Genomic DNA, 144179 nt, shown 5'->3' on the forward strand with positions numbered 1-144179 from the left:
TGTATAATCATTTCCGTGCAGTAATTTTGTTTTGTGTTTCATTTTACTTAAGTTGACCAATGTGGCCTACTAAAAGATGGCTACCACCCGCATCCTGCATTCGAGTTGATGGAAAATTTTGCAAGGACGCTTCGCGCTGCCTGTGACCTTGCCCTCTTGACGAACTGAAAAGCCATGATCATGACGACAGATCCAGGAGTGATGCCAAGTGCCCCTGAACATGAAATTTGTATCTAAACAAAATACTGACTTTATGAACTTATGATGATCCCATGAAGGGGATACAAATTATCCAAAAGAGACATCCGTAGAAGTAACGAATTAGTTGGGGACCCTTTATTTTCCATTCATTATTTGAGACGATCAATGTGTGTGAAATTGTACTGATGTATCGCAATGTACCAAGACGACATAATTTCCGCCATTTCATCCGTTTTGTACGATATGATTGCAACATTTTAGAATGTAATTTTAGTATAAATATTAGTAGACTAGAGAGGTCTAGCACCACTTCTTCCTGAACTGATGATCCGAGGTCCCGATGCTGACGGAGAGGACGGTGACTCTAAATGACGGCTAGAAACTCGGATTATTTTGCTGAGGACCGGTTCTGACTTAGGATCTGACTTTTAGCCAGAATAGGTAAATATGAGAGAAATTAATTTGCATTTAATTGGCTTTTCTTACAATTTTAGATAAACAAATATTCTGTTTGAATCACTGTGTCGGGTGGTTATTTTATTGTCATGTTATTGAATTTATTTGCATATTGTAAATTGTTTCGCCAGATCTATAGCAACTAGTTGATGCCATTGACCTCAGAGTACATGCAGATTGGTTAGGTATCAGAAAGTGTTTCCCCTTATACATGGCACGGATAGAGTGGTAGGATGAATGTTGGTGTAATGGGCCCCACCAGCGTGTGATGTGTGTGTGCGTGTGTGACTGTGAAATCACTCTGTCCGTGGAAGTAGAGAGGATTCGGAAGCTCCGATCTGCACCACTGACACCGGCTCTTCGGAGCTCCTCAGGAGGTGCCCGCTACCCTGCATCTCTAGAGGTAGTGTTTGCGGGTCTTCCTGACACAGTAGCATGCCTGTGATGGCGAGGTCAGCTAAAACAGTGGGATTTGTTTGTTCACAACGCCATGATAGCCCCGGATGGAGCTATCGACTTTAAGCAACTGTTTTAAAAGTCTATTTTTGCTTATTGACATTTTTGAATAACTGTTTGTTGAATTCTTATTGTTTTGGTCTTGTTTTACACAGATAAATATTGGCCATTTTTCTAAAATTGGTGTGGTGTCTTTTTGTAGTGTTTTCACTGTATTACTGTGTGTTATGTGCAAATGTTTTACACATTGCCTCTGAGAAAAGCTTGCCTGCTTGTGTCAAGCTACCAAGGGGGTGAGCAGGGGTTACTTTAGAAGTGTAACTCCCTTATCCTGACTAGGAAAAGGGGTCCCTACTTGGATAGGGTAAGAAACTGCCAAATAGAGACCCTCATTTCTAACACAGAGTCTGTACACGGTAGTTGATCCAAGTCCTTATGAATGTCACAGACCCCGGACGGAGCCATGAGGAAGAAACATGCTGACCACTGTGCAAATAAAATTGCTTGTGAGATTACTAGGTGATTTTAAACGATACTCTTAGAATCCCCACTCAAGTAAACATAATATAATAAACAAATCTCCTCTTTGGCAACTCCTGGCTATTACTAATTAGCACTGAAGGGTTTGCCATGGTGAGGGGTGCACAGCATCAGCCACACACATGAACGTAGGGGGCAAACAGTCAAGAGCTGCTCGCAAGAAAAGTTTATATTCTTGAAAAGTCTTCTCAATCAGCAGCCTCACTAGAAAGACAAGATTCACAGGAGTCAATATTATGGTACCTCATCAATTTGTCCATTTACAGATATAGTCTCTCTACACAATTCAAAAAACATGTATATGAAATTGAAAGCTAAAGGCAAGCTATCCGTGGAAGTAGAGAGGATTCGGAAGCTCCGATCTGCACCAGTTTCTTGGTAGCAGAATGATGGTTAACTATTGTCTTGATCTGGCGAATTTGCGTGTATATAGGCTTGTTGATTATTGATTGATATTTGTTCTAACACTGTATGTCGAAGTTGTATTGGGTTTTATGTAGTGCGTATGGCTTCTGGGATGTAGGAAGTCGGTGACAGTTCCGTAGTAGGGCAGAGGGAGTGCTGCTCTCGGAAAAGGTGGGATTGTTGGCCCTGTATGTAGGCAGGGGAAAACGTGTGACAATTGAAGTTGCGCGTCGCATTGTCTGGGTTCGATGAGGTAGCATCGCTGTGTGTTGCCATTAGAAACGTATTTTCTGTGTGAGAGAGGTGTATATGATAGCGAAGGTTATCTGTGAAGTTCTGGTCTTAGGTATCAGGGATCCTTATGGCATTCCGTTAACACTTATCACTGGGAAAGTAATAGGTATTCTCTGAGCTTGTTAGAAGGACAGAGCAGAGGTAAGCGCTGCTTTGTTAACGTGTGATATAATTCTGTAGTAGGACAGACTGTTCGCTGTTCTCGGGAAAGACAGAATTCTGTGTGAATGTGCTACATTTTCTGGTGTGAAAGTGCGTGAATGAGAAGGCATTCTGGTTAATTGTGAAACTCTTAGGAGCATTCCGGAGAAAACAGTTAATTGGTGCTTGTTAGAAGGGTAGAGTAGAGGGATGTGCTACTTTATCAACGGAAGTAACGATTCCGTAATAGGGCAGAGGTAAGCGCTGCTCTCGGGAAAGGCGGAATTCTCGTGGGAAAGGTCTTTTGCTGTTCTGTGGCTAGCGAAGCAGACAATGGAGATGTTTGTATGTTTTAACTAACAGACTCGTAGAAGTTGAAACAAAGTCTACCAAGTAGTCTTGTAAAGGAGGGGTAGACGAGAGAGACAGGAGACAGGAGCAGAAGCTGCTGCAGCGACTGCTGACGTCAGGAAGACCGCGCTGTGATTGGACAGTGGGTTGGAACAGTGGAAGCACGGTGATTGGTGCGCTAGTGTACGCTTCGCTAGGATTGGGAGACATACAGGGTGATGTAGATGCTCCAGGATTGGTGCGTTGGTGTAAGTCGCGCTGGGATTCGTGGACTGAGTTAGTGACGTAGACGCTCCAGGATTGGTGCGTTGGTGTGAGTTGCGCTGCAATTGGACAGGAGATCGTACAGTTGTAGAAAGACAAAAGGGTTGCGGAAAAATAAGAAAATGTATTACCACGCTGAGGAAAAGAAAAAGAAATCCTTGTTTAGTAAGGTTAAGAACTGGTTTGACAAGGATAAAGATATTGTGACTAGGGAAGGACAGTTACTTCCTCGGATAAGAACCCCCGCATCCTTCATGGTTGCAAAGTATGGGTATCATACCTGGATTTGGTTAGATAACTGGGTGAAGTATACAAAAGAGGATGGGGTTTTAGCTTTCCCGGAACATGGCTCATTTAATCTGGCCATTCTGAGAAACTTACGGGAGCGGATGATGTGTCTAGAGCCTCGGCCTAGGCCGACGCAATTTGAGGCATTAACTGAATGGGAAGATGAAATGCATGAGCGAGAAAAGCAGAGGAGTGGAGGGAATTACCGGTATATGTTCGGGCGGAAGTATGATCGCGAAACCCATCATGACCGGATGAGAAGATGGCGAGATGCCAGTATGACTGAGGGTTTATATCCTATGAGAACAGCAGAGGAGACAGAAGGGAGAAAGTGTACCGAGAAAGAACATAATGTAGAAACAAGGAGGTATGGGGCGAATGAGTCTGATGATGATGTCCTAGAGGACATGCTCTACAAAAGACCACCCCCGTATAGACGAGAACCAGAGGCAGGAACAGCAGTTACCCCAATGAGAGACACCCTGCGGATCATAAAACCAGAGGTTATGACCCCTGAATTGAAAAGCTGTAGTTCTCTGGCAGAAAGAGAAAGAGAAAGAGAGGAAGAAAGAGAGAAAGGGAGAGAGAAAGAGAGAGAGAAAGCGAGAGAGAAAGAGAGAGAGAAAGGGAGAATGAAGTTGAGGATGAAAAGACCAGAGAACTAGCAAGGACTACCTTTGAATTGACAGAGAAAATCAGGGAACTGACTAAGAATCTTGAGGCAGTTACAGTGCCTGTGACAATAGGTCCAGTTATGCCGATTTTCGACAAGCAGAGGACGGGCGAAAGTGGTTTGACAGTTCCATATGTGGGCAATAGATTGATTGTTCCTCCAGAGCAGGCAGAAATGAGAGCAGGAGAAACACAGTGGAGAACGGGGGAAAATCAGTGGAGACATACCATATGTGGAGGAGAATTGAGTGTGCAGACTAACTCGAGTTTGAATTCTGGATGTGTGGAAGGGAACAGGGGATCAATCCTAGAACCACAAAGAGTGTCAGAACCAGGGGGTGCAGAAAAATCTGTGGGAATAACTGCTGAGGATTTGAATGATTGGCTGAAGGCTTTGCAGAGGAAAGAAAAAGAATCCCAGGGAATTGATGTAGCCAGGCTACGTATGGAGATGGAGGAGCTGATTGTAGGAACAATCCCTACAGAAACGCTGAAAAATTATCAGGAAGGAGAGATTTTGTTTTTATGCAAAAGTATCACATGGAGAGCAAAGAACATACATGACAGATTGAAAGGAATAGCCAGTGAAATGGGGATCGACATGGACAAGGTAAAAGCTTTACAAAAGCCTTACCGAGTGGATTTCACAGATAAGGACATTGAGAATCTGTCCGGACAGGTCAGATTAGGGAGATGATTGCTTTGCTGAGAAAATGGGGAGATGTGGAGAGATGGAAAGACAGATGGTATAGAAAACGAGAGGATGCAGTAGACAGAACTTACTCAACATTCCCCCCTGAAAGAAAAGGAGAAAGCAGTAACAGCTTACCCCATGAGGGAGATTCCAGGAGGTGGGTACGTACATGTCCCATGGACCAGACAGGATATTTTAGCATTTGCAAATGATTTCCCTCGACTAAGGGAGAAACCTGTCGAGTGGTATAGACAGGTCGACAGATTTGTGAAGTTGTCAAAAGTGCTGTGGATCCACCTGTATAGTCTGTTTGATATAATTGTACCAGCAGACCTGTGGGCAGAATGTAAAATAGTCATAGACTGGCCCACTAAGGAATACCCAAGAGATCCAAAGACAGGAGCTCCAGATCCGGAGGTCATGAAAAAGTATGAACAGGTTATGGCCTTCTTGAAAAATAAAGTACCCCCCAAGGAAACAGACTGGGTTAAAATAGATCGAACACATCAAGAATTGAAAGAATCAGTCCATGCATATTATGAAAGACTAATACTGGCTTTCAAACAGTTCAGTGGAGATGAACATCTGGGTGACAAGGACCTGAGCCATTTTGTATATAGATTTGTGTATGGCTTGCGGCCTGAAATCAGTGAAATGATAAGGCAGCATACCGTAGATTGGCAGAGCAAGAAGATTGATGAGATCCTGAGACATGCAAAATACTTCAGTGATGAGATTGAGGCAAAGCAAAAGAAACTGAAAGAAAAGGCAATGTGGGCACAAGTGAAAGTTGCAGAAAGACAGGAAGCTCAGTTGATTGAACAAGCAAATAACCCAGGAAATAAACCCAGGTTTGGTCCAGGAAAAGGGAAAGGAAATATTGAGGAAGCAAAGAAGAAATTCCCTTGTCACAACTGTGGAAAATTAGGGCACTGGAAATCCGAGTGTAAGAATCCACCGTCTACTAATGATGACAATCCATCATTGAATTCACAGGTGCAGAGTGAGGGGTGTGGTCAGCATCAGCAACAGCAGAAGGCTGCTAAGCAGCAGAATCAGGTGCCAAAACCACCCTTGCCACAGAGAAGAGGATCCCAGAAGTACAGTCAAGAGTCGGGGTTCTACGATGAAGAGCAGGTAATCCAGCCAAAACGTGCAAGCGCTGTATCTCAATACTGGCTGAAAAATGAGGGAAGTGATTCTGAGGGAGACTTCTGACGGTGCCGAAGAGAGGAGGAGGAGTGCGTACTTGGCGCAACTCTAGAAATAGACCAGGCAGGACCTTTTGTAGATGGGAAAATTAATGGTGAAAGTGTTACTTTTCTAGTTGACACAGGAGCTACGAGATCAACTGTCAGGTCAGCTGATATAAAGAATCTTCCTCTCTCGGATGAAGCAATCCAAGTAGTTGGTGTGTCCAACACACAGATTAAAACTCTTCTTACTGAACCAGTAAGGGTTAAAATAGGGAAATTCTCAGACATGCACCGATTTGTGGTGTGTGACACTAGTCCTGTGAACTTGCTAGGCAGGGACCTGCTGTGCAAGATGAATTGCACTATTTTCTGTACTCCAGATGGAATAACCTTTGAAACACCAGATGAGGATGTTCTATACAGAATGACCATGGATAACAGGGAATTTGAGGCTGTGGGGACATATGCTGTATTTAATCCAGATGCATTACCTCCAGAATTGAAACAGACAGTGAAAGCAGCAGTTTGGGATTTTACTGGAGAAGATGGGGGCCTAATGAGAAATGTAGATCCAGTAAAGATTACTGTAAAAGAGGGAGTGGCTTACCCAAACATTCCACAATACAGACTGACACCTGAAATAATTGAAGGAATAACACCCATAATTGAGAAAATGATTCAGCAGGGGGTGTTAAGAGAAATATTGAGCAGCCCATGTAATTCACCAATAATGGGACTGAAGAAACCTAATGGAAAGTTCAGAATAGTACAGGATTTGAGAAAAATTAACAAGATTGTTGTGTCATGCTGTCCCATTGTGCCAAATCCATCAGTGATTTTGTATCAGATTCCCCATGATGCAGAATGGTATACCGTAATTGATTTGTGTCATGCTTTCTTTTCAATCCCGTTGCATCATGACAGCCAGCCAATATTTTCTTTTAGATTTGGAGAGCGGATTTTGGCATGGTGCCGGGTATACAGAGAGCCCTTCAATATTTAATCAATTGCTGAAGAAATCTCTGGAAAGTCTAACAATGCCTGAAAATTCAGTTTTGGTCCAGTATATTGATGACCTCCTTGTGGCATCAAAAACACGTGAAGCCTGTGAAGTAGACACCATTGCTTTACTGAATCACTTGGCAGATGGAGGATTAAAGGTATCTCCAGCCAAATTGCAATTCTGCAAGAAAGAAGTCCAGTATCTGGGACATAACATTGAGAAAGGTCTGAGAAAAGTGACCATTGACAGGATTAAAATCATTAGAGGGATGAGAGCCCCACTGACACAAAGAAAAGTGAGAATGTTTCTGGGAATGGTGGGTTACTGTCGTCAGTGGATAAGTAACTTTTCCTTGATTGCCAAGCCATTGATTAAATTGGCCAAAAGTGAGGTAAAAGACCCATTGGAACTAAACCCAGAAGAAATGGCTGCATTTAAAGAGTTAAAGAACAGACTATGTGAAGCTCCTGCCCTAGGAATGCCAGATTATGAAAAAGAATTTGAGCTGTACTGTAGTGAGAGAAATGGATGTGCACTTTCAGTGTTAATCCAGAAACATGGACGTCTGAGAAGGCCAATTGCCTACTTCTCATCAACACTTGACCCAGTAGCTGTGGGTTTACCAGGTTGCCTAAAAGCAGTAGCTGCTACCTGTAGAAGTCTGGAACAAAGTGAGGGAATCATAATGGGATATCCTGTACGGGTATTCGTACCTCATGATGTGGCAATCCTTTTAACAAGGAGCCGGACACAGTTTATGTCTCATGGTCGGCTGACGAGAAAGTCATTCTTGGTGCAACAAATGTGACCCTGGAGAGATGTGTGAATGTGAATCCAGCGACACTGTTACCTGATACTGAATGTGTGGGAATGAGAAATGAAGTTGATCATGACTGCCTGGATGTGCTTGACTATTGTACAAAACCAAGGCCAGATTTAAGAGATCTGCCACTGCCTGAAAGTGATCATGTGTTGTTTGTGGATGGATCTTGCTTGAGAACGGAGGAAGGAACACTGAGTGCTGCATATGCTGTGTGTACAGTTTCAGGAGTTGTGGAAGCATCACCTTTGAAAGGAGTTAAATCCGCTCAGGTGGCAGAATTGGTGGCACTAACTAAAGCCTGCAAGATTGGAAGGAATGTGAGAGTGACTGTGATGACTGACAGCCAGTATGGCTTCGGAGTTGTCCATGATTTTGGCCAGCTATGGCTACAAAGAGGTTTCCTGACCTCAAGTGGAACTCCCATAAAGAATGCTGAAGTGGTTGGAAAATTGCTAGAGGCGATACAGCTGCCTAAAGAACTAGCAGTTGTAAAATGTGCTGCTCATGGTCAAGGTGATGATTTTGTCACCGTGGGGAACAAATTTGCAAATGACATAGCACAATACTGTGCAAGAAATAATCATTCCATTAATCGGAGTAAAGAAAGAGAAATGTCTTCTTGTTCCTTGATGTTTACTAATGAGGTGGGAACATGGGAGGAAGTGAAACAGCTGCAGGATGCGACAGGAGATGAGGAAATGAAAGATTGGGTGAAAGCAGGTTGTGCACCAAGGGAAAAAGATCATGTGTGGGTCTATAGGGATGGAAGACCAGTCATGCCAAATAGCATGCTATCAACAATGGCAAGGATGTATCATGGCCAAGGACACCTGGGGAGGGATGCTATGATAAGGGCCTTTAAGCAGACCTGGTATAGTCCAAAATTCAGGCTGATAGCAGAGAGTCTCTGTCAGAGATGTCTGATATGTCAGCAATTCAATCCGGGAAAGAAAACAGTGGTGAGCCTAGGAACAATAGGCAGAGAGGGAGGACCCTTTACAAGAATGCAGATAGACTTCATTGAAATGCCCCAAGTCAACAGATTGAGGTATGTCCTGGTGGTGGTCTGTTTGTTATCCAGGTGGGTGGAGGCATATCCAACAAGAAGGAATGATGGGATAACAGTGGCCAAGTTACTGTTAAGAGAGTTCATCCCAAGGTACGGGTTGCCAGTAACCATTGAATCAGACAGAGGAGGACATTTTTATAATGAAATCATGGGTCTGATCTGTGAAGCATTGAGTGTACAGCAGAAGCTACATTGTGCTTACCGACCAGAGGCTTCTGGTGTGGTTGAACAAATGAATGGTACCATTAAAAACAGAATTGGCAAAATGTGCCTAGCCACAGGAATGAAATGGCCCAATGTCTTGCCTCTAGTCCTGATGACCATTAGGTCTACTCCAGACAGAACAACAGGTTTGAGTCCACATGAAATTATCATGGGACGTGCTATGAGACATGCATTTGTACTAGTCAACAAGCTGATGACTATAACTGATGACATGATTTTGAATTACTGTAAAGGCCTGGCTGACGCAGTTCATTCTGTGTTTCACCAGGCTGGAGAAGACACCACCACACTTGAAAAGAAACCAGCCCATGATCTGAGTCCAGGGGACTGGGTAAGGATAAAAGTCCACAGAAGAAGGAAGTGCCTGGTTCCAAGGTGGGGAAGGCCAAGACAAGTCATTCTGACCACAACGACTGCTGTGAAGTGTGCTGGAGTGAAAAATTGGATACATGCAAGTCACACATTGAGAGTTCCAAATCCAAGAGACGGCACTGGAAAATAATACTTTGAAGAATCAGATTCCAGTGATGATGCAGACAGTGAGACAGTAAGAAGGAAAAAGAATCCTGAAAGTGGGGAAAGTGAGTCAAGAGAAATTTTCATCCCACCAAAAGAGGTTCTGAAAAGAACAGTACAAACCGCAGAGACAAGTTCAGATTCTGAAGAAGTACCTGAGATTTCAACAAACAGTGACCAACACAAAAAGAAAGAAAGAAAAGAAAAGAACATTCCAACAGAAGTGACACCTGAATCAAATGAGGAAATTGGACAAGTTCCACCTGAGATAATTTTTGAAGAAGAAGGGACAGGAAAAGAAAGAGAGGGACAGATTGCGGAAAAACCCAGAGGAGGTGTAGGGAACATCAACAACAAGCTAGGTGAAGGGACAAGTAGACAGCAAGAAGATTGCGTGTCGGAGACCCGAGGAGGGACAGAAGTAGGGAAATCTCAATTGGTGGAAAAAGAGACTGTTGGAGAAAAAGAAGTTGTTGGAGAAAAGAAAACTGTTGATGAACAAGAGGCAACTGAGACAGAGTCTGATGAAAGTGACAATGAGATACATGGAGGACGAGTTCTGAGAAAGAGAACTTGGCTTGGAGAAAGAAACAATAAAGAAGGAAGACAAAAGAGAAATGCTAAAGGAGATCTTTGGCCCAATAAGATAAAGAGACTGAGGTATAGACTGACACGAGTTAACTCTTCAAAAGCTGAACAAGTGAACGAAGTGTCAAGTCAAAATCCCACTAAAGAAGAAGAAACAAAGATACCTGAGAGAACTAAAAGAATAAGAAAACCAAACCAGAGGTACAAGTCACCAGAATGGACATATGTGGCACTGCCTGAACAAGGAGAAGAGGGAGACAGTCAAGGAAGTCCAGAGGAGGCTTTGCTGAAAGTGGTTGCTGAAGAAGAAGCTGTGGGAATCCTGAGAGTTATCTTGTCCGACATTGGAGAAGAGACGGATGTTCAGGACCTGATACAGTTTGATGATGATGAAGAAACAGTGAAAAGTGATGAAAATCCAAATTGAGTAAATCCAAGGAAGTCACTTGAAGAAGAAAGTGAAGAAGTAAAATTAAGAACTAATTGATTGTAATAATCTGGTGGGTACTTGCTGCCCTAAAAAGTTCGGTAGTGGAGTAGAAGAGGCTAAGTCAAAAGACACGGTCAAATTAACAAAATGGCTAACACTGAGAATAATCAAAGAAGATGTACCTTTCTGAAAAGATGGTGCAAGATGTGCTGCTGCTGTACAGGATTATTAATGCTGCTTTGGAGCGTACTTGCTCTACTGATTTCTTTTAGAGTCACTATATACACTTTAGAAGGACATACTGAAAACAGGACTAATATAGGGAAGAGTTCACAGAAGATAGTACCAACTAGAACTAGCAATGTACATATACATAAGGATAGGTCGATCAATGATTTTTCTAGCAATGTTTTTTCAAAAATATTGTATGAATACGTAAAGACAATGGAAGTAAGGGATTGCTACGTTTGCATGCAATTACCTGCCTCTGTTTCGGAAGGAGTGACATATCATCATCTTCCGGCTACGTATGGAATTTCATGTAGTGTGTTGATTAGTATATTTTATCAATTAGGAAAATTAGATTATAATATGTCTAATGTAGATAATATTCTTGGGCAATTGCCTATGAATAAAGAACTGAATCCTGCAAAAGAAGCTAACACTTTAGGTGAGATTTTTTTAGAAACAAAAGAATTAACCTTAGAATATGTTTTTAGAAACAATTTAACTTGCAGTTTGAAGGGAGAAGAGAAGAATTTTCTAGACATGGTTGAGAGAAGAAGGTTTAACATGCATAAGAAAGCGGAAGGGCATAAAATGAGTGAAACAATGTGGGATATTGAGAAAGAAAAAGAATTGAAAAATGGAGCCAGTCCAACTATGGCTATAGATGCCCCACAGAAAGGCAAACTATGCATTACCAGGAAGAGATACCAGTATGATTATTATTTCATAGGGACTAGTGAGTGCCATGATACATACTTTATTGCAACCGGATGGGGATTTAGAGGAGGATAAGATCCAGTTTTTCCGGGAGTGTATTATATTTGTGGGAACAAGGCTTATTACCGTTTGCCTGACCATTGGTTTGGCACATGTTATGTTGGCCTGGTCTTTCCGAAGATCTTTCACATGGATAGAGTAGACAATGCTGAACAAATTAATCCATTAACACGCTATAGAAGTGAAACATGGACAGAAATTGTAGGAGATATTTTTGGAGCTTTGATACCAGCAGTGGGAATTTCTTTAAATGCTTTTGGCATTCGGAAGCTGTCAACAGTGGTGGATCGCTTGTCAACAAGCACCGCTGGAGGCTTTCTTTTGGTAAATACTGAAATGGTTGCTTTACGCGCTATGGCGATGCAAAATCGACTTGCCCTTGACATTCTTTTGGCAAAAGAGGGTGGAGTCTGTGGAATGCTGAAAGTTCAACATTGTTGCACTTACATTCCTGACGAAAGCAAAGATCTAAAAGTTTATATCAAAAATATTACTGATTTGCATGAAGAATTAGTACCACTGGAAGCTGAAAGTATCTGGACTAAAATGGCTAATAAAATGATTGCTATTAAGAATTTCGTAGCTAAAATAGGTAGTACCATTTTTGGTAAGATATTATTTCCATTAACATGTGTAATTGTTGCATTATTGATTCTTAGACTAGGGTGTATGTGTTGTAGATATAGAAGAAATAAAAAGAAAATTACAAAAGAAAATGTTAAAAGGAGACAAAAGAAACCAGAAAGAGATCCACAAGAAATAGAATTAGAAGAGCTAAGAGAAAGCATGTATATAGAAACTAAGAAAGAAGATGAGATGGAAACAAGGGTTTGAAAAATAAAGCAAGAAGATATTTTGAATTCCTTCAAAAGGGGAAATAAAATAGATTTTTTTTTTGGGGGGGGTTTTGATTTTTGTGGTGATAAGATATCACCAAAGGGGGGATTGATGGAGCAGGGTTTTTACTTTAAACCCAAATACCTGTTTCATTTTCGCATGTTATAATTAAAAGTACTACTGATTAATTATTAATCATTAAAAGTTTGTCGAAACTTGTCTAATCAACCTTATTAACAGAAGAATTACACGTGGGAATGCTATTGCATGGCTAAAATAATAAGTGAACTAAGTTGGTGAGCAAATTGACGAAATAGATGTTGCTTATGTGATGTTATTGTGTTTTGCGCTTATAATTAATATGCATTAATGGCTTTTGATGTCGCAAATGGCTAGATAAATACATACACATAAGGGTATTAGTGGGGGAATAACACTGTATAATCATTTCCGTGCAGTAATTTTGTTTTGTGTTTCATTTTACTTAAGTTGACCAATGTGGCCTACTAAAAGATGGCTACCACCCGCAGCCTGCATTCGAGTTGATGGAAAATTTTGCAAGGAGGCTTCGCGCTGCCTGTGACCTTGCCCTCTTGACGAACTGAAAAGCCATGATCATGACGACAGATCCAGGAGTGATGCCAAGTGCCCCTGAACATGAAATTTGTATCTAAACAAAATACTGACTTTATGAACTTATGATGATCCCATGAAGGGGATACAAATTATCCAAAAGAGACATCCGTAGAAGTAACGAATTAGTTGTGGACCCTTTATTTTCTATTCATTATTTGAGACGATCAATGTGTGTGAAATTGTACTGATGTATCGCAATGTACCAAGACGACATAATTTCCGCCATTTCATCCGTTTTGTACGATATGATTGCAACATTTTGGAATGTAATTTTAGTAGAAATATTAGTAGACTAGAGAGGTCTAGCACCACTTCTTCCTGAACTGATGATCCGAGGTCCCGATGCTGACGGAGAGGACGGTGACTCTACATGACGACTAGAAACTCTGATTATTTTGCTGAGGACCGGTTCTGACTTAGGATCTGAATTTTAGCCAGAATAGGTAAACATGAGAGAAATGAATTTGCATTTAATTGGCTTTTCTTACAATTTTAGATAAACAAATATTCTGTTTGAATCACTGTGTCGGGTGGTTATTTTATTGTCATGTTATTGAATTTATTTGCATATTGTAAATTGTTTCGCCAGATCTATAGCAACTAGTTGATGCCATTGACCTCAGAGTACATGCAGATTGGTTAGGTATCAGAAAGTGTTTCCCCTTATACATGGCACGGATAGAGTGGTAGGATGAATGTTGGTGTAATGGGCCCCACCAGCGTGTGATGTGTGTGTGCGTGTGTGACTGTGAAATCACTCTGTCCGTGGAAGTAGAGAGGATTCGGAAGCTCCGAACTGCACCACTGACACCGGCTCTTCGGAGCTCCTCAGGAGGTGCCCGCTACCCTGCATCTCTAGAGGTAGTGTTTGCGGGTCTTCCTGACACAGTAGCATGCCTGTGATGGCGAGGTCAGCTAAAACAGTGGGATTTGTTTGTTCACAACGCCATGATAGCCCCGGATGGAGCTATCGACTTTAAGCAACTGTTTTAAAAGTCTATTTTTGCTTATTGACATTTTTGAATAACTGTTTGTTGAATTCTTATTGTTTTGGTCTTGTTTTACACAGATAAATATTGGCCATTTTTCTAAAATTGGTGTGGTGTCTTTTTGTAGTGTTTTCACTGTATTACTGTGTGTTATGTGCAAATGTTTTACACATTGCCTCTGAGAAAAGCTTGCCTGCTTGTGTCAAGCTACCAAGGGGGTGAGCAGGGGTTACTTTAGAAGTGTAACTCCCTTATCCTGACTAGGAAAAGGGGTCCCTACTTGGACAGGGTAAGAAACTGCCAAATAGAGACCCTCATTTCTAACACAGAGTCTGTACACGGTAGTTGATCCAAGTCCTTATGAATGTCACAGACCCCGGACGGAGCCATGAGGAAGAAACATGCTGACCACTGTGGAAATAAAATTGCTTGTGAGATTACTAGGTGATTTTAAACGATACTCTTAGAATCCCCACTCAAGTAAACATAATATAATAAACAAATCTCCTCTTTGGCAACTCCTGGCTATTACTAATTAGCACTGAAGGGTTTGCCATGGTGAGGGGTGCACAGCATCAGCCACACACATGAACGTAGGGGGCAAACAGTCAAGAGCTGCTCGCAAGAAAAGTTTATATTCTTGAAAAGTCTTCTCAATCAGCAGTCTCACTAGAAAGACAAGATTCACAGGAGTCAATATTATGGTACCTCATCAATTTGTCCATTTACAGATATAGTCTCTCTACACAATTCAAAAAACATGTATATGAAATTGAAAGCTAAAGGCAAGCTATCAAAGCTCATAAGGAATAGAAAACATATTTTCATATAATGATAATCATAATATGGATAAGTAAACAACAGTTATAAGCCTACGTACCTAAAGGCCCTAAAAGAAGATAGGCAGATTCACAATAGGAGGGACATTGGTACAAACAATACAAAACGCGATAGAAGAGCTAGCCCTGCCCATCCCCACCCATCAATAGTGCTGAACTTTATTCCTGATTGCATGTAAGCTGCCTGGACCTTGTACTCATATTCTGTGGGCATTATGGTGCTGTGCTTAATTTGAGCTGGTGGTTTCTGGTGCACGTAAATGTCAACACCAAATTTTGTGACAGTCTGCCACAGTTAATTATTAATTCAATATACATTAACAATAGCTAATACCACTACCCAAGCCATTCTTATAGCTTTAGGGGCCTGAAATAATCGGATTTGTCACACTTGTGGGTGTAAGCTCTCACCTGTTGTTTCCGCAGGAGCAATATCAAGTTCAGAAGAATAGGTCCAACTTCCCTGCGCCACCAAGTAGGCCCAACAGTGTCAAAGCAAAACTGGTGTAATGGGGGAACAAGGGAAGAGAAATGAAGTAATGACCAGCGGCGTACCCAGTGAAGCAGGTTAGGTTTAAATGCAATCACAAGTCTTCCCTGTATGTAAACAGCAGAGAAGGATTATTGGTGTATGTACTAGTTTATATAGTGCTTTACAATTCTATTTGTTTATATGTTTGTAAAGGCCTTTGCTCCCTGCTTAACTCCCCTCTTCCACTATAAATCAATCACAGTGCATACAGGAACATTAGTGCAATCTAGAGGAGAGAGAATAGAGACATATGTTGTAGTCCCAGTTCGGTAGAGCCAATATGAGAATATAAATACATCTGACAATGAAACACTCACCTGCTATTAGGATGTAGCAGTGAGATACAAATTGCCCAAAATGTCATGCATTCATAAGAGAACAGATAAGGAAGTATTTAACAGCATGAACTGATCCCTATAAGAAAATAATTAAAAAGAAAAATATGCAAAAACATGCAGGCTACATGATATGTCTCCTTAACTTAAAAGAAACACTTATGAGCTGCTTCTATTTTACAGCGTCACTCAGCCTGCACAGAAGGAATACAGAATCTCCAAGGCTGTATGGACAACAATCAGATAAGTATCTTATTCATCTTTTTAACTTGCCAGTTGTGAGAAGTTGGCCTGGCATATGCTGGTCACTAGTTATAGTGGCCACCTTGCACCAGTCCAATTCGACTCTTAAGGTGATAGGTTTAAAAGACAACCATTAAAGAAAGCTATCCTAGTGGTAGCTGTGGAGAGCAGCCTTCAGGCTAAGTCTTGAAGGAGTGTTAAGCTTATTGTTTTACCATTAATAACCTCTTGAATGACCAAATGAAAGAGTAGTCCACACAGATATATATTTAAAATATATGTATTTATTTTAAACAGAATCCCACAAGTCTCTTTATGAGGCTAGAGGTAAAGTTACAATTCAAACAAACCATATATTAAAAAAGTGGTATAAGAACCACGACAATTCTACAGACAATGCCTAGAGCATTTAGGATCGCTGGCCCCTTGAGAATCCACCCCAGGTGATGAGGAAGGGGACCCATGGGAGGCGCGTGCAGTGGAAATAGCTGCTATCGGGATCTCTATTAAAGCCTATGGAGAATGTCGCGGTTTGATTTCAACAGATTAAAGACATTTCTAGCAGGAGTTCAAAGTTAAAAACTTAGAGTGAAGCTTTTGAGGAGCCCACTAACACGGGAGTACCGAGGTACCACTGTTACCTGCCCCAGGGAAGCCGGGTGCATAGGTCGTTTTCGATGTCGGGTTGCGGGCTGATTTTCAATGGGAAAATGTACAAAACTGCTGCTAGCCAAAAGCGTCAATGATGCCGTGAAGAATGAAGTTGTAGATCTTGTAGAGAGGAACCTGAAAGCAGAGGGGACAGAGTCTGGGTCACGGCACAGTGACCAGGGAGCTCAAGGAAAAGAGCCCTTCAATGTCGGGTGCTTCAAGTGAAAAAGGCGTACCTTGATCTGCAGCCACGGGCTCCGGGAGGCTTCAAGGAAGGCCAGCTTCTGGAGAGCAACTGTCCCACAAAGGATGAGGGTCGCTGCAGTGTTAGTGTCCGGATTGGATCCACTAAGCCTTGGCAACCGCAACCCACACAAGATAAACAAATCAGCTACTGGTGCAGACCCACGAGATCTGAGAGAGGTCTCCTTCAAGGAGACTGTAGAGCAGGCCTGGAGCAACCAGAGGAACTCTTAAAAGTAACAATTGTCCTCCGCTAGGGCCCACAAGTCGAGAGACAAGGGACCGCAGAAGGCAGGAATTTGGAGTGCGTAAATGGGTGCCCACGGGCTACCGGAGTGAGCTAGGGCACTGATCTTTGGCACAGTTGCTGCTGAGAGGTTGGTTCAATATTGGGCCAAAGCACAACTTCCCCACTGGTCAGGGTCGTGTGCTACGCAAGAGGTGGCTGGTGTCCTGGGGTATTGGGGATCTCGACACCCACGCGGTCCACAGTGCTCAGACTTGCTGGGCACACTCACTGGTCTCTGGGATACTAGGAAACCTACCTCAAGGTTGAGAGGAGTCGTCAATGTCCGAAGGAGCAGCAAAGTTCCAACGGGTCACTTGCAGTGTTTCAGTTGCCTGCCAAGCAGGGGGGTAACTCCTTTACCCCAATGGAGATTTCTTCAGTCAGCTGGGCAGCAGCTTGTCGAAGGTCAAGTCTGTGAAGTCCAAGATTAATCTGATTCTCTGGGGACACGTTATTCACCTTTATCCACAAGATTAGGGGAGTGTCCAGATCAGTGTCCAACAATGAGAGTTGAGGCGGGAAAGGGTGGCTACACCCTCTCCCCTTTGTGTGTTTCCCGCCTGGGCGAGGGGCAGGATGCTTCTGAACCGGTTCCAGGCGGTGTATGCAGAATGTAGGCGCTGTAGCAGCCTACGTGCAACTCTGAAAGGCATCCTATGGTGCACCCACCCAGTTCCAATCCACATAGCCTGTCTGGGAAGGTGCTGGCACCTCCCTGCAACAGGATCCCTATTGTCCAGCTGCCGAGGCTGGGGTTTTGCCCAGTAACAGGCAGCCAGAGTCGTGTGGGTGGCGAGTAGCATCCATTTTGTGATACGTGTGCACTTTTAAATTGGTGTCTAAATTCTGCTGCTTTTCCCATATCACCCCTCTAGCAGGGGGGAATCATGCCCTCATGCCCATGGCTGGACTGGGGGTATGATTCCTTAATGTTTGACAGCAATCACGATATGGTTCTTTGTAGCCATTCTCAAGTTATCACGCTATCGCGATATACTTATAATGCGGTTAAGAGTATATGGTATGGCTACACTACAAACAACCCAGCAATGATTTTTACGAGGGCTGCAGAGGGGCCCTACTCAGGTAGGGGTCCCCCCTCACACATATCCCAGCACCCTGCCTTGTAGGATTAGCAAGGCCTGCTTGAGGGGTGACCAATGAGAATACATGTGTTGTACATAGGTGGGATACAGGGTACCTGTATCCCTGTAAGGGGGTGCAAGCACCACCTTACCCAGACTACAGTAGTGGTCTGGTGGTGTCATTTGGTATGGCTGTCCCAGGGTGGCACAATAAGTGCTGCAGCCCTGGTAGGCCTCTGAGGGACCCATGCCCTGGGTACCTAGGGTACCATCTACAAGGGCTGACAGGGTATCCTCAGTATCCAATTGGAATGTACCTAGGGTACTCACATCAGTTTCAGGGAGGAAGCAGATAGGCTGGTGTCCTGGATAGCAGGATCCCAGCCAGACTAGTCAAAAACTATTCAAATACCAGGCAAAAAGTTGGGGGCAACCATATAGTCAGATTCCACCTTCCTACACCAGTGCAGAGCGATTTTACTGCAATTCAGATGTCGTTTGATACTTCCGAAGTTTTCTCTTTTCTTTCCTTTTTTAGGTCTCGCCTGACCCAGCGCATGCGCTGGTCTGGCGAGACATTTTGTGAGGGCTCCAAAAAGTGCTACCAGGCCAGCCTAGAGCTACAGTGCATGTGCGTGGGCGCTCACGTCGCGCTTTACCGCGATTACTTTCACTTTCGCGGCCGCTTTGATGTTTGATCGCGATCGCGATCACTTTTACGGCCACACGGCCGCTTTGATGTTCTCCGTTAGGCTTCAATAGATTGCAGCAGTTAAAACAAGCATTGGCATAGCCAATAGGTCTCGCTTTTGGGACCTTATATGTGTTTAGTTATGCAACTGTTGCATGGTTAAACACTTATAAGGTCCCAAAGGCGAGACCTATTGGCTATGCCAATGCTTGTTTTGAAAGAGTTTCCAGTGGTGGGTACCGAAGCACCGACGAGAAGGGCGAAAGCAGGGGCTGGAGAGAGCCGCTGCACCAGACCTACGAAGGAATGCCGACCACTGTGTGAACCCGACACGGTCACAGAGCTGCTTTATGCCCACACTGCTCTGCCCCAGTCCAAGTTAGCTATCCAGTGCATATGTTATGTTCTTAGGTAACTATCATGGGGCTGTTGCTTATGATTTTCGAGGTAAGGGGCATATTATCAAGAAACGGAGTTAAAATTATCTCCGCTTTAGCGTCAGAAAACTGCCGCTAAAACGGCGATAATGGGCTTGATAATATGCCCTTGAGAATTCCCATAGAAGCCCATGTTCTGGTGTCAACATGGGCTTCTATTGGAATTCTCCAGGGCATATTATCAAGCCCATTATCGCCGTTTTAGCTGCAGTTTTCTGACGCTAAACCGGCAATAATTTTAACTCCGTGCTTGATAATATGCCCCTAAGTTCTTAGACCTGAAGGAGATATTTGAGCTAACAGTGAAGAAAAGTCTTTATGGGGCATATTATCAAGAAACGGCGTTAAAATTATCGCCGCTTTAGCGGCAGAAAACTGCCACGAAAGCGGCGATAATGGGCTTGATAATATGCCCTTGAGAATTCCAATAGAAGCCCATGTTCTTGTGTCATCATGGGCTTCTATTGGAATTCTCACAGGCATATTATCAAGCCCATTATCGCCGCTTTAGCGGCAGTTTTCTGCCGCTAAAGCGGCGATAATTTTAACGCCGTGCTTGATAATATGCCCCTTAGTTTTCCATCAGGTGGAAAAGCAGGATTTCTCCTTCAGCAACCAGGGAGGTATTTTTTCTTCTCCATTTCATTCTTTTTCTGAGGTCCAGTGAACTATTTATGGGGTTTTCAAGGAAGCAGACAGTTTCCAATTCTAACTGTCCCTGTATTGTTCACATCTCCACCTTACCAACAGTATAATGCAGTCCCTCTGAATTATGGCAAAGGAAACCTCTTCCATTACCCTGTAAATGATATCTGAAAGTGGATACCTTTCTTGGCAAGCTAGAGCTCTCCTCCACTCTTGGTGGAAAATACAGAGGTGATGGTAAGACATAAGGGGCAAATGTACTAAAAAGTGATGCAACGCTGCACAGCAACCATAGGTGCTACACCGCGTTTCGTCAACAGAAGAAAGCAAAACAGTGGGGCATAGTATCAAGAAACGGCGTTAAAATTGGGCTTGATAATATGCTCTTGAGAATTCCAATTGAATTTGAATTCTCAAGAGCATAATATCAAGCCCATTATGGCCACTTTAGCGGCAGTTTTCTGCCGCTAAAGCGGCATTAATTTTAAAGCAGTGCTTGATAATATGCCCCAGTGATCTTCTAAGATATAGCACTGTTTCTCTCCCTCACTGTGCTGGTGCTCTTTTGGACAGCCTGGAGCCAATGCATACAGCCGGATGTATGACGTTACAACGCACACTTTTACAACGCATGCACTTACAACGCATTTTTTACAACGCATAATCCATTACAACGCATGACATTACAACGCATGACACTACAACGCATTTTTAAAAAATACCTTTACAACGCATTGCCATTACAACGCATACTACCTTTACAACGTATACCATTACAACGCATTATATTAAATTACATTTAAGGTAAGTATTAGATAGTATAGGGGTAAAAATTACTATTATAACTCCAGGGGGTGCAACAGTAGGGTAAGTGTTGGATAGTATAGGGGTAAAAATTACTATTCTAACTCCAGGGGGTGCATCAGTAGGGTAAGTGTTGGATAGTATAGGGGTAAAAATTACTATTCTAACTCCAGGGGGTGCAACAGTAGGGTAAGTGTTGGATAGTGTAGGGGTAAAAATTACTATTCTAACTCCAGGGGGTGCAACAGTAGGGTAAGTGTTGGATAGTATAGGGGTAAAAATTACTATTCTAACTCCAGGGGGTGCATCAGTAGGGTAAGTGTTGGATAGTATAGGGGTAAAAATTACTATTCTAACTCCAGGGGGTGCATCAGTAGGGTAAGTGTTGGATAGTATAGGGGTAAAAATTACTATTCTAACTCCAGGGGGTGCATCAGTAGGGTAAGTGTTGGATAGTATAGGGGTAAAAATTACTATTCTAACTCCAGGGGGTGCAACAGTAGAGTAAGTGTTGGATAGTATAGGGGTAAAAATTACTATTCTAACTCCAGGGGGTGCATCAGTAGGGTAAGTGTTGGATAGTATAGGGGTAAAAATTACTATTCTAACTCCAGGGGGTGCATCAGTAGGGTAAGTGTTGGATAGTATAGGGGTAAAAATTACTATTCTAACTCCAGGGGGTGCATCAGTAGGGTAAGTGTTGGATAGTATAGGGGTAAAAATTACTATTCTAACTCCAGGGGGTGCATCAGTAGGGTAAGTGTTGGATAGTATAGGGGTAAAAATTACTATTCTAACTCCAGGGGGTGCATCAGTAGGGTAAGTGTTGGATAGTATAGGGGTAAAAATTACTATTCTAACTCCAGGGGGTGCAACAGTAGAGTAAGTGTTGGATAGTGTAGTGTAATATTATGCGTTGTAATGGTATGCGTTGTAATGGTATTATGCGTTGTAATGGAATGCGTTGTAAAGGTAGTTTTTAAAAATGCGTTGTAATGGTATGCGTTGTAATGTCATGCGTTGTAATGGATTATGCGTTGTAAAAAATGCGTTGTAAAGGTAGTGCGTTGTAAAAGTTGCGTTGTAAAGGTTTTTCCACATACAGCCATGCACTATAGTGTTTAAGATGTCTATCAAAAGGTTTTTGCTAGAAGGATAACCTTCCAATACTGTACACTGCGCTTAGACATAGTTTAGTACTTTTCTATATGTGTATGAGTGCTCTACAGCACATATGCAAAGTTTGAATATTTTGGAAAAAATAAAATGTTTCACTAACGTTATGCCTGCTTCAAGGAGGTGTAAGTTTTTTAGGCAAATCCTTGTCTATCAGTGGCAGTAGGTAGGAATTTGAATCATACAACACGGGTGGTTACATGAAAATGCCAATGTACCACCAATGATACACCCACTCCCCCAATGCAAAGTAATGAAAAGTAGCACAAAGTGGTGAAAAGTTGTTCATGGCATTACCTTAGGTCTACATTCCAGGGCAATACACGTTTTGTGCTGAAAGGTAAATCAAAATTCTATGCTTTTCACATGATTGTGCCCATTTTGTGATGCAAACCTGGTGCAAAAGGTTTTTGAATCTGGACCTTTGTTATCACTTGCACACTTACTCCAGGGTTTTGTCACTAATGTTAAAATTATATATAATATGTGAAACCAGTGGAAATGGTGATTAATACCTGTGATTATCCAGGCACAGCACTCGCTGGCAGTCAGAAAAAAGTCTAAATCACTGCTCTAACAATAAATCTATCAAAGACATTTGTACAGCATGCGGCGGCCTCAGCAGAGGCATCCCGGCGCTCAAAGCAAGACTGAAGAACAGGATCGGCCATTACTATCTAAACTTGGTTCAAGAGCCAGGTTCTTAAATCTTTCCTGAAACAGTGTTCGGACTTAGCCATGTGAACATAAATGGGCAGGGAGTTCCAAAGCTTGGCCGTCCATACCAAGAAAGACCTGCCGCATCGGCGAACCTTAACGAAGCTCGAGATTCGCAGGAGTCGCAAGTGTTAGATCTCAGGGCTCTCTCCTGATGATACACGCTAAGCCTATTCCGAAGATAATGTGGACCTGTGCCCCTATTGGCTCTGAATTCAAATGTTATAGCTTTGAACTAGACCCTCTTGGCAACCGGAAGCCAATGGAGCTGCTTCAAATGAGGGGAGATGTGATGACGAAAGGGGACCCATCGAATAAGCCTGGCTGCCGCATTCTGTATCATTTGGAGCCTATGGATCAAGAAAGCTGGAAGCCCCAGATATAAGCAATTTGCGTAATCCAATTCCAATGTCTCCAACGCACGGATTATGATCCTTCGGGTCTCCTCTGGAATAAAAAGCTATAGCTTTCTGACATATCTTAGCTTCAAAAAGCACGACGATGAAATCTGCTGAATTTGGGAATCAAAGGAAAGTCGGAATCAAACATAAATCCTACATTTCTAGCTGAAGAAACCAGAGTCGGTGGGAGGTTAAATTCAGAGGGCCATCAGAGGCTAGATGGAGGGAGAGCCATCTGACTGAAAAAGAGCACCTCAGTGCTGTCTGTGTTTAGTTTCAAAACAAGGATGGGGAATAATGGGACTGAGCTCTGTGGAGGATCTCAAAGGAATGACTGTTAGGAGGACACATGGAAGCTAGTAAGCAGGTAAGAAACATCTACAAGTGCTGTGCTCGTAGACTGTGGTCTGATTTATATAAATTGCTCACTCATTCAGTTACTGAGTCGTGCAGACCTCAGAGATTTCTATGATGGAAACAAAATAAAGTTGAAGGAGGAAAAATGTGGAAGTGTGGAGCCAGTGACATGAAAGACATCATAAGGATAATGACACTTGGAGGAACACATACATTCATCAACAGAAGTATGCTAAGATAGCCCTATAGATGTTAACTAGGGTTGTCGGTAATGGTTCCCTCCTTACTCCTTAACTGTCAGGAATAGATAAGTCTCAGTGCTTCTGGCGACGAAAAGGAGGATATTCTGGATAAGACTGAGTATTCACCCAGTCGTTTTCAGGGCTGGGTCATTTCTTGATAGTCATACAGATCAGCGTCAAGGTTTAAAGCAGACAAAATACCCTTCTCCTGGTTTGGTTACATCCGTGCAGAACTGAGTATGGCTGACTTCTTAGATAGTTGAAGTATTCTTTGAGATGTTTGTTCAGCCTCCCTATGTGCCTTCTATCAAGAGATGATCCTGCCAGTGAAGCTGAAGGCAGGAGAACACTGTCAGCCTGTCACCATTTGGCAGAGAAATATTCATGTGTTACAGCTGGTGCTGGCTAAAACAGAACATAAGAGGCTGCAGAGAAGGCAGATGGCAAAAGAACCCCTGGGCATTCTCTGGCAGTCCAAAAATGAAGCAATGACCATGGAACCTTGTGTACCGTGTCTGTGTAAACTGCTCTTAAACAAAGCTTCTAGCTTGGAGGTCTCAGTGCTCCTAGGGGGGTGTACATTTAATGCAGAAAAGCTGAGGTCTTTTTTTTTTTAAAGTGAACAATGAAGATTTTGGTGTTTGTGCAGATAGTCATAGAAATATAGGGCCTCGTGTACTTTTACCATTCAAAGAACAATTTGTCCACCAACTGGTTTGCAAATGGGAATGCAATTTGTGATCCAACTTTCGTATTAAGGGGTGACATGGCAAACGGTCCAAACACACCCCCCATAATAGGTTGTGAATGCAGGAATAGAGGCCTGCATGGAACACCAGACCTCTATCGCTGCATTTGCATTCACAGACAGGGAATTCTTTTTTTAAGTATATATTTTTCTATTAAAGGACAGGTGAACTTTAAAAAATGTTTTCCTATTTGTGAACAATTCAGGGGCAGGAAGAAATGGTCTCATGGACCACTCCATTCTCCTATTGAGGCCTCTAACAGTTTTCCCAGAGGGGAATCTGTCTTACGGGGGCAGGTTTGCCTTTGTGAATCACTTATCACTCATCTCAGGGGCAGCAGTGGTTTGCAGCTACAATTACGGTTACAAACCATTGATACATTGTATTTATCCAAAATAGGCAGGAGATACCTCTTTCATGCCCATTCATATTTGTGATTCTTAATGGCTCACATTAACCCTTCTATTAGTAGGGTAACACTTTTTGGGGCATATTATCAACGAACAGCGATAAATATCGCAGAGCGTGATTAGCATATTTTTTTCTATTGCTGGCTATCGCTGGATTTCATCGCCGAGTTAGCGCGTTATCATCAACGCTTATCTCAGAGGCGATGGAAGATCCAGCGATAGTGGCGAAAACCAGCTATAGCGTGTGAAAACCAGCGCTATTTTCACTGCGCTATTCTAAAGCTTTCTAATAGGCAAGTGTGGACTCAGCCTGACAATCCACCTCCCATTGACAAGACGGGTAAGTCAGGTTTTAATCAGGCGTTCGAAACCAGCGATAATCGCAGTTAGCGCGACTTTTATTATGGCTTTGCGGGTCCAGGGCCGCATTGGTAATAAAGGGAAGTTGAGTTTGTGACAGTTTCCATGTTGTTGTTGTGAGGAACGCCTACTTTGCATATCATTAGCGATAAATATCTCTGCTATGCAAAGCGGCGAAAAAACGACCGCTATCGCAAGGAAACAAGCGCTAACGCATGTTAGCGAGTCCTTGTTGATTGTGCAATAGAGAAATCGCTGCTTTTCCGGCGATATGTGACGGAAAAGCAGCGATAGTGCTCTTGATAATATGCCGCGTAGACTTGTGAAAAAGTGGTTTGTATTTATAAACCCTCTGGTTTTGCAAATCACAGGCTTTGTACATGATGCTCTATCTTCTAGGATTGTGAAGTGTCATTTCAAGCGATGGATTTTGGGAACCTTGCATAAGTTTTAATAGGATGTACATAGTATATATTGCAAAACCAAAGGAAATGATGGACGGAGTGCTGAACATTGCAAGCACTCACCCCCAGTCAACTGATCTGGGTTTAATCCATCACCGTTCTTTAGCCCACTCTGCCACCCCAGTTCAGACATGGCCATATGCAAATCAGTCTGACTCTGTGCCTCATGGGAACAGTCCAGCCCGAACTGCCAAGCAATGTCATCCCTGGACCGGAAACAAGCTTCCTAGGACCGGTTTCTGGCATTTCAGCCGTCTTCAGCCAGGCTTGCTTGAATCCAGTGGCAAAGTGAGCAAGGGACTCACGTCTGAGCATACCCTGCCAACTTATGGCGAACAAAGCAAAACCAAAGGAAATGATGGACGGAGTGCTGAACATTGCAAGCACTCACCCCCAGTCAACTGATCTGGGTTTAATCCATCACCGTTCTTTAGCCCACTCTGCCACCCCAGTTCAGACATGGCCATATGCAAATCAGTCTGACTCTGTGCCTCATGGGAACAGTCCAGCCCGAACTGCCAAGCAATGTCATCCCTGGACCGGAAACAAGCTTCCTAGGACCGGTGTCTGGCATTTCAGCCGTCTTCAGCCAGGCTTGCTTGAATCCAGTGGCAAAGTGAGCAAGGGACTCATGTCTGAGCATACCCTGCCAACTTATGGCGAACAAAGCAAAACCAAAGGAAATGATGGACGGAGTGCTGAACATTGCAAGCACTCACCCCCAGTCAACTGATCTGGGTTTAATCCATCACCGTTCTTTAGCCCACTCTGCCACCCCAGTTCAGACATGGCCATATGCAAATCAGTCTGACTCTGTGCCTCATGGGAACAGTCCAGCCCGAACTGCCAAGCAATGTAATCCCTGGACCGGAAACAAGCTTCCTAGGACCGATCTCTGTACTGGGGTGAATGTATGACATTGTTCTGCATTCTGTCCATCAATTGTTGTTTTCACATAGTATATATTGGCCATAAGATATTTTGGGGCGTTCCAAAAGATGCATTTGGACTTGGCTCAGAATACATTATAGAGGACACTAGCACCGAGGAAAGCACCCGTGGAGTGTCGTAAACACAAGGAAATGCAAGTCGTACTTTTTTTTTATGATACAAATTTGGGACCATATTATCAACAATGGCGATAACATTATTGCCGGTTTAGTGGCAGGAAACTGCCGCTAAAGCGGCGATAAGGGGCTTGATAATATGCCTTTGTGAATTCCAATAGGAGCCCAGGTTTGATGTCATTGACACCAGAACCTGGGCTTCTATTGGAATTCACAAAGGGAAATTATCAAGCCCCTTATCGCCGCTTTAGCGGCAGTTTCCTGCCACTAAACCGGCGATAATTTTATCGCCGTTGTTGATGATATGGCCCTTGGTTGTGTTTTGCTAGACTACTAGGATTCAAGAAATGGTAAGCTCTTGGAGTCTGAGCTAGAGTTGACGCATGAATGTCCTCATTGCTGCCATAGGGTCATCTGGGTGAGGGAAGGGCAGAATTTAGATTATAACAACCATATCTGCTCCTCAAATGTCAGCTCAGCAAAAAGGGCATATCCTCTACATTAAAGAGTGCTGGGTGGAGCCTGGGGGTAGCTCAGGTGCATATTGCACTGAGTCTTTGCTGTGGTGTAATTGAGGTTAAGGAAATGCGGGATAGACAGGATGCCACACAGAGATGCCAATGATTGAATGACATTTGAATTTGCAAATCACACTTTTAACCGATGGTGCCCTGGTGCTGAAGACCTAAATGTTCAATCTGAGAGAGGATTAGGAGGAAAACAGGTGAGCTTTACCTTTTTTTCCCGAACAGGAGAAGGTCCACAGAAGAATGGACTAAAATGGGAGACAGTTCCAAAGAACAGCATTTCCATAAATCAAAGCTCGACCCGCCTTGCAGGCGCGATGTAAGTAAAGAGTGCCAACGAATAAGTGCGCAGTGTGCAGAATAAAGGGTACATGTGGACTGTGCAAGTGAAAGGCCTCCGTGAGTTGGTGGTCGGATGGACCATTCAGAGCAATTTGAACATGAATCAGACGATTCACAAAAGCATTTATGAGTACGGGAAGGAGTACTGCAGGAGTACTCTCACATGTCTTTGTGAATCTTCCACAAAACACTCCACTCCCTATTAGTAAAAGTGCATAGAGAGCACAGTCCTTTCTGTTCGTACTAACTATATATGTGTAATCCCTGAATATTCCTATTTTATTCTTACTTCAAATGTTTTGGGGCCAACCCATGTATGAGCATGTAAAAAAGTTCTACAGGAATATTACTTTATATACTCAAAGTGCTTTGTGAATAGGACTGCAAGCCAATGGAATTTAGCAAGATGGAAAATCACAGAGGGCCATCTGTTAAGACCAAGGATCAGGCAAGCTATTTGAGTCCTCTCATAAGATATTCGAGAGTGCCAAATAAAATGCATTTCTTCACTCTTTAAAAATCTTATTGAACAGAATATTTATGCATGACCTTTCACCTCTGTGCAGTGCAAGGAAAGCTAGAGGGAGTGTGAGGACACCCTACACCTAGCTACCATGTGCCAGATGTTATTTTGGGCACATTCAGCTAGTTTTTGCTTTCTAGGACTTGTAGCTCTACTTTTAACATTGTAAGTATTCGCTCAAGCATTACCAGCGTGAAAAGTTCTGTTTATCAAAATCCAAGGACTATCTGAAGCTTTAGTCAGGACATGAGACTTCTTGGTAGCTTTGTCTTTGTAGTATGACCACCTCACTCCAGCCTATTATGGACATTGTCTCCAGTCCTGACAGTGTTACCTACATTCCTGGATTCAGGTGTGCTAGTCTAATTAGTCAATGGAAGCAAAGAAAGACTATAACACCCAGAATGCATTAGGTTATCACACAAAAATCCAGGATTAGAAAGAGCGCCCTTAATGACCAGAAGGTGATCACCCTAGGACTATGACGCTTCAAATAATAACAGATGGAATGCTTGGATTAATCTCACCCACTGGTAGTTCTAGTTCACATTCCATTCCATACTATTTTGGCTTGCATTTCCCATTGCAGGCAAGGACCAACCACATGCAAGTCAGCTTTGGTCACACTCCAAAGGGACAGTCCAGCCTCGTCTGATAGGCTACGCCCCCTCTGTACAAGAATGCGGAACAGCATGTGACCTTCAGCAAAGAGCACGAGACACATGCCAATGGCACAACAGTGAGGTGACCTCATGGCTCTATGTAACAGGGGCATCACTTTTAAAAAAATTCTAAACTTTCCTTTTATACCTTATTGTGCTCACAGATGTTATTCAAAATAACAACCAGAACGAGGACAGCAACTCTAAGACTGCAGTTCCCCTGACATGGTGTCATCTGGTCACTATGACTATACCCATGAGGCACCAATACTAACCTCCCTACCCTCCTCCTGAGCCCTCAGAGGAATGTATTCCCTTTTCTTTTGCAAGGGGTAGGTGGGGCACACATAAAGGCCGCCATTTCTGAGATGGAAAACATTTGAAAAACCAGCTCTGACAAAACCACTAACTCCTACAGTTTTAGGTCAAGCCCAACAGATTGTCTGGTTACGAGAAACCTATTGTCAGCTCATCACAAACTTACAGTGAGCTGAAAACCCTCCGATCGCTTGCCAATGGTTGCTCTTATTGGCACTCCCATTTGCTTGTTTCTCATTTGATGACTTAAAAAGTCCATCTAATTTTTGTCCTGCCCTTGGAGCATATTCTGTTTACTTGTGTCCTTTCACCTCTCACTTTTAGGTAACTACTTTTTGCTTTTTGTTTAAACACTCCATGAGATTGATGTGTTTTCCAGCTGTCACTCGTATGTGCTTCTCCACCTGTGCTCTGTGTTGCTCTCTCCCAGCTGTGTGCTTCTCTTTCACCTGCTTGCGTCCTGTGTTACACTTTTGCTGAAGATGTACAGCACGACAAAAGGAATTGGTAGAGCCAATAAGTCTCAAAGGTAAGCCAATTGACTTTGCCAATGGTTATTAAGAATATGATAAAGAAAACATCATCTGAATGTTGGGTCTAGAGTCTAAGTTTGTTCAATGAAGTAGAAAACTCAGATAAATTACAGCTGGGATTTGCCCACATGATTTTTAGCCATTAGAATTACCAAGAGAGCAACATTAGTTTAATTGTGTGCTTTAAAATGAAGCTTGAAAACATTTAGTCTATATTTATTGGAGATATTTATTGCAGGGCCCTCCTCCTCTCTTAGCTCAAATGCACAATTGTAAAAGCAAATTAAAATCTTGAGCCAAGGGGATTTTGTCAAGACACTGCTGTTAATTGTTTTACCACGTGGTGCACTTGTTGGCTTGTGAGTTGCACATCAGCGGCTGTGCCTGTGCTTTTCTTGAGTTCTCATATCGGCCCAGTTCTTGAAACTTAAATAATTCCTTGCGGGTACTGGGCAGCTGGGGGGTGTATGCAGAGAAGTGAGCAATGCAGGGGGGATGGTCAAAGTCAGTGTCAGGCGATTAGCAGGGATGTATGTCGTTACAACGCACACTTTTACAACGCATGCACTTACAACGCATTTTTTACAACGCATAATCCATTACAACGCATAACACTTACAACGCATGACACTACAACGCATTTTTAAAAAATACCTTTACAACGCATACCATTACAACGCATAATATTAAATTGCATTTAAGGTAAGTATTAGATAGTATAGGGGTAAAAATTACTTTTCTAACTCCAGGGGGTGCAACAGTAGGGTAAATGTTGGATAGTATAGGGGTAAAAATTACTATTCTAACTCCAGGGGGTGCAACAGTAGGGTAAGTGTTGGATAGTGTAGGGGTAAAAATTACTATTCTAACTCCAGGGGGTGCAACAGTAGGGTAAGTGATGGATAGTATAGGGGTAAAAATTACTATTCTAACTCCAGGGGGTGCAACAGTAGGATAAGTGTTGGATAGTATAGGGGTAAAAATTACTATTCTAACTCCAGGGGGTGCAACAGTAGGGTAAGTGTTGGATAGTATAGGGGTAACAATTACTATTCTAACTCCAGGGGGTGCAACAGTAGGGTAAGTGTTGGATAGTGTAGGGGTAAAAATTACTATTCTAACTCCAGGGGGTGCAACAGTAGGGTAAGTGATGGATAGTATAGGGGTAAAAATTACTATTCTAACTCCAGGGGGTGCAACAGTAGGGTAAGTGTTGGATAGTATAGGGGTAAAAATTACTATTCTAACTCCAGGGGGTGCAACAGTAGGGTAAGTGTTGGATAGTGTAGTGTAATATTATGCGTTGTAATGGTAGGCGTTGTAATGGAATGCGTTGTAAAGGTAGTTTTTAAAAATGCGTTGTAGTGTCATGCGTTGTAAGTGTAGTGCGTTGTAATGGATTATGCGTTGTAAAAAATGCGTTGTAAGTGTAGTGCGTTGTAACAGTTGCGTTGTAAAGGTTGTTCCCCGATTAGCAGACTCCACCGGTTCTGGTGGCTCAGAGAGCTAAGCCATCCACTGCACAGGTCTGTGTTTGACCCCATGATCATCGAATTGCCTTCTAATGGGTCCAACCAGCCTGTTATCCTTCTGCTGTTGCTAAAATCAGTATTGCTAGAGAAGCAGAAGCACCTGCTATTTGTTAATTATGTCAAAAACCCGTTTTAGGTGCAAATGTTTGCCCTACAACTAAGTCTATCAATATTTGTGAATATATATTTGACTTTTCAAACTTTCATCTGACAACACCCTTGTGTTTCACACCAGTCACCAGATGCAAAAGGTCCGGATACATAACCTCAAACTTATGCACAAGATTGAGAAGCGCCTGAGTACCAGCTAAAAAATCACTCCCTCAGCTCTGTCATGTCCAGCCCTGCACTGACCACCAATGACCAACTATAAATTAATAAATGCTCTTTAGAATGATATGTCAAAGAAACCTGTGCCTTTAAAGTTGCAACACAGCTTTGACAAATCTTGAATCCCAGCAGAAAACAACTACTATGGATGGGGGTGTTAGGGCGGGGTAGGTAGCGGAGACATGAGACACAAAGAAGATGTCTTACCTCAGGTTGGCTCATGTTTGTGTGGCTGTCTGTTGCAGCTGTCCAGTGGAAGGGAATACCTCGGTTACTTGCCGGTTAGCTTCATTACTCCGAGTTCAGATCTTCCTCTTCACAGGATTTACACAGTGAACTTTAGCCTCCCTGACAGAAAACACCAAAGCAAAAAGTTAGCATACTAGCTGTCCAATATGGACAACTTCCCCTTCCCACTTCATTGTACAAAACGGAAGCCAACCTCACCCACATCCTATTTCCAAAAGCCTCCCCCCCACGACCCCAAAAAATTAAGCCAATCGCAACAGGGCAGGGATGGGAAACCATACTGTGGCGAGGAAGCCCTGGACTCAGACTATTGAATATTACCAGTAAGTAACCGGGCCATTAACTTTTCTTGTCAGTCTTCCTCGCCCCAGTATTTATGCTATGAGCTGATACCAAAGCTAGAATCTGTTTCATTATTATCACAATGAAAGCATATACCCGTGGAAAATACTGCATCATACATATTTTAATCCACAATATCTCAATACGTTCTATCACATACACATCAAACTATGCTTGAATTAAGTGCAGAAGTAGCAGAAGACATAGACGCTCCTCCTCCTAGTTCCAACCTATAGTATTCCATAAAAGAAGTGAGGAGTCGCCCACGTGGCTGCATTACATATTTCTTCCATTGATACACCTTTAAATCCTTCCCAGGGAGTGTATATAGACAGGGTTTATCTTCCTTGAATAATCACTTGACTCGAAGTTTCACAGAAACTAAAAAACAGGACGTGGGTGATGTTTGCTTCTTTTTTGTACGATGGAGTGGAAAGGGGAAGTTGCCCATATTGGAGGGATGGGAAGCTAGTATGCTAACTTTTGCTTTGGAGTTATCTTTTCAGGGAGGCTAAAGCTCATTGTGCAAATACTGTGGTGAGGAAGTTGGACAAGGAGGTAATTTGGAAGAGGTTGTCAGAGAACGCCATTTCTGTAGGATACCCTGGTTCCAGCCTTTAGTTTCATTTAACAAATCAGTGCATTGTGGGAGTTGTAGTCTGCAGTCAAGCTGGAAAAAAACCTGCCATTTTGGAGTGATACAAAGCAACTAACATAGTCGATATTTGTACACTTTCACAAAACTACTGTTCAAAACATTATTAACATATATTATTTTCAATTAGAGAGAGAATGATTTTACATGGTTTTACAGATATCTCAAGTTTCCCTGATTCGAATCAATCTCAATTTATAATGGGATTAAAAAAAGGACTACAAGCGTCAATTTGCAAAGGGAAAACATGGACTGGGTAAATTACCTAAGCCTGGGAGTGAGAATGGTCCGACAAAAGTACTGTCAGTGTATAATTGGCACATTTCGATGTTGACAATGTTTTTGACGCAACTGATTATTTTCAATTACGTTATTTCATTTTATCTATCACTTAATTGTTTTTTGATGCATTTTTTTGCACAATTCTTTGCCTTGCTTGAAGGAATGGTCAAAGAGGCCGAGCATTCTAAGTAAATTCTGTTCTCTTCTATTCAAGGAAGGAGTTAGGAAACTTTGGAGCTCTGTCATTTCTCGCTACAAAGCTCTCAAAGTCGGAGCTCTCAACTGATGTAGCTCCTTGCACGAGTAGCTCACTCAGACCTGTTTTTGCTGCATTCTAGCATTTGTAGTCCTGTTGAACCCATTATAAAACTAGGACTACAAGTCCCAGTACTCAAAGGAAATTCTTGGACTGGCTAAGCTACTCACACACAGGTATTCCTAGTTTTTTGCCCTGAGCCACGCCCTCAGGGCAGCACTTTCTGCCATTCAAAAAGGACTACTTTTCAACCATTCCTGAAAATACTTGGGGAATGTATAACTTTCTCCTAAATATTCCAGGACTGGTGTTGGAATACTAAAAAAGCCTACTGACATATTTGGGGGAAAGTTGCTCTTTCCCCAAATATTCTAGGACTGGAGTTAGAATAGTACTTTTCACCTCGCAGTGTCTTCCATGCCCACTGCTGCCCTGTGGGCACAGTTCAGGCAGTCAGGAAACAGAGCTCGGAAGTGGCCATAGGTCACTTGTAATAGTTTTAATTAGGCCCGGGCAAGATTTTAATTACGTGAGAGTCATGTTATTACCTATTGAAAAGTGATGTACTATACAGAGATTTCTGTATGACTTGCATCAAAGCTCCTGACTTGCCTACTTTTAATGAAGGTGAATGAAGTTGGCATGTGTTCAGCTAAAAGCATGCTGGTTCTTGTAGGCTAGTGCCCGAGATGAAAAATGGGGAACTACAAGTGCTAGCATCCTTACTGTTATTAGGAGAGGTCTAAAGCTGAAGATGTGGTGGAAACCATGGTAAGAGGTGCTTTGCTCTGCCATTACGGAAACAGTTTTACTGAGGTGGTGGAAAGGCTAGCATGGAAATATGAGTAATCCTGGGTCTTGATGATACTGGCATGGCAATGAATGCTCGAGTGAGGAAATATACAAACTGAAATTGCAGTTTGCACATTACTAAAAAAAGCTTTGTAAATTGGTACTAAAATATCTGATTTACTCTAGCAGTGAGGAAATTGGCATAGCATATATTTTTACTGTGCAATGTGTAAACTGCATGTTAATGTGTTTTCCTGGGAAGTATGAAAAGCATCAATAACTGTTTTGCTGCGCCACTAGGTCGGACCTCCGGGCAAAGGTTTTCAGAAATGTTCAGAAAAAGCAACATAGAGCCCTCATGTTTTTCAAGGCTCCCATAGCAGAGAGCCTCAATCTACATGTCAAGTCAGTGATATCAGGCTCTGACCAGCATTAACATCTAAGGTTGGTACAGAGACACATTGACCTTACCCAAACACACCTGATTACTTTTGTTAGGCCTTGTTGGCCATCCAGGCGCTTGGCCATGTGCCAGAGCTTATTTCAGGCCGATGAGATCTTTGACTGGCAGGCAGATTCTGTAGGTGGGCTGTAGCGGGCTCGTCCGTGTGCTGCTATTCCCAACAGGTGGCCCAAGAGGCTTCCAATCGGCATCCAGCTGGAATGAATTTTTACTTTTGCCTGGTGTATGATTGCATTCAAATCCCACCTTAATTCTCATGTTGAGTACAGATAAAACCTGATTGTTATTGCAGACAGTTACGTATGCCATAGGACCCCACCTTTTTGGAGTTGTGTGGTTCTGGTCTCAGCAATAGACATTTGGAGTTCTGGAATGTTGTTGTGGAGTTGGTGTGAGGGATTCTGGTGTTGCAGTCCTTTGGTCACCTTACTTGTGTGTCCTTGGATAGAGGACTTCACGGAGGAATGGAGTTTGACAAGAGTTTGTGAGTCAATAGATGATGGAGACACGCCTGCAATAATATTCTGTTTGGGAGAATTGTTGGAGTGTTACCTAACATACAAGAGTGAAAAGGCACTCCGAGTGAAGGAATACCAGTATCCCACAATGGATTCGGAATTACATCATGTAATAGTCAGATAGAACTGGAGAACGACGATCATGTCAAATAATATTGTATATTTAGAAACCAACTTCATAATGTTTCCAATTGCTTGTATGATTTATTAAAAGACTAATTTAAGTTAAAAAAAAGACTGTTTAGGGGGTGTGGTTCAACGCAACGAAGAGAGCCGCTTTCTGGTGAAGTTCCACAGTCGTCCAGAACATTTCTTGACACGGACGCATGGAACCCTGCTGGAACACTTCAGAAGCCAGCACCAGAATTTGCAACCCTCACTGCAAGCAAACCTTGTAGGCGATTTGCTTAACAAAATGATTACAACCTCTATTTCTATTTTACCATGTCAGTGCATGTCTTTCTTTAAGAATGGCTGCCATTTCGTTCTTGTGCTGATAACTCGCTACACAATTTATCACACGATGTTCCTCATGCCAGCAACTAACTTTTACTTAACACCAGGAAAGTCAGTTGAAATGTGAGCAATTTAACTTTGGGAGCACTCATAATCTGCATTTTACCACAATTGTTTTCCCTGTATTATTATTAAGCTATATCGTTCTCCTTAGGAGGTTTTGGGTTACCAATGAAAAAACCCTTGCTGCATATTGTAAATCCGATATGTGAGTAGCTTAGCCTTGAGAACGCCTGCAGCCTTTATTTATACAGTATTTACTCTACTGAAATGTAAACCATTTTTCTTGTTGGAGTGTTACTGCGCCAATATATTTCCCACCTATCTAAATTTCTAATGTCTCTCAAAGATTCTCAGAAATCTTTTATTTTTTTGCTATTAAAAGTCTAACATTTTTCAAACTAAAAACAAATGCGTATATAAGGCCTCTGTTAACTCGTGTCATGTTTAGTTCCTCATTTTATTGCCTCATTAATTTTTTAGACTCCTCTTACTCTGCGGATTCATATTAAAATGAAACTTATATTGATTTGTATTCCTTATTTCTGTGGGCTTCACCACATCTACTCATATGGCCAAAACATGAAAGCTTAAACTATCTAATTCTTACCTCCTGATTTTCTCCAATACTCATTATTAACAAAATTCACTGTACCACTCATAACTGAAAAACAAAGAAGACCCCAGTACTTCATACCAGGAAACCATTTTCTCTAGCATTCCCAAACCAACCTATCTGGGTAAGACCAAAGTGAATTCAGTGAATATTCCCTCCAAAAGACCGAAGAAGGGTTGTCGTTCTCCAATCCAATCTACTTCATAGGTCTCTTTGGACTCATTCTTGAAAGAAATTAGAACACTGCGACCATCTATTGAGAAGACTAATAAGAGACTGCAAACCCTAGATGATAAAGGGTCTCACATGGATCAATAATATCAGAAGTTAAACAATGTGTTAGTAATCTCCAAGCTCTATGCAGAAACTGATTCTTTACAGACAGAACTACACATACTCAATTAACAGACAAAGGACTTAGAAAATAGGAACAGAAGGAACAACCTCTAAATCTATGGTCTATTGGAGGACACTAAGAAGTACGATTCAATTGCTTTCTTCCAAGTTTTCATTCCAAAATTTCTAGATATGCCCTGTTCAATAACCCTAGCTCTCCAAAGAGCACAAATACTTGATCCCATATCCGAACCTCAACTTTACCTACTAAACTTAGAAGAGTTAGACTTCTTTTCTTGGAATCCAACAATCTTCAAAAAACTAAAATAATATCACTTGGTCTGGTCATAGGATATATTTCTCACAAGATGTCTCTAATTCTACTGCTAACTAAAATTCTAGACATGAGACTAGATCTTTGTGCTCCTAATGCCTGCTATGAATCATCTCATCCATGTATAGTCAAGGTTACCTCTAATAATTAGACTACAATTTATGAAGATCCATTCAAACTGAATAATTTCTGGACAATTGTAGAATTGAAGTTATGGAAACGTCACAACCCATCATTTCTTCATCCTTGATTCATTTGTTTGTACTTAGCCTTTATTCACTTGAGTTTTCTTTTATGTCGATGATTTGGATAAACATTTTGAAATAGATTTTAACCCCCATTTCTTTCTTCCAGGGATCCTGCTGTTATTTCTTCATATCCCTCTTCTCAAGTCTTTCCTGGTCATCCATTTTACGGACCTCCTGAAGTGAAAATGTACCATCTCCATTTTGTGGTTCCTCACTCCGTGCTTGTTTGTGCCCCCCCGTAAGAATACTGTTGCTTTTGTTGTCTCAATGTTACCTTATTATTTCAATCCTTTACATTTTCTCTTCTCACTTTCTATCCTGTTCTCCTCTTCCTTTTTCCCCCTTTCATTTGCTCTCTCTTTGCTTTACTCTGGACCTTCTTTTTTTATATTCTCGCCTCTGTTTCTTATATATACTTTCTCAACTAGTCTTAAATTTATATTTGCATTGCTTAGACTTTGTTTATCACTAGAGTCTCTATCTATATGGTCTATATGGGTGTCTTAGATGTCAAGGGCCTTGGTTCACATATAAAGCGACAAAGAGTTATACATTATTTGCATAAACTATAAAATGAGGCTGAATCTGCTAAACCTTAACACAATTGAATGGGTAATGTTTTATTTTCACTTTCTAACAAGAAGAAAAATTGAACTTTTGTCACTAAATCGCAAGACATCTACACAGAAAGTAGATGGATAATTGTACCATTAAAAATTCACAAAATTCTATTTACGTTAGTTAACATTTATGGTCCAACTCAAGCTGACTATATTTTTTTTAACTCTTTATCCTCTAAACTAATGGAATACACTGATGAAAACCTCAGTTTTGCCAGAGTTTGTAACCAACTTTTAGACCTGACATCCTAGGGGTGGGTTTTCCCCAAACCTTTTTTGCCTTCACCCCTCCTGTTTTGCTGAATTTCGGTTTTGTTGGCATTTAGACTCTGTGTACATTACCACTGCTAACCAGAGCTAAAGTGGTTGTGCTCCCACCTCTAGACATGGAAAAAAATGACTTACACCCAATTGGCACATTTAGTTTACTTGGAAGATTCTAGTACAGTGGCATTACATGTACCCAGGGCCTGTAAAATAAATGCTACTAGCGTGCCTGCAGCATTTATTGCCCAACCAAGTCAAGTAGTCTTTTAAAACATGTCTCAGGCCTGCCATTACAGGCTGTGTGCAGTTTTAAACTGTTGTTTTGACCTGCCAAAATAAACCTTTTGCCAGGCCTAAATCTTCCTTTTTAAAACATAGTCACCCCTAAACAGCCATAGATACTTTTAAATTTGACGTGTGCTGGTAGTGAAAAACTAAAATTTGTTTTCACTAGTGCAAGGCCTACCTCTCCCATAGGAGAACATTGGGTAACTTATTACATTTAATAATTGATAATCTTTCCTTGGTAACAGGTAGAATGTCATCTTTGGTGTCCAAGGAACAGTAATTTAAAATCATTTTCAATGGTAAAGTTGGATTTTAAATCACAATTTTGACACATTCACTTTTAGAAGTTGCCATTTTCTTGTCCTTACTATTTGCTGCCTGCACACTTTTCTCTGAGTCACGTGACTTGGTGTAGTTGGTAGTTGGCCTCTGTGTATTTCTCCCATAAAGTATCACAAAAAGGGACTAGTATTTGGCAGGATGGACAATTCTGAGCTAATGGGAGTGACTGAGCTGTCACCTACCACACTTTCACTTCAAAGGAGCTGCCTTAAAATACACAAACATAACTTTACTTAAGCCTTTTTGATGCACAACTCCTAGAACCAGGGTAAGGGAAGGAAGTTCATTTCAGGACCAGATGTGTGGGGGAGTCTAGAAGATTCTCCCACTTCAAAGCTGGCACCAGGTATAAATATTGGATCCTCAGAACAACTCTTCAGCACACTCCTGGACCTAGGACTACATATGAAGGACTGGAACTGCTTCCTTTAATCCCAGGCTACCAGAAGTGATTCCAAGGGCCAGCTGACTAACCTGTTGTCCTGAGCTATGACAGCCAACGCGTACTTCCAGCAACGTCCATCTAGGACGCCCAACAGGATCTTCCCACTACAGTGACAACCATCAATGATGCCTAGCTTGCTGTTCATGCTACAATATTGACAATCTGCAATGCTCCCACTACTCCTTGACGCCTCCTCCACCGCAAACTGAACTCCTTGCGCCACATTTGAGAAGGTATCTTTTTCATAGGAACTAAGCTGGTCCTAGTATCTGGCCTGCTGTCCATCATATTCAGCCTTAACTTGTGACTTTCCCCTGGTCTAGCATGACCAGATGTCCATGAGTGGCGCTACGTGCTTTTAGGCATCATACTTACCAAAGTCTTTGGAAGCGGATACCTCCATTTTTACAGATTAGAATTTTATTGTTTTGGTTTCATATAATTTATTAGATTTTACTCTATTTTTCTGAATTGGTGTAGGGTTTGTCTTGTGTTAGGTTTTCACTTTATTACTGTTTGAGTGTTGCATAAATACTTTACACATTGTGTCTAAATTAATCCTGACCGATTTTATGCAAGCTACCGGAAGGTTAAGCACAGGTTAATTTAGAAACTTATTGTAGTTCACTCTGACAAGGATTGTAGTTGCTGCTTCAGAAAGGCTCACATCCCGCTTAACCAGCAACCTGATTACTCACACCAAATACTTAATCCCATTCTTGATAAGCAATCTAAATTTAAATACATCCCTAACACTATCAAAAAACAATTTTTCATAGCCATTACTCATCGCTCCCATGAAGAAGCTTGGAGACTAGTCAGTCCAAACAAGCGAGAATATCCTCTTGTCTCACTGGCTCACGATTCCCAACCTAGAATTGATTTTGTGTTTCTTAGTAAATCACTAATCCAATAATTTTACATACTGAAATTGGCCCTATCCTGATTTATGATCATGCTCCAGTGATAGATAGATGATTTGGATTTTGTTCCTTTCTCACAAGGTTCTCGCAGATGGAGGTTAAAAAATACACTTTTATCTGATCACTTTCACAAAATCTTTTCAGTCCCTTGTGGAAGAGTTTTTCATTTTAAAAACTACACCTGAACTATTTTTTCCATTTCATAGGGACTTTTATAGTAGCAGTTAGAGACCTTACTATAAGAGTTGTCTCTAATAATATAAGATTGGCAGCGACAAAATGGAAAAGACCTACTGATTTCCATCAAAACTCGTAAACATTTTTATTACACTTCTAAATCCTCACAACCTTTAGATGCACTTGTATGCGCAAAGTTCCAATTTTACCCCTTCCATGCTGAGAACAGAACAGTACCGTTCTCAGCCGCGGTAGTCATGTGCTGAGGACCGAACTGTTACATCAACGGCACATGACCGGGAAATCCCTCTGGTATTTATGCTGGGTGGTAGGAAATTTGTGATGGCAATGTGATTCCACGCAGAAATGTAAGGAAAATTTGAATTATTAGCTAAATTTGACATTTGCAGTGGATTCTTGCTAAGAAAAGGTTGGGGGGTCTGTTATATCCTACTTAATTGATTATCATTTTAGTCCAGCCCTGCTGCCCCTAGCTGCTCAGCCAGAGCGTGAGATGGTCATAGAATGTTGGTGTGCCTGTGATGCATGGAATGCCTGGGTGTCTGAGTGAATGAGTGTTGGCAGTTGAAGATGGGCTGAGCAGCTAGGGAGGCTGCTCCTGGTGGGGCTGGTACCACACTAGGCTGGCTGGAGTAGAGACATATGTAACCTGAACTGGAGACTGAATAAAGATGGCTTAAGAATACATACTGGCTCCAGGTGTCTATCTACAGAGATCACAACATTTATTTTGGCGACGAGCGGACTTGGACCCTAGAGACTCTTGGTACAGCACAGAAACAAAGGAACTACAAAGAAACTTAAAGAGAGACCAAGAGATCTAACAAGCAACTAAATCTACAAAGAAAGAATTCCCAGGGAAGCCAGCGCCAGCCCCACCAGTGTCCTTTCCATTGGACAGCCCAAAGAGAAGTGTCATCAAAAGGACACTACAGCTTGGGAATACTACAAACATCTAAATAAATTACAGTGAGTTGGAGGAGTAGCTAAGCTACAGCCGCATCTGGTGTTCCAGCCACAACGTTTGCCACAAAAGGATTACAGTGAGTTGGAGGAGTTGTCAAACTACAACTGAATATGGTGTTCCAGCCACAGAAAGAAGAAAAAGTCAATTTAATTGATGTAAAAACGGAAAGTGTGCAGTGGCTGTACACATGGTGTATATCTTGTTCTAAATGGTCTTTAATTGACAGTTGCAGCGATTTGGAAGGCCTCCAAAACCACAGTGACAGTTGCAGCGATTTAAGGGGCTTCCAAAACCACAGTGTCTCACTTCGTCATACTTGGACCACAGTGACATTAAGGAAAATGGCATATATGGTGGTACACTGTTGGAGAATCATAAGATTTGGGCATTGAGGACTGGTGGTATGCTCAATTCTGGTCACACAAGCAAGGGCAGTGTCAATGATTTGCGTCCATTTGCGTTTATTCCTGACATGGATTTTAAACCAACCAAAGTGCTACGATGCAACAGTCTGTTGAAAGGAAAAATGGTCTTGCCCCGGATACTCCAGAGGCAAGGTGCTTGATCGGTGTCTTGGGCACGAGTTTGCAGGTGCGGTATTGCCAGCGTGTTGAAGTTGCAGCATGGAGTGTGCACACTGGTTTGCGGGTGACACACAACGTTTCGCTGCATTTGGCATCGACAGTGCCGTGTTGGTGTACCTTGTCTTTCTACAGTTTTTACTGGTCTTATTCAAGTAGGTGTGCGGCGAGATACAAAGGGAACTGCCCAATGGCACACTTTTCAGCGTTTTTGTGAGGTGAGCTTTTTATTTAAAGTATGTGTCTGGCAGCGCTTTACAGTTAATTTAACTGCTCACTTGATATTCAAACTGGGCGCGTGTCACAGATAGCACGCGCAAACTTACCTGATGTTTCCTCGTGGGATCCTGTATGACGCGCTCATCTTCGTGGGACCTTCTATGACAGTCAAGCTTCACACAAGACGTTTTTGGAGCATCTACGTGCCGGGAGCCACCCGGCGCACCGTGAAAAAACGTGCCGCCATCTTAGGGTTGGTGGTGGCACATAGCATATAGTCATAGTACGTTTTGTGCTGCTCTCTGGGTTTCTAGCCAACCACAGTGTTTCTGCTGATTGCAATAAAGTTTTCTTGTTTGTGAAAGTCAACGTGAGGGCCGGGGACAACGCGGTGTCATATGACTGTGTCTTCATTTGGTTTTGTCATTAATTGAGAATCTCCGTTCAGTGGACGTCGGAGGTATGGTACATGGGTAATTTGTCCCCACAGTAGTGTGCAAGCCTGCTACATGTCGCAACCGCGATCCCTGTTATGAGTTGTTTTTTTTTTATTCCGGCTACAAGTAATTTTTCTTCCTTCTGTGTACATCATGCCGGATAGTTTCAGTTTTTGGGTGGGACTGAGTTACATGTCTGCATTCTCCCACTGTTGACACCTAACACTTAATGGATATGGTGTTGTTCCCAGCAAGTTTGTGTTTTGTTTTGCTCTCATTATTTTTCGAAGTGAAGTATTGTAGGTTAGACCACTGGGTAGCGGGAGCAGATCTGAAATGGCCCACCGGTGTGGGCCACATTCACCAGTGCTCTACAGTTAATGCAATTGCATTAGTTTATGCGTTTTAAAGTTTTTAATGTTGTGATGCCACAGGTGTATAGTTTGAGGATGGGTCTTCATTTTACAGTGTTTGTTTTCCTGTGGGTGGTCATCACATTGTTCCCATACACGAGGGAAGGTTTTGGGTAATTGCCCTGTGTTTAGTGTTGTGTGTTACTCCCATATGGGGGCATGTAACCTCTATATGGGGTTTGGAGTACCTAGGTTAGCCCTCACACTGGGTTGGGTTATGGTTTAGTCCATAAATAGTTTGTACCTAGGTTAACCCTCACATTGGGTTGGGGTATGGTTTAGTCCATAAATAGTTGTGCACAGTACTAATGTACATCCCTTTACGGGTGTTGTTATGGGTGACGATCCATATACTTGTTTGTTTACCTTTCTCTTGGGATTGTAGTTGTAGGGTATGCTATCTTTAGAGCTACTTTTAGTTATACATTGGGGCTTTGGTTGTGTGGGGTCTTTTACCCTTTGCGTTGTAGTGCATTACGTCATAGTGTTTAATGCAAAATGCTTCAAATGTATTTCTGGTAATGTTATTGTTGCTTCAAAATGTTTTATTCTTTTTGGGAGGGATGGGAGATACTGCTTATCAATTGTATTTATCTTATCCGTTCTTTCTGTGTTTAATGGTTCTTTGTACTGCGATGTTTTAATTTTTATGTTTGCATCTGTGGGACTTGTACCATTATTCATTTTGCTTGTGGATAGTTCTTCATTGATGTTTTATTACTTGCATGTTTTGTTTTCGTTGAAGAAAAAGGGATAATGTTATATCCTACTTAATTGATTATCATTTTAGTCCAGCCCTGCTGCCACTAGCTGCTCAGCCAGAGCGTGAGATGGTCATAGAATGTTGGTGTGCCTGTGATGCATGGAATGCCTGGGTGTCTGAGTGAATGAGTGTTGGCAGTTGAAGATGGGCTGAGCAGCTAGGGAGGCTGCTCCTGGTGGGGCTTGTACCACACTAGGCTGGCTGGAGTAGAGACATATGTAACCTGAACTGGAGACTGAATAAAGATGGCTTAAGAATACATACTGGCTCCAGGTGTCTATCTACAGAGATCACAACAGGGTCCATGCAAGCCACACATCCCTGGACTCCCCCAGGTTTCCCTAAATGGCCACTGAGCCCAGGACAAAAGACGCAGTTGTTTTGTGACAGATAATTTTGATGTCTCCACAATATATTTTGGGCCATTCCTGTCATGGGCACTTGTCCCACAAACACAAGTAAGGCACCATTTTTATCAGGAGACTTGGCGGAATGCTGGGTGGGTGGACGCTTGCGGCTCCCTGCAGATTCCAAGACTTTCCATCAAAGAAATGTGTTTTATTTGACGAAGTTTGAGGTTAAAAGGAGTTCTGGGTAACAGAACCTGGTGAGAGTTACACAAGTCACCGCATCCTGGATTCTCCTGGTTGTCTAGTTTACAAACATGTACAGGTTTGCTAGCTTTCCCTGGGTGCTGGTTGAGTTATGGCCCATAACCACAGCTAGGCACACTGCAAAAAAAGGGTCAGTTTTCAGTGGAAAGATGTGTTATGTCCATGTGGTGTTTTGGGCATTTCCTGCTGCGGGCACTAGGCCTACCCACACAAGTGAGGTGCCATTTTTATTGGGGGACTTGTGGGAATGCTGGGTGAGTGGAAGTTTGTGGCTCCCCACAGAATTCAGAACTTTCCATCACAGAAATGTGAGGAAAATATATTCTTTTAACAAAGTTTGAGGTTTGGCGGAATTCTGGGTAACAACCTGGTGAGAGCCAAACAAATCACCCAATCCTGGATTCCGCTGGGTGTCTAGTTTTGAAACAATTACAGGTATGCTAGGTTTCCCTAGATTCCAGCTGAGCTAGAGCTCAAAGTCCACAGCAAGGCACATTGCAAAAAAAGGGTCTGTTTTCAATGGAAAAATGTGTTGTGTCCATGTTGCATTTTGGGCCATTTACTGTCGTGGCACTCGGCCTACCCATACAAGTGAGGTACCATTTTTATTAGGAAACTTGGGAAGAGGCTGGGTCTTTCCATCACAGAAATGTGAGGATTTTTTTTTATGGCAATGTTTGAGGTTTGCAAGGGATTCTGGGTCACAGAACCTGGTTTGAGCCACACAAGTCACCCCATCCTGGATTCCCCTAGGTGTCTAGTTTTGAACAATTTACAGGTGTGCTAGGTTTCCGTAGGTGTTGACTAAACTAAGGCCCAAGCTAGGCACATAACAAAAAAGGGTGACTTCTCAGTGGAAAAATGTGATGTGTCCATTTTGTGTTTTGGGCGGTTTCCTGTCGTGGGCACTAAGCCTACGCACAGGTACCATTTTTATCGGGAGACATGGGGAAATGCTAGGTGCATGGAAGTTTGAGGCTCCCTGCAGATTCCCAAACTTTCCATTACAGAAATGTGAGGAAAATGTTTTTTGGGGGACAAATGTTGAGGATTACAAGAGATTCTGGGTAACACAACCTGGTGAGAGCCACCACAAGTCACCCCATCCTGGATTCCCCTGGGTGTCTAGTTTAAATGTTTTTACAGGTTTTCTAGGTTTCCCTGGTGCCGGCTCAGCTAGGGCCAAAAAACTACAGCTAGGCAAGTTGCAGTGGAAAACTGTGATGTGTCCACGTTGCGTTTTGGACCGTTTCCTGTTGTGAGCACTAGGCCTACCCACACAAGAGAGGTACAATTTTTTGCGGGATACTCAGAGCAATGCTGGTTGGAAGGAAGTCTTTGGCTCCCCTCAGCTTCCAAGGCTTTCCATCACAAAAATATGAGGAAAATGTATTTGTTCACACAAATTTTGAGTTTTGCAAGGGATTCTGGTTAACAGAAGCTGATGAGAAGCATGCATGTCACCCCCATCCTGATTCCCCTGGGTGTCTAGTTTTAAAAAAAATATACAGGTTTGTTACATTTCCCTTGGTGCCGTTTGAGCTTGGGCCCAAAATCCACAGCTTGGCACATTGTCAAAAATGGGTCCATTTTGAGAGGAAACCATGATGTGTCCACTTCACTTTGGGCCATTTCCTCTTGCAGGCAGTAGTGAGGTACCATTTTTATCGGGAGACTTAGGGGTATACAAAATAGAAGTGTTATTGCCAATTGATTTTCTATGCATTTCTGCCTTACATATGTAAGACAATATGGAAAAAAGAAGTCAATTTGAAAAATGCCCTCTGATTCACATGCCAGTATGGGTACCCACAAAAACAGAGATGTGCAAAAAACCACTGCTTCTAAACTCCATATCTTGTTTCCATTATGTAAATACATAGGTTTACTTGATACCTATTTTTCACTCTTTATATTTTACCCAATAAATGTCTGTACACCCGGTACACAATGAAAACCTATTGCAAGATGCAGTTCAGTTACTGGCTCTGGGTACCTCAGGCTCTTGGTGACCTTACAAGCCCTATAAATCCCTGTAACCAGAAGGGTACAGCAGATGTAACACTATATTGCTTTAAAAAATCTGCCATAGTTGTAAGAAGTTACAGGTGAAAACGTAGGCACAAATATCTGCTTTTTTCAAATCAATTTCAATATTTACTGAGCTGTTACTTTCTATAGGAAAACCTTGAAGGATCTTCACAAAAAGACCCCTTTCTGAATTCAGAATTTTGTCTACTTTTCAAAAAAGTATAGCTGTGGAGGATCTATTATTGGTTTCATACCCATTTCTACCACTAACTGGAAGGTGGTTGAAAGCCCAAAAATTGGGAGAAAATAGGCTATGTCTCACTAAAATGCCATAACTGTATAGAAAAAGTTTGTTTTCTGACAAAAGTCTGCCTGTTATTGAAAGCTGGGAATGGGTGATTTTAGCACCGCAAACCCTGCGTTGATACCACTTACAGGGGGAAAAACAGATGCTTTCTTCTGCAGCACTTTTCCCCCAGAAAACCCAAACTTTACATGTATTTTGGCTAATTCCACAAACCCTGGGTACATTTAGAATCCTCAGGATTTTGGAAAGAAAGGACACAAATTTGACGTGGATACCTTATGAGGACAAAACATTATGGGGGCCTAATTGCGAACTACCTCAAATAGCCAAAAAACAGCTTAGCACAGGGAGGATAAAAGCCTAGCAGCGAAGGGGTTAACAAATACTCCACTGAAAATGCATTTGCTTTTTTACTCAAGTAGAGTACAAGAAATTAAGGAGGCCAAAACAAAACTGGGAAATTATCAGCTAATTATTTAAAAATCAAACAAGACCATGCACAGATTGAAATTTTATATACTAAAAATTATGTATTAATCTGTCAGGAAAAAGAATCTCACAATCATTTGTAAACTGCTATCAATCAATTTACACTCCAGAAAATGTTGCTCTAACTGAATCTCTGAATATTTCTATTCCTCCATTAGTACAACACTCCCCTAGGATATTGATTTTACCTCTATTGAAAATGATTGTTTGGATGAAATTACTTGAGCGGTACATTTACTTAAAAGAAATAAGGCCCCTGGTCCTGATGATTTTTCTAATGAATTTCATGTTCATTTTTTATTTTTAGCAAAATAATCAAAAAGACACTCTAAATACCTAAATACATTGAAGAAGTACCAAAGCCATATATATATATGTATATATATATACCTTTTGCATTTTTGCATTTATTCTCTGTATTATCTGTATGTAATTGTTCCCATTATAATAGACTCTGTATGGTTTAGTTACCATAATTTGTACGACGGAATTATTCAAAAGTTTGCAATGTTAAATTTGAAGAATTTCCATTTTCCTTCTCTCCCCTTGACCCCTCTTTTCCTTCTTCTCTCAATTAATATCATAATAACAATATGTCTTATGTAACGATGGATATTGTCGAATACTTTTTCACTTATTTACTTTATCAAAAAACTTGTTTTAAAACTTTTAAAGGCTGTTTAAGATATATTTACAAAGTGTTTTTTGAAAACGTTGCCTCGCCATGGTCTCAGGAACTGACGTATCTCTTTGTTTCTCGATGCTTCCCATCTCTGCGGCTGTTTGACCTTGTGAATTTTGACGCAGCTACATGTACTTTGTGAGAAATCACGCATCCATAGTGGACTATGGACCAAGTTGTTTGAAACCTTTTTAAAGTCATATTCTTATTACATGTATGTTGGAGTTTTGTTGTTTTGGTCTTGTTGAGTTTCAATAGAGATACTTTCTTTTTCTAAACTAGTGTGGTGTCCATTTGTGGTGTTATCTCTGTATTACTGTGTGTTTTGATTACAAATACTTTACACATAGCCTTTGGGATAAGTCTTTCTGCTCGTGCCAAGCTACCCGGGGGGGGGGGGGAAAGGGGGGGGAGGAAGCTGGGGTTATCTAAAGAGCGTATCCCTCTTACCCTGACTAGAAGCAAATTATGCAAACTCTGCCAACTAGAGACCCCCATTTCTAAAAGGCTAACTCACAAAAAGACTTTCATGTGCGTAAAATCCAGTGCCTGTCTGGCAAATGTCTTCAGCCTGATGTGTAGGCCCATACACACCACCACAGTACTTCTAAATCTATGGCACAAATTCATTACACTCCTCTGTACAGGCCTTTTCAGGTCTGTCAAGGAAAGCTGAACTGAGCTGCCTCCTGTACCTCTACAAGGTGGTTAATGAGAGCCAATGAGCGCGGAATCAGTGGGCCCGCACCTCATGCGTTATCACTTCGGTGGGTGGAGCTAAACGATGCTGCACTGCATGTGAGCAACCGGCTGGGCCCTCCTCCTGCACACTGCTCCAGCGGGTGAATCAAGACATGCAGACAGTACATCTGAGAGGGTCAAAATACTGCTCAGAAGCCTACTTGAACGGGTTCATGCATCTGTCCCCTATCTATTGTCTGCTGTGCCAGTGTGGAGGAGAGCATGGCATAAGTGGTTGCAGGCTGCCTGAGGCATGCCAATTGACCTGCAAGACCACATCCACTCTGTTATGTTATGTTGAATCATCTTATAGAGTGCACCAGCTACCCAACCTCGGGCATAGAAGGAGCTCATTGATGCACAAGTTATATGAAGACGTTGTGCAAGACTTATGCAAAGAGGTGGGGTTTGAGTTGCTTCCTAAAACATAATAGATTGTTATTTGACCTAGGCTCAACAGGGAGAGTATTCCACAGTTTAGCGGTGAGTTATGATCAACCTCCTCCTCTCGCTCTCTTGATTCTGGGGACATCAAGAAGGGAGACATCATTTGATCTCAGTGCTCTGGGGCTGAGTGTGGTGTAATGAGAAGCTGGGGAACATGTGTGCCTGCTGAATACTTTAATCTGTGGGCAATGCATAGGGATTTGAATTTGATTCTTGTTTTGATTGGCAGCCAATGCAGGTTCATGTATGCAGGGCATGCAGAGTTCCTTTTCGGCACGCCTAGTAATGCTCGTGCTGCTGCATTTTGAATAACCTGCAGCTCTTTTCTCATGAAATATGCTGGGCTACCCAGATACAGTGAGTTACCATAATCCAGGCGTGAAAGAATGAAACATCCACTGTCTGTCTGTAAAATGTCTTCTGCCAGATGTGTAGGCCCATGCACACTATCAGAGTACTTCTTTATTCTGAACTTTTAAACTCTGTCATTTGTACCACGTCATCAGGCATAGCTAAGAGGACAGACGCGTCAGTCTCATATGTGACTGATGGATGCATTGTAAGCTAATGTGGTTCTGCTGTGCCGATTTCAAACTAACCATTGTACTGCCCTGCCCGCCTAGTGCATTCTATCTTACAATTGGAAAATTGCAGTTATTTTCTAAGTAAGAACAACATTATTTTGCATAATATGATTTTCATTTGCCGGAGCAGTAGTGTACTGATTGAAGGCCCATTAGCATACTTGTGTGGGAAATTGCATGTGTACTTTTATAACTGAATTACATTCTGAATTGGCATTCTCTTTTATATAAACAATTCTGTTGATGAATTCTCTCATTTTGGAATGCATAATGGCCTGGAGGCCCAGAATCCCCGCGGTTTTGTGCCATTATGGCAGCCTGGAGTTTTCAAGCATGTGATGTTGAAGGACTGAGCCAATTTTAGAGGAAGTAGCAAGTGTTTAGAACAGTATTACAAGTCTACATTTATCAGAATACTTCTTACTAAACTAAAGGGGGATTTCCTCAATATAAATGTGATAATACCCCTTCACCGCACAGGATGGTTTTATCAATTATCACCGGCTTGTGCAAACATTGCAGAATTAAAGGTGGAAAACTTATGTTTCAGTATATTTCACAACCCATTAGCTTCTTAATTTCCTGTTTGAAGATTACTCAAGCTATAGTGACCCTTCCTTTTTTTGGAGTACCTTGCCATACCTCTATCAGACCAAATCAGCATAAACTTCATTGGCTTCCTATGGAAACAAACATTGGCAAATCCAATCGCTTTGGCCTTGGAAAGTGTGTCTTTTGGAATATGTATACGTGTAAGCATATGTATTACAAATAAAACGTTCACAATGATTAACAGTAAAAGCGCCACCACCTATGCATATGTTTGCAAAGAAAATGAGTAAATAGTGCATTCCTTTTCACGTGGTTGTGGCTATGTGATTGGGCAAAATGCCATCTCGGTGCAAAGCAGCCAATGGGTGAGGTAGGCGGACCCACTGACCTTTGCTGAGGTGAGCAGAGGTAAAATGTGAATGACACTTAAGCAGGCCAGTGAATAAAGAGGGCTGGCTGAAAGAGCCTGTGGTATTTATATACGCATGAATATATATCATGATTTTTGTTTTTTAAGCATGAGGCTGGTGAGACAATGGTTTTGTGCTCTTTGGCATAGATCACAAGTTCCTGTTCCACACCCCCCCTTCCAGGTACCTCTTTTATCTCCATGCTCGCTTTGGTGGATGTACCTTAAAGCTTCACCCTCTGGAGAGCTCTCTCTCTAGGTCTTTGTTCTATCTCTTATCATCAGCAATTCCACAAACCTCTGAAAATACATAATTTCCTGCCATCAGAATCTATTGACAAGTTTACCCCTGGATTATCAGAAACCATTACCACTATATCATCAAAATCTATTGCAGGGGCGGCTCGACTAGGTGGGCGGAGGAGCGTCGCCCACTGCTTTCTCGCACTGCGAGTAAGCAGAAGGGTTTGCTTGGTTGGGTCGGATCTGCTGGAGTCCAGGGGAGGAGTGGGTTGCCCACTCTAAGTGCGCTGGCTGTTTGGTCAGCCACAGGGTCGACCAAACCAGTCATACACACTCTGCATTTTCTCTATGTCAGCTGCATGCAGCCTACATAGACAAAATGGCCTCCTCAGAGACGCCTGTGGGGTTGGTGTCCCAGCCAATCACAACGCTCCCATTGCAGAGTTGTGATTGGCTTAGGGGAGGGGAGGGAGGCTGCCTGTGGCTGCTTCCTGTTCAGACAGACAACGCAGGATGAGCTGGCAAACGCAAAGGTACTTTTTCTATTAAACATGCCCTCACGCGCCCCCCTTACCCACGAGTCATACTGGCCAAGACTGTTCTATTGATATATTTACCCCTGGATTGTCAGAATATAATGACAAGTTTACCCCTGGATCACCAGTATGTATTGGCAAGTTTACCCCTGGATATTTAGGGGCAGATTTACAAGACCCTTGCGCCACCAGTGCGTCACTTTTTGTGACGTACCTGTGGCGCATTTCCCTGCCCCATATTTACAAGGACAGGAAAAGCCACCCTGCATGACTTTTACTGTCCTTTTAAATACGGCCCCTTTGCACGCAGCACTTTGCGTGAAAGGGGTGTTCCATGGGTGTTGCTGTAGGTGTTCCCACGCAACACCCAAGGAGCCAGACATATTTCCAGATTTACGAGGAATCGTAAATCTGGAAATGCGTGTGAATGCAACACCTCCCCAGGGGAGGCGTAGCAAGGCACAACAAGGAGAAATGTATTAATTTCTCCTCGTTTTCTTTTCCTCTTTCTATGCGTGCTGCATTCTGCAGTACACATAGAAAGAGGAAATTACCTCTAATGATTGTTTTTGTTCAGAAGGGTTCCCTTCCTGAACAAAAGCAATCACTGAAACAATGAAGTTTTTCAACTTTTATGTGTGCTAATGCAGCACACATAGAAGTTGAAAAACCGAATTTTCCAGATTATTTTGGTGCAGGAAGGTGCCCCTTCCTGAACAAAAACAATCTACCCACGACGCAGGCATCCTTTCACCATGGTGCAAGGTTGGCTGCGTCTGCGCATGGCAGCAGTTTGTGCGCCAGCACAGGGGCTTGCACAAAGATGCAACATATTGTTGTAAATATGTCGCATCTCTCTGCTTTCCAAACTAATGCAGCACGGCGCAGCAAAATGACTTGCTGCACCATGCTGCGTTAGTTTGTTGTAAATCTGCCCCATAGAATCTATTGGCAAGTTTACCCCTGGATCATCAGGCTCTAATGACAAGTATACCCCTGGATTATCTGAATCTGAAAAATAAGTTTACCCTTGGATCATCAGAATTTAATGACAAGTTTACCCCTGCATCATCAGAATCTAATGACAAGTTTAACCCTGGATCATCAGAATTATAGGACAAGTTTAACCCTGGATCATCAGAATCTATTCACAAGTATGCCCCTGGATCTTCAAAATCTAATCACAAGTTTACCCCATGATCATCAGAATCTAATCACAAGTTTAACCCTGGATCATCAGAATCTAATGACAAAGTTACCACTGGATCATCAGAATCAGAATCTAATGACAAGTTTACCTCTGGATCATCAAACTCTAATGACAAGTTTACCACTGGATCATCAGAATCTAATGAAACGTTTAACCCTGGATCATCAGAATCTATTGACATGTTTATCCCTGGATCATCAGAATTTAATGAAAAGTTTACCCCTGGATCATCAGAATTATAGGACAAATTTAACCCTGGATCATCAGAATCTATTACCCCTGGATCATCAGAATTGATTGACAAGTTTACCCCCATGATCATCAGAATCTAATGACAAGTTTAACCCTGGATCATCAGAATCTAATGGCAAGTTTACCCCTGGATCACCAGATTCTAATGACAAGTTTACCCCTGGATCATCAGAATCTAATGACAAGTTTACCCCTGGATCATCAGAATTATAGGACAAGTTTAACCCTGGATCATCAGAATCTAATGACAAGTGTAACCCTGGATCATCAGAATCTATTGACAAGTTTAACCCTGGATCATCAGAATCTATTGACAAGTTTACGCCTAGATCATCAGAATCTAATCACAAGTTTACCCCTGGACCATCAGAATCTAATGACAAGTTCACCCCTAGATCATCAGAATCTAATCACAAATTTAACCCTGGATCATCAGAATCTAATGACAAGGTTACCACTGGATCATCAGAATCTAATCACAAGTTTACCTCTGGATCATCAGAATCTAATGACAAGTTTACCCCTGGACCATCAGAATCTACTGCCAAGTTTAGCCCTGGATCATCAGAATCTAATGACAAGGATACCCCTGGATCATCAGAATCTATTGACAAGTTTAATCCTGGATCATCAGAATCTATTGACAAGTTTAACCCTGGATCATCAGAATCTATTGACAAGTTTACACCTGGATCATCAGAATCTATTGACAGGTTTTCCCCTGTATCATCAGAATCTAATGACAAGTTTAACCCTGGATCATCAGAATCTAATGACAAGTGTAACCCTGGATCATCAGAATCTATTGACAAGTTTACCCCTGAATCATCAGAATCTATTGACAGGTTTTCCCCTGTATCTTCACAATCCAATGACAAGTTTACCCCTGGATCATCAGCATCTAATGACAAGTTTACCCCTGGATCATCAGAATTATAGGACAAGTTTAACCCTGGATCGTCAGAATCTATTGACAGGTTTTCCCCTGTATCATCACAATCTAATGACAAGTTTACTCCTGGATCATCAGAATCTAATGACAAGTTTACCCTTGGATCATCAGAATCTATTGAAAAGTTTATCCCTGGATCATCAGAATCTATTGACAAGTTTACCTCTGGATCATCTGAATCTTGAACCAAGGCGCCTCCGGGTCAATCTGTCAATCCTGTGGCGTAACGCAAAGTAGTGTGACCCCCCCTTCAAAATATGATGAGGGGTTCCTCAGTCTCAGACAGTGTCATTGGCTTTTGGCACAAAGGGGGCTCACTGAAGGGTTGGTGCTGGAGCTGCTGGGGCCTGCATTATCTCCTGTTTCAATAATTTACCTATTTTAAACTATATTTATTTTGAGATTCTGATTATCTCTTGTGGTAAAACAAATACTGATCTGGGTGATTATGGTGAAAACTCTGACCAACTACCAAACTAGCCAGTTTGGATTTAGAATGTTGGTGAACATAGCAGCTGTGGATCAAACCTGTTAATTAGTCACTGTAAAAATATCTGCTTACAATATTCAAACTTCATTCAAAAGCATTTCAAATTGAACAGCCCTGCCAAAGTCTATCGTTTTTTAAAAATAATATAAAGTTTCAGTGAACTGATGATGAATCTGTTTTGTGTGTAGTTTTAAGCTCAGGATGAGTGGTGTGCTCATTAATCTGGCCTCACTATTTTTAGGAGTGAAAGTAGTTATAGTCAGTGTAAGAGCAAAGACCACATTGGAGCCTACTCACAGTGTGAAGGCAAAGACAGTTCCTTAGGTAAAGGTGAGTCCATGGTGTGGTAATAAGCAGGGAGACAGGTAGAGCCGGTCAACTCTGTTTGCCGTCAATCTATTTTTATATATGTTAATCCGTATATAATGTAATGACAGTGGCAGAGCAAACAAAGGTCTGGTCAGGCTTCTCCAATGAGTAGCTCAAGAGCTACTGGTAGCTCTCCAGATTTCTGTAGCTCTTCTGTGTGCAGCCCCTCCTACTGAATCAGAACCTCCAAATTGTTTGAAATTTTATATATATGCCAAAACTGTTTAGTCAAGGTGAAAACGTGTGTATTTGCAGAAGTCATAAGCTGATGTTTGAAGAAAGATGGTTGAATTTCCAAAATATATTTACCACTGATTTTTGAGTGATAAATCATTACTAATATTACAGCCTTAAAGCCCAGCGTAGCGTGCTCTACCGGCAACTAAAGGCCGACTCCAGCCTTACAGGCCCGAACCGAAGGCGAGGGCTTTTTACAAGTAAGCGGACCTTTAATGGCCGGTAGAGCCCACTGTGGAGGTCCCTAGGGCTATTAGACATTCCTCCCCTAGAGGGCAGAATTTTCTAATAGGAATAATAAAGGCCTCACAGAGCCAGAGGGGTTAGAAATCTCCGCTGGCTTTGTGAGGCCTTAGTTCATAGCTGTTGCTGTGAACAAACATTGGAATGTTGATGCTCTGGGCTTCTACCGGTCATTAGAAGCCCAGAGCACTCCATTGTTTCCAAAGGAGCGCTCCACATTACAATGTTCTAATAGTGACAACATCAGACAAGATTACAATAGTGGCCACCATATGCAAGATTACCAGCAGCGATGTGATCACTTAGTGCATCAGTCAGGGTTGCCAGCAATAATGTCAGTTTGGAATGCCTCTTTGTAAGTATTAATAACAGCCACAGCTGAAGTGCCCCTGGCACGAAAGTAATGTTAGAACACTGACATTTTGAGAGCTCCATTGAAGACAAAGGAGTAGCTCCAGGCTGCTAATGGCTGGTATAAGCCTTCTCTTACCACATTCCAATGTTTATCTTTAAGTTTCTCCCTTTCTAATTAAGAGCATTCTACCCTTAGTGGGTGGAATGCTCTAATATTCGTATAGCCACCCTTCCTCGAGCTCTACCAGGTATTAAAGGCCCTCTCCGTCATTATAGGCCATTGCCTGCAGTTCGGGCTTTTGATTCAGGGCCTTTAACAACTGGTATAGCCCTGAGCAGCGGCTATAAGGCTATATTACAACACTAACAATAGTAGCTCACGATGATTTACATTGAACATAAGTAGTTCTTATTACACAAATGGTTGCAACTCTGGTGTTGCAGTAGGAAAGTAACAGGTGGGCTAGGTGGGCTCAGAAGTCTTTATCTACCTTTAATGCCTGTTTATGTTTATTTTCTTATAAAGTGTGATTTCATCATGGTCTATGAGCATATATATACCTGATGGCTGAATACAGCATACAATAGTGCTGAATGGAGTGGAATGGTCAATCTAAGTGGGATTGGTAGTCACTTTGGCCTGGATTTTCTAATGTCTTGCATTGCCCTTGCATCATGCAAAGTAAGGGCACCGCATTCCCTTAAGTGAAATTTACTATGCCACACAGTGCCACATTGCATGGCTCTGCATAGCATAGTAAATCTGAAGTAACGCAAGTCAGCGCAAGTTGCTGCCTTGCGTTACTCTGCCCTGGGAAGGTTTTCCAGGGGTAAACGTTGGTGTTTCCACGCATACACCCATAGTTTTTCACGCGTTTCCTGATTTGCTTACAATTATAAACCGGGGAATGCATCAAAATGCTAAACCTCCCAAGAGAGGCATGACAAGGATAAATATGTTTGTTTTTCCTCATTTGCTTACTCTTTTATGTGTGTTGAATTCTGCAGCACACATAGAAAGAGGAAAAAGCCTCAGAGGATTGTTTTAGTGCAGGACGGTGTACCTGTTGAACTTCTTGTGTAGTTTTACCGGATGAATGTTTTTTTTCATAAGGAGTGACCATCTGCCAGTGGACCACTGGTGTTTCCTCTAGTTTTGTCGTTTGTTTGGGTTTCAATCAATCGCTCAATCATTTATATTCTGCAGCTTATCACCTGGTAAGGGATCCAGGCACTTATGGGTCCCAATGGTCTTATTCGAACAGCCAGGTCTTGAGGGTCCTTCAGAACTCTGGAAGTGAGGTGATGGTCTGGAGCTGCAGGGGGAAGCTGTTCCAAGGCTTTACTGAAATGTAGGAGAAGGATCGTCCTCCACTTTGGCTTCAGTGGATGCAGGGGGTGTGGGTGAGTGATAAGGAAGTGGAGCAAGACCTTCTCAAAGGTTGATGGAAGCTCAGGTGGTATTTATGTGGAGGGGTCCTTAGTTGTGTAGGGCTTTGTGTGTTGGGGTCAGCAGCTTGAATTCACATTGCTTCTGTATTGAGAGCCTGTGGAGTTGCCTAAGTTGCAATGTGCTGGAGGTTCATCGGCGGAGGTCGAGAACGAGTCTGGCTGCGGCATTCTGTATTTTTCTAAGTCTTTGTAGAAGGTGTGCAGTGATCCCTACGTAGAGAGCGTTGCTATAGACCAGTCAGCTGGTGATGAGGGCCTGTGTCACAGTGCATCTGGTGTGCAGGTGTAGTCATTTGACGATTCTCCGTAGCATTCACATTTTGAGGAAGCAGGCAGAGAAGATGGAGTTGATCTGTGATTTCATGGTGATCTTGTTATCAAGGATGATTCTGAGGTTTATGGGGTAGTTGTGGGGGTGGGTGTGAGTCCTAGGTCTGGAGGCCACCAGGAGTTGTTCCAAGGGTTGCTGCTGTTGCCGAAGATCAGTACTTCCATCCTGTCGATGTTCAGCTTCAGGCAATGGTTCTTCATCCAGTAGGTGACGCTTGTCATGCATTGGTGGAAGTATGTCCTGGTGGTGGTAGGGTCATTGGTGAGGGAAGAGGATGAGTTGGGTGCTGTCTGCATAGGATATGATGTTGAGACTGTGTGCTCTGACAATGTTGGCCATTTGTGGTTATGTAGGCATTGAAGAGAGTAGGGTTGAGGGATGAGCCCTGGGGAATGCTGCATATAATATCCTTGGGTTTGGAGGTGAAGGGTGGTAGGCAGACCCTGATTGTCCTTCCGGTGAGTAAGGAGGTGATCCATCTGAGCACGTCCCCTTGGAGTCTGATGTGGTGGAGTCTTGGGTGGGTTTGATTTTTTAGGTTACAGAACTATTGTGGATTTTTTGACTTGGTGGCTTCCTGTAGTTTTACCAATTATCTTGCCTAGCACGTCTTGATTCCCAGAGTTTCTTTCTTTCAAGAGTTCTTTTTGTGGCAATTTCTTTTTTTAGTTCAGCATTCATTTTGTTACATCTGTGTCCTCATAGCTTTGCTTAGTTTGCATTTGTGTTCCTTGGTTTCTTTTATGTGGTGCTGCATTCTACTATGGCGAAGGACATTTCTATTGTTAGACGGGAGATTATTTAAATCTGCTGAGAGCTTCTCTTTGAGTTGTGGCCTTGTTTGCACCCTGGTCAGTTCCCCTGTGTGTGCCACCAAGATGGAATTCAACATTTTACACTCATAATAGGTCAGAGTTTCTCCTGTGATCCAATCAGGTTCAAGCATTTTTTCCTCAGGAAATTATGGTTAAGGCGAATGTGTTGTAGTCGCTTCCTTATTTTGGAATTTTCATCGAGTCTATTTTGAAGTTAAAATGGTTAATTGAGACCAGAGTAGAACCCTTGTATTTGGAGGTGAGCCAGACACTTTTTGCCTTCTACTAGCCACATGCATGATTTCTTACTGATTTTGCTGCACATTTGCAATTTAAAGCCTGATTTAAATGTTGATTTAAAGGATACTCTGTCGGATGGTGAAGGAGTACTGTTTCCAGCAACCTAAAGATCTGCCTGCCTCATTTAGTGCCAGATGGACCTTCAGTTAAAAGACTGTGAAGACTACTCCGTCTCTGCCGCCGACACACACCCCTGCCAGCCTGAAGGAGTAACGGCCGTCGGAGGTTTAGACGTGTGTCTGCCCGCCATAATTAAAGTTGGTGACCACATGGCCGGTTATCCCTGCTTGTCTCTGGCATGAAAAATGTGGTAGTAAGGGGCAGTGAAAAATTTTAAATGACGTCTACACCACTAGAAAATGCTCCCATGACGAGGTGATCATTGTTTTTATAATTTTAAAAATAAAATCCCGCTTCGGGACTTTTTTTTTTTTTTTAATAAACTGGGTTTTATTTTTGAGGTGATGCTGATACTGAAAATGCAAGAGATGTCTTCAGGGGCAGCGAACATATCTAAAGTGGGTGGAGTATCTTAGCCATGGGGGAGCAGAGTACTCTTTATGGCAATGACTCTGCATTTAATTGAGACTATTGCTGCATCTGCTGTTTACTATTTCTGTGCTGTAACTTTGAATTTTTTTAATAAACCTTCGTGATTTTTCTTAATTCTGCTCTATAGCTCACTTTTGTGAGGCAGTCTTTTCATTATTGACTGTACTTTGAAAAGCTGTTTTGAACCGTGTCTCTGGGTACATATTGCCTCATGATTCATGGTTAACACCATCACTGATCCACCCAATATTTGGACGCACCATTGAGATGTAAATATTTTACGGGTTCAGTGTGTCCACACCCATTTTGTAGTCACAGACCCAGGTTCTCTTGGGAAGATACCAGCACTTCACCTCAGGGATCCCTCTATTGTAGTTGCCATAGATGGGTTTCACCAATATGTATCTTCATTTTTTTTGCGAGGCTGGTTTAATATTTTCTGCTGATGTAATTACATTAAATTCCCCAGTTAGCAGCCACGTCACCTGACTGTGGACTGTGATGGAGCAGGTAAAACAAGATTTTGTATACCTCCTCTAATTTGCATGAAATTAATTACGTAATAATTCTGAAATTAATTTACATAACATGTTTGAAGTGGAAGTGGTACTAATCAATATTTGCATCTTCATAAACATAATTATACGTGGGACTAAATTGCTAATTGCATGGCAAAATAAAAAAATTAACAATGGTACGCAAACTACCCTTAGATTGTGTTGAAATAGTAAAATTGCATGGTTTATATTGCTTCATGATTGAATTGTAAGTATTATCGCTTTAAATGTTGCTGCAGCTAGGAAGATACTAATATATATTGGGATTAGTGTGGATTTGAACATTAGAACCTTAATTTCTACATATTAATTGCTGTTATGTCTATTTTCGCTTCGTTAACCTTCAGGCCTACTAGGCCGCAGTACTCAAGATGGCGTTCTCTGAAGCAGATGCCACCATGTGTGCGCGATGATTTCTGTTCATGCCCAGATGGCTCTGGAGATCACAAGATGAAATGAACTCCTGACACCGTGTTCCCTGCCAAGGTCGATGTGCTGGGGACTTGACCGCAAGCCAGTAGATGAATGTATGAGAACCACGGAAGAGACAAAGAATGAACCTGTCAATAGGACCCTTTTGCTTTGAAAAGATACATTTTCTGGTCCCCACATGGGAATCGGAAGGACCATTACAATTTGAGAACTTTTTGTGCCAAGTCACTATGAAGAACCAGTTTGAACTGGGAAGAGTGCAATGAACTATTGATAACCCCGAACTGTCCAATCAGAACATTTGGTCTGCCCCTAAAGGTACCATATTTTGTATGAAGTAAGGCAAGGAAAGGTATAATAAGCCCTCATCTGTCATTACGGGAGTTGTTGCTGTTGCGGTTGTCTTGTCTTTGGGTTATTCTTTGAGAGGAGTTCTTTGAGAGTTCTTTGGGAGGATTTTGGAGGAGAGTCTTTTGGAGAGAGTTCTTGTTGGGTGGTTGTTGTTCCTCTTTCCAATTTTCCGACTTTTCTATTTTTCATTAAGTTCAATGCTGCCAGTCTGGGTGTGGAGTTAATCCATGCTGCGGATTGATGTATGGACATTGCTGAATTTATGAACTTTAATATTCAAAGATTTTGCGTTTTTGCCTGACGGTTTGATCCCTTGGTGAGGGTCTGAGGGAGTCTTTACCTGCGAGTGTGGATAACTCCCTATTCGATCTGAAGCTATCGTCGCATGTTCATTGGTAAATAATTTACTGCATTTTCCTAAAGTTATGTTTAAATGAAACTTCTAAATGCTTAATTACTCTTTAATAAATCTAATTTTTTCAAATTATGAACTGTAATAAATAAATGCAAGATTAAAGGGATTGATTAATGATTTAGATAAATAAAATTGAAATAACAAGAACTGAGTGTGGTTTTTAAATTAATTACTGATTATAGTAAATGTTTCTTAGAGTTTAATTGTGTTTTAGCTGGTTCTAATTCACTATCAACCAGTCCAACTAGTTGGTCCATCGACCAAACAGTGGAGTGCCTTGATGATAAAGTCAGGATTCTGAAAAGTGTATATAGAGTGTAGATATAAAGTAGTAAGAAAATTAATCCTGATAGATAATAAGGTACCCACATGTCCAGCAGCCTTTTCTCCTGTGTACAGATTCGAGTGAGGTTTGTGTGAATGTGAAGTGTGTTGGTGTTATGGGCCCCAACAATGAATGAATGAATGAATGAGCTTTTGTGAATAAGAATCTGTGACATAAGGAGATATGTAAATCGTGTCCCTCGTGCTGGATCAGTATTTCATGGTAGCAGAGGTGATGGTTACTATTGTATTTGGTTGGTGATTATTGATTTATGTTTAACACTTTATTTTGAGTATTGTTTATGTTAAGTGTAGTTGGAAATTTGAAGCTTCCGGGAAGTAGGGAGTGGATTTATGTGGCAAGAAAAGTCACATGAAATTGAACATTGTCTAGTTTCAAGATTTGTGATAACACGGAATTGTGTTATGTTAGGGAAATCACCATATAAATATGTGCGAATGGAATAGCAATAGGTTTTCTTGTGAAACTCTGGCCTTAATTCTCAGGGGCATTATAGTCTCCACATGTGTTTTATCCCCAGAGAAATGGGTTTGCCTTTTGCTTGTTAGAAGGGTAAGGTAGAGGGAAGTGCTACTTTATCGGCGTAATGAAAAATTCTGTGGTAGGGTAGAGGTAAGCGCTGCCTACTGGAAAGAAGAATTCTTGTGTAAATGGACAACGCTATCTTTTTGATTTAGCGAAAGAGGCAATGGAGATGTGTTTATGTTGTTACTAACAGATTTTGATTAAAGAAAAACTTACATTTTGTAAAGGAGGGTTCAGCAAGAGCAAGAGTAGTGGGAAAGGCAAACAACAGAAAGACCGCGCTGGGATTGGTCAGCTGTGGAAAGACAAAGCTCTCACTGATTGGTGTGTTAGTGTGAGACGCGCTAAGATTGGAGAGTTACAAGAGTGACATAGACGCTCTGGATTGGTGCGTTAGTGTGAGTCGCGCTAGGATTGGTCAGAAAACTGAGAAGCCGTGAAAAGGTGAATTGTGAAGCATAATTGATTAAGAGTTGGAAAAATAAAATAAGATGTATTAAGATCCACCGGAAAAGGAGAAAAAGTAATGGTTTGGAAAAATCAAAAAAATATTCAAGAAAGATAAGCCAATTGTAACTAGAAAAGGACAGATACTTCCTCCACCGAAAACGCCTGCATCCTTTATGATGACGAAATATGGTTATCATACATGCATTTGGTTGGAAAATTGGGTAAAGTATACCAAAGAGGATGGAGTACCAGTATTTCCGGAGAATGGTTCATTTAGTCTAGCTGTACTACGAAATTTGAGAGATAGAATGATGAGATTGGAACCAAACCCCTACCCAATTTGAGGCTTTGACTGAATGGGAAGAAGAGATGTATGAAAGAGAAAGGCATCGGGGTGGAAGAAGGTATAATTATGTGTTTGGTAGATATTATGGTCAAGGAAGGGATGTATGTCGTTACAACGCACACTTTTACAACGCATGCACTTACAACGCATTTTTTACAACGCAACATCCACTACAACGCATTCCATTACATCGCATGAAACTACAACGCATTTTTAAAAACTACCTTTACAACGCATTCCATTACATCGCATACTACCTTTACAACGCATACCATTACAACGCATAATATTAAATTGCATTTAAGGTAAGTATTAGATAGTATAGGGTTAAAAATTACTATTCTAACTCCAGGGGGTGCAACAGTAGGGTAATTGTTGGATAGTATAGGGGTAAAAATTACTATTCTAACTCCAGGGGGTGCAACAGTAGGGAAAGTGTTGGATAGTATAGGTGTAAAAATTACTATTCTAACTCCAGGGGGTGCAACAGTAGGGAAAGTGTTGGATAGTATAGGGGTAAAAATTACTATTCTAACTCCAGGGGGTGCAACAGTAGGGTAAGTGTTGGATAGTATAGGGGTAAAAATTACTATTCTAACTCCAGGGGGTGCAACAGTAGGGTAAGTGTTGGATAGTATAGGGGTAAAAATTACTATTCTAACTCCAGGGGGTGCAACAGTAGGGTAAGTGTTGGATAGTGTAGTGTAATATTATGCGTTGTAATGGTATGCGTTGTAAAGGTAGTATGCGATGTAATGGAATGCGTTGTAAAGGTAGTTTTTAAAAATGCGTTCTAGTGTCATGCGATGTAATGGAATGCGTTGTAGTGGATGTTGCGTTGTAAAAAATGCGTTGTAAGTGTAGTGCGTTGTAAAAGTTGCGTTGTAAAGGTTGTTCCCCTCAAGGAAGCCATGATGACAGGATGAGAAGATGGCGTAATGCAAACATGACTGATGGCATGTTTCCTCTGAGAAGTGCTGGAGACACGGGTGGTAGGAAATGTACGGAAAAAAGAAATAATACGGAGTCAGAAGGTTAAAGTTATGGAGTGAGTGAATCTGAGGATGAAGTGCTGGAGGACATTTTTTTAATAAAAAAACACCTCCATATCAACAGGATTCTGTGATGGTGAAACCAAGTGCACCGCCAAGGGAAACTGAAACAAATAAAAGTCTTGAACAAATGCAAATTATTTTGGGAAAAATAATCCTTTTAATGATTCAGAAATGTCACAGACGGTAAGATTTGATAATGAAAAGTCTGTTGAACTAGCTAGAACAACACAGGAATTAACTGAAAAGATTAGAGAATTAACAAAGAATATGGAAGCAGTGACTGTGCCTGTAACTATAGGACCAGTGATACCAGTTTTTGATAAACAAAAAGATAGTGAGCCTTGTTTAACAGTCCCGTATAATTGCGGTATGCAAAAGGAGAAAGAAAGGAGTAATTCAGGAGAAAATTAATGGAAGGTTAGTGCAGGAATATCAGGATTAAGTACGCCTAAACATTTGACTGTAAACCAGAGTCCAGCAAATAAGACTCCTATGGCAACAGAATCAGCCACAGAAACCCCAGAGAAAATGGTAGATAAAATGAGAATAGCGACAACCCCTGTAGGACCAACGTCTGAAGAATTAAGTGATTGGTTAAGGAGTTTGCAGAAAAAGGATACTTAAACACAACCCTTGAATGTAGCATAATTAAAAATAACTTTTGAAGAATTAATTGTAGGAACCATTCCAACTGAAAAATTAAAAGCATGCCAAGATGAGTAATTAATGTTTTTATGTAAAAGCATTACTTGGAGAGCAAGGAGTTTGCATGAAAAGCTAGAAGAGACAGCGAGTGAAATGGGAATAGATTTTGAAAAATAAGTAGAGTAGATTTTACTGAAAAAGACATTGAAAACTTGAATACTGCAGGAAGGTTAACCCAAATTAAAGAGTTATTATTACGAAATTGGGGTGATGTGGATCGATGGAAAAGTAGATGGTTTAGAAGGAGAGAGGAAACTACAGACAAAGCCTCTCTAGCTTTCCCGATGAGAGAGAAAGAGCCAGTGGTAACAGAATGTCCCATGAGAGAAATTCCTGGAAGAGGATATGTACATGTTCCTTGGACTAGACAGGATATTTTGTCATTTACAAATGATTTTCCAAGGTTGAGAGAAAACCAGTTGAATGGTATAGACAGGTAGATAGGTTTGTCAAACTTTCAAAAGTATTATGGATAGATCTGAATGGTCTTTTTGACTTAATTGTGCCTTCAGATTTATGGACAGAATGTAAGATCACTATAGATTGGCCAACCCAAGAGTACCCTAGGGATCCTAAGACAGGAGCCCCAGATCCAGAAGTAATGAAAAAATATGATCAGGTAATTATGTTTCTAAAAAATAAAGTACCTCCGAAAGAAACTGATTGAGTAAATATTGACAGAACTCACCAGGAGGTCAAAGAATCAGTGCATGCATATTACGAGAGGTTACTTTTGGCTTTTAAGCAATACAGTAGAGATGAAAAACTAAGTGAAAAGGATTTGAGTCATTTTGTTTACAGATTTGTCTATGGTTTAAGGCCTGAAGTTAGTGAAATGATTAAACAAGATACAGTAGACTGGCAAAATAAAAAAATAGACAAAGTGTTGCTTCATGCAAAATATTTTAGTGATGAAATTGAAGCCGAGCAACGCAAGTTGAAGGAAAAGGCAATGTGGGCACAGGTTAAAGTAGCGGAGCGACAAGAAGCCCAGTTAATTGAACAAACCAGTGGAATAGGGCAAGCAAGACCAAAACCTAATATTGGAAAGGGAAAAGGGCAGATTAGCATAGATGAAGCTAAAAAGAAGTGGCCCTGTCATAATTGCGGAAAGTTAAGATATTGGAAATCTGAGTGTAAATTGCCACTGAAAGCTAATGGTGATAATTCATCATTAAATCCACAGGTGCAGAATGAAGTGAGTTGCCAACCTCCGCGACAGCAGCAGGTTGTTACCCAACAGCGTCAGGTGCCAAAGCCACCTTTTCCACAGAACCTAAATCCTCAAAGATACAGTAATGAGACAGGATTCTACAACGAAGAACAGGTAACAAAGCTACCGTGCGCTGGTGCCATTTCACAGTTTTGGTTGCAACGCGATGAAAGGGAGTCAGAGGAGAGTTATTGACAGTGCCTAGGAGAGGAAGAAGAGTGCGTACTTGGCGCAACTCTAGAAGTAGACCAGACTGGACATTTTGTGGATGGAAAGGTGAATGAAGTAAATGTTACTTTCCTAGTGGACACTGGTGCTACTCGTTCAACTGTTAGATCAGCTGAAGTAAAAAATCTTCCTCTCTCTGGTGAGACAATCCAAGTGGTTGGAGTTTCGAATAAACAGATAAAAGCCCATCTTACCGATCCTGTAAAAGTTAGAATAGGGAAATTTGCTGATATGCATCGCTTTGTAGTATGTGACACTAGTCCTGTAAATCTGTTAGGTAGGGACTTACTTTGCAAAATGAACTGCACCATCTTTTGTACATCTGACGGTTTAGCTTTTGAAACTCCAGACGATTATGTTCTTTATAGAATGACAATGGCTAACCTAGAACCAGAAATTACTGATGTATTTGTTGTATTTGATCCAGAGGGAATACCTCAGGAATTACAAGAAACAGTGAAAACAGAAGTGTGGGATTTCACAGGAGAAGATTTAGGATTAATGAAAGGGGTAGATCATGTGAAAATACCTGTAAAAGAAGGAGTAAATCACCCGAATGCTCCTCAAGTTGACACCAGAGATAGTTACAGGAGTAACGCCTGTAATAGACAGAATGATTGAACAAGGAATTCTAAGAGAGATAATGAACAGTCCATGTAATTCACCGATCATGGGTTTGAAAAAGCCTAATGGGACTTTTAGAATAGTGCAGGATTTGAGAAAGGTGAATAAAAGTGTTGTTCCTTGCTGTCCCATTGTGCCAAACCCTTCAGTAATTCTATATCAGATTTCCCAGGATGCAGAATGGTACACAGTCATTGATTTGTGTCATGCTTTCTTTTCTATTCTATTGTACCCTGATAGCAACAAATCTTTGCGTTCCGGTTTGGCGAGCGTATTTTGGCATGGTGCTGTATCCCTCAGGGGTATACAGAAAGTCCTTCAATATTTAATCAGATCTTAAAGAAATCACTGGAAGATTTAAGGATGCCGGAAAGTTCAGTGCTAGTCCAATATATCAATGACCTATTAGTGGCATCGAAGACGCGAGAAGCCTGTGTTGTTGACACAATTGCACTGTTAAATCATTTGGCAGCTGGAGGACATAAAGTATCACCATCAAAATTGCAGTTTTGTCAAAAAGGAGTACAATACTTAGGTCATGAGATTGAAAAAGGCCTGAGAAAAGTAACATTGGATAGGATTAAAATCATTAAAGGAATGAGAGCCCCAATGACACAGAGAGAAGTCAGAATGTTTCGTGGAATGGTGGGATACTGTCGCCAGTGGGTTAATAATTGTCTTTGATTGCAAAACCATTGGTACGTTTGACAAAGAGTGATGTGAGAGATCCAATTGAGCTGAATGAAGAAGAGATGATATCTTTTAAACAATTGAGAGACAGCTTGTGTGAAGTACCGGCTCTTGGAATGCCTGATTATGAAAAATAATTTGAGCTTTATTGCAGTGAAAGAGATGGATGTGCTCTTTCCGTGTTAACGCAGAGACATGGAAGATTGAGATGACCAATTGCCTACTTTTCGGCTGTACTAGATCTAGTAGCTGTAGCGTTGCCTGGATGTTTAAAAGAAGTAGCTGCCACATGTAAGAGCTTGGAACAAAGTGAAGGAATTGTAATGGGATATCCTGTGAGAGTGTTTGTTCCACATGATGTAGCAATCCTTTTGACAAGAAGTAAAATACAGTTCATGACACATAGTTGTCTAACTAAATATGAAAAGGTGATTTTGGGTGCTACAAATGTGAATCTTGTAAGATGCACTAATGTGAACCCATCGACGTTACTGCCTGATGCTGTGAATGCAGAAGTGAAGGATGATGTTGATCATGATTGTCTGGAAGTGCTTGATTTTTGCCCTAAACCGCGTCCTGATATAAAGGACATGCCTTTGAAAGAGTCTAACTATGTGATGTTTGTAGATGGGTCATGCCTGAGAACTGAAGAAGGAATTTTGAGTGCTGCATATGCTGTGTGCACTGTTGCAACCGTTTTGGAAGCATATTGTTTGAAAGGAGTGCGATCTGCTCAAGTTGCCGAGTTGTTTGCCACTGATTGGAGCATGCAAGTTGGGGAAGAATTTGCAAGTCACTGTGGTTACTGACAGCCAATATGTGTTTGGAGTGGTGCATGACTTTGGGCAGATATGGTCTCAAAGAGGTTTCTTGACGTCGAGTGGAACTCTAATTAGAAATGCAGAAATAGTTGGCAAGATACTTGAGGCGATACAGCTGCCTAAAGAAATAGCTGTCGTAAAATGTACAGCACACAAGAAAGGAACAGATTATGTGTCAGCTGGTAATGAATTTGCAAATGACATAGCCCAATACTGTGCTCAAAATTTGACTTCATTGAATTGAAACAGGGAAAAGGAAATGGATTTATGTCTCTTGCTTTTTACTAACACAGTAAGTACATGGGATGAGGTGAGACGGTTACAGGAAGCAGCAGAAGAAAAGGAGAAAAAACAATAGATAAAATCAGGATGCACACAACGGGAGGTGGACAGAGTTTGGGTTTACAGAGACGGAGGACCAGTAATGCCTGATAGCATGATCTCTACAATGGCACAAATGTATCATGGGCAAGCACACATAGGAAGGGATGCCATGATTAGACTTTTCAAACAAACTTGGTATAATGCAAAATTCCGGCTTATAGCTGAGAGCCTTTGCCAGAGATGTCTCATATGCCAGCAATTTAATGCAGGAAGGAAAACTGTGGTGAGTTTGGGAACCATAGGACGGGAGGGAGGTCCTTTCACTCGTATGCAGCTTGACTTCATTGAAATGCCTCCATGCAACAGACTAAGATATGTACTGGTGATTGTTTGTCTGTTTTCTCGATGGTTTGAGGCTTACCCGACCAGAAGGAATGATGGAGTTACTGGAGCAAAACTCCTACTGAGAGAGTTCATTCCTAGGTTTGGTTTCCCAGTAACGATTGAAAGAGATAGAGGGACACATTTCCAGAATAAAGTTATAAAATTGATTTAGTGAAGCATTGAATGTACAACAGAAACTACATTGTGCCTATCGCCCAGAGGCTTCTGGAGTAGTGGAACCTCTGTGAACAAACAAATCGAGGAGTGAATATCAACAATGACTTTTATTGAAAAACCTCTTCATATGGGTGTGGGTGGAATAAATGTCACAATATAGGCCTACTATGAGAGTTCATTCAGGAAGAAAGGTACCACCTGTTGGGTCCACTACTGGATAAGTTTCAGACCTCCGTCCATCATCTCCTTGTGTATGATTTCTTCGCCCAAAGTTGGCAGGGTATGCCCAGACGTGGGTTTCTTGCTTACTTTGCTCTGGATTCAAGCTAGCCTGGCCTATGAGGGGTGCTACCCCAAAACCAGTCCCAGGATGCTTGTTTCCGGTCCAGGGAAGACATGGCTTGGTAGTTCAGGCTGGACTGTTCCCATGAGGCACAGGGTCAAGACTGATTTGTGTATAGCTGGGTCTGAACTGGTGTGGTGAAGTGAGCTAAAGAAGGATGATGGATTTAACCCAGATCTGTGACCGGGGTGAGTGTCTGAAAAGTTTCAGCGCTCCGTCCATCATCTCCTTGTGTTTGCTATTCCTAAATACCAAACATAATTAAAAAAGAAAATGGTAAATAAGACTGTACAAGATGAGCACTCTTTTTGTTCCTCTCATAAAAAAATTAATTAAATTAGAGTTCATAATCCTTGAATGGATGCCTACAGTCTTGCCTGCATAGCTAAGAACACTTAAAAACACAAGGAACATATTCTTATGAATCCAAGATGGCCACCATTGCAAGTACTGAAGGATTGCCGTGAAACCCTGGCCCTTCTAGTCAGTTTTGAATCCATCTGCATGCTGCGTGTCGCTAATGTGAAGCCTCTCACCAATCGGCGGCCACACTCTGTATGTACCTGTGCTGGGTTTTGCTCTTTTAAATTTTTGCGCATTATTAACAATGTGCTGAATTTGGTATAACACATGAGTTCACCTGTATACATTGACTTAATATAATTGTTTTTGAAGCAAATTTCCCATGACCAGTACAAGTGGGTTTCCTGACCCTTGTCAACTAGGCCCCAATGTGGGCCTTTAGTCATGATTTTCAAAATGGATGTTGCCCTCGTCCCCCCTGCACATCTCACTGTTTATTATTTAGGTAGTACAGACTCAAGCAGAATCATGTAAGTTTATTTCCATTGCCATTGTTCATGCTGTTTTCCATTAACTTTCCCCTGCGCAGTCACAAACTGTAGCCACATTTCAAAACCCTTCTGGCAGCTCACTGTATTCCATTAATTCTTAATAGCTTACTGTTGTTCATGTATAGAGTTTGTTCTACCATCTCTGAGTGGTATTAGCATAGAGTGACCAGAATAATTAATGTAGCGGGATAGTGCTTAGGTGTTAACCCCTTAACTGCTGATACTCCCCCCACCCAGTACTGAGTCCTTTTTTGGCTATTTGGAGTAGTTCACGTTTAGGCCCCGGTAACTTTTTGTCCACATAAGGTATCCACGTAAAATTTGCGTCCTTTTCTTCCAACATTCTGAGTATTCTTAAGGTACCCCAAGTTTATGGATTCCCCTGAAGGGGACCCAGAAATTTGCCAAAATACAGCTAACTTTCAGGTTTTTGAAGACGAATTGAAAAAGAGTTCAGAAGAAGAAAGCATCTGTTTTTTCCCGAAAAATTGTATCAACAAAGCGTTTGCAGTGATAAAATCACCATCTTCCCAGCTTTCAGGATCAGTCAGACTTTTGTTAGAAAACCAAAAATTTTTGCACAGTTTTGGTATTTTAGTGGGACATTGCCTATTTTTTCTTTTTTCTTTTGCTTTCAGCCTCCTTTCAGTTAGTGCTAGAAGTTGATGTAAACCCAATAATGGTTCCCAGAAAGGTATATAAATCTGAAAAGTAGACAAAATTCTAAATTTATCAAGGGGTCATTTATGTAGATCCTTCAAGGTTTTCCTATATAAAGTAACAGTTCAAATTCAAACATATTGAAAATGAGTTGGAAAAAAACAGCCATTTGTGCCTCCATTTTCACCTGTAACTTCGTCTAAGTATGGCAGATTTTTAAAAGCAATATACTGTCATATCCCCTGGAGCCTTATGGTTGCAGTGGTATATATGACTTGTACGTTCACCCAGAACCCAATGTGCCTAGAGCCAATAACTGAGCTGCGCCTTGCTATGGTTTTTCATTGTGTACCGGGTATACAGCAATTCACTTAGTAAAATCTAAAGAGTGAAAAATAGGCATCAAGGAAAACTATGTATTTCCGAAATTGGAACAACATATGGAGTTTATAATTAATGGTTATTTGCACAACTCCATATATGTGGGTATCTATATCAACATGTGAATTAGAGGGCATTTTTGAAAATTAATTCTCTTTTAGATACTGGCTTACATTTGGAAGCGAGAAATACATTGAAAGCCAATTGGCAATAACACTTGTTCTACTATTCTGTATTCCCCTAAGTGTCCCGATAAAAATGGTATCTCACTTGTGTGGGTAGGCATAGTGCCCGCAACAGGACACGGCCCAAAACCCAACGCGCGCACATCATTTTTTTCCAGTGAAAACTGACCCTTTAATGCATGTGCCTAGCTGTGGTTCTTGGGCCCTAGCTCAGCTGGCACCTAGGATAACCTAGAACACCTGTACATTTTTTAAAACTAGATACCCGGGGAATACAGGATGGGGTGACTTGTGTGGCTTTCACCAGGTTCTGTTTTCCAGAATCCCTTGCAAACCTCAAACTTAGTAAAAAAAAACACATTTTCCTCACATTTCTATGATGGAAAGTTCTGGAATCTGCAGGGAGCCACAAACTTTCACCCATCTAGCATTGCCAAAAGTCTCTCAATAAAAATGGTACCTCACTTGTGTGGGTATACCTAGTGATCATGACAGGAAACAGGCCAAAACGCAACGTGGGCACATCACATTTTTAAAGTGAAAACGGATCCATTTTTTGCAAAGTCCCTAGCTGTGGATTTTGGACCCTAGCTCTCCTGTCACTTAGGGAAACCTCGCAAAACTATACATTTTTAAAAACTAGACACCCTGGGGAATCCAGGATGGGGAGACTTGTGTGGCTCTCACCAGGTTCTGTTACCCAGGATTCCTGGCAAACCTCAAACTTTGTAAAAAAAAAAACAACATTTTCCTCACATTTCTGTGATTTAAAGTTCTGGAATCTATGTGGATCCATAAAATTCCACCCAACCTGCATTCTCCATAGTCTCCCAATAAAAATGGTACCTCACTTGTGTGGGTGGGTCAAGTGCCCGCTGCAAGTGAGGGCCCAAAACCCATTGTGGAGATATCAAAATTACCTATCACAAAACAACCTGGTTTTGCAAGAGGGTTCACCTGGGTTTTTGGCCCTGGGCTCGGTGGCCATCTAAGGAAACATACCAAACCCACACATTTCTAAAAGCTAGACACCTGGGTAGTCAAGGGAGATATGGCTTGTGTGGATCCCCCAAAGTTTTCATACCCAGAATCCCCTGCAAATCTCAAATTTAGCTGAAAAAAATAAAAATGTTCTCACATTTCTGTGTGGGAAAGTTGTGGGATCACCGAGCTGACACAAATTTCCTACCACCCAGCGTTCCCCCAGGTCTCCCAATAAAAATGTTAACTCACTCGTGTGAGTGGGCCAAGTACCCACGACAGGCATGGGCCCAAAACATATTGAGAAGACATCAAAATTACCTATCACAAAAGAACCTGGTTTTGCAAGGGGGGGTCACCTGGGTTTTTGGCCCCGGGCCCAGCGGCCTTCTAGGGAAACCTACACATTTCTGAATGCTAGACACGCGGGGAAGTCTAGGGAGGTATGGCTTGCGTGGACCCCCCAGCGGTTTCTAGTGCAGAATCCCTTGCAAACCTCAAATTTCACTGAAAAAAATGACATTTTCCACATATTTCTGCGTGGGATCAACGTGCCGGCACAAATGTCCTACCACACAGCGTTCCCTTCAGTCTCCCGAGGTATCATTTTACTCGGGAGAATGAGGGGAACGCTGTGTGGTAGGATATTTGTGGGGTGGGTTAGGGCCAGGGTCGTTTTGGGAGTGTGGGGTTAATCTTTAGGGCTCAGGGGAGGGTAGGGAGAAAAGGGAGTTTACAGGGCAGGGGGTAATTTTAGACTGGGGGTGTGGGGGGCTGAGTCGGGGTACTTTTGGGATGTAGGACACAGTGTTTAGGGCAGGAAGCTGGGGTTGCAGCAGTTTTTGGGAGGTGGGTTCAATTTTTTGGGCACAGGGCATGAATGAGGGCACAGTTTTTAGGGTGGGGCTGGGAATGAGTGATTTTTGGGGCGTGGGTTCAATTTTTAGGGCACATGGCGGGGGAAAGGGACACAGGGCCAGGGCCAGGGGTATGATCTTTAGCACCCATGTCCCTTCACCCATCATATCTTTACCACACAATTGCGTGGTAAAGGCATGCATGGTAAAGACGCGGTTGTGGTAGAGAACCCGTGGTACAGGCATGTGTTGTTCAGGCATGCGTTGTACCATCATACAACCCTTCATCCTGCATTATTAAAACATAAGTACATTTGTCACAATGACAGCATCCTGCATTACTGGAACATTAGTAAATCTATCACATTGCCTTGACCCTGCATTACTAGAACATGAGTACGTTTCGCAACGCCTTTATCCTGCAATACTGGAACATGAGTAAACTTCGCAACGCCTTTATCCTGCATTGCTGGAACATAAGTAAATTTGTCACACTGCTTCTATCCCCTGTAAACCTCACCTGTCCCTGACCTGCCTGTTTCTGAATGATAATCCAAATACGGTTCTACTATGGACGTGTCCTTCTCTGTACACCCAATCCTGCCACGTCTGTATCATTAGCACAGATGAATATGTGCTATTTATGAATATGCAAATGAAGGGCTTGCCTCCAGTACTTAACCCAGTAGAACTCCAGGGCACAGCTCACCCCACTTAGAAGCTGTGACATTAATTAGTAGGTGCGGAAGCTGCTTTTCAAGCACATTTGATCCATCATTTGGTGTTCCTGTAATTTGAAAAGTAACCTTGTGTGTGCCTGAGAGCTGCTGGTGCACTTATATATCGTCATTCACACTTTAGATTGCTTGCCTGAAAAAAGCAGCAAGTTCTTAACAAGAGCAACTAATACCGAATTCCTTCTGAATAATGTGCAGTGAACCAGGAACTGCTCTGTCCAGATGTTCGTACAGAGCTGCTCTGTCCAGCAGTTAGTATAGAGCCTTTTGGGAACATTGGTCAATGTTCACGAAACGTTCATACAAACTTATTTCAAACAATGGTAGTATAAAAAGTATTTTGGAAATAATTGCAGAAAAGCAATTAAGAATGTTCTACTGATATTGTACAAATTTTCAGCATTTTAGATGGCACTTAATCAGTGTTCCATTTGTAAAATAAAAGGCTGGGCTAAACATTTTTCTTAGGATCTGCGGTATGCCCAGTTTGCTGAATACCAATCCTATATATTCTTGATTCTAATTGAAGCCTTATTCTTTCACTGCTCTACACATCATGTCTTTATCTCAACCCTGGAGGTTTTATTTTCTCTTAGCTTTCTCCCTCTTTTACTGTTTTTGGTCTTTCTTTTCCTCATGTTTTGTCGCTTTTCTGCCTTTCTGGCGCCTGGCCTGGGTCAAATTCTCTTGATGAAAAATAAGGCCATCCCTCAAAAATGAATATGGGTACCAGCAGCTACTAGCACAAATTAAGCACTGCACTAAAAGCCCACATTTAGTCAATTTCTAAGCAACAGCAGTTGGTCACATAAAGAGAACTGAGACAAGATGTGGAGGCCTTTCTTGAGAACAGAAAGTACTATTCGTAGAATACTTTTACATAGTTCTACATGACTTTCTGAGCTCCCTATTAGTAAATGTACAAGGAGAGTACAGTCCTCTCCACTAATTGTATATGAATGTCCAATTCTATTGCGTGTTGAGTGTTTGTGACCATTTCAGCAGCTGAAACCCCTCCCTACCTATTTAATATTTGGCTTATAACATATGATATGTATTTGTGCACGTTTACCCATAAAGGTATCCTTTGGCAGTGAATATCAGATGTTTATTGTTACCCAACTCAATGGTACTCATTTTATCGACCTCAGAATGATAAATGACTGAGTGGCTTCTTCTTGTGCTTTACTTTTACCACAGGTAAGTGCAACTCTCCTTTGGATTTATCCCTACTGCCCACTTGCAAAGAGCTCTATGGACCCTGTTCACAGAGCAACTTGGGAGCAAGTAAATTAGTACAACAATAATTCTCTTTCATACTCTTATGTACCTTTGTGAATTGGTCCCAAAACATCTAAAATGGGAATAAGATGAGACTATTCTCATTTATAGGTAGTGCCAATAGAAAGGACTGTTCCCTCTTGCGTGTATGCGTACATTTAAGACTACTTCTGTACTTCACCGTGCACTCATAAATGCTTTTGTGAATCGGACCCTGTGATCTCGGCATACATATAAGAAAGATCCCTTTCTGAACATATATTTTGAAAGCTAATTTCTATTTTCTGGATCCGGGCATCAGCATTTTCCTTGTGTATAATCTTTCCCTTGTTTTCCCAGCTACCCATTTTCGAACAAAATATGGTGACCTTTTCTACATGACGTCACACACTGACGGAATAAACGTTGGAATCATACACTCAGGTTTACTGGAAACAGGCTTGTACAGTGTCCTGCCCTCCTTCTACGCCTCACTTATGTATGCAGGGTGCTGGGATGTGAGAGGGAAGCAGCACATGAGGGAAAGTGCAGGAATATATGGACACCCATAGAGTGCTTACCATAATCTAATCATTTCTTGCTAACTCATCCTCTGCTGCTTGTGTCTCTTTTCTGACTTTTAGTTTATACCCAAATTCTTCAGTAGATCTACCCCCTCCCTTTCCTCCCCTCCCTTTCTCCCAATATAGCTCATCATTCACATTAGCTTTGCAAGACTGCTGTAGTAGACTATGGGAGCGAAGCCGCACCCACTCTCTGCCCATATTTTTCATTGGCTTGTGTCATTGCCTTTCATAAATACTGCCTTCAGATTTATTATTAGGCTTATTAGTACCTCCTTAGAACAGCATTGTCTTCATTTGTAACCTCCCATGCCTACTGTCCCCTTTGCTTCGGATTTTACACGGGACCTGTTATTTAGTCTGTAAGCACTATTTACTTTGTTAGGTTTCTCTTACTGCAGGCTGCACATGCGCTGCTTCGGGCTGAAACCACTCGCGTTTTTTTAAGCAGCACTGCCACACCCATAACATGGGCGTCTGCCTTTAATCTCTTTAACCTGGCATTATCTCGTGTCTGGTTCAACCCCCCAAGTAAAATGGATTTAGAAATGATTAGCTAATTAAGTCATGTGAATTCCAGGTAGCACATAATCCTGTGCTAGTGGGCTGAAGCTGACAACAGTACATCTGTGTTACATGTCATCTGTACTAAAGCCACCTGACGGGTTGTTTTCAAAAGCCTGTTTAACTAACAACAACACCACCACCAATACCACCACCACCAATGCCACAACCACCAATACCATCACCACCAATATCACAACTAGTACCACCAACACCACCACCAATACCACCACCACCAATGCCACCACCAATACCACCAATACCACCACCTCCACCACCACCAATACCATCACCACCATACCACCACCACCAATACCACCACCTTCAATACCACCACCACCTCAACAACCAATATCACCACCACCAATACCACTACCACCAATACCACCAACACCCCAAATACCACCACCAATACCACTGCCACCAACAATACCACCACCACCAATACCACCACCACCACCACCAATACCACCACCACCAATCCAATACAACCACCACCACAAATACCACCACCAATACCAATACAACCACCTATACAACCACCATCAATACCACCACCACCAATACCAATACCACCAACAATATCACAACCACCAATACTGCCACCACCACCAATACAACCACCACCAGTACCACAACCACCACCAATACTACAACCAATACCATCCCCACCAATCCAATACTACCACCACCTTCAATACCACCACCACCAGTACCACCAACCCAATACCAATACCACCACTAATACCACCACCACCAATACCACGATCACCAATACCACCACAACTGCCAATACCACCACCACCAATACTACAACCAATACCATCGCCACCAATACCACAACCACCAATACCACCACCACCAATACCACTACCACCACCATCACTAATACCACCACCAACAATACCACCAATTACTACCAAGACCACCACCAATACCATCACACCAGCAATACTACCACCAATTCCACTACCAATACCAATTCCACCACCACCAATATCACCAAGACCACCACCAAACCATCACCAAAACCACCACCAATACCACCACCACCTATACCACCACCACCAATACCACCACCTCCACCACCACCAATACCATCACCACCATACCACCACCACCAATACCACCACCTTCAATACCACCACCACCTCAACAACCAATATCACCACCACCAATACCACTACCACCAATACCACCAACACCCCAAATACCACCACCAATACCACTGCCACCAACAATACCACCACCACCAATACCACCACCACCACCAATACCACCACCACCAATCCAATACAACCACCACCACAAATACCACCACCAATACCAATACAACCACCTATACAACCACCATCAATACCACCACCACCAATACCACCAACAATATCACAACCACCAATACTGCCACCACCACCAATACAACCACCACCAGTACCACCACCACCACCAATACTACAACCAATACCATCCCCACCAATCCAATACTACCACCACCTTCAATACCACCACCACCAGTACCACCAACCCCAATACCAATACCACCACCAATACCACCACCACCAATACCACGATCACCAATACCACCACAACTGCAATACCACCACCACCAATACTACAACCAATACCATCGCCACCAATACCACAACCACCAATACCACCACCACCAATACCACTACCACCACCATCACTAATACCACCACCAACAATACCACCAATTACTACCAAGACCACCACCAATACCATCACACCAGCAATACTACCACCAATTCCACTACCAATACCAATTCCACCACCACCAATATCACCAAGACCACCACCAAACCATCACCAAAACCACCACCAATACCACCACCACCTATACCATCACCACCAATACCACCACCACCTACAATACCACCACCACCAATACCACCACCACCAATACCACCACCACCACTACCACCACCAATACCACCACCAATACCAAAACCATCAATACCAATACAACCACCACCAATACCAACACCTCCACCAATACCACCATCACCACCAATACCACCACCAATACCACCATCACGAATACTACCACCAATACCACCACCACCACCAATACCACCACCAATACCATCACCAATACCACCGCCACCAATACCACCACCACTAATACCACCACCACCAATACCACCACCAATACCACCAATACCACCACCAATACCACCACCTCCATCACCACCAATACCATCACCACTATACCACCACCACCAATACACCACCTTCAATACCACCACCACCTCAACAACCAATATCACCACCACCAATACCACTACCACCAATCCCGCCAACACCCCAAATACCACCAATACCACTGCCACCAACAATACCACCGCCACCAATACCACCACCACTTATACCACCACCACCAATACCACCACCAATACCACCACCAATACCACCAATACCACCACCAATACCACCACCACCAATACCATCACCACCATACCACCACCACCAATACCACCACCTTCAATACCACCACCACCTCAACACAACAACCAATAACACCACCACCAAAACCACTAACACCATTCCCACCAACACCCCAAATACCACCACCACCAATACCACTGCCACCAACAAAACCACCACCACCAATACCACCACCACCACCAATACCACCACCACCATTCCAAGACAACCACCACCACCAATACCACCACCAATACCAATACCACCACCTATACAACCACCAGCAATACCACCACCACCAATACCAATACCACCAACAATACCACCAACAATACCACCACCACCACCAATACAGCCACCACCACCAATACAACACCACCACTACCACCGCCAATACCTCCACCACCAATACCAATACCACCAACAATACCACTACCACCACCAATACTGTCACCACCACCAACAATACCACCAATACTACCAAGACCACCACCAATACCATCACACCACCAATACTACCACCAATTTCACCACCACTATCAATTCCACCACCACCAATATCACCAAGACCACCACCAAACCATCACCAATACGACCACCACCAATACCACCACCACCTATACCATCACAACCAATACCACCACCACCTCCAATACCATGACCACCAATACCACCACCACCAATACCACAACCAATACCACCACCACCAATACCACCACTACCAATACCACTACCAATATCACCACCACAAATATCACCACCACCAATACCAATACCACCACCAATACCAAAACCATCAATACCAATACAACCACCACCAATACCAATACCAACACCTCCACCAATATCACCACCACCACCAATACCATCACCACCAATACCATCACCACCAATACCACCATCACCACCAATACCATCACCACCAATACCACCATCACCAATACTACCACCAGCACCACCACCACCACCACCAATACCATCACCAATACCACCAATACCACCACCAATACCACCAATACCACCACCAATACCACCACCTCCACCACCACCAATACCATCACCACCATACACCACCACCTTCAATACTACCACCACCTCAACAACCAATATCACCACTACCAATACCACTACCACCAATACCACCAACACCCCAAATACCACCAACACCAATACCACTGCCACCAACAATACCACCTCCACCAATCCAATACAACCACCAACACCAATACCACTACCAATACCAATACAACCACCTATACAACCAACAGCAATACCACCACCACCAATACTAATACCACCAACAATACCACCACCACCACCAATACCACCACCACCAATCCAATACAACCACCAACACCAATACCACTACCAATACCAATACAACCACCTATACAACCAACAGCAATACCACCACCACCAATACTAATACCACCAACAATACCACCACCACCAATACTGCCACCACCACCACCACCACCAATACAACCACCACCACTACCACCGCCAATATCACCACCACTAATACCACCACCACCAATCCAATACTACCACCACCACCAACACCACCACCACCAGTACCACCACCACCAATCCAATACTACCACCAATACCACAGCCAAAACCAATACCACCAACCCCAATACCAATACCACCACCAATACCACCATCACCAATACCACCAACACTGCCAATACCACCACCACCAACAGTACTACAACCAATACCATCACCACCAATACCACAACCACCAATACCACCACCACCAATACCACCACCATCAATACCACCACCATCACTAATACTACCACCAGTACCACAACCACCACCAATACTACAACCAATACCATCCCCACCAATCCAATACTACCACCACCTTCAATACCACCACCACCAGTACCACCAACCCCAATACCAATACCACCACCAATACCACCACCACCAATACCACGATCACCAATACCACCACAACTGCCAATACCACCACCACCAATACTACAACCAATACCATCGCCACCAATACCACAACCACCAATACCACCACCACCAATACCACTACCACCACCATCACTAATACCACCACCAACAATACCACCAATTACTACCAAGACCACCACCAATACCATCACACCAGCAATACTACCACCAATTCCACTACCAATACCAATTCCACCACCACCAATATCACCAAGACCACCACCAAACCATCACCAAAACCACCACCAATACCACCACCACCTATACCATCACCACCAATACCACCACCACCTACAATACCACCACCACCAATACCACCACCACCAATACCACCACCACCACTACCACCACCAATACCACCACCAATACCAAAACCATCAATACCAATACAACCACCACCAATACCAACACCTCCACCAATACCACCATCACCACCAATACCACCACCAATACCACCATCACGAATACTACCACCAATACCACCACCACCACCAATACCACCACCAATACCATCACCAATACCACCGCCACCAATACCACCACCACTAATACCACCACCACCAATACCACCACCAATACCACCAATACCACCACCAATACCACCACCTCCATCACCACCAATACCATCACCACTATACCACCACCACCAATACACCACCTTCAATACCACCACCACCTCAACAACCAATATCACCACCACCAATACCACTACCACCAATCCCGCCAACACCCCAAATACCACCAATACCACTGCCACCAACAATACCACCGCCACCAATACCACCACCACTTATACCACCACCACCAATACCACCACCAATACCACCACCAATACCACCAATACCACCACCAATACCACCACCACCAATACCATCACCACCATACCACCACCACCAATACCACCACCTTCAATACCACCACCACCTCAACACAACAACCAATAACACCACCACCAAAACCACTAACACCATTCCCACCAACACCCCAAATACCACCACCACCAATACCACTGCCACCAACAAAACCACCACCACCAATACCACCACCACCACCAATACCACCACCACCATTCCAAGACAACCACCACCACCAATACCACCACCAATACCAATACCACCACCTATACAACCACCAGCAATACCACCACCACCAATACCAATACCACCAACAATACCACCAACAATACCACCACCACCACCAATACAGCCACCACCACCAATACAACACCACCACTACCACCGCCAATACCTCCACCACCAATACCAATACCACCAACAATACCACTACCACCACCAATACTGTCACCACCACCAACAATACCACCAATACTACCAAGACCACCACCAATACCATCACACCACCAATACTACCACCAATTTCACCACCACTATCAATTCCACCACCACCAATATCACCAAGACCACCACCAAACCATCACCAATACGACCACCACCAATACCACCACCACCTATACCATCACAACCAATACCACCACCACCTCCAATACCATGACCACCAATACCACCACCACCAATACCACAACCAATACCACCACCACCAATACCACCACTACCAATACCACTACCAATATCACCACCACAAATATCACCACCACCAATACCAATACCACCACCAATACCAAAACCATCAATACCAATACAACCACCACCAATACCAATACCAACACCTCCACCAATATCACCACCACCACCAATACCATCACCACCAATACCATCACCACCAATACCACCATCACCACCAATACCATCACCACCAATACCACCATCACCAATACTACCACCAGCACCACCACCACCACCACCACCAATACCATCACCAATACCACCAATACCACCACCAATACCACCAATACCACCACCAATACCACCACCTCCACCACCACCAATACCATCACCACCATACACCACCACCTTCAATACTACCACCACCTCAACAACCAATATCACCACTACCAATACCACTACCACCAATACCACCAACACCCCAAATACCACCAACACCAATACCACTGCCACCAACAATACCACCTCCACCAATCCAATACAACCACCAACACCAATACCACTACCAATACCAATACAACCACCTATACAACCAACAGCAATACCACCACCACCAATACTAATACCACCAACAATACCACCACCACCACCAATACCACCACCACCAATCCAATACAACCACCAACACCAATACCACTACCAATACCAATACAACCACCTATACAACCAACAGCAATACCACCACCACCAATACTAATACCACCAACAATACCACCACCACCAATACTGCCACCACCACCACCACCACCAATACAACCACCACCACTACCACCGCCAATATCACCACCACTAATACCACCACCACCAATCCAATACTACCACCACCACCAACACCACCACCACCAGTACCACCACCACCAATCCAATACTACCACCAATACCACAGCCAAAACCAATACCACCAACCCCAATACCAATACCACCACCAATACCACCATCACCAATACCACCAACACTGCCAATACCACCACCACCAACAGTACTACAACCAATACCATCACCACCAATACCACAACCACCAATACCACCACCACCAATACCACCACCATCAATACCACCACCATCACTAATACTACCACCAACATTACCACCAATACTACCAAGACCACCACCAACACCATCACACCACCACCAATATCACCAAGACCACCACCAAACCATCACCAATACCACCACCACCAATACCACCACCATCTATACCATCACCACCAATACGACCACCACCTTCAATGCCACCACCAACAATACCACCACCAATACCACCACCACCAATACCACCACCAATACCAATACCACCGCCAAAACCATCAATACCAATACAACCACCACCAATACCAATACCAACACCTCCACCAATACCACCACCACCACCAATATCATCACCACCCATACCACCATCACCAATACCACCACCATCAATACCACCACCACCTCCACTACCAATATCACCACCAATACCACCACCACCAATACCACCACCAATAACACCACCACCAATCCAATACAACCACCACCACCAATACCACCACCACCAATACAACCACCACCAATACCAATACCACCCCCAATACCAATACCACCACCAATGCTGCTGCCACCACCAATACCAATACCACCACTACCAATCCAATACTACAACCACCACCAATACCACCCCCAGTACCATCACCACCAATCCAATACCATCACCACCAACAACCCCACAGCCAAAACCAATACCACCCACCCCAATACCAATACTACCACCAATACCACCACCTCCAATACCACCACCACCAATACCACCACCACCAATACCACTAGCATCAATACCACCCCCAACAGCACCAATACCACAACCAATACCACCACCACCAATACCACAACCACCAATACCAGCAATACCACCAAGACCACCACCAATACCATCACTAATACCACCAATATCACCACCACCAATACCACCACAACCACCAGCAATACTTCAGCAACCAATACCACTGCCACCTCCAATACCACCACCAATACCAACACCCCCACCAATACCACCACTAATACCACACCACCAATACCACCACCACAGCCAATACCACCACCAATTCCACCACCACTACCAATACCACCACCACCTCCTCCACCAATACCTCCACCATCGCCAATACCACCACCACCAATACCACCACAACCAATACCACCATTACCACCATTACCACCACCAATACCAATACCACCTTTAATACTACCAGCATCACCACCAATACCACCACCATCACAATACCACCACCACCAATTCCACCACCAATACCACCAGCACCACCACCAATACCCACCAATACCACCACCAATACGACCAAGACCACCACCAATACCACCACCACCAATGCTATCACCAATACCACCACCACCAATACCACCACCATCTATACCATCACCACCAATACGACCACCACCTTCAATGCCACCACCAACAATACCACCACCAATACCACCACCACCAATACCACCACCAATACCAATACCACCGCCAAAACCATCAATACCAATACAACCACCACCAATACCAATACCAACACCTCCACCAATACCACCACCACCACCAATATCATCACCACCCATACCACCATCACCAATACCACCACCATCAATACCACCACCACCTCCACTACCAATATCACCACCAATACCACCACCACCAATACCACCACCAATAACACCACCACCAATACCACCAGCACCACCACCAATACCCACCAATACCACCACCAATACGACCAAGACCACCACCAATACCACCACCACCAATGCTATCACCAATACCACCACCACCAATACCACCACCATCTATACCATCACCACCAATACGACCACCACCTTCAATGCCACCACCAACAATACCACCACCAATACCACCACCACCAATACCACCACCAATACCAATACCACCGCCAAAACCATCAATACCAATACAACCACCACCAATACCAATACCAACACCTCCACCAATACCACCACCACCACCAATATCATCACCACCCATACCACCATCACCAATACCACCACCATCAATACCACCACCACCTCCACTACCAATATCACCACCAATACCACCACAGCCAATACCACCACCAATTCCACCACCACTACCAATACCACCACCACCTCCTCCACCAATACCAACACCATCGCCAATACCACCACCACCAATACCACCACAACCAATACCACCATTACCACCATTACCACCACCAATACCAATACCACCTTTAATACTACCAGCATCACCACCAATACCACCACCATCACAATACCACCACCACCAATACCACCACCAATACCACCAGCACCACCACCAATACCCACCAATACCACCACCAATACGACCAAGACCACCACCAATACCACCACCACCAATGCTATCACCAATACCACCACCACCAATACCACCACCATCTATACCATCACCACCAATACGACCACCACCTTCAATGCCACCACCAACAATACCACCACCAATACCACCACCACCAATACCACCACCAATACCAATACCACCGCCAAAACCATCAATACCAATACAACCACCACCAATACCAATACCAACACCTCCACCAATACCACCACCACCACCAATATCATCACCACCCATACCACCATCACCAATACCACCACCATCAATACCACCACCACCTCCACTACCAATATCACCACCAATACCACCACCACCAATACCACCACCAATAACACCACCACCAATACCAATACCACCACTACCAATCCAATACTACAACCACCACCAATACCACCCCCAGTACCATCACCACCAATCCAATACCACCACCACCAACAACCCCACAGCCAAAACCAATACCACCCACCCCAATACCAATACCACCACCAATACCACCACCTCCAATACCACCACCACCAATACCACCACCACCAATACCACAACCACCAATACCAGTAATACCACCAAGACCACCACCAATACCATCACTAATACCTCCAATATCACCACCACCAATACCACCACAACCACCAGCAATACTTCAGCAACCAATACCACTGCCACCTCCAATACCACCACCAATACCAACACCACCACCAATACCACCACTAATACCACACCGCCAATACCACCACCACAGCCAATACCACCACCAATTCCACCACCACCACTACCAATACCACCACCACCTCCTCCACCAATACCACCACCACCAATACCACCACAACCAATACCACCATTACCACCACCAATACCAATACCACCTTTAATACTACCAGCATCACCACCAATACCACCACCATCACAATACCACCACCACCAATACCACCACCAATACCACCAGCACCACCACCAATACCCACCAATACCACCACCAATACGACCAAGACCACCACCAATACCACCACCACCAATGCTATCACCAAGACCACCACCACCAATACCACCACCATATATACCATCACCACCAATACCACCACCACTTCCAATACCACCACCAATACCGCCACCTCCAATACTACCACCAATACCACCACCACTACCAATAACACCACCACTAATACCACCACCACTACCAATACCACCACCACCAGCATCACCAACACCACCACCACCAATACGACCACCATCAATACCAATACCACCACCACCAATACCAATACCACCACCAATACCACCACCAATACCACCATCACCAATACCACCACCAATACCACCACCACCAATCCAATACAACCACCACCACCAATACCACCGCCACCAATACAACCACCACCAATACCAATACCACCACCCCCAATACCAATACCACCACCAATGCTGCTGCCACCACCAATACCAATACCACCACTACCAATCCAATACTACAACCACCACCAATACCACCCCCAGTACCATCACCACCAATCCAATACCACCACCACCAATCCATCAGCCAAAACCAATACCACCCACCCCAATACCAATACCAATACCACCACCAATACCACCACCTCCAATACCACCACCTCCAATCCCACCACCACCACCAATACCACCACCACCACCAATATCATCACCACCCATACCACCATCACCAATACCACCACCATCAATACCACCACCACCTCCACTACCAATATCACCACCAATACCACCACCACCAATACCACCACCAATAACACCACCACCAATCCAATACAACCACCACCACCAATACCACCACCACCAATACAACCACCACCAATACCAATACCACCCCCCAATACCAATACCACCACCAATGCTGCTGCCACCACCAATACCAATACCACCACTACCAATCCAATACTACAACCACCACCAATACCACCCCCAGTACCATCACCACCAATCCAATACCACCACCACCAACAACCCCACAGCCAAAACCAATACCACCCACCCCAATACCAATACCACCACCAATACCACCACCTCCAATACCACCACCACCAATACCACCACCACCAATACCACAACCACCAATACCAGCAATACCACCAAGACCACCACCAATACCATCACTAATACCTCCAATATCACCACCACCAATACCACCACAACCACCAGCAATACTTCAGCAACCAATACCACTGCCACCTCCAATACCACCACCAATACCAACACCACCACCAATACCACCACTAATACCACACCGCCAATACCACCACCACAGCCAATACCACCACCAATTCCACCACCACTACCAATACCACCACCACCTCCTCCACCAATACCACCACCACCAATACCACCACCACCAATACCACCACCACCAATGCCACAACCACCAATACCATCACCACCAATATCACAACTAGTACCACCAACACCACCACCAATACCACCACCACCAATGCCACCACCAATACCACCAATACCACCACCAATACCACCACCTTCACCACCACCAATACCATCACCACCATACCACCACCACCAATACCACCACCTTCAATACTACCACCACCTCAACAACCAATATCACCACCACCAATACCACTACCACCAATACCACCAACACCCCAAATACCACCACCAATACCACTGCCACCAACAATACCACCACCACCAATACCACCACCACCAATACCACCACCACCAATCCAATACAACCACCACCACAAATACCACCACCAATACCAATACAACCACCTATACAACCACCATCAATACCACCACCACCAATACCAATACCACCAACAATATCACAACCACCAATACTGCCACCACCACCAATACAACCACCACCAGTACCACAACCACTACCAATACTACAACCAATACCATCCCCACCAATCCAATACTACCACCACCTTCAATACCACCACCACCAGTACCACCAACCCAATACCAATACCACCACCAATACCACCACCACCAATACCACGATCACCAATACCACCACAACTGCCAATACCACCACCACCAATACTACAACCAATACCATCGCCACCAATACCACAACCACCAATACCACCACCACCAATACCACTACCACCACCATCACTAATACCACCACCAACAATACCACCAATTACTACCAAGACCACCACCAATACCATCACACCAGCAATACTACCACCAATTCCACTACCAATACCAATTCCACCACCACCAATATCACCAAGACCACCACCACACCATCACCAAAACCACCACCAATACCACCACCACCTATACCACCACCACCAATACCACCACCTCCACCACCACCAATACCATCACCACCATACCACCACCACCAATGCCACCACCTTCAATACCACCACCACCTCAACAACCAATATCACCACAACCAATACCACTACCACCAATACCACCAACACCCCAAATACCACCACCAATACCACTGCCACCAACAATACCACCACCACCAATACCACCACCACCACCACCAATACCACCACCACCAATCCAATACAACCACCACCACAAATACCACCACCAATACCAATACAACCACCTATACAACCACCATCAATACCACCACCACCAATACCAATACCACCAACAATATCACAACCACCAATACTGCCACCACCACCAATACAACCACCACCAGTACCACCACCACCACCAATACTACAACCAATACCATCCCCACCAATCCAATACTACCACCACCTTCAATACCACCACCACCAGTACCACCAACCCCAATACCAATACCACCACCAATACCACCACCACCAATACCACGATCACCAATACCACCACAACTGCCAATACCACCACCACCAATACTACAACTAATACCATCGCCACCAATACCACAACCACCAATACCACCACCACCAATACCACTACCACCACCATCACTAATACCACCACCAACAATACCACCAATTACTACCAAGACCACCACCAATACCATCACACCAGCAATACTACCACCAATTCCACTACCAATACCAATTCCACCACCACCAATATCACCAAGACCACCACCAAACCATCACCAAAACCACCACCAATACCACCACCACCTATACCATCACCACCAATACCACCACCACCTACAATACCACCACCACCAATACCACCACCACCAATACCACCACCACCACTACCACCACCAATACCACCACCAATACCAAAACCATCAATACCAATACAACCACCACCAATACCAACACCTCCACCAATACCACCATCACCACCAATACCACCACCAATACCACCATCACGAATACTACCACCAATACCACCACCACCACCAATACCACCACCAATACCATCACCAATACCACCACCACCAATACCACCACCACTAATACCACCACCACCAATACCACCACCAATACCACCACCTCCATCACCACCAATACCATCACCACTATACCACCACCACCAATGCACCACCACCAATGCACCACCTTCAATACCACCACCACCTCAACAACCAATATCACCACCACCAATACCACTACCACCAATCCTGCCAACACCCCAAATACCACCACCACCAATACCACTGCCACCAACAATACCACCGCCACCAATACCACCGCCACTTATACCACCACCACCAATACCACCACCAATACCACCAATACCACCACCAATACCACCACCTTCAATACCACCACCACCTCAACACAACAACCAATAACACCACCACCAAAACCACTAACACCATTCCCACCAACACCCCAAATGCCACCACCACCAATACCACTGCCACCAACAAAACCACCACCACCAATACCACCACCACCACCAATACCACCACCACCATTCCAAGACAACCACCACCACCAATACCACCACCAATACCAATACCACCACCTATACAACCACCAGCAATACCACCACCACCAATACCAATACCACCAACAATACCACCAACAATACCACCACCACCACCAATACAGCCACCACCACCAATACAACACCACCACTACCACCGCCAATACCTCCACCACCAATACTAATACCACCAACAATACCACTACCACCACCAATACTGTCACCACCACCAACAATACAACCAATACTACCAAGACCACCACCAATACCATCACACCACCAATACTACCACCAATTTCACCACCACTATCAATTCCACCACCACCAATATCACCAAGACCACCACCAAACCATCACCAATACAACCACCACCAATACCACCACCACCTATACCATCACAACCAATACCACCACCACCTCCAATACCATGACCACCAATACCACCACCACCAATACCACAACCAATACCACCACCACCAATACCACCACTACCAATACCACTACCAATATCACCACCACAAATATCACCACCACCAATACCAATACCACCACCAATACCAAAACCATCAATACCAATACAACCACCACCAATACCAACACCTCCACCAATATCACCACCACCACCAATACCATCACCACCAATACCATCACCACCAATACCACCATCACCAATACTACCACCAGCACCACCACCAATACCACCACCACCACCAATACCATCACCAATACCACCACCACCAATACCACCACCACTAACACTGCCACCACCAATACCACCACCAATACCACCAATACCACCACCAATACCACCACCTCCACCACCACCAATACCATCACCACCATACACCACCACCTTCAATACTACCACCACCTCAACAACCAATATCACCACTACCAATACCACTACCACCAATACCACCAACACCCCAAATACCACCAACACCAATACCACTGCCACCAACAATACCACCTCCACCAATCCAATACAACCCCCAACACCAATACCACTACCAATACCAATACAACCACCTATACAACCAACAGCAATACCACCACCACCAATACTAATACCACCAACAATACCACCACCACCACCACCACCAATACCACCACCACCAATCCAATACAACCACCAACACCAATACCACTACCAATACCAATACAACCACCTATACAACCAACAGCAATACCACCACCACCAATACTAATACCACCAACAATACCACCACCACCAATACTGCCACCACCACCAATACAACCACCACCACTACCACCGCCAATATCACCACCACTAATACCACCACCACCAATCCAATACTACCACCACCACCAACACCACCACCACCAGTACCACCACCACCAATCCAATACTACCACCAATACCACAGCCAAAACCAATACCACCAACCCCAATACCAATACCACCACCAATACCACCATCACCAATACCACCAACACTGCCAATACCACCACCACCAACAGTACTACAACCAATACCATCACCACCAATACCACAACCACCAATACCACCACCACCAATACCACCACCATCAATACCACCACCATCACTAATACTACCACCAACATTACCACCAATACTACCAAGACCACCACCAACACCATCACACCACCACCAATATCACCAAGACCACCACCAAACCATCACCAATACCACCACCACCAATACCACCACCATCTATACCATCACCACCAATACGACCACCACCTTCAATGCCACCACCAACAATACCACCACCAATACCACCACCACCAATACCACCACCAATACCAATACCACCGCCAAAACCATCAATACCAATACAACCACCACCAATACCAATACCAACACCTCCACCAATACCACCACCACCACCAATATCATCACCACCCATACCACCATCACCAATACCACCACCATCAATACCACCACCACCTCCACTACCAATATCACCACCAATACCACCACCACCAATACCACCACCAATAACACCACCACCAATCCAATACAACCACCACCACCAATACCACCACCACCAATACAACCACCACCAATACCAATACCACCCCCCAATACCAATACCACCACCAATGCTGCTGCCACCACCAATACCAATACCACCACTACCAATCCAATACTACAACCACCACCAATACCACCCCCAGTACCATCACCACCAATCCAATACCACCACCACCAACAACCCCACAGCCAAAACCAATACCACCCACCCCAATACCAATACCACCACCAATACCACCACCTCCAATACCACCACCACCAATACCACCACCACCAATACCACAACCACCAATACCAGTAATACCACCAAGACCACCACCAATACCATCACTAATACCTCCAATATCACCACCACCAATACCACCACAACCACCAGCAATACTTCAGCAACCAATACCACTGCCACCTCCAATACCACCACCAATACCAACACCACCACCAATACCACCACTAATACCACACCGCCAATACCACCACCACAGCCAATACCACCACCAATTCCACCACCACTACCAATACCACCACCACCTCCTCCACCAATACCACCACCACCAATACCACCACAACCAATACCACCATGACCACCATTACCACCACCAATACCAATACCACCTTTAATACTACCAGCATCAATCAATCAATCAATCAATCATGGAACTTATATCGCGCACTACTCACCCGTAAGGGTCTCAAGGCGCTTGGGGAAGGGGGTCTGCTACTGCTCGAACAGCCAGGTCTTGAGCTGTTTCCTGAAGGCCAGGTGGTCCTGGGTCATCCGCAGGTGGACGGGTAGGGAGTTCCAAGTCTTAGCTGCCAGGTAGGAGAATGACCTTCCTCCAGCGGTGGCTCTCTGGATGCGAGGGACGACGGCGAGGGCGAGGTTAGCGGAACGTAGCCGGCGGGTGGGCGTGTAGAAGGTGAGGCGGCTGTTGAGGTACCCTGGGCCTAGGTCGTGGAGGGACTTGTGTGCGTGGGTGAGGAGTCTGAACGTGATCCTCTTGTTGACCGGGAGCCAGTGCAGGTCTCTCAGGTGGCACGAGATGTGGCTGCGTCGGGGGACGTCCAGGATGAGTCGGGCGGAGGCGTTCTGAATTCGCTGAAGTCTTTTCTGAAGCTTGGCCGTAGTACCGGCGTAGAGGGTGTTTCCGTAGTCTAGTCTGCTGGTGACGAGAGCGTGGGTGACCGTCTTCCTGGTCTCGGTTGGGATCCATCGGAAGATCTTTCGGAGCATGCGGAGGTTGTGGAAGCAGGCTGAGGAGACGGCGTTGACTTGTCTGGTCATCGATAGGGAGGAGTCCAGTATGACGCCCAAGTTGCGTGCGTGGTCCGTCGGTTCAGGTGCGGTGCCTAGTGCCGGGGGCCACCAGGAGTCGTCCCATGCGGAGGGTGATGGTCCCAGGATGAGGACTTCTGTCTTGTCCGTGTTCAGTTTCAGGCGGCTGATGTTCATCCATTCAGCGACGTCTGTCATCCCTTCGTGCAGGCTGGCTTTGGCGGTGTCGGGGTCTCTGGTGAGGGAGAGAATTAGCTGGGTGTCATCGGCGTAGGAAATGATGTTGAGGTTGTGTTTGCGTGCGATGGCAGCGAGGGGTTTCATGTAGATGTTGAAGAGAGTGGGGCTGAGCGACGATCCTTGCGGGACGCCGCAGATGACTTCGGTGGCCTCGGAGCGGAACGGAGGGAGGCGTACTCTCTGTGTTCTGCCTGAGAGGTATGAGATGATCCATTCCAGAGCCTTCCCTTGGATGCCGGTGTCGTTGAGGCGTTGGACTAGTGTGCGGTGGCAGACAGTGTCAAATGCTGCGGAGAGGTCTAGGAGGATGAGTGCCGCTGTTTCGCCGTTGTCGAGCAGGGCTCGGATGTCGTCGGTGGCTGCGATGAGGGCGGTCTCGGTGCTGTGGTTGGCTCTGAATCCGGACTGTGATGGGTCGAGGGATCCGTTCGTCTCGAGGAAGGCGGCCAGTTGCTTGTTGACGACCTTCTCGATGACTTTGGCGGGGAAAGGAAGGAGCGAGATGGGGCGGAAGTTCTTGAGGTCGGTCGGGTCCGCTGTTGGTTTCTTCAGCAGAGCGCTGAGTTCGGCGTGCTTCCAGCTCTCCGGGAAAGTTGCTGTGTTGAAGGAGGTGTTGATGATGTCTCGGAGGTGGGGTGCGATGGTAGAGGCTGCCTTGTTGAAAACATGATGGGGGCACGGGTCGGTCGAAGATCCGGAGTGGATCGTGTTCATCATGCGTGACGTGTCTTCGGGGGTCACCTCGGTCCATGTCTGGAGGGTGGCGGCGGGGTGCGAAGGTACGGCCGATGGGTGCGGGGGTGAAATGTCGAAGCTGTTGTGGATGTTGGCGATCTTGCGGTGGAAGTACGAGGCGAGGGAGTCGCAGAGGTCCTGTGAGGGAGTGATGTCGTTGTTGCCGGTGCTGGGGTTGGAGAACTCCTTGACGATGTTGAAGAGCTCCTTGCTGTCGTGGGCGTTCTTGTCCAGTCGTTCCCGCAGAGATTTCTTCTTGGTGGTGCGGATGAGCTGGTGATGTCTGCGAGTGGCGAGTTTCAGTGCTGTTCTGTTGTCGGCGGTCTTGTTGAGGAGCCAGGCCTTCTCGAGGGTGCGGCAGGCCTTCTTGGAGTCCTTAAGTTCGTCGGTGAACCAGGGGGCCTTCTTGCTTCTGGGCCTGGTGAGGGGGTTCTTCAGTGGCGCGAGGTCGTCGGCACAGGAGGTCAGCCACTGCGTGAGGTCGAGGGCAGCTGTGTTAGGGTCCGTGGTCCTGACAGGTGGGCTCTGGCTGAGGGAGGTGGCGAGCTGGTCGGCGGTGATCTTGCTCCAGTTTCTGTGGGGAGCCTGCTTCGGGTGATGGTGGACCGTGTTCTTTCTGAAGCTGAAATGGACGCAGCTGTGGTCGGTCCAGTGAAGTCCGGTGGAGTGGCTGAAGGTGACGTGCTTGCTGGACGAGAAGAGTGGGTCGAGCGTGTGGCCGGCGAAGTGGGTGGGGGTGTTGACCAGTTGCTGAAGTCCGAGGTTGGCGAGGTTATCCAGCAGGGCGGTGGTGTTGCGGTCATTGTTGTTCTCCAGGTGGAAGTTGAGGTCCCCGAGGAGGATGTAGTCGGCGGAGGGGAGGGCGTGAGGGCTGATGAAGTCGGCGATGTCTTCGCAGAACTGTGCGCGTGGTCCCGGGGGTCTGTAGATGAGGGTGCCTCTGAGGGTAGTCTTGGGGTCGGTGTGGATCTGGAAGTGCAGGTATTCGGCGGCGTTGAATACGTCGATGGAGTCAGTCGAGATGCGAATGGTGCTCTTGTGTACGATGGCGATGCCTCCTCCGGTCTGGTTGACGCGATCCTTCCTGATGATCTTGTAGCCGTCCGGGATGGCAATGGCGATGTCGGGGGCTGAAGAGTCGTTCATCCAGGTTTCCGTGAGGAAGGCGACGTCTGGAGATGCAGTGTCGAGGAGGTTCCAGAGTTCCACGGCGTGTCTGTGGACGGAGCGGGTGTTGAGCAGGATGCACTTGAGGTGGTTGCTGTTGTCCGTCTTGGTGGGCGTGGTGCTTGTTTGGAGGCAGGAGAAGTTGCAGGATCGGCAGGCGAAGGGTCCATGGGTGCGTTGCGGGGACGCTCGGTAGCAACCGGGGGCTCGGGCGGTTTTGAGTGCGATGAGCGTAGCGAAGTCGTAGGTCCTGCGGGGGGGCTGGCGGGCGCGGGGACCAGGGGGTCTGGCGCTGGGCGCGGTCCAGGCGCGGACGGGTGCAGACGGGCTTACCTTTGGCGCACCTTCGGCGCTCAATCGGCGCTCCCGCTGCGCGCGTCCGCTGCGCGGTCGCTGAGGGGGCGTCATAAATAAGGAGCCGGGAGGGAGGGTCAGCGGGAGGCGGGAGCGGGGTGGCCAATGGGCAGGGAGGGGGGGCGGGACAGAAGGAGGAGGCGGGAGTGGGAGTGTGCGCCTGGGGCAGCGGCGCCGAGAAACGGCGGGAAAATCGGCGGGAAGCGACGGAGCCCAAGGAGTGACCAGGTAAGTGGCGGTGGTCAGCGGGCGTGGGGAGTGAAGGTAGCGGCGTGGGTGGCGACCAGGAAGCAGCAGGCGGTACCTGGGAGGCGGCGGAGGCGAGATGCAGGCAGCGGCGTCAGGTAGGTGGTCAGCGGAGGCAGGTAGGTAGCAGCAGTGGGAGGGAGCGTCCGTCTGTGCAGGCACAGGGGGTCGCACTGACCAGCACGCGGGGTCCCCTTAAATAAGGAGCCGGGAGGGAGGGTCAGCGGGAGGCGGGAGCGGGGTGGCCAATGGGCAGGGAGGGGGGGCGGGACAGAAGGAGGAGGCGGGAGTGGGAGTGTGCGCCTGGGGCAGCGGCGCCGAGAAAACGGCGGGAAAATCGGCGGGAAGCGACCAATACCAATACCACCAATACCAATACCACCACCATCACAATACCACCACCACCAATACCACCACCAATACCACCAGCACCACCACCAATACCACCACCACCAATGCTATCACCAAGACCACCACCACCAATACCACCACCATATATACCATCACCACCAATACCACCACCACTTCCAATACCACCACCAATACCGCCACCTCCAATACTACCACCAATACCACCACCACTACCAATAACACCACCACTAATACCACCACCACTACCAATACCACCACCACCAGCACCACCAACACCACCACCACCAATACGACCACCATCAATACCAATACCACCACCACCAATACCACCACCAATACCACCACCAATACCACCATCACCAATACCACCACCACCAATCCAATACAACCACCACCACCAATACCACCGCCACCAATACAACCACCACCAATACCAATACCACCACCCCCAATACTAATACCACCACCAATGCTGCTGCCACCACCAATACCAATACCACCACTACCAATCCAATACTACAACCACCACCAATACCATCCCCAGTACCATCACCACCAATCCAATACCACCACCACCACCAATCCATCAGCCAAAACCAATACCACCCACCCCAATACCAATACCACCACCAATACCACCACCTCCAATACCACCACCTCCAATCCCACCACCACCACCAATACCACCACCACCACCAATATCATCACCACCCATACCACCAATACCACCACCATCAATACCACCACCACCTCCACTACCAATATCACCACCAATACCACCACCACCAATACCACCACCAATAACACCACCACCAATCCAATACAACCACCACCACCAATACCACCACCACCAATACAACCACCACCAATACCAATACCACCCCCCAATACCAATACCACCACCAATGCTGCTGCCACCACCAATACCAATACCACCACTACCAATCCAATACTACAACCACCACCAATACCACCCCCAGTACCATCACCACCAATCCAATACCACCACCACCAACAACCCCACAGCCAAAACCAATACCACCCACCCCAATACCAATACCACCACCAATACCACCACCTCCAATACCACCACCACCAATACCACCACCACCAATACCACAACCACCAATACCAGCAATACCACCAAGACCACCACCAATACCATCACTAATACCTCCAATATCACCACCACCAATACCACCACAACCACCAGCAATACTTCAGCAACCAATACCACTGCCGCCTCCAATACCACCACCAATACCAACACCACCACCAATACCACCACTAATACCACACCGCCAATACCACCCCCACAGCCAATACCACCACCAATTCCACCACCACTACCAATACCACCACCACCTCCTCCACCAATACCACCACCACCAATACCACCACAACCAATACCACCATTACCACCATTACCACCACCAATACCAATACCACCTTTAATACAACCAGCATCACCACCAATACCACCACCATCACAATACCACCACCACCAATACCACCACCAATACCACCAGCACCACCACCAATACCCACCAATACCACTACCAATACGACCAAGACCACCACCAATACCACCACCACCAATGCTATCACCAAGACCACCACCACCAATACCACCACCATATATACCATCACCACCAATACCACCACCACTTCCAATACCACCACCAATACCGCCACCTCCAATACTACCACCAATACCACCACCACTACCAATAACACCACCACTAATACCACCACCACTACCAATACCACCACCACCAGCACCACCAACACCACCACCACCAATACGACCACCATCAATACCAATACCACCACCACCAATACCAATACCACCACCAATACCACCACCAATACCACCATCACCAATACCACCACCAATACCACCACCACCAATCCAATACAACCACCACCACCAATACCACCGCCACCAATACAACCACCACCAATACCAATACCACCACCCCCAATACCAATACCACCACCAATGCTGCTGCCACCACCAATACCAATACCACCACTACCAATCCAATACTACAACCACCACCAATACCACCCCCAGTACCATCACCACCAATCCAATACCACCACTACCACCAATCCATCAGCCAAAACCAATACCACCCACCCCAATACCAATACCACCACCAATACCACCACCTCCAATACCACCACCTCCAATCCCACCACCACCACCAATACCACCACCACCACCAATATCATCACCACCCATACCACCATCACCAATAACACCACCATCAATACCACCACCACCTCCACTACCAATATCACCACCAATACCACCACCACCAATACCACCACCAATAACACCACCACCAATCCAATACAACCACCACCACCAATACCACCACCACCAATACAACCACCACCAATACCAATACCACCCCCCAATACCAATACCACCACCAATGCTGCTGCCACCACCAATACCAATACCACCACTACCAATCCAATACTACAACCACCACCAATACCACCCCCAGTACCATCACCACCAATCCAATACCACCACCACCAACAACCCCACAGCCAAAACCAATACCACCCACCCCAATACCAATACCCACCAATACCACCACCAATACGACCAAGACCACCACCAATACCACCACCACCAATGCTATCACCAATACCACCACCACCAATACCACCACCATCTATACCATCACCACCAATACGACCACCACCTTCAATGCCACCACCAACAATACCACCACCAATACCACCACCACCAATACCACCACCAATACCAATACCACCGCCAAAACCATCAATACCAATACAACCACCACCAATACCAATACCAACACCTCCACCAATACCACCACCACCACCAATATCATCACCACCCATACCACCATCACCAATACCACCACCATCAATACCACCACCACCTCCACTACCAATATCACCACCAATACCACCACCACCAATACCACCACCAATAACACCACCACCAATCCAATACAACCACCACCACCAATACCACCACCACCAATACAACCACCACCAATACCAATACCACCCCCCAATACCAATACCACCACCAATGCTGCTGCCACCACCAATACCAATACCACCACTACCAATCCAATACTACAACCACCACCAATACCACCCCCAGTACCATCACCACCAATCCAATACCACCACCACCAACAACCCCACAGCCAAAACCAATACCACCCACCCCAATACCAATACCACCACCAATACCACCACCTCCAATACCACCACCACCAATACCACCACCACCAATACCACTAGCATCAATACCACCCCCAACAGCACCAATACCACAACCAATACCACCACCACCAATACCACAACCACCAATACCAGCAATACCACCAAGACCACCACCAATACCATCACTAATACCTCCAATATCACCACCACCAATACCACCACAACCACCAGCAATACTTCAGCAACCAATACCACTGCCACCTCCAATACCACCACCAATACCAACACCACCACCAATACCACCACTAATACCACACCGCCAATACCACCACCACAGCCAATACCACCACCAATTCCACCACCACTACCAATACCACCACCACCTCCTCCACCAATACCACCACCACCAATACCACCACAACCAATACCGCCATTACCACCATTACCACCACCAATACCAATACCACCTTTAATACTACCAGCATCACCACCAATACCACCACCATCACAATACCACCACCACCAATACCACCACCAATACCACCAGCACCACCACCAATACCCACCAATACCACCACCAATACGACCAAGACCACCACCAATACCACCACCACCAATGCTATCACCAAGACCACCACCACCAATACCACCACCATATATACCATCACCAGCAATACCACCACCACTTCCAATACCACCACCAATACCGCCACCTCCAATACTACCACCAATACCACCACCACTACCAATAACACCACCACTAATACCACCACCACTACCAATACCACCACCACCAGCACCACCAACACCACCACCACCAATACGACCACCATCAATACCAATACCACCACCACCAATACCAATACCACCACCAATACCACCACCAATACCACCATCACCAATACCACCACCAATACCACCACCACCAATCCAATACAACCACCACCACCAATACCACCACCACCAATACAACCCCCACCAATACCAATACCACCACCCCCAATACCAATACCACCACCAATGCTGCTGCCACCACCAATACCAATACCACCACTACCAATCCAATACTACAACCACCACCAATACCACCCCCAGTACCATCACCACCAATCCAATACCACCACCACCACCAATCCATCAGCCAAAACCAATACCACCCACCCCAATACCAATACCACCACCAATACCACCACCTCCAATACCACCACCTCCAATCCCACCACCACCACCAATACCACCACCACCAATACCACTAGCATCAATACCACCACCAACACCACCAATACCACAACCAATACCACCACCACCAATACCACCACCACCAATATCACCACCATCAATACCAATATCACCACCACCAATACCACTACCAACAATACCAGCAATACCACCAAGACCACCACCAATACCATCACTAATACCACCAATATCACCACCACCAATACCACCACAACCACCAGCAATACTTCAGCAACCAATACCACTGCCACCTCCAATACTACCACCAACACCACCACCAATACCACCACCAATACCACCACTAATACCACACCACCAATACCACCACCACAGCCAATACCACCGCCACCAATATCACCACCAATTCCACCACCACTACCAATACCACCACCACCTCCTCCACCAATACCACCACCATCGACAATACCACCACCACCAATACCACCACAACCAATACCACCATTACCACCATTACCACCACCAATACCAATACTACCTTTAATACTACCAGCATCACCACCAATACCACCACCACCAATACCACCACCATCACCATCACCAATACCACCACCAATACCACCACCAATACCACCAGCACCACCACCAATACCCACCAATACCACCACCAATACAACCAAAACCACCACCAATACCACCACCAACAATGATATCACCAAGACCACCACCACCAATACCACCACCACATATACCATCACCACCAATACCACCACCACCTCCAATACCACCACCAATACCACCACCTCCAATACTACCACCAATACCACCACCACTACCAATAACACTACCACTAATACCACCACCACTACCAATACCTCTACCACCAGCACCACCAATACCACCTCCACCAATACGACCACCATCAATACCAATACCACCACCACCACCACCAATACCACCACCAATACCACCACCACCAATACCACCACCACCACCAATACCACCACCACCAATGCCACCACCACCAATACCACCACCAATACCACCACCACCGCCAATTCTACTCCCACCAATACCACCACCATCAATACCACCAATACCATCACCACCACCAATTCCACCACCACCAATACCACCACCACCAATACCACCAAAACCACCACCACCAATTATAATACCACCACCAATACAACCATCATTACCAATACCACCATCATTACCAATACCACCACCACCAATACCACTACCACCACCAATACCACCACCACCACCAATACCACCACCACCAATACCACCACCACCAATACCATTACCACCACCAATACCACCACCAAAACCACCAATACAACCACCACCAATACCAGTACCACCACCACCAATACCACCATTACCACCAATACCACCACCACCAATACCAGTACCACCTCCACCAATACCACCACCACCAATACTAATACCACCACCACCAATACCACCACCACCAATACTAATACCACCACCACCAATACCAATACCACCAGCACCAATACCACCACCTCAGCACCTCTTGCTCACTAGTAATAGCAGGGGCACTGTACGAGGCCGGAGCTGCAGCTGAGACCATCCATCCCTCCCTCCATGCCTGCCATAAAGCACAGCCTGTCCTGCACCAGGAGGTGAAGCCAGGGCCCTACTACAGCTGAAGTGTTTTTTGTTAGGCCAAAGATAGCAATGACATTACGCAGTGTCACACTGCACACTCAAATCACGGAGATGGCAGGAAACAGCCCCTTCCCGCTCTTCTTCCTAAGCTGTGACAGTTTAATCACAGAGTGAAAGGTGTTGGAACGCTTTGTTAGTGTTTATAGCTCGGATCATATGCAACTCTCACTTCACACTTTGTGTAATTTACAACACTTACACATCTTCGTCACTGCACTATTTATCACTACTTTAAAGATGGTGCAGGCCAGTCTCTTCCTCTGATACTTACAATCTAACAAGCAGTTGAGAAGGCCCTTTATTGAAATGCAATAGGTCTCACATTTGCGAGAGTTTAAGCTATTAGTATTGTATATCACAATGCCATTTTTTTATGTTTCAAAACCCAAAACATGAATAAAAGGCATTGTCATTTATATTTCCAATAGCTCAAACTTGTGTGAATGTGAAACCTATTGCGTTGCAAATGCGTGTTGCTTGTTAATCTCTGTTGCTGCACCACACCTCTCACTTTTGCCAATGCTTGTTCTATTTGTCTTTTCATAGATACACTGCAGCAGTACATTTTTGGTGTCTTATTTAAAGTCTCATGTGCATGCATCCCAATAGGTGTTTTTCATTTCTTTCTGGTGCTAGTCACTTGTAGGGGTTTAGAGAGGTGGATAAAAAGTAAAGGGCCATAAAATGGACTTAATTCAGCCGTCGAGGTCCTTGACTCATTATTCTAGACACAATTTCCTGTGATTACCCTTGTGATTGAAAACACTAAAATAGGGCCTTTTTCCACTGTGAGACTTTTCTCTGATCAGTGTCAAATGTTTCCTCTGAATTCTTGAGGTGTTATATACATTGTTTATAAAGTGTGTTACCAGGGCTGAATCTATTTATTGTGGTAGGACAGGGTGAGGTGCTGTGCTGCGAGCCCTCCTCTGTACTGTCTCCCCTCTCCTGAAACATTACAATGTTAACGTACAGTTTAATTACATATTGCAATTCATAATTAAGACATGAATTATGGGATTAGAAAGCCAATATTGTTTAATAGTGTCCAGATGTATGCATCAAAATTGAGGAGTGGCACGGATGATTTAGCATAGCGAAATCTGGAGGAGTGTGGTCATTGATTGGCCAGGTCCATTAATATAGGGGCAGATTGACAGAACTAATCTGAGACAAAATCCTAAATTTACTACGTCTGGTATTCACAGAAGGCACATACGATTTTTGGTATTCACAGAAATCACTTACGACTCCTAACTTTACAGACGCACTGGGGCCGGAATTTCCGCACCCGGAGTGGTATTTCCACTTTTGGGCCAGAATACCAGTATCCTGGCTGATTGATCATTTTCCTCAATGCTAAACACCTGTCCAAGTGCCTACCATCCTCCACCATGGTCCAGCTGACACACTGCAAACCAACAGGCAATCCCACCCCTGCAGCCCAAATGAAAGCAGAGCAGACACACACACAAATCTTTCAACATGTCGCTGAATGTGTTTGTTGCTCTGCCCCTTTCCATGAGGCAAGAAGATTTGAGGAGGAGGAGGAGGAGGAGGAGAGTACAGAGGATCTTCAGATAAAGGATCAACCTATTTGGGATGTTCAGACAAGATATCAGGGCCAGATACCGTTTCCCTCCAGAAGTCATCTTGGAGATGGTATGTGAGTGGGAGCAGGAACTTGACTCTGTGACCTGCTGCTCCCATGCCATTCCAGCATATCTCAAGATACTTTCTGCTTTCCATTTCTTTGCGATGGGGTGGTTCCAAAGGGTCTCCAGTGACCTTGTGGGCATCTCTAAGGCAAGCCAGTCGCGGTGCTTGCATCAGGTACTGAGCTGCATCAATTCAAGATCCCACCTCCACATACGTATGCCCCAATAACTGGACAGCAGAAAATGGGCAGCTAGGAATTTCCATCTCATCTCTCGCTTCCAACGTGTGTTGGGTGCAAATGATTGTACCCATGTGGCCCTTTAGCCACCCCGCCACATTGCACACATATTCTGCAACAGACACCGATGGCAGTCTATCAATGTGCAGGCTGTCTGTAATGCCAGTGGGAGATTCATAGAAGTGCATGCAGTGTTTTCAGGCAGTACCCATGACAGCTTTGTATTCTGCATGTCACCTCTTGCCCGGCGGATGGCTGCGGGAGAATTTGGCAACATGTGGCTACTGGGTAAGTACCAAGCACTAAAAATGAGGGATATTTGCAAATGAAGCGGCTTATTTACAAGCCCCTAGTGCAGCCAGTACGTCACTTTTTCCCATATTAAAAGTGACGCACCAGCGGTACAAGGGGCTTGTAAATAAGCAGCGAAATGCATGAATGCCACCTTACACTAACAACCATTGTACAATAAGATTCACCAAGCCACATACACGGTCTCAACAGGCACTGCATTTAACAAAGTATAGAACATGTTCTGTTTAAATTTAAGATGGAAATGTAACCTATTGCCCTATCTTCCCTCCTCAGGCGACACTGGGTATGCACTCTCCCCTCAACTCCTCACACCTTACATACATCCAACCACTGTACCTAAGCGTAGGTACAATTGGGCACACATATTAACTCGAGCCATCAAAGAGCGCACTTTTGGTCTGTTGAAGTGGCAATTCAGATGTCTTTACCGTACAGGGGGTGTGAAGTCGTGTGCAAGATCATATTAGCCTGTTGTGTTTTGCACAATATAGCTTTAACACATGGCTTACATATACCTCTTGTACCTCGGCTAGCTCTGAATCAGGGCAACCGGGCCATTGCACATAACCGAGGTCAGGGTATGCAAGTCCGTGATCAGCTGGTTGCCACATTTTTCACTTGAGCAGCCTATTGTGTCATGGACAAAATGTGACTTGCAGTCTGTTGTCAATTATGAAAGTTGGATAATTACGACTCTGCCCAAAAAGTCCATCATGAGACTACTTTGCAAGTCACACTAACTGTATGTAAACCACAGCTGTTGACAAAAGTCAAAAGATTGACAGTGCATGAGGTCTTGTGCCGATGTCAGCAATCAGTGTAGTGGATGTCCCTAAGGAATCTATTGACTCAGAGGATAAGATGCATGTGTTCTGAGAGACCCTCCCATACCTTTTGAAAATGGGTGTCTGAAACCAACTGATTAGACTCCCCCACAAATGATTGGCCCTCAACGTGAGTGATGATGTTCTGGGTGAATTTGGCACTATGTGTCTGGGATACACAGCACTGCTTCACCCAAATTTACTTTAACACAACAGACAACTCTTCTAAGCCAATATGTGCCACTGGATTGTCAGCTTTTGTAAGGAATAACAAAATATTAGACTCACAGCTTAGCTAACCTTATAGTCCAGACCCTATACGGATGTATGACCTCCAATCGGCATTTGTGTAGTCGTATACAATGCTACATAGCAGATGACATTTGGCCAGAAGTAAAAGTGGAGAGGCTCCATATCACGGGCCCATTCCAATACCATCTGGACTCTCCCTGATCTCCTTTTGTAGACTGGGTTTAGAACCTGCCCATGTAGCAGTGACAGGACACAGAGATCACAAGACTGCCAAAGTTGAGGGTTGGTCAGTACAGATGTGTAAGCCACGAAAAATCTAGTGAAATGTCCATGTCAGACTCAAATCAGAAGATGACTGTGAACATACACGTAATTTAAGCTCATATACAATGACAACTGTATAGTGTGATCAGAGGAGAACAAAGTCTGCCGTTGGCTCATCTAGGTATGTGTCTTGTCATGAAGTGTACAACCACTACATCAGATTTGTCTTACATTTCAGTGAGCTCAGCTGGCCAAAAAGACCAACAGCAGAACACGGTTCGGAGCAGGACAACTTTGCTGCGCCGGCGGCTATGACCTCTTTCCACTAGTGAGGAAGAAGAGGATGAGGCTGGACATTCCACATCAGGAGGAAGGGGGATTGCACCCACTGGACTGAGCAGCAAGACACCTCTGGTGCTACGGACCGGATGGAGGCTGAGGACATTGAACGGGAGAGAACTGGACACCTCTGGCCAAAGGGGGAGATCTACTCTCCCCAGGAGCATTCACACTTACTTTTGGCGAGGTGTCCCTGAGGCAGCCCATTACACAACCTGGGCCTGCCATCAGCCCCTCCAAAAGGAATCTATTGACTCAGAGGATAAGATGTATATGTTCTGAGAGACCCTCCCATACCTTTTGAGCATGGGTGTCTGAAACCAACTGATTAGACTCCCCGACAAATGATTGGCCCACAACGTGAGTGTTGATGTTCTGGGTGAATCTGGCACTATATGTCTGGGATACACAGTACTGCTTCACGCAAATGTACCTTAACACAACAGACAACTCTTGTGTTGAGCACTAAATATGGACTACGTGTACCATAATGCAAAGGGGGAGAAAACTAAACTGGGGTGTGATGTTGTGCCAGCCCCTTGCCCCCTTGTCCCAGCCCATTACATAGGGGCCTCCAGTTGCATCCCCTGCAACCAGTACCCCTCATCGAAGCCTCCATGTAGATATCAACATTGGCTCCGAACCCGAGGCACCACACCCCTCATGCTCAAGCCAAACCCCTCCATGTGCTGTTGCTCCTGTAGTTGTACCAGAGGACTTAATGTGGGCATTTTAGGGTCAGTCAGACATGGCCTCTCGCATCATGCTGCAGATGTGTAAAGAACTCCGCATGATGCAAGAGGTAACTGCCTGAGCTCTCGCCACCCTCACTGCCAGTGTCAATTTCCTGACTGCAGCCATGTTGTCTGTCGTATCCCAACATCCCACCCACACCACCATCAATGTTTCCCCCTGTCCGTTGCACGACACTGTTTACCCCATACTCCTCCTGTGTCCCAACCCTGTGTGGTGCCTGGTCCTGCACCGGCTAGCCAGGAGCCTGCATCACACTCAGAGGATCTGGACATTGTGCTAATAGAGGATGACCAGAAGGACACTTGACCTATTGGACAGAATTTTCTTTGTGGACAAATATTTACTTTGCCCATTGTAAATAGACTGGTTCCCATGATTTTTAATATTTATGTTGCCCCACCCCAAACGAAGTTCCCTTCTCCTTCTGTGGTAAGAACATCATTTGTTTTCCTTTCTCCATTCCAAATGGACTGTTGTTGTTTATCTAACCCCACACATTTTTTTACATAAAATCCTAATTTGAATCATACTTTCTCTATCTTGTTTAACTTCATTGTGGATGTCTTGTACAAAATATGGACATACATTTTGGGAGTTATCTGCTCGGCACATGAAGGCTTGTTGCAATGATGGGGTTACACTTGTACATGTGTCACACACACACATACTTCCTCACATCTCTAGGGCACCACAATTGGTAAACATTTGCCTATCAGGATTTAATACGCAATAGAGTCTTGACTTGAGATGAGAATTTCTTTTTATTTGCACATATTCACACTGGCCAAAAAGTTTTGGGATGTGATCAATGAGGATCGTTCTTGTGACTTTGCAATTTTGGAGCTGAGGATCGCTGTGAGGGATTATGTCTGGGTTGTCACTGGGGGGCAGGTTGATGTGGTGCATGTGCTTGTACAGGGTGAAGTTCATGTGCAGGGGTGGATGGTGTCTGTACAGTTGGTGTTTGTGCGTGGACGTGGGATTGTTGTGCAGGTGGTGGTAGGGCCTGTTCAGGGGTGGTGGTGGATGTGCAGGTGGGGGGAGTGCTTGTTCAGGGGGCTTGGATGGATGTTCAGGTGGGGGAGTGCCTGGATAGGGGGTGGTGGTGGGTGTGTGCCCTGGCTGTGGTCCTGTGCAGTTTGTGGTACAGGTGTGTGAGTGTGATGTGCTGCAGGCAGATGTGATGACTCCCCCCCTGCATTGACAGTGAAGGGAGACTTTGGATCACTTTCAGCATGCCCTCCATCCTCTTCATGGCCAAGGCATGGTGTCTTGCACTCAATTCCCTTTGGACAGATATCATGTCTCTGATATTCTTGGACAAATCTTGCCAAGATCTATCCATCCAGTCCAAAACATGGGTCAGTCTTTCCACCACCTGAGGGATTTGGTGCATGTCCTGTAGGGCCTCAGACATGTCTGACAGCGTAACCCCTTTGGCACGAATGTCCTGCCTCACATCTGCCTGCTGTTGGAAGACATACTGCTCCCACTGGGCACCATGGCCAGGTGCAGGCCCTCTCTGCAGGGGTCGGCCATGGATGAGACCGACAGGTCCAACAGCAGGGGGGTGGCAGCTGGAAGCCTGTGGACAGGAGAATGGTGCCCATGGGATACCTGCACCACAACAGGGTTGTAAATTCCCTCAGATGGTGGAAGAATGCCTGGGGTACGCTGCTTAGGGAGGAGTTTGTAATGGGACTACCCCGTCTGTACTGGATGTGAGGGCAGTGAGGGAGTGATATATGTTTTGGTGTGCATGTGAGCTGTGGCTGATTAGCTCTAAGCTAAAGACAGGCAATCTTTCTTTCAGGAGGCTGAGGCACTTTGCTGGGTGGAGGGTGTGAAGCCTTGCCAAATTTGTTCGATGTGGGAATTTTTCAGGCCATGGCATCTGATTCATCATCCTCTGAGAGGATGGACAGATAGTCTTCATCATGGTCAATTTCTTCAGCCTCCTCAGGTACATCATCCTCCTCCTCTTGCACAGTACTTGCAGTCGACATTACTGCCTGCAGGAGCAGTGAATTTTCCACTTTGCTTGTCTGTCAGCTACCACTGGTGGAAGGTCCATCCTCCTCATCGTCATCATCACCTGGAACACAGAGGCTGCAGCAGGATAAGTAATTGACCTAGTATAAGATGTGGTGCAACACAAGGGTTGGCTCTACAGTAGTTTGCATCAACAGATGAAGCACATGTGACCTGGTTTGGGTACCCCTACACCAGTGGCGGCTCGCCGAGGGAGTGCTGCGGGGCAGTGAGGCGGGGCGGAGAGAGGCAGCGTGGAGTGTAGTAAACTCCGACATACGTCGGAACGGAGTTAAGTCAGTAAATAAATAAATAAAACATTTTACATTGTGCGTGCTGCATTCCTCATGAGTATAGTGTTGTCTGTTGAGAAGTCGTAAGGAGTGTACATCACCAGGCTGACCAGTTTCACATTTCTACATCAGATCAAACATTGCATTGTGGAGTTCATATGTGAGATGTGGAGTCAGGTATATCTTGTGGCTCATTTGTGCTTCCTTACACATGATTCTCACAACAACAAACAAGGGAACCCTTATAGTCGAAAGGGACCAAGGGTAATCTTGAGTTTTCAAAGACAATGGCCCCTTTCAGGAAAGAATAAGAAGGTGTAGCCACAATGCTGAAATCAGGATTGGGTCTAATTGTGTAGGATGCAGTACATATTACAAATTTATTAACAAGAATCAAAACACAAGTAATACAAAAAACATAAAGTGAGCTGAAAGTGACGGGGTAACTGGAAATCAGCCTATTTCCTCACCTCAGGCATGAAATAAAGTAAAATGTGACTTAGTGGTAAAATTAAACAATCAGTTAGTCACAATCAAAAAGACATCTGATGCTCCGCATAAATCAATAATACATGTAGGAGTCAAGATGTAGGTGTCAACGACGTTTCGATCCCCAACAAGGTTAGGGGATCATCATCAGGACTGAACGAATAAGAGATGCCTGAGAAAATTGCCCACTGTATAAGTACCTCATATGAATAAACGGAGGTACTGAAAGGGCAACATCATAAGTGCCATGGCGTCAATGCGCAAAGTGAACATGGAAGGACCCGGGGAGTTCCAGATATGAGAGCAGTGGAAATCTATAACGTGCTTTTCCGGCCGGGATGCGAGAATCAGACGTCCGCATACCGGCAAGCCAGCAATCGGAATGCGGATGTCTGATTCTCGCGTCTCCGGCCAGAAGAGCGCATTATAGAACCCATAACCTTGTTGGGGATCGAAACGTTGTCGACACCCACATCTTGACTCCTACATATATTATTGATTTATGCGGAGCATAAGATGTCTTTTCGATTGTGACTAACTGATTGTTTAATTTTACCACTAAGTCACTTTTTACTTTATTTCATGCCTGAGGTGAGGAAATCGGCTGATTTCCAGTTACCCCATCACGTTCAGCTCACTTTATGTTTTTTGTATTACCTGTGTTTTGATTCTTGTTAATACATTTGTAATATTTGCTGCATCGTACACAACTAGACCCAATCCTGATTTCAGCATTGTGGCTACACCTTCTTATTCTTTCCTGAAAGGGACCATTGTCTCTTCCTACACATGAAGCCACAAAGCTCATTTTGGACTGAGGGATCACACATTTGTTATGTCCATGCTTTGAGTGTCCTCTGTTCCCATAATCCATTTACAACATCATGGTGGTACTTAGCTGACCACGAATGATGTCTTGTACAGCAGACATCCTAACCTCACATATCATATACTCACTTATATAGGTGAATACAGTAGTAGAGTAGGCAACCAAAATGCAATTTGTGACTAGGATCCCACATTCTGGGTAAGTTGAGAAGCTTTGATGGTTGCCTCCTTCACTGGATTTGCATTGTCCTTTTCAGCAAAGAGATTTGAAAATTTCACTTCTCCAAGATTCACCTTATTAGCCCATACATCCATCACAAAAGAACACAACTGGCATCAGTGTGACCCTCATCCACACCAATTTCAATAGGATTTGTTCATTGATATTTTGCAAGAGAGTTTTCATATCACTGAATTAAAATCCAGTTGGGTCTAGTACACTCAATATGACACTGTATACTATTCTATGTCGATTCTGCACTCAATTGGCATACATTTTGTGTCATCCTTTCACTAACCACCATGGTGTGATCTGGTATGTGGTTAAATGCCATATGTAAGCATATTGTGATGCAGGACAACAGTGATGTAAAACACATACAGCATAGAGTGGAGATTAAAGGCATATTTCATGAGCATGAGCATTCAGGAACATTATTCTTGGGTTTACTTACCATGGCCCCACACCTGCCCAGTGTGTGGTCCCTAACCAGATGTCACAGCCAACCTTGTAGCAGAAGTCAATGGGGGTGCTGGAACCTGGGACGACATCATTGGACCTACAAAGATAAGTGTGTTTGCAACTTTACATTTCAGCTGCCACATGTGATGCACTCAATTTCAGGCACAAAGGATAAGCACAAGCAGTGTGGGCACTACCGTTGCAGAAGTGTGTCGCACTAAACATCATGAGTGATCCCACATTCAACTTATAATGGCCCCACTGCCTAGAAGCAATGTCTATCAAATTGACACCGCAAAAATTCCTGAAGTAAGGTCCACTATTGTGTTTTGTTTATGTCCAAAATAGCATGCCATCCGATGTTAACAAATATAACCAGACTGGACAATTTCATGTAGAAAGAACATTCTAAGTTGGACACTGGAAGCATTCGCAATACTCCTGACAATTGGATCTCACTTCTTGTTCATCATTGTTATATTTGTTAACGTTGGATTTCTTGATTTTGTCAACAAAACAATTACAATATAGTGGGGACTCCTTTTCAACTTGTTGTGGCACTCGATTCCAGGATTGAGTTCACAGTTCTGGAACTGTTGGTGGAATACATGTAATGTTCACATATCACAAAGGTATGAGGAGCCTAAAATATATTATTTTTTCTCTTTCGCTATTCACAAATGTCATTTGCTAAAGGTAAATGTCCTTTAAGAATTCCAATAGTTGTAAACTTAGATTTTCATCTCCGGTTACCTTTGAGATTGGGGCCCTATATTTCCCTTCTGTTATCTGCTGACATTGTATGCATTTTGACCATCTCCTGACCAGTTTGACTTACGAGTTAGTCAGGGTGGTATGCCTTGCTCTGGATGACGTTGTTTCCTCCCAGAAGATGCAGTGACCTCTGCTACTGTGGTGGTCTGTACTCAGGCTGAATGTGTCAATAGGTGAGAAGAGAGAAAAGTAATCAAATAGAAAATGTACATGTGTTATTTGTCAGACATTTACTCACATCTTCTGCATGGTAACAGTATTGTGAAGTACTGCCGCGGCCGGTGCAGGTAGGAGCAGTGGGTCGTTGGGGATGTTATGGCGAGGCAGGGTGGGAAATTGACAATGGAATAGGGGAATGAAATGTTTTAAAATAAGGATTCTCTCACCATCTGCTTTGTAATGCGGCAGGCACAAGGTGAGTTATTTTTGGGATAATTTGTTTTTATTTTCCCTATTCTGCTGTCTGTTGATTTCCCTCTGCCCCGTCCCATCCCACCTCCCCCAGATGTTCTTGACTGACCCAGTCGCATCTGGATAAGTGGAAGGGATACTTTGTCAATTATATTCAGCATTAAAAAGGTAAACATATAACAGTGGCCTCACCCCGCTGTACTCCACAATCATTACTTACCTAAGAATGCCACACAAGGGTTACATGGTTATTAGGTATATACGGCAGCAGTATTGGGCCCATGTTTTAAATATTGGGAAAGGGATTTGCCATTTCTAATACAAAGGATTCTGTGAATTGTGGTGCAACACACAGAGGGAAACACATGAGCCTCTGACTGACTATGGACCATATGTATCAATGTTAGGTTTTGCGATTCCCAAATAGCGAATTTTTGAGAATCGCTATTTGAGAAGTGCAAAACGCGATGTATGTAGGATTTGCAATAAAATGTGCAAATCCCACATATTCCTTAATTGCGAATTGCAAATTGCGATTTGCAATTAAGGAATACCTCCCCATTCATTCCTATGGGCCTAGAGGCCCATAGCAATGAATGGGAAGGCATTCACGATTTGCGATTCTCAGTTAGAGAATCGCAAATTGAGAATGTAATTTCAAGTGCGCCAAGGTGTCAAAAGGACACCCTGTTGCAACCCTGAAATGCGCATGGGTGCACATGTGGCGCACATACATGCCCTAAGGACATGTGTGTGCGCCACATGCCACTTTGAAAAATGCAAAAATGTGCATTTTTTAAAGAAATCGCAAATTACCACCAACCTGTAGTTGGTGGTAGTTTGCGATTCCTTATGCCATATTCGCACAACTTAGGTGCTTCATACATTGCATTTAAGGAATCGCAATTTGCCATTCCTTAAATGTATTCGCAAAGTAAGGAATCGCAAATTTTGCGATTCCCTAATTTGCGAGACAGTTGTGCTTTCATACATAGCACTAGGCCAAATTGCGATTGCAAACACTGAAATTCTGCGAATTTCAGCGTTTGCAATTGCAATTCGCCTTGATACATATGGCCCTATATTTTTATATAAACTTTGGACAACTTCCTTAATCACAATGGGGGTGCAACACAGATAGTCATTTTATATACTTGTTCTTGTCATCATATTTACCTGGTACCACGCTGCGGACATCACTCACAGGCAGCCCATGGAGCATGTGGGGGTGGATTGTAATGAGGACACCCTCCTCAAGTGTGGTGAGATGGCTGAGGGTTCAGGATTGTGGGGCAGGGAGAACTCTGTTCAACACAATCCTGGCGTACGTCTCCTTCAACCTCGCCTTTTCGTCCTGCCACTTCTTCTGATGTCATGGACTGTGCGCACATCCTCTCCCAATACTGTGACAGCAGTGGCTAAATGCTGCCATAGAGCTGCCTTCTGTGTTCCACTGGTGCAGTAAGGGGGAAGACCATATAGCCGTTTGTGGTGTCTCACAATGAACTCCCCAATCACGGTGGTCTCCTCAGTTGTGAAGTTTTTCTTCCTCCTCAGTGGTACATTTTCCAGTAGCGATGCACAGCAAATGAAAACAGGAACTCTCTGTGGCCAAACCTGTTTCTTGAATGTGTGCTGCTTTTATGTGGTTTGTGGTGCTGGTCTTGAAGTAGTTGGTGTTAATTGACTTCATCTGATGCATGTGGCGGGATGGTAGGCACTTGGACAGGTGTTTAGAATTCAGGAAAATCCTCAACTGATAGAAGGAGACTTGTTCCTCTCTTCTGAAATTAGAATATGTAAGTAAACTAAGTGGATTTCGACGTTGGACCACTTGTTTTTGAGATATGTACATTGATTACAGTTTTCAATACATTACCGAAGTGTTGAAACAGCAGTTTGAATCTCCCTAAATATCGGGTGCACTATTTGACCCCTATACTTGGAGGAATAAAAAGCCCAAGTAAGTGCGTTAATATACTGCACCTGGGGTGACTCTATGGAGAAATTTATGATTGATTTTTCACTAAAAATGAATATTCCCTACCCGTAGGTTTGGATGTAATTTTTCATCCGCCACATCTTTATGCATACTGGATCCTATACGGACGACTGTATGTTTTACACTGGTAAGCCAAGAATTTGTAAGTCTTCAAGGTACCTATTTTAAAATATTGATATTTGATCATAGTATAGTTATATTTCCCCTCTTTCTTTTCCTTCAGTCCCCAGAAATACAGTCCTGATGAGACCCGGTATTTAAAAGTGGGTCGAAACGCCGTCGACAACAAAATAAGAGACAGCCTTGACTGAATTATTGTATATTGTATATAAACTGTCCTTTTAATAATTTTTCCAATAACCTTCCACATTCCTGTTTTTCTTGTTTTGTCACATTATAAAAGGTTATGGTTCTTTTCACTGGGGCTCACTTTGCACTGTGAATGTAAGAAAGAGAGGTATTATGTATATATAAAATGTTTTTATATGTGAATTAAAAAAGTGTATATTAAATAAAGACCTCGGCTGAGGCTTGGTAGATTTCAATAATTCAAAAGGGTCGTGTGTAGGCTTACTGTGTTTATTATTGATTTGGTCTTATTTTTTACCCTTTATTGTTCTTGACTTACATGTGCGAGATTAACTCAAAAGCAACCATTGATGTTGTATGTAACAGATGATTATTTTCAAATCAGTTCCTTGTGAACGTTGTTTTGTAGTACATGATAGCTAGTTCAGCATGTGTGAATGTGAGTCTCATCCTTCCAGAAAAAGGCCACGTTGGCCTAATGGACAAGGTGTACCACAGATCAGACGTGAGCTTAAAATCATATTTTTGGGTGTAAGTAGCCTGTTAGCCTTTGAAAAAGAACTCAGGTTGGAGCAGAGCACCACAATCCAAGTGGTGCATGGGAGGAGGTTACAGTGAGGTATTTCGCAGTAAAGTATGTAATAAAAAGGTCTTTGTTGCTGCTGCTGTTCATGTTTGTGAGTAGGTGTATTTGTGTGTGAGTGTGTGCATGCAGGAGTGGGTGTATGTGTTTCAGTGGCACAAATGTGTGCGTGTGTATATGTGTGTATTTGTGTGTATGTGTGTGATGCGCATTCTGGTATAATTTTAGCCCTGGAGTAATGGTGGTCCTTACTGGCATACTGCTGACCTTCTGAGGTTCAAGAAGTTAGTGGTGTTTGGACAAAATATCAGAAAGAATATTCTGATAGAAAAATATTGAATCAAGAATATCAGGATGTTAAAAATATCGTCGAAGTCGAAGGTAGAAATATAAATTTAAGTGTTGTTTTTAATACCGTAAAAAAATATAGATTTAGAAAATATTGTTGTAAGTAATATCGTTTGTGTTATTTTGTATGTAATTTTTGTAGTGTGTTTATTGTAAATGTTCTCTTTTTTATGAAGCTAATTTAGTGATTTTGAAATTGTAAAAACTTGTATTTTTAGTTGTAATAATCCATAACAATGTACTGACAATTTCTTTTAGCAGTGAGGTATTGTGTTGTTAGGTGATAATGGTTGGGACATTTTGAAAGTAAATTTAATGTCAAGTTTTTAAAATGATATACATATCAATGTTGTAAAATATATGTTTATTTTGTAGCAATAATAACTTTTGCAAATATTAACATATAATTAATTACAATATATATGAATTATACAAAAATAAAGAAATATTAATTTATTGTAAATAATAACATTTAGATTTAAAAAAATCTACAATTAACAAAATATATAATTTTTATTTAATTTTGTTCATAACAAATTTGAAATTTTATTTTGAAAATGTAAAATTAATACTTTTTAACTTTCTTTTTGAAGATTACAATATTATTTTATACATTGTCTAGTTATTTTCTAAAATGTCATGTTTTTCATTATTTGTATGATTGTTCATTTTGGATTGGGATTTAAATTTTTATTTTATGTTTCTAAATATAGCAATGGTAGTAGATCATTCAAAAATATAATATTGCTTAGTAATGTTAAAATATAATTTTATAATTTAATGTTTGAATATGAATATATAGGTTTGTAGATTTGGTTAGTGCTTTTGTGAATTGTAGTTTATTTTATGTATTTTAAATTTTGTGTTAGTAAGCAGTAATGATTGTGTATGTGAAATTTTTAGTTGGTAGCATCTTGCATAAAATGTTTTAGATTGTAGTGGAAATAGTACATTTCACTCCTTAAGTGTCCACCATCTTCCACACACATCTTCCACAAATTGGTATAAGTTGGAGTGAGAATGGTAAGTGTCACCACTTAGGGACTCAAGGAGGCGCTGGGAGGCGCCATCTCGCTAGGCGAGATTCGTGTGGCGATCAAGCATATGGCGCATAAGAAGACTCCGGGGACAGATGGGCTTCCGGTGGAGTTCTACGCGGCCTATGTGGACCTACTTGCCCCACAGTTGCAGTCAGTCTATAGGGAGGCCTGGAAGGAGGGTCAGTTGCCCACCTCCGCACGTGAGGCGCTGATTATACCCCTCCTGAAAAAAGGAGGGGACCCGGGTGCCAAGACGGCATATCGTCCGCTCTCCATGCTAACAGTGGATTATAAGATTCTGAGCAAGATTCTGGCCACACGACTGTTGGCACATATGCCCTCCTTGATACACCCGGACCAGGCTGGGTTCATCCCGCGACAAAACACGTCGACGTGTATCCGGAGACTGTTGCGGGTCATGGAGGTGGATTGCATGGACTACCCGGCCGCGCTGACACTGTCGGTTGATACGGAGAAGGCCTTCGATAGTGTGGAGTGGCCTTACCTGTTTAGGGTTTTGCAGGAATTTGGGCTGGGGGATGGGTTCGTGCGATGGACGAGGCTGCTCTATACTAACTCGGTGGCTAGGGTGCGAACGGGGACCACGATATCGGCTCCCTATCCCGTACGGCGGGGAACGAGGCAGGGCTGCTCGCTATCGTCATTGTTGCTTGCCCTGGTGGCCGAGCCACTGGCGGCCCATGCTCGACTGGGACGTGCATATGCTGGGCTGCTACTGTGGGGGGAAACCCATTATATTTCCCTCTATGCGGACGATCTATTGCTTTTCCTGGCTGACGCGGAGGGGGCCCTCCAGGGCGCCAAGGAGTTGCTGGAGGACTTCGGGCGCCGGTCGGGCCTGAAGGTCAACTGGGACAAGATTTGTGTATACCCCATTACACAGTGGGAGCGGACCCCCCCTTCTCTGGGGGCAATCCGCTGTGAGGGTAGCTGTCTGCCGTATTTGGGAGTGCGCATTTACCGCACCCAGCACGACCTGTTGGAGGGGAATGTGGGGAGGGCAATCGCGGGCCTGGCGGGCAGTATCGGATTCTGGAGCACTCTCCCACTCTCGGTAGCGGGGCGGGTGGCGCTACTGAAGATGGTGGCGCTCCCGCGCCTGTTGTATTTTTTCCGCACGCTTCCTATCTGGGTGCCGATGTCGCTCTTCCGCAAACTTACAGCCATGATTACGGGCTTTATTTGGGGGGCCGGCAGACGGCGGGTGGCGCTGGCTACGCTGCGACGGCCCAGAGCCGAGGGAGGGCTCGCGGTACCCGACTTCGAGTGGTATTATTTGGCTGCCCAGCTACAATGGCTCACGCAGGCAGTGGCTCGGGAATTTAGAGGCCCTGAAGGCCCGCAGGGCAGAATGATCCCACGGCACGTGCTTTCCTTTATCGTTTTCCAACAGCGACTCGAGCTGTCGCAGCTAACGCTCGAGGAGCGAACGCTCCGGCTGTGTTTTAACCGCAGCCTGCGAAAGGTCGGCACTGCTCACCCCTACGCCCCGGAGATCCCATTGGGTATGTGCACAGCCCTCCCCCACGGCGGGGACTGGTCAGGGCTGGCCCGCTGGGAAGACCTAGGGATACAGATGGTGGGGGACCTGTACCTCAATGGAGAGCTTCAGTCGTTCCAGGGGCTGCAGGACTCTTTCGGGATCCCGAGGGGCGACTATCTACTCCACGCGGCCTTGGTGGCAGCTCTACGAAAGCACTGGAACGCGGGGCTCTCGGAACCGCAGACGGCGGCCGGCTGTCAATATGTGGTCATGGCGGCGGGCACAGTCAAGGCCATTACATGCCTCTATCAGAGAATGGCGACGGAACATCTAGCCCCTTTGACTGCGTTGAAGGTCAAATGGGAAACAGACATCGGGAAACCCATCACGGATTTGACGTGGCCCAAGCTTCAGAGACGGGCCTGGAAGAGCACGCGGAATGCCCGGTTTCAACTGGTGCAGTACTTCACCCTGCATAGGGCATACTTGACGCCAGGTAAATTGTTTCAGTATTTTGGGGGCCCCACACCGCAATGCCCTCGTTGTGGGGAGGAGGGGGCTGACTTTAAACACATGTTTTGGTCCTGTGACGCGTTAGGCTGCTATTGGGGGGAGGTCATCGATTGCTTGACCAAAGTGACAGGGCGGGAACTGAGGGTGGAAATGGGAGTTTGTCTACTGCTCTGGTTTCCCCACACGCCGCGCATGAAAAACACGAGTAAGTTTTGCGACCTGAGGCTGGTGGTGGCCAAAAGGGAAATTACTCTACATTGGAAGTCGAGGACTGGTCCCAGCTCCGCGAGGTGGAGAGCGACCTTCACCAAATGGGCGGGTAGCGAGGGCACGCTCCGGCTGCAGCTTGCGCTACGGGGAAACGATGAAAAGGCGCTGGCCATGGCACGTGCATGGGAAGCACTAGTGGTTGACCTCCAGGGGTGGGGAACAGAAGGGGAGGAGGACATTGAAGCACTGGAACAACCGGCGGAAACTTAGAGGGGGAGAGGCACTTGCTGGCGTGCTCATGAGGGCGGGAGGGCTTTTTAAAAAAAATGTTTTCCTCTCTGCTTTGAGCCTGTCTATGGAGGTGGGGAGTAGCCCGCGGCCACTAACACGGCTACTTACAAGAGAGACTTATCCTGGTACCTGCCAGTATGGCACACTGACATGTGGGTGGGGGGGGCGCATTTGTTTAGGGGGGTGTTAGGGGACAGCGCATTGGTAGTTGGGAGTGGCTTAGATTGTGCTCTGCAACGGTTTCTATAAGTGGGAGACGGCCACTGCTATGATGAACATTGTGGATGACAATTGTAATTGAGTAATGCAATAAAAATTGTTTTTGCAAAAATAAGTGTCACCACTTAGGGCCCGATTCTGATGCGGTTAGGAAATCTTCCCGATTGAATCGTTTTGGAAATGGTTTCCGACCGACTCGGATCGGGAGAGTCCGACCGACTGAGTATGATGCATCTGCATGCTTCCAGATATGATTTGTTTGGACTCCCATTGACTTCTATGGGAGCTTATGTTCCTAACCGCATCATAATCTTGCCCTCGGTCGGGAAGACACGTTCTCGATCTGATTCGGAAGGAGAAAATGCCATTAGGAGGCCTTCCTAACCGCATCATAATCGGGCTCTAGGTGGGAATGCTTTCCTAACTGCATCAGAATCGGGCCCTCAGTGTCCTATACCTTCCTGAAATTGGTACAGTTTGGGGTGGGAATAGCAAATGTTACTCATTCAGTGTCCAACAATTTCCAGAAACTGATATAGATTTGAGTGGGAATAGTAAATGTCACCCCATTAGTGTCCAAAACCTTCCTCAAATTGACATAGATTGGAGTAGGAATTGTAATTGTCACCCCTTTAGTGGCCAACACTATCCTCAAATTGGTATAGAGTGGAGTTGGAATACTATATGTTTCCACATTAGTGTCCAACACCTTCCTCAAATTGCTATAGATTGGAGTAGGAATAGTAAAAGCCACCCTTTAGTGTCCTACACCTTCCTCAAATTGGTATAGGTTGGAGTGGGATTAGTAAATATCATCCCTTTAGTGTTCATCACTTTCCTTAAATTGGTATAGGATGGAGTGGGAATAGTAAATGTCACCCCTTTAGTATCGAACACCTTCCTCAAATTGGAATAGATTGGTGTGAAAATAGTAAATGTCACCCCTTTAGTGTCCAATACCTTTTTTAAATGGTTTATGTTGCAGTGTGATTATTTTATTTTATAATTATAGAGTGAAATACTTTTTTCTAAAAAAGTTTTTTTACGTAGTAGAACTAGTTTCTGTTATTTAATTAGTATTGTTGGCGTTTAGAAATATTGTTAAAAAAGTTGTTAGTTGTATGTTTGTAATATATAAAATTATTAATGACAGATTTGTATATAATAACGACTAGTAAGACAGTTCTCTAAATGTATTTATATTTTTAAAGTATATTGTAATTATATTTTGACAATTGTAAACATATATATATATATATTTCAAATTAAAAATAAACATTTATATATAGATAAATAAAATATTTAATTATAAATATTTTAATCATTATATAAAAAATGGAAATCATATTTAGTGTATTGCATGTTGTACATTTTAAATTTGTTTTCTATTGTTTGACTTTTTTTTAAGTTTCCGTACATTGCTTGCTTTTTTCCAAAGTGAGCATTGGTAGTGGATGTATAGCCGGTTTGCTGATCCCGGCACAGGACACGCCCTCCCGATCAGGTGCACCGCGTCTTCAGCAAAACTTTTGGTGCAGTATGAGGAGTACAAACGCGGTGCCCCCGAGCGATTATGACTCCCACCAGGCTGTGATATGCGCGAGGGGAGAGAGGAGGCAGCGAGTGGCTGCCTGACAAGGATAAGGACATCAGTGTAAGCAGGATCAATACATCCAGGAAGGCTGTGGCAATGTATAGTCCAGCACCAAGAACTTTGGGGCATCACTAGATGTTTTGGGAGCCCACATCACTGTATGAGGTACCTCGTTGGACTGCAAGTACCATCATGCAGCTTACCTGAGTTCAGCAGCACAAACGATATCCACCTGGTTTAGTAGGAGGAGCTGAGAGACTGGTTTTAAGGAGTGGTCTCTTAGTCAATGGCAAAGCTATCAGCCGTTGAGACCGGCACTGAAGACGGCCAGCCAGGCCAGAAACGCGTCTGCCAAAGCGTTTCACGGACTGCAAGCTAGCGCTGAAAAGCTCAATAAATTGCTTTTGTCAGTATCCGAAGCTGTGTCCTGCTTGCTTTTTTCCAAAGTGAGCATTGGTAGTGGATGTATAGCCGGTTTGCTGATCCCGGCACAGGACACGCCCTCCCGATCAGGTGCACCGCGTCTTCAGCAAAAACTTTTGGTGCAGTACGAGGAGTACAAACGCAGTGCCCCCCCGAGCGATTACGACTGCCACCAGGCTGTGATATGCGTGAGGGGAGAGAGGAGGCAGCGAGTGGCTGCCTGACAAGGATAAGGACATCAGTGTGAGCAGGATCAATACATCCAGGAAGGCTGTGGCAATGTATAGTCCAGCGCCAAGAACTTTGGGGCATCACTAGATGTTTTGGGAGCCCACATCACTGTATGAGGTACCTTGTTGGACTGCAAGTACCATCATGCAGCTTACCTGAGTTCAGCAGCACAAACGATATCCACCTGGTTTAGTAGGAGGAGCTGAGAGACTGGTTTTAAGGAGTGGTCTCTTAGTCAATGGCAAAGTTATCAGCCATTGAGACCGGCACTGAAGACGGCCAGCCAGGCCAGAAACGCGTCTGCCTAAGCGTTTCACGGACTTCAAGCTAGCGCTGAAAAGCTCAATAAATTGCTTTTGTCAGTATCCGGAGCTGTGTCCTGCTTGCTTTTTTCCAAAGTGAGCATTGGTAGTGGATGTATAGCCGGTTTTCTGATCCCGGCACAGGACACGCCCTCGCGATCAGGTGCACCACGTCTTCAGCAAAACGTTTGGTGCAGTACGAGGAGTACAAACGCGGTGCCCCCCCGAGCGATTACGACTGCCACCAGGCTGTGATATGCGCGAGGGGAGAGAGGAGGCAGCGAGTGGCTGCCTGACAAGGATAAGGACATCAGTGTGAGCAGGATCAATACATCCAGGAAGGCTGTGGCAATGTATAGTCCAGCGCCAAGAACTTTGGGGCATCACTAGATGTTTTGGGAGCCCACATCACTGTATGAGGTACCTCGTTGGACGGCAAGTACCATCATGCAGCTTACCTGAGTTCAGCAGCACAAACTATATCCACCTGGTTTAGTAGGAGGAGCTGAGAGACTGGTTTTAAGGAGTGGTCTCTTAGTCAAAGGCAAAGCTATCAGCCGTTGAGACCGGCACTGAAGACGGCCAGCCAGGCCAGAAACTTGTCTGCCTAAGCGTTTCACGGACTGCAAGCTAGCGCTGAAAAGCTCAATAAATTGCTTTTGTCAGTATCCGGAGCTGTGTCCTGCTTGCTTTTTTCCAAAGTGAGCATTGGTAGTGGATGTATAGCCGGTTTGCTGATCCCGGCACAGGACACGCCCTCCCGATCAGGTGCACCGCGTCTGCAGCAAAACTTTTGGTGCAGTACGAGGAATACAAACGCAGTGCCCCCCCGAGCGATTACGACTGCCACCAGGCTGTGATATGCGCGAGGGGAGAGAGTAGGCAGCGAGTGGCTGCCTAACAAGGATAAGGACATCAGTGTGAGCAGGATCAATACATCCAGGAAGGCTGTGGCAATGTATAGTCCAGCGCCAAGAACTTTGGGGCATCACTAGATGTTTTGGGAGCCCACATCACTGTATGAGGTACCTCGTTGGACTGCAAGTATCATCATGCAGCTTACCTGAGTTCAGCAGCACAAACGATATCTACCTGGTTTAGTAGGAGGAGCTGAGAGACTGGTTTTAAGGAGTGGTCTCTTAGTCAAAGGCAAAGCTATCAGCCGTTGAGACCGGCACTGAAGACGGCCAGCCAGGACAGAAACGCGTCTGCCTAAGCGTTTCACGGACTGCAAGCTAGCGCTGAAAAGCTCAATAAATTGCTTTTGTCAGTATCCGGAGCTGTGTCCTGCTTGCTTTTTTCCAAAGTGAGCATTGGTAGTGGATGTATAGCCGGTTTGCTGATCCCGGCACAGGACACGCCCTCCCGATCAGGTGCACCGCGTCTTCAGCAAAACTTTTGGTGCAGTACGAGGAGTACAAACGCGGTGCCCCCCCGAGCGATTACGACTGCCACCAGGCTGTGATATGCGCGAGGGGAGAGAGGAGGCAGCGAGTGGCTGCCTGACAAGGATAAGGACATCAGTGTGAGCAGGATCAATACATCCAGGAAGGCTGTGGCAATGTATAGTCCAGCACCAAGAACTTTGGGGCATCACTAGATGTTTTGGGAGCCCACATCACTGTATGAGGTACCTCGTTGGACTGCAAGTACCATCATGCAGCTTACCTGAGTTCAGCAGCACAAACGATATCCACCTGGTTTAGTAGGAGGAGCTGAGAGACTGATTTTAAGGAGTGGTCTCTTACTCAAAGGCAAAGCTATCAGCCGTTGAGACCGGCACTGAAGACGGCCAGCCAGGCCAGGCCAGAAACGCGTCTGCCTAAGCGTTTCACGGACTGCAAGCTAGCGCTGAAAAGCTCAATAAATTGCTTTTGTTAGTATCCGGAGCTGTGTCCTGCTTGCTTTTTTCCAAAGTGAGCATTGGTAGTGGATATATATATATATATATATATACATTGGTGCCGATTACGATCCGGTAAAAACTGGGTACGAACCGTCGGTCGGAGAGTTTTCTCCGTCCGACTCGTACCCGGTCGGAAAACTTTACAAACATGGAATTACGATTCGCACGGAAACACCATTTCCGTACGAATCATAAAAAACACCGACCGACGAAAAAATACGTACGAATGTGATCCGGGAATGCTGCGACGTGACGTCGGGACGCTTTCAGGCAGCGTTTCACGACCCAGGAAGTACGATTCGGACCGACAGCAGTCCGGACGGGGATATTTTCACGGCACCCAAAAAGTGCCGGAAAAGCGAAGTAAGGCGCGAAACGACCAGAGTAGGTGGCCCGGTACGCGCCGTACCCCCCCGCCCCCGTCCGTACGCGCCGACCCCCCCAGCCCCCGTATGTACGCGCCGACCCCCCCAGCCCCCGTACGTTCGAGTCGTACCCCCACCCGTGTATGTACACCTGTGTACGTGTCGTACCCCCCGTGTATGTACACCCGTGTACGTTCGAGTCGTACCCCCACCCGTGTATGTACAGTGCGTACCCCCAGCGCTACGTGCTGGGGTTACGCACCGTACATACACGGGTGGGGGTACAACTCGAACGTACACGGGTGTACATACACGGGGGGTACGACACATACACGGGTGTACATACACGGGGGTACGACACGTACACGGGTGTACATACACGGGGGTACGACACATACACGGGTGTACATACATGGGGGGGTACGACACGTACACGGGTGTACATACATGGGGGGGTATGACATGTACACGGGTGTACATACACGGGGGGGTACGACATGTACACACACGGGGGTACGACAAGTACACGGGTGTACATACACGGGGGTACGACACGTACACGGGTGTATATACACGGGGGTACGACACGTACATGGGTGTACATACACGGGGGGGTACGACACGTACACGGGTGTACATAAACGGGGGGTACGACACGTACACGGGTGTACATACATGGGGGGTACGACACGTACACACACAGGGGTACGACACGTACACGGGTGTACATGCACGGGGGTACGACACGTACACGGGTGTACATACACGGGTGGGGGTACGAGTCGAACGTACGGGGGCTGGGGGGTACGACTCAAACGTACGGGGGCTGGGGGGTAACGACTCGAACGTACGGGGGCTGGGGGGGTCGGCACGTACATACGGGGCTGGGGGGGTCGGCGCGTACATACGGGGGCTGAGGGGGGTCGGCGCGTATGCGGGCACATGTCTCCATGGTTGCTATGGGAGTTCGGTGCGGACGGTGTTTTTTCCATACGGTTGTAACATCGGATGCACGGGATGGATCGTGATTCCGCGGTCGGACTTCACTTTTCACATTTGTACGGTAAATCGTCCGAGGACGTGTCGGACACATTTTCAGACCCGAGGACGTGTGGGGAATAATTCCCAATGCGAATCGTATGGACTTTTTCCCATGCGAATCGTACTTGGCAGTTTGTACAGCACTTGTACGATTCGTACGATAAAAAGACCGGATACGAGTCGTACGGGGAATTTTTTTACCGGATCGTAATCGGCACCATTATCTGCTGGCGGTCGCCAGTAGATAGTTATAGTTAGGACCGTGTTTCCATAGGAAATCTGAAAATTCTATTTTGAATAACTTTGGCGCCGGTTGACGGATGCTCGTGAAATTTTCAAAGCTAATGGGGCGCTCCGCTCAGCTCCTACCCTGGAAGTCTCGGGGTGATTCGTCAAGCGGGGGCTGAGAAAAAAGGGGATCCCAAAACGCGTTTTCCCAATGCATTTTCCCATAGGACCTTTAGTCGAAGGTACAGCCCATAACTGCTGAACAGAATTACTTGAAATTTGGCAAAGAGGTAGTCCTAAGGTCAGGGATGTGCCTTTTTCATATATGGTGTCAATCTGTTCAGTAGTTCCTGAGAAAATTGCAGTTAAAAGTACATAAATATCTATATGCGCGCACCGTGCGCGCACCGTGCATGCACCGTGCGTGCACCTTAACGTGCGCAAGCGTAAATGTGTGTGACAGTGAAAAAGAAAGGTGTAGAACGTGAAAAGGAGGCAGGGTACAGAGTTCCTGACCCCCTAGCTTTTGTCAGGGGGTCCCTGAAGGACCATGAAGGGTGAAAAAAAATGTTTTGTTTTTTTTAAAAATCGCGTGGTACGCGCACGGTGCGCGCACGGCGGAAAAAAATCATAAAACAAATAGAATTAAATATCAAATTTAAGTGTTTAGATGTTAGGTGGCTCTAAAAAGAGCCGTTGTGTTAATTGAGGAACAGAGGAACAAAAAAATGAAAAAAATTATAGGGTGCCGCATGTGCTGTATCTTGCTCTCTATTAGGGGAATGCTGGTGTCTCCATAAGAGAGAAGAGCATTGCACGCATTGCACCATATATGCACCCTCTTGAACAGAGGGTGTATATCCAGAGGAACAGAAGCAGGTGAAGCTGCCGCCGCAGATGAAGTGCTCGGCTGAGCTGCCGATGATGTGCTCGGCTGAGCTGCTGCGGATGTGCTCAGCTGAGTTGCCGCGGATGTGCTCGGCTGAGCTGCTGGAGGGTTTTCTCTAGCAGCTCGAGCATAAGCCACAGGATGTACTTCTCAAACGTGCCTGATCATAGTGAAGATACTAAAAGAGTATTTCTTTTTAGGATCTCCTCTTGATAAGACACCACCACAAATAGTGCAGGTGACTTTTGGAGCATTCACCTTCTTCTGCCCCTCTGGAAAAGTGAAAAATTGCCATATAAAAGAGTTTTTCTGTTTCCTCTGCCTCTGCCTCTGTGGTACAAGGGTCTCCTGCTCACTCCCAGAAGATGACTGCTGCTCTGCCATTCTCAAGTACTGGAGTACTGGAAAAGCTGCTCAGCTCCTTCTCCCAGGGAATCAGAAGTAATAATGAGGGGAGTGGGTGTGGTGTTGGAAGTTTCTGGAACTGAAACTACTATAAACCAATGAAAAGTGTTGTTTCTTAATCACATGACCTGAAACTACTATAAACCAATGAAAAGTGTTGTTTCTAAATCACATGACTTGCCGTGCGCCCACGCATGCGCGCACGGATCACGCACGCATGCGCGTACGGAGCTGTGCGTGCGGAGCACGCGCGCATGCGCGTACGGAGCACGCGGAAACGGAGCACGCGCGTACAGAGCACGCACGACGTACGCATACGCACGTGGAGGACGTACGCATGCGCACATGGAGCACGTACGCATGCGCGCACCGTGCGCGCACGGTCAAATACACTTAAAAAAAAAAATTTTTTTTTTAACTGTTTATAAGTTTATAGAAGATATTAACTATGCTGTTCAACTTTATCCAAATTAAAAAAAAAAAAGCTGAGCCATTCCATATTACAGGATAAAGTCAATCTATAACTATATATATAGGTAGCTTATTGTAAAATAAATATTTTAAAAATATAATAATACATTCATAAATTAGCATTTAAAAAACCTTGCAAATTCACTTAAAAAACCATAGGTTTCACACACGTTATAGTTAGGAATTAGCATTTAAAAAACCTTGCAAATTCACTGAAAAAAACATTGCAAATTCACTGAAAAAACCATAGGTTTCACACACGTTATAGTTAGGAATTAGCATTTAAAAAACCCTGCAAATTCACTGAAAAAACCATAGGTTTCACACATGGTATAGTTAGCTGGACATTTCACTCGTAAAAAAACAATGAAATTCCCCCGTTATAGTTAGTTCAGCTAACTATAACTCGCGCGCCCGCAATCCACTGCTGATGACGTCACATATTACATCACTCATGACATGGTCAGTGACATCACTCATGACATCACTGATGACATCTCAAATGACATCACTGATGACATCACTGATGACGTCATCCATGTGATAAATTACCACATCTTCTCACACCCTAATATAACCTTTGATACACTGACACAAAATTTCAGAGTTCCATTCTCAAAACCATACATACTCCAATACCAATAACTACATACCCACTTATTAACTCTTAGGTCTACATACACCTCCACTCATTCACCTGTACAGTCACTCATACTTACAGTCTTGTATTACAGTCACATACAAGACTATCATATGCATTTATACACCTATATAGACACTCACACACCACCAATCATCCATAGAGGTACTCTCACACCTAGTCAGTCATGCAAATAATCACACTCCCATTTACTCACCTATGCGGTTATACACACTTAAGTTCACTTACTCATAAAAATAGTACCACATTCTTAGGCTCTTATAGAATCATTGATACAAGCACACACTCATCCATACCGTCACTCTCACAATCACACACTCTCACATCTATCCACTTATATACTCATACACGCATATATACTGCCTTTCACATATGTAGTTAGTCACAAATGTACCACTGAGATATACATTCAATCCATAACACACCCATACATACACTCACTCAACCATACAGTCCATCTCAGATGCACTCTTAAAACCATGCACCCATAGAATCACCCACTTACTCATCTATGCATAGAGTCACACACATCCTACCCACACAAACACTCAGGAACCCATACAGATACTGAGACAAGCAATCAATAACTCATATAGACACTTATATAGGTATTCACAAAACCATGCAGCCACTTATACACCAACATACAGACACATACAAACATTTACACAGTTTAGTCACTAGTCTGCAGTAAGATACATTTAATGACTCACTTATAGAGTCAGTTACGCACCACAGAAAATCATCCATTTACACACTTGTACACCCACTTATTCTTCAACAGGCCTTTCCCTATATATATTAAACATATTCAAATTGTTCAGAAACACATACTCAATGGATGATGTGATCAGTGATGTCATCAGTGATGTCATTTGAGATGTCATCAGTGATGTCATGAGTGATGTCACTGACCATGTCATGAGTGATGTAATATGCGACGTCATCAGCAGTGGATTGCGGGCGCGCGAGTTATAGTTAGCTGAACTAATTATAACGGGGGAATTTCATTGGTTTTTTACGAGTGAAATGTTCAGCTAACTATAACATGTGTGAAACCTATGGTTTTTTCAGTGAATTTGCAAGGTTTTTTAAATGCTAATTCCTAACTATAACGTGTGTGAAACCTATGGTTTTTTCAGTGAATTTGCAAGGTTTTTTAAATGCTTATTCCTAACTATAACGTGTGTGAAACCTATGGTTTTTTCTGTGAATTTGCAAGGTTTTTTAAATGCTAATTCCTAACTATAACGTGTGTGAAACCTATGGTTTTTTCAGTGAATTTGCAAGGTTTTTTAAATGCTTATTCCTAACTATAACGTGTGTGAAACCTATGGTTTTTTCTATGAATTTGCAAGGTTTTTTAAATGCAAATTCCTAACTATAAAGTGTGTGAAACCTATGGTTTTTTTAAGTGAATACATATATATATATAGATTTTCTGTAAACCTTTTTAGTAGAAACTAAATTGTATATATTTTAGACTAATATTTATTTGTACTTTAAAATTTGTTCACATTTGTTATAACAATATTTGACATGTTTTACATGTATAATATTTGTAAACATTTTCAAATACATTTTTTCAGCATATTTTCATTTTTTCCAATTCATTTCTATGGGGAAGATAGTCTTTTTTTCTGCTACCTTCTATTACGTCTATTTGTGTCATTTTTTTCTAAATTCTGGGATCGACATCGCAGTAAGGAGTTGCTGTTTGTCGGAACAGGTAAGTCCTTTACAAAGGTTTTTTTGAGGGTTTTGTGGGTAAAGGGAGTTTAGGTGGAGGTCTAGAGGTTACTTATGGTGTTTGTGTTTTTTTTGTTCATTTAGGGACTCATTAAGATGTCGGGTGGAATCACTTCCGCCCGACACTGCAATGGTTATGGGACCGACCGACACTTGGGGGGTCATTATGATAGCGGGCGATCCGTCCGCCAAAATCTACCACCCACATAACTTTTCCCCCGCCACATTATGACGGCGGGGGGGACCCCAGCGGATGGGAAGACTGTCTGCCGGTTTTCCACCGGTAGGCAACCTGCCCGATTGTCTACCGGGCGGAAAAGCCCAGGAATATGGTGGCGGTGCCTTGTAGGCACCGCCATCCATATTATCATCATGGCAGTGAATTTCCTTTCCATGGCGGAGACTCCGCCATGGAAAGGCATGAGTTTTTTGGGGGGGGGGCGGTTGCGGGCCCCCAGGGTGTTTGAGGGTGGGGGTGCACATGGGGAGTACCTATGGTACCCCCCTGCATTTACATGCACAAGGTGGCAGGCACCACACCGTGCCTGTCACGTTGTGCATTCAAATGCACAACATGCAGTTTTCACATTGTGGCGGGTGCTGCTTGCGGGATGCGCCCGCCAGTCTGGCGGGCGCATCCTAATGCCACTTGCAGGACCGCTGCGACAATGGCGGGCGGTTCCGTTGCCCGATACAGTGCCATCGTAATAGGTCCCCTGGTCGGCAGTCCCGACCGCCCCATTATGATGTGACCGAACACTTTCCGGTCGCATTCCTATATTTTACTGGGGAGCATGCATTTCGGTCATAAACTGGCCGTAATGCATGCTCCCATAATAAAATGGGAGGTGCGGTTTATCCCTGCACCCCGTGGCAGGCACCTCTAGGTGCCTGCCACAAGTTGCAGTGAACAATAGGGGGACCCTCTCCTCTAACCAGAGGCCGCGCACCAATGGGGGCCCTGCTGATGACCCTCAAAGACGCTTTCTGTAATTGTTTCCATGTCGGACAGACCGGCATGGAAGCCATGTCGGAAACCGTCATCTTAATCTGAAGGACCAAAAGGCCTGCCCTTGAGATTACTTGCCGCATTCAGACAGGCAGACGGGCTGTCTGAGCCCATTTGAAACCTTTCTGACCAGCTATTTCCAAATGAGGCGGTCGGAAAGGAATCTGACCGGTCCATTACGATGTGGCCGTAAAGGCTCCAACCGAGAGTCTGAGCCTTTTATGGCTGCATCGTAATCAGCCCCAAAGATGTATAAATTGTAGTGTTTTTACTAGTGTGTAATGTGATGTTTTGGTACACAATTGTACGAATGTTATATTATGTTATATTATATGATGTTATGGTATGCATTTTATAATGATATGTTGTACTGTATATGTATTTTGGGGAATTTTATGTGTTTTGCGGGTGGGTTTTCCTGTTTACTTTACAGGCTTGGTTAAAAAACATGTCCTATGGGCATTGGAAGTTACAGTTTGGCTTTTTTAATGGAAATCACTTTTGGTTTATACTAAACCAATACTTTTAGTGTTGATTTCCTTTATTCAGGTTTCTGGGAGTGTTTCTGTTTTTTAAACACTTTTCAGGTTTTTAATGGTTCCTACAAACTTTGGATTGCTTCATGGGCATCTGTTGGATTTGTTTGACTTTAGCTTTTTTTAAGGGGGGGGGGGTTTGGAAATTATCTTTCCCATTTTTGGTGGATTACTACTTTTTAACTACACGGGATACAGAAGACTATCTGCAGTTACTGAACAGTAAGTTATCTCTATTTTAATATTTTCTGGGTGGGAAATGTTATATTTTATTGTTCATGTAAATATTATGTGATTATTATTTGGAAATGTATTGTTTATGTGTTGTATTTAGTTTATGAGATGGATTTAGTTTGTTCCTTGAGCTGTTTGGTTGGTCAGGTTTATATTTTCAATGTAAATAATGTATATATTATTTTAATATCTCAGTGTTTTTTAATATTGCAGTTTTGTTTAATATTGAGACAGATGTAATAAAACATGATGTTTACTATTCATATTAAAAATTATTTGTTATCTTGGTTTAGGTTTTGTGGCAGGTTTTTGAGACTTTTGTAGGTTAATATTTTTTTATAATATAGTAATCTACTCCTTTGTTGTTCATGAAAAGTCTAACTTTAAACTGTAGCATGTCGTACATTCTTTTGTTTACTACGTTTAGGTGCAATTTGGCCAACAGATTGCTCCATTCATAGCTGATGGTAGCTTTGCTCATTTTGTAATGCTTCTATAATGTTTTAGAGTGTTAGTCAGGTTCTACCTACTGTGGATTGGAAGGCATTGTGCCATCCTTTCACTGCAATATTTGTTTCAGCTTCCTGTGCCAAGGTGTTGTCATAGACAATCCACCATGGTATTTGGAATTTGGGTTGGCATCTGTGTCCAGAGCGATGCAGTCTGCCAACACAAGGGTCTTCGAAATAATCCATTGGGGGCTTATTTTGTCTTTGTTTTGATGGTAGAATGGGCTTTCTATTAGTAAATTTTAGTTGTTAGCTTCTTCTGTGACAGGGACATAGGCTAGTGCTATCATTTTTTAAATTTCAAAGAATTGTCTGTTTGTAGCATATTCTACACTCAGGGTATGATTACAAGTTTGGCAGAACCGCTGTGCCTGCAGTGGCAGTCATACCTTCGCAACCTCGGTGATCCAACCACCATATTACGAGACATGCCGTTACATGAAATAAACACTGCCACGGTCCTACAGACACCGCCAGCCAAATCTGAGCATAGTGGCAACGGAAGTGGCCAATGAGTCTGTTGCAGGCTCGGACCGCCAGTGAAGCTGCCAGCCCAATTACAAGATGCCTTACAGTCGGAGTGACCGTGGCGGTCCAACCACCACATCTGAGCAGGCGGAAAGGGAAAGATATATGTGTGAATATCACCTCTACTTGTCTTGTGCCGCAATGGAGCTAATCGTACACGTCCTGCAGCTGCTGTACCTCCTTAATCACATCCAAAACCCACTCCGTCATGGGTGAAATCAATGGTAACTCATACACCTACCAGTTTGCATAGACTCCTCAGCAAAACGATGCCCCGCCATGGACCAGGCAAGGGTATTGGGGCCACTAAGTAAAACATATTTACTGGGAACCTATCTGGGATTCTTTCAAATGTATATCAATAATACATCTATAGGAGGCCCTTCCTAGGCCAAAATACTGACCGGCACACTGTACACAAATCAACATGTGTTTATAAATCATATTCAGAGACAGTGATGTATTCATCAATTTGTGTTCCACAACAGCACCTCCTCATCAGTATTACCCCTATTAATGTCTGTGACACACTCCTTTTGCCCCTTCTCACTTGTCTGACATGTAACAACTGATGGTCACTTTTCATGCAGGTTGCCATTTTTCAAGTTTTGGTAAGTTAACATAGAAATCAATATGGGGCGCGGTTTCTGCACCGACCAAGATGGCCGCCTGATGGTGAAGCTCCGTCACACCGGAACCTACCGCATTTCTTGAATGCGTTTCCCCGCATTTCTTGGCACCGGACATCGCGTCTACTGACAGTGGAACACCCCGTGAGCATGGTGAGCCGTTTGTAGTCTTGAAGCGCGACTCGCTTACCTTTATTTTTTGCGCCGGTTTGAGCGCCTCAGAGCAACCGCCATTTTACCTCAAAATGCTTCGCTGGCCTTTCTGTGCGTCAGATCAACAGAGAAACTACTCTACAGTTGTCCTGTATATTATGGCTCCCTAAATGACTTTCCATTCTATGCTCTGTGATTTAATGCGTCCACTGTGTCATTTTAACGGATTTCACTTTTCTGGCTTAATTTCTATGGAGTTTTTTCTTTCAGTAGAGCTCCACATGCTTTTCTAGGAACCAGGCTCTTCCTCTGCTTAATTAATTATTAATGCGGGACTGTTTTTTTTCTTCGATATTGCTTATTCATGACACTGTTGCAGATTGTGATCATATTTTGCAACTACTGAGAATTGTTTTTAATTCATTTTTTTCTCATTGTCACGGTTCTCTTCCCTTTCGCATATACGAGCATTGTTTTATCTGATTGATAAATGTTTATGGGAAGGTTACGCAAGCCAAAATTTGTATTTACACCTAAAGGTCACACAATAACCACGCCTGCACCTTCTACATTAACTGCAGCTTCATTCCCTGTGGAAGACATGGCTCGAGTGACTTCTACTCGCACTCCTTCGTCGCAATCTACGCCACATAAATCTTCTCCACCCATCTCAACTTCTAAGCGATTAAAGAAAGATCCTCCCTTTCCCGACAAGGCACCATCCTCCATCTCCTTGGAACTACTGTTGGAGGAAATTCGTGCTTTGCGTCCGTTTGTGGAAGAAACAAATAGTAAAATGCAACTTCTGGAGGAAAAGTGGTCTTCAATGGAAGATAGAGTTTCAACAATGGAGCAACAAATTTTGACTGTCTAAGGTGACTCTCAAAGGCTTTCTTCTCTGGAGAAAGATTTCAACAACCTACTGAAGACATGGAAAATCGCAACAGGAGGAATAACTTACACATTTATGGTCTGCCTGAAGCTTTAGAAGGTGAAGACCCTGTCGCCTTTTGCTCTTCATTTCTTCAGAAACTATTAGACATGCCTCCCTCAACGTCCCTCAATATCCAGAGAGCTCACAGGCTTGGTCCTCGTCCTTCACTTTCTTCATCCTCGAATAGACCCAGAGGAGTCATCATTCTGTTTCTGAAGTTTACTGACTTGCTCTCAGTTATTTCTGCAGCTAGAGCTAATCTACAAATTTCCTGGCTTGTCCAGAGGGTGTTTCATTCTCAAGATGTCTCCAATGCTACAGCAGCCAGGCGGAAAGAGTTTCTTAATCTTCGACCACCACTTGGCTCTCTTGGAGCTGGCTATGACCTTTTTCACCCGTGCATATTTAGGGTGACTTTCCATAACCGAACTTTGTCCTTTGAAGATCAGGCGTAACTTTAGAAATTCATCCATTCTCATAGTACTAGTGAGATGGAAACTGCTGGTCCTTCCAATGGTTGACAAGTTTTCTTCCTATTTGCATGACTCTCCACTTGTTATTCCAATACTGTGAACGTATAATTCCAATGCGTTTATATTTGTTCCTTTTTTCCTTTTTCCATTTCTTACGGTTATTAATATAGTAACTTGTTTGTACTTTTTCTCATACATAATCTAGTTTTCCTTAGTACTTCTTATAGCTAATTACCTTTATACTCCTTTGTATTTTTATGCAACTTTTCATTATTTTTATTTCTTAAAAATTCTTTCATTACCATTGATTTATGTTTTATTACTATAGTCCATACTCGTTTTATGTGTTCCTTAGTTTTGTCAATTGTGTATTTCTTATTATCTTCTCAACACTTATGATATTTACATAATCCCGTTTTATATTCTAACAGGTTTCATCTATTATGTTTAACTTGTTTGGTCCGTATCAATATCCCCTTTGTTCCAGTGTGTTCTGGATTTCCTGGTTCGGGCATCTCATCTCCCGTATGTCGTCTTTGCCCCAGTGTTTTCTTGTTTCTTTCCCCTTCAGGTATGTTTTTTCAGTCGTCCGTTTTGGATATGTACTGTCTCTCTTTGCCCTCTCTCTTCTTTCTGACTTCCCTTTTTTCTACCCTAGTTTTCTTTCCCTTTTCTCCACTTGGTTCTTCTTTCACTTTCTTATTTTTGCATATTTTGTTCTATTAGTATCTTTAATGTTTTTACATTCAGAGTTATCTCTTGGAATGTGAAAGGTTTTATAAGTCCAATTAAAAGACAGAGAATTCCCTCCCATCTTGCCTCTTATAACCCAGATTTAGTTCTCCTACAAGAGACCCATTTTACAGAAACCGAAGCGTTAAAATTAAAAAGAGGTTGGGTGAGTACAGTTTTAGTCTCTCCTTCGGTTAATAAAAAAAATGGTGTCATAATTTTATTGAATTGTAAAGTTATATCGCGAGAATCTGACTCAGAAGGTAGATGGTTGTTAGCTAAGTTGTTAATTAATACTGTTTCTCTAACTGTTTTTAATATTTATGGCCCTGCACATCCTGATTCTTCCTTTTGGCCTCTGATTACACAGAAATGTATCCAATTTCAAGATGATCTCTTCATATTAGGAGGCGATTGCAATTAAGTCGTAGATCCATTTATTGACCATCAATCTCAAGTTCGCTTTGTTCCTCACAGATCTCATAAACACTTTCTCAACACTATTTCCCAAATGCATCTTGTAGACTCTTGGAGGCTCTCCCATCCTGACACTCTGGATTTTTCCTTTTTTTCCCCTCCTCATGCCTCTTTCTCTCACCTATCTCAAAATCTACTGTCCTCTTCTATTGAACCCCTAGTTATCTCCGACCATTCCCCAGTTGTAACAGATCTTGATTTGCTCCCTCCGCATCCCAGGTTCTCTTGCTGGCGCTTTAACAATTCCCTCCTTTTGGGCCCCCTTTTTTCTTCTTCTTTTCGTACCTTTGCAAATGTTTTTTTTGACCTTAATAGTGATCCCAACTCCCCCCCCACATCATATGGGACTCTTTTAAGGCTTCTGCTAGAGGCTTTATTATAGACTTTGTTTTTTTTTAAAAAGAAATGTTTTCTTCAACAGCGCAAGGCTACCTTGACACATATTAAGCTCTTAGAGCATAAATTCTATACCTCCTCGATGGAGTTGGTATCGCCAGAATTGATACATGCTAAACTAGCTTTTAACAAAACTACCACAGATAATGCTTCCTCTGTACTCCTTCGTAGTAGTGCTCGTTATTATGGTGGTCGTAATAAAGCAGGCAGGTTTTGTGAAGGGAAGGCTTACTTCTGATAACTCTCATCTTTTTCTCAATGTTTTAAATAAAATTCCCTACCTTTCCTCGTCTTTAGCGGCCATATCTGTTGATGCTGAGAAAGCTTTTGACAGAGTAGATTGGTGCTTTTTATTTGCTTCATTGCATTGGAACGGTTTTGGTCCCAAATTGATTTCACTTATCTCTTTGCTGTACTCTGCTCCCAGAGCTTTGGTATTAGTCAATGGCCATGTTTCATCTTATTTCCCTCTTCAACGAGGAGTTCGCCAGGGTTGCCCTCTTTATTCTAGCTCTTGAACCCTTCCTATCTTCTATTCGCAATAATGACTTTATTTCTGGATGTTCTTATGGTGACCAACAACAACAAAAATCCGCGTATGCGGATGATATCCTTCTCTTCATTTCTGCACCTGAAACTTCTATTCCCCCTTTATTACATGAATTTGATTCTTTTTCATTGGTATCTGGTTATAAATTCAATTCAGACCAAACAGAAATTCTCCCCCTTACAAAATGCTGTCTTCCCCACTCCTTTTCCTCTACTGGATTTGCCTGGAATAGTTAAAAAATTAAGTATTTAGGTATATGGTTTTATAATTCCATTGCTTCTTCAATTAAATTAAATATGTCTGCAGTCTTATCCCGAATTGATAAGTTACTTTTCTCTTGGAACCCCCTTTTTCTTTCTTGGTGGGGCCGGTTAGAGTCAATTAAAATGATGATTACCCCTATCTTAATTTATACATTCTCCATGCTCCCCATTCATATTCCTGCCTTTTACATTAAGCGTATTGATTCTTGCCTCTCTAAGTTTCTCTGGAAGTATAAGAAAACTAGAATTGCCTTATCTTCTCTTCGTAAGGCAAAGTCCGGGGTGAACTTTCCCGACTTTCGTCTCTATCACAAGTCATTTTCTCTTCGACAAGCCTCGAAATGGCTCTTATCCATTCTTTCCCCCTTCACTCCGTTCTGGCTATCTATTGAACAAAAATGATTGCCCTTTTCCTTCAAAGAAGTTATAACCTTCTCTGCCAAAACTCCGCTTGCCTCTCTCCCCTTGTTTAAACACACTTCTTCACTTTTGAAACCCCTGGTACATCCCAATCCCACATCTAGGGAATCCTTTTTAGACTCTCCAATTTGGCATAATTCCCTTATTCTCCTTAACAACAGACCCATTTTCTGGAAAACGTGGAGATTAAAAGGCATTATTTGGGTCAATCATCTTTTCAATGGGCTTTCTCCTTGTTCTTTCCCCCAATTTCAATCCTTAATCCATTGTCCCCGATCCTTTTTTCAGAAATTCACCACTATCATGACGGTTATTCTCGATACTTACTATTCTCTTCCTCCTTCGCCTCCTCCTCCTGACCTCCAACATACTCTTTTTAAAATACTTCTCTTTACCCAAAGCCTCCCTAATTTACAAATACTTCCTGGCCCCTAATCCAGATTGTGTTAAATCCAAATTGGAACTATCTTGGGAATCGGACCTGGGATGAAATTGGACTATCACCTTCTGGGATAAACTTTGGTCCAGATCTCTAAATATTTCCCGCTCTGCCTCTCTCACCTAATCTATATTTTTTTCTTTATCATAGATTATATCTTACCCCTGCTTCTATAGCTCACTTTTCTCCTTTTACTGATTCTAACTGCTGGACCTATGGTTCTTCTAAAGCTTATCTTATGCATCTTCTTTTTCTCTGTCCTTCAGTTTCTACTTTTTGGGGGCAAGTTTGGTCATATATTTCTCGCATGTTTAATATTCCCATCCCTTGTTCTATACCCCTTCTCTTTTCAGGCAACCTCTCTGATTCCTTAGATTTACCCTCACATAGCCATGGTCTATTTGATCTCATGCTTGCCTTAGCTTTCCCATATCTGTCACAATTGGAAAACTCTTACAAAACTCTCTATGCAACACTGGTGGAACAGTCTTTGCCAATTTCACAGACTTGACATTCCTTTTGCCTCCTCCTGTAAACCAATGCTTAATAGAGATCTCTTTTGGTTACCCCTTACTAATTATTTAGATCAGCTTGTTTTAACAAATAATTCTCGTCTAAATTCGGAACATTTTTAACCTCCTTGATTGCTTGTTCTCTCTGTTCCTCTTTGTATTTTTTACCCATGTGGGTTTACTGTATGGAATTAATAAATTAATAATTCATTCGCATTCCTATGTAATATGTAATATGCATTATCCTTTTATATCAATGTGTAAGACTTTTCTTCCCTTTCCCCTCTCCCTTTCTCCCCACATCTTCCTTTCTTATTCCATAAAAACCTTAAAATAGCTTTCATTTTTCATCAATACTGCTAGCCAACCCTGCAGTCTTAATGCTGTTGTTGATATATTCACTCTGTCTTGCTGATCTTTTAATTATCTTACTGTTTTTCAATAAAGCTTTAAAAACAAAGAAACATCTGTATGGAAATGTCATTAAAGTGAAACACACCTTCTCTGCTACAACTCTGCATTGGACTCTCACCCATTACCCACATGAAAGGGCAGTGCCAGTCAAATGAATTACATAATATCAGTGTGAAAAACATTCTAATGGCACAATTGAAACACCCACTGCAGGATAGCTATGCCTCTATCAGTGGGAACTCTGAAAGGCTGGGGCCCATAACATTTTGCACATGCCTGACAAACTCAATGTGGACAGGGCCTGATAATATCGGGGACAACCAATAGCATTACCAAGTGCCATGCATGTGTAGGTAATGTGTAAGCGCAACTCATGGAAGCAAACACAGCTCTAACAGCATATGTCACACATCTAGATAAAGAAGGTGGAAGGCACACACAGGAATATTTACACATGTCGATGCAGAACCCCAAAAAGGTATGACAGGTTATCACCCTCCATTTGTGGATAAACAAATATCTAACTTAAACACACCTAACACATATCCGACAACTGCAACCTAAATGATGTAGACCATGGCCAGGACAAGCTGAAATACTTACCATATCATATAACACCCAATGCAATATCTGTCCAAATCGGAGATCATCCCACATATGCTCCCATCCAACATTGACCCTCATTCTGTGTAAGTACAGCACTGGGCCCAAGGCCACATCATGCTAACAACTTCAAACATCAAATAGTAAGGGTAATAATGGCAGGACCAATGTCTTCCAAAATATAAAACGCTTTATCAGTGCTTAATTTGTAAAATAATAAGTGCCAGTGCTTAAACATTTTCTTAAATGGCCACCACCCACTGCTGCCGGCCCCACCCACCGCCATCCTTGGCTCCAGTGATATGCGTCCTGTTGGAGCCGGCCTCATGGCGTGGTCCTGTTCCCCCTCGCTAAGCTGCACGAGGTCCCATGCACCTCGGGGCTCCTCCATTTTGGATTATACGTCACTCCACGTGACCACCTACGTGACCCAGCTCCACCCGGCCTCTGTCCCAGCGAGGCCCGACATCGAGGCGCCAACCCCTGGACCGGGGGATACCACGTGAACCCTTCCCACTCCCGGCGGAGGGCAGTATCGATGGGACCCCCAACCGTCCTTCCACACCTAGGTGCGATCACCCCACAGCTCTCTGGGGCCTGGCGCCTCTCCTGCTGGGCGTCTGGCTGCTCCCTACCCGGCCTCTCCGCCCCCTCCGGGCGCAAGGGTCCGGACATCAAAGGGCTCCAGTCCTATATCTGGGGCGACCCGACAAGAGGACAATAGTTGTATCCTGGAGTCAAGAGCCCTGCTGATTGGATCGCGGCTGACCCTACGGAAGAAGACTCATCCTGAACCCACACTCTGAGCCCTGCTGACGACGTCGCGGCTCCACCGTGCTTAAAGACCTTCACGAACCTTTGGGGCCCTGCTGACGCTGTCGCGGCCCGACCTTGTTGAACCTTACCATCAGAGCCCAGCTGACCTCGTCGCGGCTCGACCGAAGCGGACCTACCACCGGAGCCCTGCTGACTGTGTCGCGGCTCGACCCAAGCGGAACTACCACCCGAGCCCTGCAGACGCCGTCGCGGCTCCCCACGTCCGAGCCGCTCTGAGACCAGCACTCAAGGTCTGGCGCAGAGCCCTCCCGTACCTGGTTGGTACTAAGACTGTCCCGCTACCCTATCCCTCTAACAGACATTGAGACTCTTACTGGATCCCTCGATCCCACTGTAAATATTGAACGTACTACTGCTGATAAAGAACCAAGTCAAGCAACTGATATTGAGTCCTGTGTGGTGGTATTACTGGGCCTAGTACGATCATAGGAGAAAGACCTCCCCGAGGGGGCTTCTCAGCGGCGCTCGGCTATAACTTTGCGGTAGGAAGGTGCCCCGGAATAGTCCCCCCCGACTACCCGGTGGTCCTCCCTCCAACATTTGGTGGCCAGCGACGGGATCCGAGCCAGACGCAATCGTACAGGCAAGTAACGCACCCACTACCTAACCAGACGGAAAAAGAAAAGGGAACCATGGACGGCCAAGAGGCAACCGTGGCCGCAACCTTCCAGCCGGAAAGGTTGGAAGAATACACCCACAAAGAACTGAAACAATTCTGCAAGGACAAAGGGATCCCAACCACAGGATTGGGCACCAAGGAAGAAATGCAGAAAGCCCTAAAAGCCTGAGCAGAACCCGAGACCACTCCACCCGGAGCCGAAGGGACCTCGGCCCGGGACAGAAACCTGCCGACCCCAACCCCGACAGATGGGGGGCGAAACGTCCCAGAAACCAGCCTTTCCCACGAAGAAATGCGAGAACGGGAGAGGGTCCGGACACACGAAATGGACCTCGCCCGACTCCGGCTGGACGGTGAGCTCCTACTGGCGGAGAAGAAATAGCCTTGGAGCAACTACGGCTGCAAGAGGAAATTGAGGAAAAGAAACGGCATCGGGAACTAGAGGAGAGACGGCTAACCCTCGAGCACGAGAGGAGCCTCAAGGAACTTGAACTAAAATCTAAAACGGGGGAGACCAGCACCCCCGGAGCCCGGGACGCTCTGCCACTGACCGAGCCAAAGGTTCACATCCCCAAGGATGTCGTCAAGGAGTACTATAAAAATGACGACATCCAGCAATGGTTCCGAGCATACGAAGTAGCCATGATCTCCCATCGGGTACCCCGGAAGGATTGGGGTGCCGGCCTATGGGGGAGGTTCCTCAGCGAGGGCCGGGATACCCTGCTGCAACTCCCCGACGCGGTGATGACATCATACGACCACATGAAAGTAACCCTACTCACACGCTACGGACTATCAGCCGAGATGTACCGGCAGCGCTTCCGGGACTGCAAGAAGCTCCCCGGTACCACGTGGGTCGAATACGTGGACTTCTTCAGCCGAGCATTTGAAGGATGGATAAAAGGGAGGAAGGTCACCTCATACAATGAACTGTTCGACCTCATTGTCTGGGAGCACCTCGCCAACAACTGCTTTGTTGAACTAAGGCAACACCTCCTGGACAGTAAACTGACCGAGCCCCGGAAGCTCGCCGCCGAAGCAGACCGATGGGTCAACACCCGGGTCCCCCGGCACCCCGTGGGGTACTACCAACGGAGTACCACGGGACCTCCCCGCCAGCGAGGCGGAGGAGGGGGGTCCCACCGCAGTCGAGAATTCCCGGCCGGGCCGCCCAGAAGCCCGCCACGAGGCCAAGCCACCAACCACACGTCCCCGACCCTGGGCCGAAGGGGGACCCCTATCGCACGGCCTGGACCACGACCGACAGTGACCTGCTTCGGCTGCCAGCAGACCGGCCACTATGCGAGCGACCCGGCCTGCCCCGTGAACCGACGGAACGGGACCGCTGGGCCCCCTCCCCGGCAGATAGCCGCCGCAGCCCTGGGGGAGGGAGAAGACGAGGAGGAAAACCACAACGGCGGGTCCCCAGAGTGGGAACCAGCTGCCATGTCGCTTGTATGCCTGGGCTCCCGAGAAATGGTGCCCCGAGCTGCCATCCCAAGCAACATCCAGAAGTACCAGCAGTGGGTCACCATCAATGGACGACGGGCCGAAGCCCTCCGGGACACTGGGGCCAGTGTGACCGCTGTCCGCTGCCACCTGGTGACCCCCGAACAAATCCTGCCACATGTCCTATGCCCTGTCCGGACCGCGGACAACACCGAGAGCATGTGCCGGATGGCCAGGATCCCCTTCGAGTGGGGAGGAGTGTCCGGCACCCTAAAAGTAACTGTCCGCGACGACGCCCCAGTGGACTGCCTCCTGGGGAATTACCTCAAGAGCTCCCCCTGGGCCCAGGTGGAACGCCGAGAGCATCTGGGGATGCTAGGACTGCCCGAATGGGCCTGCGCCACCAACCGGTCCATGACCGCCCAACCAGCCACTGCCACGGCCCCCGACAAGCCGACGGGCCCCAAACTAACACCCTCCTCCGGCACGGAGGAACCTGACGAGGAGGCCGGGCCATCCGAACTTTCTCCCGACGAGGACGCCTCCCTCAGCGAGATCCCCGAGCTGGCCCAGTGGCGCCACAACGGGGGCCCCACCCGCGAACAATTCCAGCAAGAGCAGAAGGCCTGCCCGTCCCTCGAGGGGGCCCGACAGCAAGCGGCCGCCCAGGCCGCGGGGGACCCCACGGGAACCCACTGGGTCTATTGGGACAATGACTTATTTTATAGCGAGCAGAAAGCCGCCGAACTAGGGGCCGGCCGGGTGTTGGTGGTCCCCCTCCGATTTCGAGAGTTCCTCCTGAACCTGGCGCATGACGTGCCCCTCGCCGGACACCTCGGGCGGGACAAAACTTACAGCCGCCTAGTGACCCATTTCTATTGGCCCCGAATGAGAAGAGACGTGGACCATCACTGCCGGTCCTGCCCGACCTGCCAGGCTAGCGGGAAGACTGGGGGTCGAGTGAAAGCCCCCCTCCAACCATTTCCAGCCGTCCACACCCCGTTCGAACGAGTGGGGATCGACATCGTGGGGCCCCTCGACCCCCGAACCGCCCTGGGACACCGCTTCATCCTGGTACTGGTCGACCACGCCACCCGATACCCCGAGGCCATCCCACTCTGCACCGTGACAGCTCCAGTGGTGGGCCGGGCTCTGATGGGCATCTCCTCCAGGGTGGGGTTCCCCCGAGAAGTGGTGAGCGACAGGGGTACGAACTTTATTTCAAAGTACATGAGATCCCTCTGGCAACAATGTGGGGTCACCTATAAATTCACCACCCCTTACCACCCCCAGGGGAAAGGACTGGTCGAGCGGTTCAACAGAACCCTGAAGGGGATGATCAAGGGCCTGGAAGAGCCC

Source organism: Triturus cristatus, chromosome 2_2 (assembly GCF_964204655.1).
Source record: "Triturus cristatus chromosome 2_2, aTriCri1.1, whole genome shotgun sequence".
Lineage (NCBI taxonomy): Eukaryota > Metazoa > Chordata > Amphibia > Caudata > Salamandridae > Triturus > Triturus cristatus.